Source organism: Thunnus maccoyii, chromosome 12 (assembly GCF_910596095.1).
Source record: "Thunnus maccoyii chromosome 12, fThuMac1.1, whole genome shotgun sequence".
NCBI classification, from domain to species: Eukaryota; Metazoa; Chordata; class Actinopteri; order Scombriformes; family Scombridae; genus Thunnus; species Thunnus maccoyii.
Genome location: NC_056544.1, coordinates 3,154,811 through 3,285,354, shown reverse-complemented (window position 1 = coordinate 3,285,354; position 130,544 = coordinate 3,154,811). Strand labels below are relative to the sequence as shown.

The 130,544-nt window shown below is 39.7% G+C and overlaps 8 protein-coding genes across 17 annotated transcripts in view; 2 read left to right on the top strand and 6 right to left on the bottom strand.

Annotated features, from left to right (window-relative positions):
• Positions 1 to 6,386: 6,386 nt before the first annotated feature.
• Positions 6,387 to 18,980, bottom strand: si:ch211-153l6.6. The gene is made up of 9 exons (XM_042428093.1): positions 18,849 to 18,980; positions 13,178 to 13,577; positions 12,635 to 12,856; positions 12,381 to 12,526; positions 11,035 to 11,249; positions 10,658 to 10,867; positions 9,296 to 9,858; positions 8,188 to 8,279; positions 6,387 to 6,694 (listed from the first exon to the last, which is right to left on the bottom strand). Exons 1-9 carry the CDS (start codon positions 18,978 to 18,980, stop codon positions 6,602 to 6,604), a joined length of 2,073 nt encoding a protein of 690 aa, XP_042284027.1. The 3' UTR covers positions 6,387 to 6,601.
• A 9,408-nt stretch (positions 18,981 to 28,388) lies between these two features.
• LOC121908232 (putative ferric-chelate reductase 1) lies at positions 28,389 to 44,944 on the bottom strand. The gene is made up of 17 exons (XM_042428092.1): positions 44,861 to 44,944; positions 39,354 to 39,558; positions 38,478 to 38,620; positions 38,227 to 38,321; positions 36,924 to 37,071; positions 36,688 to 36,807; positions 36,247 to 36,318; positions 35,422 to 35,520; positions 34,126 to 34,276; positions 33,328 to 33,441; positions 31,945 to 32,060; positions 31,745 to 31,831; positions 31,005 to 31,102; positions 29,849 to 29,898; positions 29,600 to 29,749; positions 29,376 to 29,437; positions 28,389 to 28,988 (listed from the first exon to the last, which is right to left on the bottom strand). The coding sequence occupies exons 2-17, from the start codon at positions 39,556 to 39,558 to the stop codon at positions 28,896 to 28,898; spliced, it is 1,803 nt and encodes a 600-aa protein (XP_042284026.1). The 5' UTR covers positions 44,861 to 44,944; the 3' UTR covers positions 28,389 to 28,895.
• Positions 43,959 to 74,005, top strand: LOC121908570 (glycogen debranching enzyme-like). Of its 2 annotated transcripts, none has more exons than XM_042428697.1 (35): positions 43,959 to 44,057; positions 47,436 to 47,550; positions 50,598 to 50,808; positions 51,754 to 51,923; positions 52,163 to 52,366; positions 54,306 to 54,487; positions 55,111 to 55,222; positions 55,603 to 55,729; positions 55,816 to 55,918; positions 56,490 to 56,587; positions 57,174 to 57,313; positions 57,887 to 58,074; positions 60,709 to 60,832; positions 62,068 to 62,231; positions 63,416 to 63,517; positions 64,053 to 64,208; positions 64,374 to 64,524; positions 64,631 to 64,755; positions 64,861 to 64,973; positions 65,124 to 65,258; positions 66,210 to 66,340; positions 67,020 to 67,156; positions 67,279 to 67,412; positions 67,610 to 67,785; positions 68,026 to 68,128; positions 68,385 to 68,508; positions 69,242 to 69,343; positions 69,504 to 69,615; positions 69,774 to 69,909; positions 70,022 to 70,134; positions 70,418 to 70,629; positions 70,842 to 70,939; positions 71,831 to 71,918; positions 72,046 to 72,179; positions 72,409 to 74,005. In XM_042428697.1, the coding sequence occupies exons 2-35, from the start codon at positions 47,463 to 47,465 to the stop codon at positions 72,524 to 72,526; spliced, it is 4,611 nt and encodes a 1,536-aa protein (XP_042284631.1). In that variant the 5' UTR covers positions 43,959 to 44,057; positions 47,436 to 47,462; the 3' UTR covers positions 72,527 to 74,005. The 2 variants fall into 2 exon arrangements, with proteins under 2 accessions (XP_042284631.1, XP_042284630.1); XM_042428696.1 differs by lacking the exon at positions 60,709 to 60,832 and adding an exon at positions 60,218 to 60,341.
• A 1,604-nt stretch (positions 74,006 to 75,609) lies between these two features.
• LOC121909364 (putative ferric-chelate reductase 1) lies at positions 75,610 to 79,535 on the bottom strand. Its single transcript, XM_042429876.1, has 6 exons — positions 79,257 to 79,535; positions 77,208 to 77,285; positions 76,788 to 76,864; positions 76,597 to 76,694; positions 76,040 to 76,130; positions 75,610 to 75,863 (listed from the first exon to the last, which is right to left on the bottom strand). The coding sequence occupies exons 1-6, from the start codon at positions 79,459 to 79,461 to the stop codon at positions 75,807 to 75,809; spliced, it is 606 nt and encodes a 201-aa protein (XP_042285810.1). The 5' UTR covers positions 79,462 to 79,535; the 3' UTR covers positions 75,610 to 75,806.
• A 2,401-nt stretch (positions 79,536 to 81,936) lies between these two features.
• Positions 81,937 to 101,766, bottom strand: si:ch211-267e7.3 (ADAMTS-like protein 2). 3 transcript variants are annotated; one of them, XM_042428292.1, is made up of 20 exons: positions 101,626 to 101,766; positions 96,674 to 96,766; positions 95,795 to 95,898; positions 92,841 to 92,916; positions 92,605 to 92,707; positions 92,061 to 92,206; positions 91,817 to 91,940; positions 90,638 to 90,718; positions 90,278 to 90,453; positions 89,761 to 90,187; positions 88,901 to 88,969; positions 88,352 to 88,688; positions 88,061 to 88,161; positions 87,705 to 87,831; positions 87,232 to 87,445; positions 85,939 to 86,094; positions 85,511 to 85,681; positions 85,212 to 85,388; positions 84,848 to 85,001; positions 81,937 to 84,680 (listed from the first exon to the last, which is right to left on the bottom strand). In XM_042428292.1, the coding sequence occupies exons 1-20, from the start codon at positions 101,716 to 101,718 to the stop codon at positions 84,532 to 84,534; spliced, it is 3,078 nt and encodes a 1,025-aa protein (XP_042284226.1). In that variant the 5' UTR covers positions 101,719 to 101,766; the 3' UTR covers positions 81,937 to 84,531. The 3 variants fall into 3 exon arrangements, with proteins under 3 accessions (XP_042284226.1, XP_042284227.1, XP_042284228.1); XM_042428293.1 differs by having other exon boundaries at positions 81,937 to 84,677; XM_042428294.1 differs by lacking the exon at positions 101,626 to 101,766 and adding an exon at positions 101,221 to 101,243 and having other exon boundaries at positions 96,674 to 96,761.
• A 2,406-nt stretch (positions 101,767 to 104,172) lies between these two features.
• On the top strand, positions 104,173 to 113,817 carry rnf2 (ring finger protein 2). 7 transcript variants are annotated; one of them, XR_006099218.1, is made up of 11 exons: positions 104,173 to 104,278; positions 107,137 to 107,233; positions 107,645 to 107,811; positions 108,396 to 108,478; positions 109,276 to 109,408; positions 109,498 to 109,597; positions 109,946 to 110,118; positions 110,282 to 110,471; positions 110,801 to 110,898; positions 111,175 to 111,282; positions 113,654 to 113,817. XR_006099218.1 is itself a non-coding variant. In XM_042428297.1 (10 exons), exons 2-10 carry the CDS (start codon positions 107,147 to 107,149, stop codon positions 113,664 to 113,666), a joined length of 1,038 nt encoding a protein of 345 aa, XP_042284231.1. In that variant the 5' UTR covers positions 104,173 to 104,278; positions 107,137 to 107,146; the 3' UTR covers positions 113,667 to 113,817. The 7 variants fall into 7 exon arrangements, 5 of the variants coding, with proteins under 5 accessions (XP_042284231.1, XP_042284229.1, XP_042284232.1 ...); XR_006099217.1 differs by lacking the exon at positions 113,654 to 113,817 and adding an exon at positions 111,365 to 112,581; XM_042428297.1 differs by lacking the exon at positions 111,175 to 111,282 and having other exon boundaries at positions 107,651 to 107,811.
• Positions 113,818 to 117,044: 3,227 nt separating this feature from the next.
• LOC121908627 (actin-related protein 2/3 complex subunit 5-like) lies at positions 117,045 to 122,416 on the bottom strand. The gene is made up of 4 exons (XM_042428800.1): positions 122,142 to 122,416; positions 119,735 to 119,807; positions 119,239 to 119,415; positions 117,045 to 117,828 (listed from the first exon to the last, which is right to left on the bottom strand). The coding sequence occupies exons 1-4, from the start codon at positions 122,279 to 122,281 to the stop codon at positions 117,766 to 117,768; spliced, it is 453 nt and encodes a 150-aa protein (XP_042284734.1). The 5' UTR covers positions 122,282 to 122,416; the 3' UTR covers positions 117,045 to 117,765.
• A 4,760-nt stretch (positions 122,417 to 127,176) lies between these two features.
• LOC121908731 overlaps positions 127,177 to 130,544 on the bottom strand; it is a 7,579-nt gene continuing 4,211 nt past the window's right edge. The window contains exons 5-7 of the mRNA XM_042428985.1: positions 130,483 to 130,544; positions 128,614 to 128,753; positions 127,177 to 127,950 (exon numbers count right to left, since the gene is read on the bottom strand). The exon at positions 130,483 to 130,544 is cut by the window's right edge and continues 84 nt beyond it. Coding sequence (XP_042284919.1) covers positions 127,802 to 127,950; positions 128,614 to 128,753; positions 130,483 to 130,544 — 351 coding nt within the window. The 3' untranslated portion in view covers positions 127,177 to 127,801. The remainder of the gene's footprint in view (positions 127,951 to 128,613; positions 128,754 to 130,482) is intronic.

Here is a 130,544-nt window from a genome sequence, read left to right as displayed (position 1 = left end):
GGCCCAGCAACTCAAGAGGAGAGAAAACAGTACTTGAATAGTTAACAAAACAATCTTAACTCAAGGCCCACTTACTAGCTTTTGACCATATCACCTAGTTGTCATGAGCAGATGTTTTGTTTTGTCGAAGGGTCTAGAGGTCCTCAGAATAATGGATGAACATATCCGTTTCCATGACACCTGAGCAAACTTTATCTGCCAATGAAGATGTGTGATATGGTTGAAAGCTACAGAACAAGTTAGTAAATGGACTTTGATTTGAGTTTTTTTTGTCTACTGCTTTTTGAGAGAGAATAAACCTTCAATCTCAGTCCTTGTAAAGTTTCCTCATTCTCTTATATCTCATAAGGTGCATCTGTAATATAATAATATTATAATATACAAAAGTTCACCATGATCCTGCTTTTCACACTCAGGATCAAGGTTTTTTTTTTTTTACGTCTGTACTTCAGTTGTTTTTCTGTCTCTTTATGGAAACTACAGTGTTTTATTTTTTATTCATTTGACCTTTATTTAACCAGGAATCCTCTTGAGATACATTATGTCTCTAGCCAAAGTGGCAACACACTCACATGCTGTATCTCAAAACTGAAGAATCCAACCTGAATCACCTGTGATGCCTCATCTCAATCAATTTAACATGTGAAGTTGGTCAAGTTTAACTCAACACAAGCAATTCTGCCTTCAACATTTTGCCTTTTAGCCAAGCACATGTTCAACCAGTGTGAAACTAAAACTGCATAATACACACTAATGGCAGTATGTATGTGTGTGTTGTGTTTGTGTGTCAGGTACAGATGAGGAGTGAAGGACGAGGGTCCAGCTGTCTGACTGACCACACTGACCACTTTATCAGCCTGCTGCTCAGCTTCCGCTGCTACCCTGCATCTATCAAAGCTTCTTTATTATTTTAGGTGGCAGGTGGGATTGTTTTCTCAGTCCCTGCTTGAAGTGTAGAAAAAATGTCAATATCATAATATGAGTCTGTAAATAAATCTACTGTATATACTTCTTACTACCCAACTCATCTTTCTCCTCTCTGTATTCCTTCCTTTACGCCCTTTTTTTCTATGCTTTGACTGTTGATGCTTTCTGCTGTGCAACCTTCACACTACGCTCTTTTCTTTATTTTCTTTGTTTGTAGACAGCTAGAGTGTTATAGTTAATATATTAAAATATGTTAGTTTGTGATTTTCTGATCTTGGCTGTGCACCTTTAACACTGATACACTGTAGGAAAACTGCACCCAGCAAGGGCTAGAAGATATGCACTGTACATAGAATCATCTATGTGAGTTGGTTGAAGTCTAAGAAGTGGTTTAAGGATTACAAGTTGCACTGAAGAGTTTTGTCAGATTACCTTGATATAGTCAGTCTACTGGCCAAAAGTAAAGCTGTAAAATCAAAGCTAAGATGAACATCCATAAATCACCACAGCATTAGGTTTAAGCTGCTCGATTGCTTTACAGCATAAATCAGAATTCATCTTTGTGTATTTATATTCAAAGTATTCATGTTTGTGGTACATTTTTCTGCAAAATAGTGCGTATCACAGCAGTAATTTGTTTTCAAAATGTGTAAATGTGCCAGAGTTTATTTTGTTTGACATTAAAAACCACATATGTAATCATCATAAACCTAAGGGTGTCATGTCCATTTTTTAAATTTCAGTTTGATTTACTCACTATAATACAGCACAGTGTCTTCTTACTGTTCAGTTGTCACCGTGTGCTCACAGCAAAAGAACTGCAATGAGAGATTTGTGCACTTTTTGCCCTGAGTTTCACCTCTTAGGCTACATACTGGCTGCCCTGCTCTCAGATTGTTGGAGCTTGTTGTGACCAGGAGGTGAAGACCTGCAGACATTACTCAGGGCTTAGTTTTCGATGTTTTTCAGGTTTTAAAAAAATCTATTTGTTATATTTACGATTAATATTCCTTTAACAGATGCTAGAACTGAACACAGAAGAAGAGGACAGTGCTCTTTTTAGTAACGTTTTAGTCCCCATCAAGGAAGCAAAATATGATGTTTAAGTACTTAGTTCATTAATAATGCAGCAATTTATTTATCATCTATAATTATTTTTTGATGAATTATCATTGATATGTTAAACATGATAACCAACTTCATCATAATATATGCGCTTGATTGATACAAGACTCCCTAACTTCTGATAGACACCATGTTTGCATCTGACAACCAAAACGATTACTGATGAATAAACACAAAGCAAACAAACACAGAGGAATTCAGGAGTCACACTTTTATTGAAGATGTCATCACCATACCTTTCACTTGGCAATAATGAATGACTGAAACTCAAGGCAAGTAAACTAAGAGAGAAACAGAACCAGAAAGAATGACTCAAGTGGGGAAAGCTGAGACAGTCATGGCAGCTGTCTAAATGAGTTCATACTGAATATCCTCGCCAGCGTGTGGTGTTACCCAGTATTCCCCATGTATTCACTGAGAATTGGCATGAATACTACCACACATGACAAGAGAATATTAGCTGAACTTTATGACTAAATACATTTTGTTCTAAAAACTAAAACTAATGTTTTAGAATAATAAAATATCATAGATAGATAAGATGATGCCAAAAACTGTACTAAAACTAAAACTGGAGTCACGTATGGATGTGGATACAACATCCCAACTGCCATGACACCACAGGGCAAACACTGAGCGTACAGTAGTGTGTAATATGTGCTATCATACCTTATATCTAACATGGTAACATAATGACATGCTGACCTTTAAACCTGCCCTGCTCTTGACGTAGTAGTCGTGCATCCAATACATCGCAGAATCCCTTATGAAATGACAGCTCTGTGCTTTTTGTGTTTACAGGTAGGCTCTGATTCTTCAATACATCACTTACATGCCATATCTACATTGAAAGAGTTTTTGAGTGCCGTAATTATTATTTCTGCCCATTCTGGCCTTGCAGCGATCTCTCCCTAATGTGAACAGAGAGATGGGGGACAATATCTAAAGTGCTTGTTCGGTGCAAAAATACATTCTAAAGTTCGATGGAAGCTAATATGAGGCTTCAGCAGATAGCTGAGTCAAGTTGGTGTCCTCTAAAGTTACAGTCTATATAGTGCAAAAATTCCCACTTTGTGTTTCCATGGATGGACAGTGTTTCCTGAGCAGCGAAGGGATCCTTTTCTGTAGTCACGCATACGTTTGATAAAACACCGGTCTTTAAACAACTCCAAAACCAAACTGACATGTCACATATTCCATATCTAACACAGGTAGAAATAGAAAATGAGACAATATGGTTTAACAAGCTAATCAACAGCTAGCTTAACGTTAGCTCTGGTGCAGCACTTCAGAGGTCCAGTCCTTTGCCTATGTTAGCAAGTCGGCTAACAAATTAGACAGATTTGCAGTTATCAGGTGTCACATTTCTCCTCTTTTGGTAGAGTCTGACCACCTCCAAACTTCCAGCCCTTATTAACATGTTTGCAAGCTAACATGTTCTGCAGCATTCTCTCCACTTAATGCTGTGTTACTAATGCCTTACTGCCAAACACTGGTCAGGGGAAACAATTAATGGGAAACAGACTTTTACACATCACCAGCAATAAACCTACAACTCACTGCCAAGACCAGGCAAGATACCCTGGCATTTTGGAAATAATTTTTGCCAAGAACGAGGATTGTCAATTTTGCTCTTCTGATCTTATACCACAGCCAGCATGGACAGGAGTTATTACAGCCACTCTATATATAGCATGTAGTATGGCTTTCATATAGACTTGAAACAAACCTAGACCTATTCATTAAACATTTAGGGCAGAATATAGGTACAGGCTACATCATAGACAGCTTCAGATTGCACAGTGACTCACAGCCCAAATGTAGTGTTGTTAGCTTGCTAGGTCTTTTGATCCTCTGTGATATATATGCTGTATTACAATAGTGCAAACACATAAAAACCTATAGAACAAAGTATAGAGATGCTAAACTAAATCTGTTGCTGTCAGAATTTCACTCATCTGTTATTAATCAACCCTGACAATTAAAAATATGTCTGAGTTGACTTGAATGTACCTTTATTTCCACAGTTGAGCCAATTGAATTTATTGAGGAAACCAGTGAGTGAGCTTGTTCAGTAGCTCTAGAAGCCAAAGTTAAGTAAGCCCCGACAAGCTGATGTATGGAGGATGGATTATCATAAACATTCCCCCCAACACACACATGCACACACCACGCACAAAAGTCTTCTCCTAAAAAACATGGCAGACCTCCAATTTCAAATAGTCATTCTGACACAATATATTATAAACCTTTTACAAATAAAAGCTTTAAGGATTTGTAAGCATTGCTGGATTCATAAATATATGCAGCAAAAATACAATACAATAAATCTCTGTTTTTAGGAATCAAGACTGGACATAAAAATATGTAAAAACCTTCACTAGAGCTTCAGGTGAGAATATCTAATTCTTTCAGTAGTGCTCAGGTCAAAGAGCAGAGCCACAGATAGACAGAGTTTGGCCAGGTTGTATCAACGAAAAACTAGCATTTGTCTGGACCATGCTAATGCTTCATGAGCTAAAACATTTTGGCTGCAAGTATGTGGCAACGACATTCATAAAACTACGGTGATGATGTGGCAGACTGATGTGAATTTTTCACCTTAGGTTAATCGCATAAATTTGACAGATGGAGTTTTTTACGGCCTGTTTTTTGCCTCAAACAGCCAACTGTCAACATATTTGTTGTAAGCCAGGTAGTAACATGGACACCAACCAACCGCTGTGTGTAACAGCTGATCTCTTCCTCCAGATTTTCTTTTTTTCCCTCTCATCCTCAGAAGTAGAGTCATTCAGTTGTGAGTGTTATATTTTTGATGCAACATCAAAGACTATATCCACATATTTTCTCAGAAGCCCTGCTGCCCTGCCAAAGACTACTTGTGCCTTCTGTTTCAGGCACCTTACAATAGTATGACGTGCAGCAGACAGAGCCAACCAAAACTAACATTACACTAAGTTGCTATATTAAGCTGACAAAAGTTACACTGTAGCTCAGGTTCAACTTGTGCCGTTGTTCCTTGCTATAACAATTCAAGGAAACTCAAGATTTTTTTCAGAAACATTTTGTTTTGAAGATCAACAGCTTTCATCACAAATATCCATGCCCTGTGCCGTACGCCTTGCATTCCTTGCCGATGAAAGAGTAAAGGAAACTTGCATGGCTTGCAGCTTTGAGATTAAAATATTCTCAGAAGAGTGTATGTTTGCTCAGAGGCAAGAAGAGGCAAAAGCTAGTCTGTGTGACTGTGACCAAAACAGTGCTCAGTTAGCAAAAATTAGCTCTATGTGGAGCCAACATGGCTGACAGTGAACCTGGGACATCCAAACTCTTGATCAATGGCTCATTATAACATTTTACTAAGGCAGTGATTTTCAAAGTCTGGGTTGGCACCTTTAAAATACATGATTTGTCAAACTATTTGAAAAGAACAAGACGTGCTCAATTATTTTTGCATGTACCTTCTCAGATATATGCAATGCATAGCTACAGTATACAGTATTAGTGTGCTGTTGAAGTAGTGACTTTAAAATATATATAGTCAATTAAAACCTGAAATTAAAATGTGACTGCCCAGAAAAGGTTTGAAAATCACTGCATTAGAGTCAGTCATAGTCATAAAAATCAATAAATATCAATAAATAGTTGTACTAATACCATAATTCATTAACATCTAGAGATCAAAGTGCTGTAAATAGTAAATATTAAAGGAGAATACTGCAGATTTTGACATGCGCTACCAGAGTTTACATAAAATATGGGTCACATGTCAAAAACAGTGGTATTATTATGATTGCAATTTTATACTTACTTATTGATCCAATACACCTCCCGTCAAGGAAAATGTTTATACTGTGACATGACAGGCAGTTCCATTATGTCATATGGTTATACTGTTTCAGACATCATGCAAAAGACCAGTTTAACTCTCAAAACAGGACTCCTCCAGTTATCCACTCATTAAAACGTTATGAAAACTCACTTGCACTTTGAAACCAGGCTCACTAACAAAAAGAGTCCTCTTCTCATCTCATATGGCAGCCCACAGAAAACTAGCTTGACCCAATCTGGGGTCTAACCCACAGTTTTGACAAACATTGCAATAAACATTGGCAGCTGACAGACAGGACTGTATGTTTTCTGGACAAAGAAAGGAAGAAGCAGAGGTGCAGGACATCGTTTTGGCTTTTAAAGGACCAGTGTGTAGATTTAGTGGCATCTAGCAGAATGAACTTGACAGAAATGGAATAAAATATTCCTTAATATGTTTTAATTAGTTTATAATCCAATGAAAATAAGAATCATTGTGTTTTTGTTACCTTAGATGAGCCCTTTATATCTACATAGGGAGCAGGTCCTCTTCCACGGAGCCTGCCATGTTGCACCGCCATGTTTCTTCAGTAGCCCGGCCACCGTAGGCTCCCTTAGATGCTTGAAAGGGGGATGAGGGGTATCCAGTCGGTTGCAATCTGCAACCTTAATGCTAGATGCCACTAAATCCTACACACTGGTCCTTTAAATGGCTGTCAGTCGAGCGCTGTCTCGTAGCTCACTCCTTCTTCTGATTGGCTAGTAGGGAGGCCTCCCATCGCTGTGCCATGGCATTCTGTCGTCGTGGCACCGAAGAGAGGGAAGGGGGGAACTGGAGGGAGGGGGAGATTCAGCTAAACCACTGGAACCAAGATGGATGGATGGATAGTTTCATGGTCGGATGGAAGGTCAGATGGATGGATGGATGATGGATGGATACACCAAAATGAAGAAAGAAGAGAGGATGGGACGGTTGGAGGAATTGAAGGATGGATGGTTGCAGGAGTAATGGATAGATGAAAAATGAGCCAAATGATGAATACATTTCCTAAATTGTGAACTAATAGATTAACAAATTAATCAGTCTAACTGATTAACAAATCAGAAAGTTCACAATTAATAAAGGTAACAAATGAATGAATGAATACAGGAAGAAATCAATTATCCAACATGGAAATCGCAAAAGAAAAAAACTGAATATGATTGTCATGCAATGTACTGATACATGATGCAATCCAATACAGTGAAATATAATCAGCTGTAGTGTAACAGTGTACAGTCCAAAAGTCATTATATTGCATGTTTGTATCAGGAAGGACATGAAATGTTTGAGTAAATATTACCTTAAATGAACAGAATATTATTATAAAGGTAAATGTTTGCTCGTTGGTATACTGTTTATGTGATTAAAGCTGCACTAATAAATATTTTTATATAAACAAAGGATCAAATGACTATGCATAAGTGAAGAGGGTTACTCATAGTGATCACTCTGCAGCTCTGCTCAGCTCTACAGAGTATTTGAGTCTCTCAGCTCATTGCTTTGGTTTTACGGGCCACAAACTCAGCTCCCATCGACCTCATAGCAGCAGCAGCTGTTTTCAGTGAAAAAGCTCTGATAAACCCACTGAACACTATCTGCCCAGCACAGACAAAGTTAGTGCCTAGTTGGTGAACATTGTGCAGCATTTAGCAGCTACAGAGCAAGTTTTTTTTCTCTCAGGGGTTGGTAGAGACCAAAGCAGAGCCAAAAATAGAGTGCATATTGGATCGTTTGTTGTTTTTTCAGCTTATTTTGCTGCCCCCATGTGGACAAAAAATATCAATTAGTGCAGCTATAAGGCACTCAGTCTTTGAGTGCCTGATGAAGAAGCTTCAACTGAAGCTGATTATACAGTACATAACTGCTGACAAACTCACCTGCAACACAGTTTACAACTCAAAATTTGTGTTTCAGCCAAGGAGTATTTCATTTACAAAGCCATAGTTTGGGCTCTTTTGCAGTCATTTTTACTGTATATCAAGTTATTAACTTGTTTTGGAATGTCAGAGTTGGGGAGTACTGCTGCTGCTGGGAAGATAAACAAGTACCTTCAGAATAACTACAGTTTGTCCAATCAGGTAAGTAAAGTCAAATTCAGGTAAATAAATATCAGCACACCTACTCATACCAATGCAATTAACTGGCATGAGGTGTCAGTGTAAATGTGTTATCATCTAGTCTGCCTCTTCTCACATCAAGTCTGCCACAGGCAAGTTTATCCTCAGATAGATAGAGAGAGTGTGCATGTATTTATGTGTGTGTGTGTGTGTGTGTCAGCCAACCTTGTGGTCGCAAGACAAACTGGATCGTTCCATCTTGCGGGTCCTGGAGGGGGAGGAAGGAGAGGAGACACATCTGTCTGCAACCTCTGGCACTGAAATAAAAATAAATGGAACAGAGAGACAGTTTAATCACACAGGGAGACAGAGTTATCATTTAATAGGATAATCCTGAGACAGATACCAGATTTGTTTTTATTTATTTATTACTGGGAATCTGCATCAAAAGCAAGACATCAGTGGCGCGTAAGCACTAATGATGGGTTGATCCTTTCACTAAACAGCGGCTCCAACCTCAGTTTAGATATCTGTGTCCTCAGAACCAGCTGTCCTCAGCTGCTCCCGAGGACCTGAGAGAACAGCACTGGCCAAACTGTCTTCACAGGGGTGACTAATTTCAGAAATTTACTAGACAAATGTTGTTACACAGGCTCCATTAAGAGTATAGATTTAGAAAACAGTATTGTTTTAACTCATTGAATCATTGATTTTATTTTGAAGTTCATGTTAACTGACAGAGAAATATGCCTACTGTATAGTGGAACTGGAAAGCTCAAAGGGAAACGGGGGCCTTGATCAATCATTATTCATGAAGATTGTGTTAATAAATTCACCACTGAGGAGAGTCAAAAAATGTGGGGGGTCCTGTAAAGATGCATCTCAAAGCCGGAGTCTTTGTGTGGATTCATATTTCATAAAACGGACCATGACTCAGTGACAAAAATACTTGGATTGCCCTTTACTCTCCACAGCTCTGTATCTGATATAGAATAGTGTTCTGTATAACAAATGCTTGAGAATGATGAAAACACACAATCATGCAAGCTTTTGAATTATTACTGACTATTTTGAATTCCCAATTGTAAATTCACTGAAATAAGACGAGGGATACAAAATGGCAACCATTAATATGGCCACGAAGGGGAATGGTTAAATCAAATGGAAAAATCGGTTCCGTTGGTCCACTTCAGTTGGTTACCTGTCACTTAAAAATTCCCCCTGCTTGAATCATTTGAGCTAAACTAAAACACAACAGAAATGTTTCTGGTGTGTTCATTCATTCCCCAGAGATATTACCGACACTTGGACGAGTGGGTGTGACTTTACGTACCGTTGTAACTGATGTTATCGTTCAGGCCCGGAGACACCAGAACAGTGTCGTACCTCTCTCTCCCCCGTCTCCATTCCTCCTCTCTCCTCCTCCTCCACATTTCCTCCCTCTGTCTCCTCCACTCCTCCTCCCTCTGCCTTACCATGCGGATCTCCTGCTCCACCAGTGACTGGCTGCTGAGGGAGCGCAGCTTAAAAAACGGATTGGATGAGAAAGTACTCTCCTGCGTTTCCATGGACACAGGGGCGGAGCTTAGGCAGAACTCGGAAGCGCTGCGAATAATCAGATTGGAGGTTTCCACAACAATGACATTGGCGGAGGGCATGGCATCCAGACTTGTCGGCCAATCGGAGAGGCCGCCAATGGCGGAGGACAGGAGACGGTTCCTGGAGGCAGAGCTGGAGGAGTCAGGTTCCAGGATGATGACATTATTGGCTGTCATTTCATGGTAGACAGATCGGGGAAGGGAAGAGGAGCAGGACGGGGATGGAGAGATGGACAAAGTAGGGGTGCGGCAGGCTGGAGGTCGGGGTGGAGATCGCCCTGTCTGCAGGGTGGATGGTCTGAAAACAGAAAAGTCACAATCAACAAGTCTGAAACAATTTTATGGCTCACAATAGAGCAAAACAATGTGGAGCTTTTTGAATGCTGATCCTATTTTGGATATTTGGATGTGTTATTCAATATTTTTAAAGCTGCACTAAAAGAAAAAAACTTATGTTAACAATGGATCAAATGAAAGGTGAATGAAAGGATGAACCCAACCCAATTATCACAGTTCCTCTCAGCTCTATGGAGTGTTTCAGCCTCTTTTAGCCAATTGTCTTGGTTTTATGGCCTTCAAACTTTGCTCTAAAATCTGCAAACTGTTTTCAGAGAAAAAGTTCTAGCCCCACTGTATGTTACCTGCCCAGCACCAGACAGACAACAGGCAAAGTTAGCATATAGCTTGTGAACATAGTGCTGATAAAGAGCCAGATATTTTTCTCAGGAGTTGGTGGAGACCAAAGCAGAGCTAAAACCAGTGAATATTGATTTTTTTCCTCAGGTGACCAGAAACACAACTCCAAATGAATGCTAATGTTGCTCTGTCCCTGCTGAATGTGTAAATAGGAATCTGTCTGCTAACACATTCGTCATAAGAAATTTTCTTAGGTGATAATATATCAAAGTTGTGTTTACAACTTGTTCTGCTGCCCCCAGGTGAAAAAAAATGGTCTTGACTACAGATCTACCACAAAGACTATACTGCTAAACAAGGATCTGAAGACAAGCCTGAAGAACTACTTATGGTTTTAAAAAGAAGTCCACTGACAATGACAGTAGCATAGTAAGAGCACTGTATGTTTATTCTGTTCTTACCTGGGTATAGTCAAGCCATGTGAAATTATACCCCTCTCCCTGCGGTGCCGTTCCTCTCTCTCCAGAGTCAGCCGGATCTCTCTCTCAACAGCGCTCTCTGGGTCCTCTAGGGGGCTGCGGTATGACAAGTCATCAAGGCCCGAGTCTTCTGAACTGGGGGACAGGGTGGAAGATAGAGGGGGCTCCCTGGGCACAGGGGCATGGATTTCTCTTTGACAGAACAGGAGTAAACACAGCTCAAATTAAGATGAGCTCAAACTAAAAGCCAACGAGACGCAAGAGTTATGTCATTAAAATGTTGCACAAGCTCTCTTGGCAGCTGGTGTTGACAAGATGTGACAAAGGGAAAGCAACAGTACCTGCAGTATGTGTCCTACCTGTGTTTGAGTCGCGGGCTGCGAGTAGGGGGGTACAGTGAAGTATGGGTGCCCTGGAAGCTCCCCTGAGTTCTGAGCCCCGGTTTGGGTATAGGCTGACCTTTGACCTCGTCCTCCATCTTCTTCCACTGCTGGCGGGCCAGCAGGAAGTCCAGATGCTCAGTGGAGACATTTTCACTGTGGGTGTCCTGTTGGATACAGAAATCTACAGGAACCTAACAGAACAGATTGAGCTCAGGATTAGTTTTAGCATCACAATAAATATGAAGAAGAGTTTTCACTCTCCCAGAGATAACATACATTTCAAGAAACCTACCATAGAAAAATCATTTTTGGGCATTTTGGCCATCAATAACTGATAATTAGACTATCTTTGATATGAGGCCAGACTTGTGAAACTTAGCAGCGTTAAACCAAAAACACATGATTTCAAGGCAAATTAAAGAATGGTTACTTGACATTTTCACTGGGGTCTCTAATTTTCTTAATCATCAAGTTTCAAGGGGCAGTCCTAATATTTACCTGTGATTTAAAAATGCTAGAACAAGACAACTGTATGCAGGTGTGGTGTCTATATCATCATCAGTCATCATGGATGTGACGGCCTCATATTCAAACAACTGTAGCATCTTCATTTGGTTGGAAACTTGCTAAGATTTGCTGCTAGTGTAAAGCTTTAAATAAAAAATACTGCTAAAATGATCCCATTGGTCTTTAATTCAACATGACAGCATTTCGACCTCAGGTAAAGGCTGGGGGTGTGTGTATATAAATGTGCAAGCTAGCACTACCGCTTGCAAGCTAATGTAAATGTTGTTGCAAGAACTTACTTGCTAGCTTTACTGCAGTTTTGTGTTTGTTTTACTAACTTTTCCTTTTCCTTTCTGGGACAGTTGTATTATGTACTTCTTCACTGTGTCCCTACTTCTACAGTACAAGTAGACAAGCTAACAAGACTATCCCAACTGACCCTCACCTTGCAGGTCATAGCAGTCTGTTGAGAGTCTCCCTCTACATAAAGAACACACTGTTTTCTAGTGTATTGACAGTTGACTTCAAAACTGTGACTACACTCAAAGACAGCAGATCTGACTAGGTGAGCTCCACCATCTGCCCGTAATGGTCACACATCAGTGACAACACCGAATGGATTATCCTGGTAAAATAAAATGAACTGCATTGAATTATTTGCGCATTGAACATAAACTGATGTAAAGAACATTATTCCTAGGCTTCTGGGCTGGGCATAAAAAGCAGGTGGTATAAAATCTGCCTTTAATTTACTGTTGGGAAATATAAAATGTAAAGTTACTTCTTGAAATGTTTAATGAGAACCTGAGTCTTACCCTCTTGTCGGGGTCCAAGGAGCTGGCTGTAGAGCTGGCAGAAGGAGATCGCAGGAAAAGATCTCTCCTCGACCTCATCTGCTCCTCATCATCATTCCTACCTCCACTCCTCTTCTCCTGCTCTTCCTCTCTCTGCTCTTCTGTCCCTATCTCTGTGAACTCTGTCTCATCCTCTTCCTCCCTTCTCTCCTCATCTTCTCCTCCTCTCTCCTCTTCCTTGCTCTCTCCATCACAGATGCCATCCTGAATTCTACCGCTGGCTTCCTCCTGGTTGGTGACTTCACATTGTGCGAAGGCTGCCCATTGATCCTCCCCGGCGTCGCTGTCCGAGTAGACGATGGCCAGCTCTGCTTGGAGGCAGTCGCTAAGGTGACCGTCGCTTAGGTCATCTCTGTTGCCGAGGTCGTGACCCCAGGCCTCCATCAACATGGTGGCTGCAGGCTGCTCTGAAGGATCTGAGTTGAAAACACGGGGCTCTGACGATGGAGGACACAGTGCACTGTTAGAGATGAAGAGGAGTTCTGACAGAGCATTGTCTCTCATCTCTCCCACCATCTCTTCTCTCCATCCATCCTCTCCTTTTGTGTCTCTGTTCCCCTTATCTTCTCCTAATTTTTCTCCACTCCCTCCATCTTCTCCCTCTATTTCTCTTGTCCCTCCATCTTTGCCCTCAGTTTCTCCTCTCCCCTTATCCTCTCCTTCTGTTTCACCTCTAGTTCCATCTTCTCCCTCTACTTTTTCTCTCCCCTCATCTCCTCCATCTGTTTCTCCTCTCTCTCCCTCTTCTCCCTCCTCACCTCCTCTCTCTGTGTCTTGTCCTCCTTCACTTTCACCTCCTTCCTCTCCTTTCTTCTGCCGTCCTATCTCAAAAACAAGATAGTCACACTCATCTTCATCTCTTTTTCCATTTTCTCCCTCGGCAGCCTCTATTTCCTCCAGCTTGTCACTGATTGACTGATGCACCCCATGGACTTCTGGGTAATGGAGTTCTTCTAATTCCTGGCTGAGGCAGCTAACTAAGTTATCTCTTTCTAGGTCTGTTGGCAGTGGTGATGAGCTGATCTCCATGGTAACTGGATCTGCTGGCTGCGTAGGAGTAGGAGAGTCGTCGACAGGGTTATTGTTGCTGGAGCTACCGTTGTCTTGGTTACCGTCCGTTAGCTCAGCTGTTGTCCTCCTCAGCCCAGCTGTGGCTCTCTGTGGAAACATACACTTAATTATAACCTGATTACTAATACATTTTAAACATTGTGTATGGAAGTATATTCCTGCCAGGAAAAAAAAAAGATGGATGACAAAAATAAAAAAAAAACTTGACTTTTTGAATCAAAATGATTACATACTAACTCAAAATGAACATCTCATATTGAGCTTGACAGTTAATTCTTGACCTAAGAACAGTAGCTGACAAAACAATCTTAACTCAAGGTCCACTTAAGCATTTCTTCCAGAGCTTTTGACCATATCACTTCTAATTATGACATCAGTTAATCATGAGCTTTGCCCAGTTGTCAAGGAACTGTAAATGTTAAAACTGTCATTATTGGAATATAAATATAGACAATAAGTCCTAAAAGAGCTCAAAATAAAGGAAAGTTTGAAGCTGATTCTGATCTGCTGATTAAGACTTTATGATAAGGTCAAAAGCTCTGGATCATGCAAAAAAGGGACCTTGAATTGAGGCTGTTTTCCCAAATATTATCACATAATATTGTAAATATTATGAGAATATGTACTTTAATATAAATTTTGCAAAGAACAAACAAAGTTAAGAGGTTGTGTTTATGTAGCACAACAAACTAACTATTTTAACTCTTTCTCTCTTCTCGTCTAAGCAAACTACAATAACCACTGTCCTCAGGGACCAAGCAACACATCGCCCAGTGCAGAAGTGGCTCATTTATGTGTTTTTAACAGTTTTTGGACAACAACGGAGTTCTACAGCACAGAGGAATATGATATATCGGACTTTGAATACTCACACAATACTTGTAAGCAGGATGAGTTCATAGTTGGTTTGGCTCTGCACATGAAATTTGACAATAAGAAAAATATTGAAAATTGCCAGCCAAATACCTAAAATAGCCAACATTTTGACTATCTTGTAATTTTGACTTGAAACATAGAAATTTTGATTTATCATCTGATGATTAGGAGTTAGTATACAAACTTTTCATACTTTTTAGTAAGCAAATCAAGATTTTGACTAAGAAAGTCAACACTTTGACTTGGTATCTGATAAATTTGGCTTCTAATCCCATACATTTGAGTTAGAAAATCAAAATTCTGACTTAGAATTTCACATAAAGGGGCACTTTTGTATATGTATACATTTGTAGATGTATAACTATGTGAAAGGGGCTGCTCATAGTGATATACTCACAGACGATTATTACCAACTCTGCAGTTACCTCACAGCTCTACGGAGAATCTTAGTGTCGTTCACCTTTTTTTATTTCCCAGCCTGCAAATTAAATGTTTAGTTCAGTCTCACCACTCTCATCAACATCGTTTATTCCCTATAAATGTTTGAAGGGCTAAACTCAAGCCTTCATATTGTTACCATGGTGATACTGCGTTGGCTGTGAGTGGGTTAGCAGATTATTATGGTCTGTCGTTCCAGGCATGTGCTGGTGACAGACGGGAGGTGTTGCTATGGGAACACTAAGTATAGATGCAGAGGGAGGCAAGCTGCTGAAGTCAGATCTCTTTCAGTGAAGTCGCAATGTTTGATGAGACACTCATTTCACATCGAAGAAACAGTTCTCAGACTTTGCTGAATACGTTGCACTTCTTGAGTCGCATGATATTCATATTGATGTGACAAGATGTATATGAAGTTTTGGTCCATATGGAAGTATGATGATTACTAACCTAAAAATCATACAAACACAAGCATAAAGTGATTGTATAATGCACTCCAGCCTCGGAGGACAAAATTAGAACATTTGTGAAAAGATTAGTAATGCTTCTGCATCACTGACACACACATTTGTGTCAACAGAAACACTGAATGACTGCCAAAGCACCTAGAACATGCCAACGTCTTCCTCCATGCACAGTTTTTACAGCTTCCATGTAGAAACTGAGTGATGCATTTTTTATGAAGAGCCCGACTGGCTTTTAAAACTACAAACTGATGGGAAACAAAATGTGTCACAGGATTGTTTCATCTTGAGCAGAAGCATAAAATAGTGTGATGTTTGAGCCTTCTGCTCTTGAGATGTTGTCTTTCTGTATGTTCTCACTACGCCTTCGTTACTGTAGCTGATACACAAAGTTATGTGCGTATATGTAAATGTGCATAGGTTGTTTCGAGAGCATGAACAAATGATTGACGCTGATGTATTTTGGTGGGGACAGTCTCATTATGCCTCATTTACACAGTTGTTGACAGTTGAGGAGTTTTGAGAGGCAGTGAGTCAACATAAACAGTCTGCCTCATCAAACTGCAATTAACAAGGCAAGTTTTCTTGCGCTCTATGGCAAAAAGCATGTGGTGCAGTAAAATATGTATGTATGCTATGGAGCTAGCGTGGCTAGCAGACTAGCAAAATGATGCACTTTGATAAAAGACTACAGCTGTATCCGAAATCACTCCCTTGTCCACTCAATCCCTTTTCCATAAATAACACAGCGGTAAATTGAGATTTTGAATCATCATTGCTAGCAAAAAGCTATACACATGCAATGCACACTACTTTTTTATTCAATTATAGAAATGTTTATGGGCACTTAATAGTGCATACACTTTTTTTCTGAGAATCAGGACACTCAAGTAAAAAGGTGTAAGTTAAATGTAGTGCACTACAAAGCTAATAGGGAGTGATTTCAGAGACAGCCTTTGTTGTGGCCATCCTGTCAGTGACCATTCACAATCATCCATGCAGCCTCCCTCACACTCTCCAGCTTATTTCATCACACAGTTATGTAAATATGGATAGAAACAGTCAATACCACCCTCCCATCAACTGGATCAACATCAGTGAGTCTCGGGATTTCATATGTTAAAGTTCAATCAGACTGAACTCAGTGTAAGGTGAACAAGGCGGGATCAATTAATGACTGGAATTGAACGTGTCTCGCTCCCTTCCTTAATAAAATGAATGGGAAATGAACTTTGATGTGACACTGCCTTAACTTGTTGACTGTTACAACACACATCTGCCGGGCTCAATCAATTTGCATTGGGTGTTTTCCAGATTTTAATCTCACAGCAAAAACTGATCTCAAAAGACAAGGGCATCATTCTTTTTTTGCTGAATTCAAAGCTATAACAGCAGCCACACTGATGCCCACAGAGCTTGTTTCTCATAGCAGGCATTTTGACTTGTCATAGCAGGAAAAACTCAGGTGTAAGTAACGGCATTAATGTTGGCTCTGTGCTATTTTGGTGTGCTAGTAAGCCATAACTGTGATCCAGCATGCACAATCAAGCATGAGCAAAAGCACTGGGACTGCCACACCTAAATGGAATGCAACTAGTTACGCCTGTGTTTGAGAAGAGAGAATGTTCTTTGTAGGAAAGGCTTATTGGACAGTTTTGCTGCTCTAACCTTAAATTACTCTAAAATCTCTATCCTGGCAGGGAGACAGGGGAGGGAGATTTTGGAAGTGTGGTGCAGTCAAAACAAATCTCATCCCAGCCCATGATTAGTTTATCTGGTCATCTGTCCATACCAGTTAGGAACAAATGAAGAAATACCCCAATGAGCATTGGCTCAGATTACATTTAGTTATGCTAGACTGCACAACAACTGTCGCCTAACAGCTGTCAACATCTGTCTCCCTCTCATATAACCTTGAATTACAAGATGTATACTTGTAGTTGCTGTTTTTTTTTTCATTCTCACTTATAACAAACTGCATAACAGTCAATGATTTTTCAGCTTTTTCGAGCATCTTGGTACCACCTGATTTTGAATGTTATTTTAAAGGTGCAATATGTAAGAATTATGTAAAATTTTTAGTTTAAACTACAACTAAAACTATCAACAGAATGTGAAGACATAATAAAAGGAGACCTTCCCCGACTTTTTCGCTTGCCTATAACAGCCTGTGGACTGATTTCTATGTAAAGAACTCAGGACAGTTTTACTGGGAAAATCCAAAAGATGTGACATTTATGCATGTTCCCAAGTAGCTTGCAGCACCAACCGGGTGCAACGCTAGCTAACGTTAGCTTAGAAATGGAGTCTGCAAACGTCTGACCACAAACCAGCTGTCTTCCTATTAGACAGGTAAGCTAATATTACTGCAAATGTAAAATATATTGTGCTATTGTGGTTTTAGCTGGCTAATGTTAGTGCTGCTGCTCGCTTGCGCTGACAGAGTGCAAGCACACACACGAGTTTGAGGAACAGGATGCTGACTGCAGCTCACTTAATGGCCACTAGTGTCATTAATGAGAAGGAACTTCTGATTCTTATATATTGCACCATTTACATGTACAGCCGCAGGAAATCTAAACATGAAACATACATATGCAGGTTCCACATATACAGCGGTCATTCACTTATAATGTATAGTTGCTTATTCAATCAATTTATTCTCAACACAGCAAGCATTCAGATATTCTCAGTATTCCCAACATATGGGGACGGATTGAAGAGTTATTAGTCGTGCAGCAGCTCTCAGCTCTAATCCACAGTCCCGATCACTGCCTGCCTGGATTTGAACCGGCGACCTTTTGGATTATTGGTGGACCTCTAACCTCTGTCATCTCGCAAAACTTTCCTTTGAAATCCAAAACAAGAAGAAACAGGCTGCTGTATATTTTGAATAATATGAAAGCTGCTCTCTTCAAAATTGTCTGCAAAGTGAATTCAATTTGAGTCTCAAGCCTGTGTTTGCCCCTCAACAGCTGGAGACAGCATCATTTCATCAAACACCTCAGCATGTGTGTGTGTGTGTGTGTGTGTGTGTGTGTGTGTGTGGTGAGAGGATTACAGAACAGCTTTAAGCATAATGTGTTCCATCAAAGATGAGAAGAAGTGAAGGCATGACGCTTCATCACTAAGCATTCAACAATTCACTGATGTATTCTATTGTATTCTAGTTAATGTTCTATACAGCCAACTATCTGTTCCATTCCAGTCTGGTCTATTCTATCCATCATCATCCAAGAAAGTTGCATTTTAATGATAATATTCTGTTCTGCAACAGTATTATACTCTATGAGATGAGAGCCAACTGTGTTATATAAGGCAGCATCCTAAAATCGGGCGAAGCACCAAAATCGTGACAGATAAGCGCAAACACAGAAGCCAAGAAACCCGGGCTTTCATGGTAGCTGAAGCTACGCCAAAACCTCGCGCATAGACCTCGCGCATAGGCTACGTGGTGGCCGCCAAAATCGTCCCCCAAATCTCCACCGCACGAGGAGGAGGCCGTACGCCCCGTGAACAGTGTTGTTGTTTGTTATAAAGACGTTGTTGACGTATGTCGTTGATTTGTTTCTTTACCTACCAACAGCTTCCAGCACAGCAGCCAAAACGAGATCATCTCCAGGCGGCCGCGGCGCGCGCATTCCTCTCCACCTCTCCCCAACGGCAGCGCGAGCAGCCAGGCGGCCACCCGCTGGCGCGAGGAGGGACGCATATATGAGCTGACGGCTGCTGCGCGTGTATGTGTGTGATGTGGAGAGAGGTAGAGAGTGAGAGGGGAGAGGCAGAGAGAGAGAGGATGGATATCGACCTGTGCTATAATGTTGCCGGTGAATTAGAGCAGAAGAGATAAATCTGTATTGGCAGACTATTGTACATCTCTCTCTCTCTCTCTCTCTCTCTCTCTCTCTCTCTCTCTCTCTCTCTCTCTCTCTCTCTCTCTCTCTCTCTCTGTGTCATCCCTCTCTCTCTACTGTATCCTTCTCTCTCTCTCTCTCTCTCTCTCTCATCCCTCTCCTCTCTCTCTGCCCTTCTCTCTCCTCTCTTTCTCTCTCTCTCTCTCTCTCTCTCTCTCTCTCTCTCTCTCTCTCTCTTTCTCTCTCTCTCATCCCTCTCCTCTCTCTCCCCCTCTCTCTCTCTCTCTCTCTCTCTCTCTCTCTCTCTCTCTCTCTCTCTCTCTCTCTCCCGCTGCATTGTAACCATCGTTACAAGTAGGCTAGGCCTGTAGGGATGTATGTTTCACTAAATTCACGGTTTGATTGGATGCGTTATGGTGACCTCACAATTTGATTCACTTTGAATGCAACAACGTGAATTAGTTCCTGAGAACAGCCATTTAAAACAACATAGTTTAAAGGAGTGTCAAATTTCAGGCTTAGAAATAAAACTAGTCTGTTTTGCTGCACATTAAAGCCAGAAAAAATGTGTTATTGCACTTCACAAATGCAATAAGACATCCCATAGAATGTGGAGGCATGTGGATACGTGGTTATCTATCCCATTAAATTTGGCATGCTTTCAGTTAGTATCGATGTGTCAGTTTTTGAGCTATTTTGCTCATAGCCCACAGTGTGCCATTGTCTGGACAGCAAGTCAATTTGGCTGCTTGGCAAATAGTCTCAGTATAAAAGCACAATCTCTGTGTTTTACAATGTAATAAAAAAACAAAATGAATCATGTAGTCAAGTGTTACATTTACTATATATTTTGTCTCTTGTTGAGTGCTGGAACATTAGTTTCCTTGAAACAATTCACAAATCTGTTCATTTTGAGAAAATAAAAGTAGGACTTGTGTCTAACAAGTCTGCATTTAAAGTATGTCAAAGGCTGTAAAACACTCACTTTTTAGTTTTTAGATGACACAATCATGTTTAAACTTAACAAAGTTCTTGCACACCATGACACCATAATGACACGTGTGCAGGACCAAAAACTCTTAATTTGTCGTTGCCCTGAGTCATTTCTGGTGTCCTCTGACTCTTCTTGGGCTTTTATATCTCTGGTTAGAAAACTCAAAATGAGTCAGTGTTACTGTAAATGGAGATTTATTTGCAGTTTAAATGCCTCCAGTCTTTTCTATATTTATCCAACTTCCATTTTATTTTCCATTTTGACCCCCCCTGCCCTCTTTTTCACATCACCTACAGTGCTGGTGGATCAATTCACATTTCAGTTGCAAATGTCTGATATATTTATGTGAATGAGTAATTGATTTAGTTGCTGGACTGGAGTGAACAAACTGCTACAAGGTTGCAGGCTAAACAAAACATTAATGATTTCTCGCTGTATCAGACCAAAGTTATAACTGAGCAAATTCTTCTTTTAGCATCTTCTTTCACCCCCTCTCTACCTCTCTCTCCACCCTCTCTACACCTACCTCCTTCCTTACAACAGTAATACCATTTATTAATAATACTGAAGGTTGATTTTCAAGGTCCTCCAACTGTTTCTCTTCTCAGCCTTTCTCTTGAGTTATTCATATCTTTTTCTCCTCTCCATCTCTTTATGTCATCAAGTCACATTATGTGTTGTCTTCCCACTCTTCATTTCCCTTCAATCATCCCTTCCAAAACCCTCGTCATCAGCCCTCCATTGGACCCTCTCAGAATGCGCCCCGCAAACTTTCTCCCTGCAATCTTCTTCCTAAAATACGAGTCTTCTCCCACCAGATGCACAACCATATCATTTGACATAAATCTTCTCCAGCTGATTTTGAGCATTCTACTGTAGCACCATATCTCAAATGCATTTATCCTTCTTTTTACTTCCTCCATCAATGTCCACGTCTCTGATCCATATATATGTATATAGACTGACTGACAGACTGTTATGTCATCTGTGTGTGTGTCTGTGTGTGTGTGTGTGAGAAGGACAGAGAGACAGAGGAAGTGATGGAGGTGGGCTGAGGTAAGATCCCAGCGGCTGCGCACCACATCACATCTGGCTGAACAGACCAAACACACACACATGACAAAGGACTCTGCTTGGGTACCAGCCACCCTGGATAAGGACTGCAGCTTAGAGAGAGTGATGCAGACAGACAGATGAACAGGAAGAGAGGCAGACAGAGAAAGAGAGAGATGAGTGGTAGCTTTGTCGTCACTATGGGGAGCAAAACCCAGATCTGACCTTCAGATACAAAATCATTATTGAACTGCCACCGAACTAGACTGTTGATGTAATGACTTGGGGTTTAATCTGGCGACAATCTGCTCTTAACTCTTTATAGTAAATAAAAAACATGGTGTAATCTACTGGGCAGTTCTGGGACAATTATTAAATATATTGAAACAGATTTAGTTTTCTATATGAAAGTACTGCTATAGATTACAGTACATGGTGTAATTATGTGGGCAAAGTCTAAAGTCTAAATCCTCTACAAGGCAAGGCTGAGTCAAGGTCAAGAACAAGTTTATCCTTCATGTCTGTCTCAGTGTTTTACTTTATATTAAATAATAAATACAAATGTGTTGGATGCATTTCCCTCCCCATAAAACATTTGCAAAGCTGTTTTTAAAAGTATTTTAAACCATGCAGTGTTTACATGCATGTTTACTAGCTTGCAGTCCTCTTCCAGTATGAAACCATTGGCAAAACAAGAACCCATTCATAAAACAGCTGCTCCACAGCACTACTGGAGACCAGAAATTCCCATAGGGGACTGAACTTTTAAATCTCTTTAATTAAAATCAATCTGCTGTTGCACTGCTCTTCATGGGTTAAAACATTCAAGTAAGCCACGTGTCACCTCAATCAGTGTTGTCACAGCAGGTGTGCTGTCAAAAGCTGTCAAAAGGCAAAAGACCTGTTGACTTTTGTTTAGAAGGTTTCTGATTAGAAGGTGGGCAGAAATGCAACATGCTTCACGATTCAAATCCATACAGCTCATGACCTGAAATCAACAACTCCTCAAAGCTACTAAATAACAAATCATTTGTCACCACCTTCAAAAATGACAGATATGACCATTTTCTGATTTATCAACAGAATGTGCCCTATAAAACCCTGACAAATTTCCATCAGAAAAATGAATCTTATGACTGTTTTCTCCTGCAGTGGTAACAGTTTAGGTTTAGGCTCAAAAACTACTTGGCGAAGGTTAGTCATGGTTAAAAGAAATATTGGTTGAGAACTAATTGATTAATGTCACCTTGGTTAAGAAACTAAAGTTGGCACAAAGTATAGAAACAAGAAGCAAGCAGCAGTCTCCAATGTCCAAGTTGCTTGCTTTGTCCACTCTGGCCTGTCTGAGGTTTTGCGGTATGCTACTTCTGCCTTTGTTCCTGACAGAGAGGAGTCATAATTCACACGGCCACTGGATGTACCTTTTCATGGTATATGTGAACATGGGTCATTTTAGGCATGGGTCAGTGGTTCAATCCCTGACTCCTCCTGTCCACATGTGGAAGTGTTCTTGGACAAGCAACCCAATCACCAGAACAAAACATTGGCACAATGGATACGTTAAATGTCTACGTTTCAATGTTGGCCATTATCAGTTGAATAATGATGTTTTATGATGTGACAACGATGTGGTTAAGGTCTGGTTAGGTTTAGGCACAAAACCACTTGGTTAGGGTTAGGGAGTGATCAAATATATATAAAAATAAAAATGGCTGCAAATGTCCCGACATCTCGCTAAAAACACCCATTTTGTTGGTTGAAATGGGAAGCGGGCATTGGTTTCGAGGTGGTTTCAAACCGTGCTCTCTGATGATTTCCAACTTTCTTCCAACAAACTTCCTAACCATCCACCGATCCCTCCTCCTCCTAATAAGAAAGCCAGCTCATATAGATCTCATGTGAACTATGTCACTTTAGAAATGTTGATATAATACATATTGTTGAAATGTTAATATGCTACATATTACATGTGTTGAAACATAGATATTCAACATATCTGTGGTTTGCAGAAACATACAATGATAATGTTTTATTCTGGCGACCAAGCTGGGACAAGATACTGAATCCCATATTGCTCCTGATGGTTGTGCCAACACCTTACATAGTAGCTTGAAACATTGTAAAGTACTTTGGATAAAAGCGCTATATAAATGCAGCCATTTGATTTTGATTTCAATAATGCATGCATATTCTAATAATGCATGACTTGTTTGTGTTTTATCTCAGAAGAACTACAGTATGTCAAAGATGGAGAAAAATAATGTAATACAAAGGAAGCCAATAGGTCTTTTATTCAGAAAAAGGCACAGCTGTAACTAGTAACATCTATGATGTCATCTTTCCTTTGAAGTGTCCCATTAGCTTGCAGTCACACTACCATGGCCCCTAAAATTTCACATCTAAATGAAATGCAGCCATTATTAATGTTATAATTAAAAATGTGCTTTTCCTGCTCTGACATGTCAAAATATCTGCTGGGGAAAGGGCCTATTTGACAAAAACTGTATACAGTAATCAGGTTAACTCCTTCTTTCTTGACTGAGAAGAGGGTGCACCACCTTCGCTTGTACTACTACAGTAATCTGAATTCAGTGGGGAAAAAACTTCTAAAACTATGCTCACCAGCCATTTACACATCAACTGGAAGACAGTGTCACTGTGCAGCAAAGGTTAGGGACGTATTTCACTCAAGGGTCTCAAAGTGACATTGAGTGTCTTTAAGTTATATTCTGCAAGTCTGAGACAAATGCCTGAATAAATAAGTGGAGAAACATAATGATGTGATGTGAATGATGAATCATATGCTATGGCCTTCACAGTCACCAGACCTCAACACAGCACACACCTGTGGAAGATTTTGGAGTGATGCGTTGGACAGCTCTCTATCCACCATCATCAAAATACCAAATGAGGGAATATCCTTTTGAAGAATGGTGTTCATCCCTACAGAAAACTTCCACACACATGGAGAATTCATGTTTTTTAATTGCATTTGCCACTGATCCGTTTGTCATATCAGGTGTGGACCATACTGACTGGATCAGATCCCATTTTTAATCATGCAGTCGTATATGGGTCTAATCCTACTTCCATGTGATATGTTGAAATGGACATATTGTGATTGTATTGCGTGCAGTGGATTTTTCCAACAGCATAAATCATTACATGCTTTTCTCTTTTGACTAATAGATGCTAGATAGACAAGGTCACAGCTAGATAACACTGTGCCGCCAGCTCTATCACACACACACACACACACACACACACACATGCTCACATACGCTTGCTTTCTCTTCCTCTCACTCTGTGTGAACATCAGCAGTGTTTCCTGTATTCCACACTCGCAGATCAATCAAGCCATGGGACAGTATAATGCATGAACTCACCCCATGGGTCATGAAAGAAGTTAATCAGTTAAATAGGCCCTTTTTTTTTTTTTTTTTTTACATGTTTTAGGTGTTATAATGATGAAGCATGGTACACAGATACATATATTGCACTGAGAAAAAAACTGTGACAGAGCTTCGTGCAATTCAATTTTTTGTCTTCAAGGCTTATGGAGCTTTGTATTATTTCTTGTGAAAACTGTAAAGACTAAATGGGATTTCATGAGAAAGATTTTATCATCATGGGCAAGATTCAATCTTGACTAAGACTTGCTAAACCATTTAAGTAAAAACACCATCCCTCTCCCACTGACCTTCAGTCTGTCAGTGCATTCTGTACTTTATGATCAGTTTCAATTTTTCTCCTATGAAGAGCCACAAAATAACTTTTGGCAAACACTAAAGAAAGTGTTACTTTCCATCAAATTTGGCTTATTTTTCTGAGTGATAATGTCAGAGAATGTTGTCAGAGACGCTCCAAAGAGACTTTGCACAAACTCACTCAAAAAACACACTTATCAGGTTTATTGACACTACTGTTAGTACGGACATTTCTGTATCTGCACCTTTAAAGATGGTTGCTAAACATTAGAACATTAGTGTCTCCAGAGGGGCTGAAAACAAAACCTGACTTTGACTATTGATGTTGAAAAAAGTAGGAAAGCGTCATAATATATTTCATGAGTCAGAAGTCTGAGAAATGGATCTCCTCTTTTTCTAGATTCAAAATCAATTTGTTGGATTTATAATGCAAAGACAAAACAAACCCGTATATATTGAATATGAGTTTTCACTGGCTAAAGACAAACTTGAGCTGCATATCAACATTCTACGGAAACTTTGTATGAATACTTTCCATAGTTTTATCCTTAATGTGACCTGGGCTTATAGATACAGGACATATTTTAAAAAATTCCAGCTGTCAGACTTCACACAGTGAATACATCACATACCTGGATGATAATGTTATCAGATTTTACATCAAATACACACCCAGTTGTGTTATTTTTTCCCTACATGTTTTCATCCATACAGATATCAACACTGAGCTAAGATCTTTACATTTTACCTCTTAAATCACACAGACAATCACAAGAATCTGACAACTTCCTATTATGTGCTCTATTTTTAGCGACTAGTTTTTAGCTGCTTCATAGTCATAGTCAGTGTGTTTCATAGGCCTCAGGAACACTTCAAGGCAAACAGAAGCATAGAGAACACAAGGAGAGTTGTATCTTACCTGCTGTTCCAGCTGTTGAAGTGGTGAAATGTCAGCTGGTTACACTGCTATGAAAGAAAGAAATTCTATGTTTCTGTGTGTCTTTCTCTTCTCCCTATTGATCTCTTTCCTCTTTATATCCCCCACTCTCTCTCTCTCTCTCTCTCTCTCTCTCTCTCTCTCTCTCTCTCTCCCTCTCTCTCTCTCTCTCTCTCTCTCTCTCTCATGCACACATCTCAGTGCCAGCGGGGTGCATATTGAGTGTGTGTGGGCAGCAGCCAATCAGCAAACAGCAGCTTTAGCGACATTTGCGACACACACATGTTCAGCCTCACACTGACACACTTATTATAGGAAGGATACCGCCATACACAATGCTCTCTCTTTCACACACACACACACACGCACACACACACACACACACACACACACACAAACGACTGAAGCACATCTGTCATCCGCGACCGTCTTATCCAACCTTTCAGAGGATTAGTGGGGTTTTTTTTATTTATATTTGACGTCAAAACTCAACTTAGTAATCTCCTACACACTCTTGTCATCTATCTGTGTGTGTGTGTGTGTATACACAATGTATCGTTATTGCATCATTGTGACAGTAACAGTTCCAATAAGGCATGGTGAAGCTGCGCCGCTATTTCTGATGCCATGATGATTTACATGCAATGTTGTGTGGGGGGTAAGAATGTTATGTAATACACTGATGTGCAAATGTGAGAGTCATACTAATGTACCAGGATTTTTTTTTTTATCAGAACAGTTGCAGTAAACATTACAAACAAATTGGACAACATCAGTGATGGGTTATGACATGAAATTATACTACGTGAAATTATCAGATGCATTATGGAGCCAAAAAAACAAACAATTACATATTACTGTGCAGGTTGAATACTAACTACCTCCTGGTCAGTAAGGTTAGTGGCCCCAAACAAAATTTTAATTAAGCTTCTACAAACCAGTTGACACATAGTAACCCTGGAGTTTTTTAATTCATGCAGTTGTAAACCATAGGACAGTTGCCCACTTTGCCTAGTTGTTAATCCAGCCTGCTCATGAAACAAATAACAGCATATTTTAAAGCAAACTGCAGCTTAGATTGTGAGACGTCTGTGCAAAGTTCACAATTTGGCCTGACAGTGGCACAACAGGAGACCTGATGGAGTTTTCAAAGTGGAAATTGAGTTTAATAGTGGAAGGAACAGGACGTCAGAGGGTTGTGATTCAGGAATAATGACAGTAATTTTCAGGGAAATCTGGTCAGTACTTCTCAACATAATCACAGTCCAAAGTGTTGGTCTCTGCGGGAAATTGTGACCTGACACTGGTACTACGTCAGCAGGTAAACAAAATATGAAGAATTATCCTCTGAGCACCATGAAGGTCTAAACCAAATTTCATTAAAATATTGTTATTAGTTGTTGAGATACCTTGCCTGTTGATATATCTTGGACCGTTGGAAGTGGAGATGCTAGATGGACGAAATGACACCGCTATCTTTAGGCCTTGTCTACTGTCCACCATGTTTGAGGTACATCTATACCACATAATGTGATGAAGAAAAGTCTCTCTATAACAACACTCTTACGGATTTGTTGTTTATTTCTAGAGCAGGAGGACAAAAACTAATCTTGCCTATTGTTCTAAGTGCTTTTCCTAAGTATGTTAATGAAATGAGATGATATGAGTTGCCTCTCTTTACTGCATTATTTCTTCCAAACCATTACTGACTGGCAAAAACTCACTTCAGATCAATTCAATTTATGAGTTATTTCAACTCAAATGAATTTATTTACAAAAAACATAATTACCAAAATATTAATTTTAGATGAAGGATGCTAATGTGAACATTTGTGATGTCATAAAATACACATATTGAATTGGATGTCACTTACATTTAGTTGTAATGTCATAATGTGAAGTAATGTAATATCATCCAATTGTAAAACCATGATGTAATATAATTTATGTATTTTTTTACAGATTGGATGCCATTTAGCTACAAGCGTATTGTCATACCTCACTTAAACTATGAAAAACTGAAACTGAAAAGTAGAACTGAGAGGGTTTAGGTCATTACTTAAGTTTCAGATTGTGATGTGTTATTTTGGACACATTTAGCTTCAATTCTATAATAATCCATTCTAACTCTCTGTTAGAAAGGTGTGGCTTTATATTGTATCTTCATAATAATGCTGTCTGGTAGTTTAGGTGCAGTTTGACAAATGTTTAACCAGGAGCAGGCGGCTCTGTTCTCCCTCTTACATTGTGTCACCCTCTGAATTATACATATACCTTTGGTATCTTTAATGGCTTTGTTCTCCTTTCATCTGAATTGAAAACCTCATAGTGGCATATAAACTGGGGCAGGAACATGTTCATGCTGTTTCAGCAGTTTACTGTTTACATATTGTTGTTCCTTTTGATTTTTGACGCATGATAAATTCAAAACTGTCAACATTGAACTACAAAAGAAAATACATGTATTTGTTCACAGCTCTGTAATTCCAGGATGACAAAGTAAATGAAGACAAAAATAATAATATCTATCTGGATTTTAATGAATACTTAATTACATTCTTTATTACTCTGAGACAAAACTGAGTACATTATGCAGGTTAATGAATATCAAAACAAAACAAAACAAAATTAAAAACATCAAAAAGCACATTTTGCTGATCCAGGGGTTAATGCTTTAATGAATTATTCAGTAGGGGCCAATGAAGTGCTACTATTAAACATTAATAATGTAACTGAAAATAGAGTTGGAATACCAACAATTAATCAGAAATGTACAAGAATAAAGTAAATGTACACTGTAACTACACATTTACAAGCAAAACAGAAAATATACTGTAAAGTGAAAGAGATTTGGTTTTAAGTAGATGATAGTGGGTTTGAATAATTAACTTAAAGTCCCTCATTCTTGCTGTTGGACTGGTAGTCATTGTTACCTACTGGCTTCCAAAGCTTTCAGTTAAAACCTGTAGTTTGTAGGGCTCAGTGGTGTCAGGGCAAAACCAAAGCTTGCACCAAAAGTCACCTTAATGTTGCTGGGGTGCCACAGTCTTGAAAATGTATTTACATTGTTTGCAATTAAATGTCAAATTGCAGCTATGAAAGACAACAGGGCCATTAGGAGACCACAGTTTCCCAAAGCAAAAGCAGCCAAGATGAAAGACTTGATGAAGGTCTCCTGAAACAGAAAGAAAGATAGAAGTTAGAAAGTAGACATGAGGACTGTCCCAAAAACATTCCCACTATTACACCTTTCTCACAGCAGACAGTCTGAGGAGCACAAGTGTATCTAGTAACACTAACAATAGCTCCGTTCCATTTAGGTGGGTCAGTCAGCCAGCAAGCAGGGACACCTGAATGGAGTGCAGCCGTGTCTAATGTTATTGGTTACACGTGCATATGACAAGGCAGGAAAGCTCTATGACATGTCAGTATATGATTTTATATCATCTAAAATAATATTATATGAATGTCGCTGTGATACCAGAGAAAATAAAAAACAAGTCTGACAAGATCTTTTTAAAATCACCACCAGGAAGCAGGACAGACATGACATTCTACCTACCCAGCGACCAGGCTGTGATTGGTCAGAAAGAATGCCTTGTTGGTCATCTGATCCCAGTGCTGCTGGTCAAACAAACAACATGAATAATAGTGCAAAAATACATTTGACATCACTTAACAGTGCACTCAATACTCTGCCAAGTTATGAAGGCTATTCCTTATCATCATAATTTAAATACCAGTAAAACTCAAAATGCACAATGAACTTCATTAGAGTTATCCTACATGTTTTGATGTAAAGATGCTTGTGCATCAGCATCAGGAGGAGGAACCTGAATGAGGCCTGCAAGGTCACGTAGCCAATCAGAACATGTGTTGCCCATGGTGAGGGGAGGAGCAGCGATGATTGATGCATGCCCAAGAACATGGCTGCCACTGTAATCACATGGAAACCGGAATTAATTAATTAATTAGTCATCTAGGAAGTCCTTGCAAAGTGTTGGCAAAGATCAAACTTTCTTTAAACAAACCCACCTGCCATGATCTCAGTCACAGAGCCAACTCCCCAGTGAGCCCACATGTATCTTTTGACACAAATCATACAAAGATATTAATAAACTGTAATAACAATATAATTAAATATAAATAAATCTCATATTTAATCTAGCAGCCAAAAAAATCCTTCGCTTAATCCTCCAATTTGTCTGTCAGTTATTCATGCAGTCAGCCAGACAATCCAGTATACAAGCACAGCTCAATAGTTACATTAACAGCAAGATTAAACCGAAATCCCCAACCCAATTATTGTTCATACTGGTCTCCCTGGTATCATGAAAAAACCAGGCCAGAGAATATCCTCCCTCCCTCTGTGACTCAGCAACGGTAGCTCCTTTCTGATTCAGAGGAACAAATCATCCCAGTGGTGATTAATGCTACCTTCTTGGCGCACTGTGTTACAGGCAATTTTAAATATAATGATGCACGGATGTCAAGAACAATACACTCTAGTTGTAGTTTATGTGTTATGGCAAGAGCCTAGCTGTCTCTCAAAGATAGATTACTATGTTTCCTGGATAATGTCCCTGAGCCCACCCACCAAGAACTATAGGAATGCAGCAATGTAAAATACTCCATTACAAGAAAAGTTCTACTGATACTACTACTTCTTCATACACAATCAACAAACTACCGGTTAGGCCCCTCCAAAGGGTCAGCAGATAAATCTGAGGGGTTGTGATGATAATCTTTGATTTTTGGTGAAATATTGGATCATTTGAACATTTATTGAAATGAAAGCATGTGAGAAGTTTAGAGGGAAAAATCACTATTTGGTGGAGCTGTTAACAACTCATAGACATGTGAAATGTGACCCCGACTACACACTGCTTTTTGTAAGACGTCCAAAGCCAAAAAGGTTGGAAACCACTAGTTTCATCTTTAACAATGTGTTGTATTTTAAAAGCTTGTTATATTATCCATTGTGTCAAATCTTCATCTGAAAAGTAACTAAAGCTGTCAAATAAATGTAGTGGAGGAGAAAGTACAATATTTCCCTCTGAAATGTAGTGGAGTGGAAGTATAAAGCAGCATCACATGGAAATACTCAAAATTGTAATTGAGTACAGTACTTAAGTAAATGTACTGAGTTACTTTCCACCACTCCTGCGACACTGAATACACATGCACATACCTGTGAGAGTCAAGTGATGATCTGAAAGCAGCCACGATTGGTTGAATCAGAGCTAATGCCAGGACACAACAACCTAGGTAGGGATGGACACCTGCATGCTGCACACACACACACACACACACACATACAAACACACACACACACACACACACTAGAGCTGTGTGGTAATTGATAACTGATCCAACACCCCTCTCTGCTGGTGATGTATGACTACAGCAGGACAATAACAAATTGTTTACAGTCTGTGAGCGTTTCTTAAATCTTAAATTGATTTTAAACTACATACAATGATACAATGATGGATATAATTGTAGATGTTACAATAGTTTTCATACAATAGAACTGTCAAGGTTTAGGTCAGCTTGGTTAAGTTTGCATTTGTGTCACTACTACTTGGCAGTAGTAGTGGCAGAAGCTGGACAATTCAACCATTTATCCTTTACTTTAAGTTAACTATTTCACCTGTTTTTTCAATCATTTATCCAATAGCTACTGTAACTAACAATTGATCCAAATACTGTACTTTTAGCTATTTTAAGCATTTATCCATTACTTTTACCTACCTGTTTCTCTTTGTGTCTTTGTTTCCCTGCTCATTATTTGTATTCTTTTCGAAAAATTGTGAGCAAAAAGTTAAATTACCTTGTTAAAAACATAAACATAATACATAATAATCTGACTAGCCTGCTTAGTGCCTCTAGGAATTTGGGTAAAGTGATTGATGTGAGTAGATACTGTACCTCGCTCCAGCCTCTCCTGTAGAAAAATGGAAGGCAAAAGGCCACAATGGTCAGACTCACAGTTACCATCATCAGGCCTCGATGAACCTAGACACACACACACACATACACACACACATACACCATATTTGCACACAGGATCATTGTATGTGTGTATGTGTATGTGTGCATGTGTGTGTGTGTGTGTGTGTGATATCCACCTGGAACCAAACTTTCTTGCCAAACAGAGTCTGATTTGGCCAATCAGTTCTATAGAAGCTGGCAATGAAGATACCGACACTTCCTGTTAGCATCCAGGCTACAAGCATCAGTGCACCTAGAGAAGTAGAGGCAGTTGAGCAGTTACTTCCCTCAGCTAAAAGCCACTCTCAGTGTTAATTAGCTTGATAATGTTCAGTGGTGGTAGAAGTAGTCAGATCTTTTACTTAAACATCCCCTGCAGACATTTTTTAAGACATACAAAAATACTATATGAATATGGTTTTTCCACATAAAAGTTCTATTACTTTTTTAAAAACTAAATTACAATTAAGCTAATTAAAATATATATATTCCTCCTTCTAACTCTTTGAAAAAAATCCAGAATCTTTGAATATCCAAATATTTTGAATTTAACTGCTAGACACCAGATGTCTCATACTTCACTGTAACGTCCATTCACAGTGTTTGTGCACTGGAGGCTTCAAGTTTCCACGTCACACTTGTGTAAGTTGCATGGTTGGACCGTGATTGGCTCTGAACTTGTGAAGTCATGCACACAATACATGCTTTAAAGTATTTTTAAGGTGAGCACAGAGAAACATTCCCTCTTCAAACAGATGAATATGAAAACAGCCTTCTAGTGTCAAACTCTGCACATACATCATTCTACACAGTGAAGCTCTAGGAAATGTAACAATAAGCAAAAGAGATTTTTTTGAGAGGAGGGAGACTTTAAGTAAAAGTAACAATACGATAGTGTAGAAATACTTTGTTAGATGTAAACGTTATGCTCGTAAACTTTTATTTGAATAAAAGAACAAGAGTATTTGCATCAAAACTTACTTAAAGTACCACAAGTAAAAGTACATTTTACACTCCGTACTGCTGGGTAGCTTATGAATTTCCTCCTGGAGATCAATAAAATCTTAGTCTTTTGATGACCTACAGTACAGACAAACCTTTCCATTCACTTGAATGATAACGTGTGCCAAAACTTTTGACTGGTACTGTATAATAATCGGTCATAATGTTATTAATATTAATCTGAATCTGCAAAGTAACTAGTAACTAAAGTGATCAGATAAATAGTGGAGTAAAAAGTGCAATACTTTTTGCAGAAGAAGTATAAAGTAGATGTAAATGAAAATACTAAAGTAAAGAACACGTGCCTCAAAATTGTACTCAAGCACAGAATAGTACTGAAAATAGCTGCAACCAGTGGTCCTGATTTTGTATAAAGAAATATAATTTTGATAACAGATATTTTACATATTGTAGAGAGAACAATAATGGAGTCCTCCTGGACCTTGTTAAGGCTAATAACATTTTCTTGGATGACTTTGACTGCACCAGCCACTCTCAGTGATATAAATGTAAAGTACCATGCACTTTCAGAATGATTGGTCCGCGGGAGCCTTCAAGAATCTCAGGTGGGCCGGTGATACGTTTTCTGAGGGTGGAGATTAGAGGTTGGCGACTATGCCTCCACATTTTACCTGGTGGAGAAAGACAAAGCTTATTAAATTCCTCAAAGTTTTAATTTTAGCCATCATACAGTATGTATGAAAAATGATTAATCATCCCCCTAACCCTGGTGCATTCAAGACCAGCGGGACATGATGGGAATCTTCACCAATTAAGAATTTAAAGGTCATTCTAGGAATCCCAGATCATTTGAAGTCAGATAAAGCTGACAGGAACGGCAGGCTTACACACCCTCTGGCACTAAACACAAATCCTTATCCATTACACACAAATGTGTGTCTTAAATATGGGACACAAAGTGGTTAAACTAACGGCTGCCCCACATATATCCTGCTCTCAAACTGCAGCATCTTCACAGCATGTTCTCTTTACAATAAAGCAACGGTGAAAGGAACTAAAAAGTGGGATTTAATTCATGTCAAGCACTCATTCATCATTTCAGTCTCATTTCAACCATTAACCATTAACCAAGAAAAAGCCCTTCATCGCCTGTTAACGACGTCCTCTTGCCCAAATAAAACTGATACCCATCCAAGATGGTGATGCTGATCAAACTATCATGTGGCATAATAAAGCTCTGACAGTTTGGTAAGAACTTCAATTGGGCTCTAAAGCTACCAGGGTCAATGAGTTCAACATTTCTAAAGTGGCACGTGTGTGTGTGTGTGTGTGTGTGTGTGTGTGTACTCTCATACCGTACTGAGCATGTCCACTGGCTAGAAACAGAAAGTACTCTTGGTCCAGATCATAGCGTGCTGGTTCCTGATTGGACAGTTTGACTGGTCGATTGAACCTGCACTGGAGCGCTCCATCTGCCAGTCGCCATGACACCGAGGAGAGACCAGCCTGCGAACACACACATAAATACATATTGACAGTGTATTATTGTGTCAGTATATTTTGAGGACTAGTTAGTCTGAGGATTATATAGAAGTACAACTTTGTAAAACTGAGTGCATTTTAAAAAAGTAACTTTTATGCAAGAATAGATTACATCAAATAGAAAAAATGAATACATTTTTAAAGATCTAGACCTTATAGCATATACACAGTGAGCTCAACCTGACAGTCAAATGCAAATATGCTAAGAGAAATTAAAATCTATTCTATAACATTTAATTATATATCACTGTAATTATATTTATATGTTTATGTGTAATGCAAAGCTATCTGTATCATGTTCAATATTTAATTGTTTTGCCATTTATATTCCACATAAACAGTAAGTATCAGTTTTGCTTCTGCCAAAAAATTCATGATATTTGACCCACGTATGTAAATGAATGAAAAAATGAAGCATGTTTTTGAAGCCCATCTCAAAAAAAAGAAGAAGAATAAAGGTCTAAACTTTGTCAGAAATACAAGCTGCATGAATAAAAGTCTGAGTAGCTAACTGCATGATGTTTCTTCAGAAAATAAAGCGTGTGCATATAATGGAAGGTGTCTCAGATGAAATAAAGTTGCTTCAAAGTGATAAAAAATTAAAACGCTACTGACAAAAATATGAAATGTTTCTTGGCCATTTTTATGCTCTTTTAAAACAGCCTAACTCAAGCTTCAGTCATATTTCCATCTACTGTCAAGTTATCCAAAATTTTCCAAAAGTTTTAGGCGTCAATATTGGATCATGAGGTAAAAATTATTATTAAATTATTACAACTGAACTGTATATGCAGGTGTTATCAAACGGGACTGTGGGCTACCAAAAGTCATTTAAAAGTTCTATAGAAAATGCAGAACTTATCTCTCCTCATCCTTATCAAGATCATACATGATAATGTGATATAATCTCCAAATTGCTGTAGCTCCTACACTAATATATTGTCATGTGGGTGTCAGTGTTAATGTGGGTATATGTTTTTGGCAATGTTAAAGGCTTTTTGAAAGGCTGTCTCCCAAAAATGTTTCACACTTGTGTACTTCCTGTTTATATTGCACTTGATTTAGTCAGAGAAAGTCGACTTGTATTTATTCTGTATGTGTTTTGTCACCTGTGACTCGTCCTCTGGGTGTGTTCGACCACTGACGAATGCAGCAGTCACTGACACTCTATTCCCATCTTTCACACACATATACACATCGTCATCGCCCTGGACACACAAACACACACATGTATGAATACAGAATGCATATAGACTTTCAGATTCAGGTGTAGGATGTTAAATGTATCACAAACCTCATACAGAACACTATGGCTTGTCTCGGATGCATTTTGTAAGGAAAGTACTGATACAACAAGGTAAAAATATGGTGCCACATTTTCCCTAGTGCCAGTTGGCTTTTTTTTCATATTTGTTAGTATGATTTTTATCTGACCCTATGTATTTTACTGATTTTGGGTGTTGGACATGTGACATAAACATTTCAGAGTCTGCATGTCACCTTAGGTAATATGGTATAGCCCTTCGGGGGGACCTTAGAAATACAAACAATGGATCCATGGTCAAGTTTGGGACTGTTCCAGATGTGGTTTGTTGTGACACATAATATGTTGTGAGGCAGCTGTCAATTACTTGATGGATGGCTCCTAACTGACCTAGTGCCCATGGAAAACCTATGTTATTCATGTGATAAGATACAGATGTGTAACCCCATATAAGCTATGCACCGACAGTGGTATGTTGCCCAGACCATCTTTGTACATGGAATGGACCCGATGGCCATCGTCTAATAAACGTCTACAAAATAAGAACTTCGTCAGCTCTTCCTTTGAATGATATCATCACACATCCTTCCTTTCAATATTACTTGCATTAAACATCATTCGGGTCATTATGTGATTCACTATGGTGTGTTTCACTAAAGAACTAGCTTACCATCCATGTGTCCCAGGACAAGGCAAAGGAAAGGTATCCCTCCGCTGGGCCGCTCAGCTCAAATATCACAGACTGCAGAGAAAAATCATGAAGACACAACAGTTATATTTTGCAAAATTCAACCGTTTTTCAATCTGCAATATAACCTTTATATTATTTTGTTATTCCAAAGATTCCAGATAGTCCAGTCAAGGCCTACACAAGAAAGTGTTGGGGATATTAATTGTTTTGGTTCATAACTATTTGACATTCGTATTCTGCATTTGACATATTGCATTCTTGGGAACTGAGAGAGGCTGTGTCTGATAGCTGCTACACAATGTCTCAATTTATGAACACAATGTCTCAGTTTATGTTGTATGATGTTGAATATTAATGTTAAAATGCTACATTTTGCACCCTTAATTGTATGAATTGTGTCAGGAAATGAAATAGTTAAACCGTTCTGTCTGGTCCCTCTGTTGTCATGGACAGGAAGAAGCAGTGAGGATCTTCTTTTGGATCACAGCCTGGAGGGTCAAAGAGGCAGGATTTCTCCCAGCCACATCCCTCCGCAGTGAACTAAAGGAGTAGGTTCAGGGAAGGAGTTATTTGTCTTAACAGTTTATTGATTACTACTGCATGTTCAGACAGGGAATCAATGTCAGCAGCAGTGGTTTAAATGTTGTAACACTCACAGGTCCGGACAAGATAGAGGATGTGGTCGTCGGTGCTTTAGTGGGTGTAGTGGTGGGCTGAGGTGGGGGAGGACTAACACCATGCTGGCAGATGATTGGTCCTGGCTGCTTCACCCAAAATAAACGGTAGTGTGCAAGTACAGTTACACTGGAAAATAAACCCATCGATAGAGATGCACACACGTACTGTTAGCAGACCAAGATTCAAAAAGAATATCCAAACTTACAATAACATGTAAAAATGTCTTTAAATGACCCTAAAGACCTTGTTTTACAAACAGGTAAAATAACTTAGTTAGGTTAGAGGTATCACAATTTGTCATGTCTGTCTTAAAACAACAGTCAGGAGCCCAAATGAACATTTAAATAGTTTTTTATTTGCCATAATCATTCCTCCTGTTCATACTGACCTTTGGACACATGTATCCTCATATAAGCTTCACATCTACTTTTAAATGCATTTTTGCACAAAATGACTGTATGTAGGTGTATTGGCAAAGCACAAATAGTGGGTTTTTACAAATATTTATTTCGTACAAATATTTTTTAAATCATTTGTCTTCAGGAAAAAAAACAAAACATGTCCAATAGCTGGTTTTCCTCATGAGCGTGTGGCATCAAATGGAAATACTCCAGTAAAGCACAAGTGCCTCAAAATTTTCCTTAAGCACAGTACCTAGTTATTTTCCACCACTGGTTTTTAGTTACACCTGCACTTTTTCTGCTTAATCGAACAATAATAAAGAATAGGGCTAAAGGCTGATTGCCATGACATTGCTTGAGCTCATTCTTCTGCCATAGAGTACATGTGAAGTGCTGACACTCCATTGACTTGACAGAAGGTCTTGGCTCATTCATTTGGAAAGTGTGCATCATACAGACAGACATATTTATAAGGCAAGAAGGCAAAACATGGTAGAGGACAAAGCTAACATTAAACTCTCGTGTTCACTTTGCATTAGGCAAGATATGCACCTTTTGACAAAGCAAAGAACACATTCTTCTTCTACAAGTAAAAAGTTGAGTTCATGAGCTATAAAACATACCCTTGCTCAGTTTAATACACTCAGGTTTTAGTCTGTAGATTATGTTGCTAATAAAATAATGCTGTGTGACATTACTGAGTCAGTATGCTGGTGTTATGACTCTTCTCTACTTGTGCTACTGTTAGACTAAATTTTAGCATTAACCACTATTCTATAATTGTTAGTTGTGGCCACAGTGACAGGTGTACAGCAAAAGTATACACACCAGCTTTAAATATCTTCAAATTTTGAAATGTATATGCTTTATATTAACTCACAAGAACTGAACTTCACTGGGAGCATCTTCAGGAGCATTCCAGATGACAATAACCTGTGTTTGTTTGGCATCACTCGTATGGCTCACCGCTGAACCCTGGACACACACACACACACACACACACACACTTCTTAAAGTTCATTTTATACACTCACTGGAGCCAGCATTAAATTTTTTAGTTATACCCATACGTCTCCTGTTAATGACAAGCCAAACATTCTGCTCTATATGTGTGTGTGTGCATTTGTATACCTGCTGCTTATTACAGGTGAGCAGCTGCGTCTTGGTCGGATCAGTCAGGGTGAAGGTGCCAACTGTGGATACTGAGCTCTTATTGGCTGCATCTCTGGCCTGAAGCAAGAAGCCCTTGAAATATGATGGTCCAGACAGGATGACTGGAAATGGTGTTTCAAAAAGTATTGAAAGAAAAGAATATTAATGCAAGCAGTCATTTCTATTCATTAACTTACTAAACTTGTTAGTCAGGAATAGGACTTTAATTTCTCAATTTTTTACTTACAATACCAGTCAAAAGTTTGGACACACCTTCTCATTCACTTGAATGAGAAAGTGTGTCCAAACGTTTGACTGGTATATTTCAATTTATTACAGATACACAGACTATGCTCACTGGCTTCTTTGTTTTTGAGTTGTGAATATTCAAAATCTAAGAATGTACTGTGAACTGCTAATGGGAGTAACTTTACCTCTAACTTTCACATTACAGGCTTTATCACAGAACATGGTTTATGATGCTGCAGGTAAATAGACTGTACTTGTATAGCGCCTTTCTAGTCTTCTGACCACTCAAAGGGCTTTTACACTACAAATCACACTCACCCATTCACACACATTCACACGCTGAATGGGTACAGGGGCTACCATGCAAGGTCCCAACCTGCCCATCAGAGGAAACTAACCATTCACACACATTCATACACTGATGGTAAAGCCATCAGGAGCAATTTTGGGGTTAAGTATCTTCCCAAGGACACATCGGTATGTTTACTGGAAGAGCTAGGAATCGAACTGCCGATCTTCTGATTAGTGGACGACCTGCTCTACCTCCTGAGCCACAGCCGTCTGCTGCAGGTATGGCAGGATTACTCAGTCACAGTCATTATTTACCTTGGATATGATCTCCGGGGCTGAACACAGTGGTGTTGGTTGTCAGGTGGTAGGGGTTGGGGCTCGTCTGACCAGGGACACCATGGTGAGCTTTCATGCTGCCACAGACTTTGGTGACCTTGCCGTTGGCATAGCAACCTGCTGGTACCCAGTTACACACCGTGACAGAGAGGAAGAGGAGGCAACATAGCCCCACAGGAGACATCTACAGGATAAAGTATCAGCTGCTACAGTATGTCCACAATGCATAAAATGAAAAAGAAATCACTCAGTCCCCCACAGAATATGTTCTACATGAGTTCCTACTCCAGCTGTGAGTTGTGCACTATAAGTTTAGTTTAGCATTGCACTCCTGTAAGATTATCAGACTAACAATGGACAGCTTTTAAAAATGTATAAACCAGGTTCCACCAGGTTTCCTTCTTGTCAAAACTTGAGGCCTACTATACAACTCAGCCAGATTCACTCAACTGTACAGATTCAGGTGTCTTATGCTAGTAGCAGCTACTGTAGCGTCAAGCCACTAGCCTCTAGCAGAGATGAGGAGCAGTCAGGTGTCCCAAGAGGCCATAATAAATAACTAGCCTTTTTCACAACAGACATATTGACTCATGATGAAGTGTAAAAGTAAGAAAAGCACAGCTAATATCAATAATATTAATGATGGCTCTGTTCTATTCAAGTGTCCCAGTAAGTCATGACAGACTGACAGTGAGCCAGCTGAACAACACCAGGACCCTGAAACTGAAGCGGCTAAATGGAATTCAGCCATCATTCATTTTATTATTCACTCTTGTGCTTTTCCTGCTGTCACATCAAAATGTCTTGAGTGAGTAAAAAGGCTAGGGGCCTGGTACTCACACACCTACTATACATGGAATGCAGCCATCATTAACGTTACTAATTACAGCTGTGTTTGACAAGTCACTTGTTTGGCATGACATATATATAACCACATTAAATAGCTAAACATTCACTTTGAATTCAGTCAGTTCAGTATGTAAACATAGAACAGGTTATCAGTTAAGCTTTTAACAGACCACGGATGGATGCAGTTGTTGGACTCACCATTCTGCTGCAGGAGAAGGAAACACTGCTTCAACTCCAAGGAATAATTTCCCAAACTTACTATATGTGTTTAAACACAGTGTCACTCTCAGTGTGTGTGTGTGTGTACCTGTATGTTTCAAAGTGGATCACAAGGTAATACTGCAGCAGATTTACAACTGGATGAATGGACTATTGGAACATTACATGCTGATATGACATCATTTTTATTACCCTACTAAAGCAGTCTCATACACCCCATTTACATGTATATACATATTCTGCGCATCCAGAGGAGTAGAATCCATGCAAAAGAGTTAAAATATATAGTATATAGGCTGTCACCATCATTCCAACATTGTAAAATTAGTGTTGGTGAAATTCCCATGGTGATATAAAACCATTACCAAGAAGATAAGGGAGCTTTTCTTTCTTCATTAGCATGGACTTAGCAGATTTCATTTTTTACCTTTGGACACAGACAAGCCAGTTGTCCCACTCCTCCCAGTCTATGCTAAGCTAAACTAACTAAGTCCTGGCTTTAGCTTTAAGTTAAATGACAGCACTGATCTTTCTCATCTCAGCAAGAACATGTATTTCCCAAAAATGTTGAGCTATTCCTTTAATTAAAGTTGTATAGTAGGTAAGTAGACTGGAAATGTGGGAGCTTTGCAGTTTACATGGTACACGTACAGTATTAGCATCTAGCCACCACGACGACCCCTAACCAACACACCATTTGTATTATGGAGAAGATTTTACCTTCAGTGAGCTGATTAACTGTATTAAGAAAAAATGACTATTGATCCAGTATGTAAAGGATGGATACAAAGTTGCATGCTAACATTTGCTAATTAGCACTAAATACAAGGTACAGGTAATGTTGATGGCACTGTCACTCTCTTTACATATATCTAGTCATAAACTTAAGTAGCCTAATGAGCAAATGGAAATTCTGATAAGATTATGGTTCTAGATGAAAAGTCCGGAGATCATGAAAGTCAGCATGGATTCATCCTCTCTGAACCATGAATATCTTGCAATATCACAGCAATAAATCCTGTAGATTTTTGAATATATTTAAGTCTGGACCTTGTTGTAAAATTGGAGAAGGATCCTTTGTCTTTCCTGCCCCCCTCAAAGCTGCAACACAACCACATAAAGGAGAATTAGTTTGATCTTATAAGTTTTCACCAGGGTTTGTTACTTATCAATATGAAGAAAGATTTAGACCTTCCATTATGTGCCTGCTGCTGATATTGCAGGACATCACATCCTGTGCTTTACAGCAGCTGGTTTTATATTGACGTCAGTGCACCTGAACCACATATCAGTCCAGTCACTCACACAGTTTAATGGAGACATACTGTACTGTTACTAGGTTTTTATAGTCCAAATGTTTATTGCTGTTAGTTTTCTGTTAAGTCAAGTCAATTTTATTTGTATAGCCCAACATCACGAATCACAAATTTGCCCCAGGGGGCTTTACAATCTGTACAGCAATACAACATCCTTTATCTTTAGACCCTGGATTCCAATAATGAAAAAAAACAAACCCTTAACTGGGAAAAAATGGAAGAAACCAAGAGCAACAGAGGAGAGATCCCTCTCCCAGGACACACAGACATGCAACAGATGTTGTGCGTACAGAATAGAACAAAAAACACAAATTACAGAAATACAGCATGGATTTATAATATATATGAAGAATATGATAAAGAGGACGCCAAGCAACAGAATAGGACCTGAGCCATGTGACCTCAATCACAATGGAGTCCTGGGAAGAGGACAGACTACACATGCACACAGGGGAACCTCACATCACACCATTCACATACACGGAGGAGGAGAGACAAGAAACCACATACACAGGAGAGAGAGAAAGATAATTACATCATTCACACAGGAGAGGGAGAAGTTCTCTGCTACCTGGCCATGGAGTTATATATATATATATATAGAGAGAGAGCTTTTACAGTGAGTGAAGTGCAAAAATCTACAGTGAACCAGATGTTTTAGATGTTTTATACAAGTTATTCATATATTTGTTTTGGACAGTAAAGAACACAGGATGTGCACCAACTCATGTCAGACAAACTACACATTTGAGCTGCTCCTGCCAATTTCATATTTACAGTAAAAATGAGATGTAGAAAGAAAATACTGATTTTTTTAAATTTTGTTTTGGTCAATGTTCCTGGAACAGTGTCAAATCATACCAAATTGATTCAGGTTTTTTTTTTTTTTTATCATCTATGAGTTGTTTCATTTCCACAGTGCTTTGCAATGTACAGTATGCATATAGCATTCTACACATTGTTTTACTGTAAATGCACTACATACTGAAAACACAGTTGGTGTTAGTAGTACAGATATACTGTAGGTAGGGATGCACGATATTGGATTTTTTGCTGATATCCAATATGCAGATATTTCCAACTCACTGTGGCCAATTGCCGATGCAGATACCGATATATACACATATTTTTTTCCAGGCTGAGGAGACTATTATGCATGCAAGCATAGATTGTATTAAGTATGATCAAGAAAGACAATATATAAAGGAAGAACTTAGGAAGCCTTAAAACTTTAATGAACCTGCCAAGTGGGTGGAGCAGTAGAGTTTTCATTGAGTTCATTAGACAGACAGGATTAATGTTTAGGATTTAATCTCTGGCTAATGTCTAAAATATTCTGTATTGTTTGTTCTCGGGAACATGAATATGTTGAATGCTAATGAATAAGCATTGGCTAAAAGATGGTGGCTGTGATGTTGAAAGATACTGTGAATTATGTGAGGGGGATTTATAACATGAAAAATGTAGATTCTCAAGCATTGCAATCCCCTATCTGATAATGTTTACAAAAAAATATTTGTGTCAGTAATCTGACTACAGAAACTCAAAAGTATCTGTTGTGATTTTGGATTACATTTTAATGTACTTTATCTGTGTCAGTAGATGACATAATCCTGGCATTATATTTCATGTGGCTCTTGCAGGACAGGCCTGGCATGTTGCTCCCTGTCTGCCCAACAGCCGCACTGCAGTGCCAGGTTATGTAACTCCTGTCTTGTCTGTCTGTGTTAGCGGCATGTGTGCATGTTTCTGGTAAAGCTCAGAAATTGCGCAACTCAAATTATGCAATTGGACGTTCTTTGTAAGCATTTTGGCAGCAATATCCAATCATTTTTAAAATAATTTATTGCTGTAAATTTGACAGATTACATCAAGGTTTCCCTTAGCCATTAAGCCTAGGTGAGTAGGAAGTTGAATGTTTAAATCTGAATGCAAGAGGGAAAAGTAAACAGACATTGTTCAGCAGCCACTAAGTTCCCCTGACCAAGGCACTAAATTCCCAACTTCTCCAGACAGCAGGCACACTCAAGTGCAAGACTGGCTACTACTGTACAGGCATGTATGAGTAGAAATCTCCGCCGCTGTTCACTGACCACAATTTTGTGAAAAAAGAACACATTTATTCATCTGATACAGCAGTAACAGTGTTCCGTTTTACTCGGGTCATTACGGTAACGGTCCCCAGTCTGCGGACCACGCCCCCTCTCTTCAGCCACAGCGCGTCCAGGAAAACAGAGCCGTCACACGTCACAGGACACTGTTCTCCTGCTGCTGCCCGGACCAGAGACACAACTGACAGGTGACTGGGAATGTTTTTGCATTGTAGTTTTACCAAGCTTCTACGAGGTCAGAAGATAAAGTATTAGCTGCCTTAGCTAGCTGACACAAATTGAGCTCTAACAGTTATAACTAACACTTCTAGGGTAACTACTGACGTGACGCTTTCACTAACTACCGCTACTAATTCTGGTTTACACCCCAATAAGGAAGAATACATCTGTTGTTTTGATACGAAGAAAGCTTAACACCATTCAAATTTCTGTCTATTCACTAATGTTTTTAGCTTTATCTTCCTTAATGACTGCGGTACTTAATGTTACTTCATGAAACATAAATGAACATATAGCACTCCCTCTCAAGTTGTGATTAAAGCTTCTTCACCAAAACGCTGCTCTGACGGCACCGCCCACTAACTCTGGTAGGAGCCGACTGTATGAATTAACAGCGAGACCACATACATAACATTTTATTAAAAATGATGTGCTTTCAGCAAATCGTGTGAATGCCGAATTGTTGATTGATGTCTAAAGATTAAAAAGTGGGGATGCATTCTGTGTTATGAAGCATGACTATTCGCCAGTAAGCAAGGCAATATTGAACGACCACTCCTTTGAATGGAGTCTGGTATTTTTCTACAGCCGCAAACGGGACGTTAGCTCTGCGGGCTCCTGCATCATCACGGCTAACAGTCATGCAGTGTCTTGATGAGACTGCACATGTATATATCTGTTTGTCACTTGGCTCGATGTGACAAACAAGCTGGACAGTGGTTGGAAGAGTTTTATAAATAGAAATTGTGACATTAACGGCTGGATTCCTGACCTTGTCCTGTTCAGACTGAAGCACTGCGCAGACTCAGTGGGAGGGTTCAGTGGAGTTCACTGACTGGATGCTTTTAACCTGCTGCCTGGATCCAGTTTCTTACAGAACTGAACCCAAAGCTCTGACTGCATGATTTGCATGATGATTACTGTATGAGTATACTAGTAACAGCCTCAAACTGCTGTGGTTCAAGCACTAGGGTCTCAAGGGGGCAATGAGGAGGCTCCAGGAAGTCCCTGCCAAAAATATGTTTCAAAAAGTATTGTACATGCAGTGTAATACTAAGTAATCAAAATGATTCCAGGGGATTTAGCTGGATCAAACACAACGTCCTGAAGACATTTAACAGCTGTATTTTTAGACTGTCAGTGTGCATGTGTATTATTCAGATGTTAGTTCAATGTAATTCCCCATCCTCTAGAAACATGTTGAGTTAATGTTAATCTGAAAATTCAAATAGTCCATGAAAATTGTGATTGATTAATATTCATAAGTATGTTTTAATTAATGTATAATCTATGAAAATAAGAATTGATGTGTTTTCGTTACCTTATCATGAGCCCTTTATATCTACATAGGGAGTGGGTCCTCTTCCATGGAGGCTGCAATGTTGTACCGCCATGTTTCTACAGTAGCCCAGGACAGACAAACCAAACACTGGCCCTAGAGACGGCCACTGTAGCTTCTCCTACACACTCGCAAGGGGAGGGTGAGGGTGTTGAGGGGTATTCAGTTGGTTGCAATGTGCAACCTCACTGCTAGATGCCACTAAATCTTACACACTGGTCCTTAAATATTTGTAATATGTGGACATAAATGAAAAGTGTCATGGTTACGTTCCACCATTCGTTGCTGAAATAGGCCAAAATGGTGAGAGGTGGAGGAAGTATTGAGAGCTTTTATTTTACTACTTCTCCATTAGTGTGGTACGCCATTACAACTAAAATTTTATTTAAGTAAAAGTATCAGCAAAATGTGCTTGTAGTATCAAAAGTAAATACTTGCTATGCTTTTCATAATTTATGTTTATATATATATATATATCACTGGACTGTTACTGAGCAACATGTGGAAGCAACATTAATTTTGTAGTTGTTTAATGTGGAACCAGATGTAGAGTATCTACTTTATAGTGGAGAGTTTAATCTATATCTAACAACCTGCAACCTAATTCAGTGCAATAAAAAGGACAATATGCCTTTTGAAAGGAGGTAGAAGTATACAGTAACAGAAAATGGCAATTCTCATGTACTCAAAACTGTGTTTGAGTAAATTACTTGACTAAATGTATGCAGTTTTTTTCACCCATTGAAAATGGTTGTTGGTTTATTTAGGTTTGTCACTCTTTAGTTGTCATTGGTTTTGGTTTAAAGGGTCAGTTATGTCAATGATAAAGAGTGGGCTTCTGTTATTTTGTATCCAGTAAAGATGTGCATTAAAAAAGTCAAGTTTCAATGCTTCAGCGTATATCTTAAGAAAGTTTGCTCTGGCTATATGCATGTCAAACTGGCTGACTGAGGAAGGTTTGTGTTGTACGTCAGTTTTTATCAGGAGCTACTTGTATCGTCTGTTCAAGCCATAGTACATGTTGTACCTCCTGGTCTGCAGATTGAGCCTCCTGGTGCGACTAGTGTTCCTAGTGTTACAAACCCATTTTGCACAACCCATGTCTCAATCATCTCACTGCCTAAAAAACTTTGTTTAACATTTAACCCTTCTTATCTTCTGCCTGTTAGCAGTATTTGCTAACCCTCTGTTACTTTTTGAGTAACCTCAGTGGTTTTCTGTCAATGCATTTTCTGTGGGGGTTATGCTGTGATGATTTCCTTCCTGTAAATGATCATTTTTTGACTGATGTACTTGATTAGGTATCATTGTAGCTCTGTTAGTTTTAAGTTGCATATATATCAAAATGCTGATTGCTGTCTGACAAAAGCAAATATTTGGCAGTATGACTCACATCTGTAGCAGATTTTGCAACTGTGTGTTCAGTGTGTTTAAATGTTTTTCATTGAGGTGTTTACATTCATTGTGTGGTCTACTGTATGTGTCTTACTGTAGTTTTTGGCTGGATCTGTATGTGTAGTGTTACTGTTTCTCCATATGAATAGCACACACACGGAAACTAAAGCTCAGCAAACTGCAGTACAGCCACAAACTACAGCCAGACATCAGCATATATGTATATGTTAGTCTACTGCCTTTATGTTAATAAATGCTAGTTTTTTAAATTTTTATTTAACATGACAATCCAAAAAAACAAAAGTTCGCCAGTAGAAATCCATCAGGGAAGGTGATTATTGATTAAAATTCTTACTATTTTTGACATTGGATTGGATTCCCTGCTTTCAGTCATAGGGTTGTGATCCTACGCACATGTCACTAAGACTTGGTGGTGTGAAAGAAATGTTTGGAACTTTTTAGCCTGGAAGCATGTCCTCATGGTTGAGGGATGTAGTATAGTTCGGGGACTATTTGATACAGTTTAGAAGCTCAAAAACAAATGATTTGATAAGCGTTTTCTTGCAGATAAAAGGTTATAACTCTTTAGTAAGCCGTCTTTTCCTCTTTACAGGAGACCAGGGGTCTGTTAACTTTCGAGATGTTGCCTCAACACCTGAAGCAGATCCGAGTCCTGGTGCTCAACGAGAAGGAGAATTTAGAGCGGACTCTGTTCAGACTTGATCAAGGTAAAGCTCCTTTCAAACAACTGTGCTTCATGTGTTCCACATAATTTATTAGAGAAACTGCTCTGACTTGATAATTGCAAATAATTTACTAGCCACTATATTGTCTTCTACTGTGTGTGTGTAGCAGTGTAGAGTAGGATTGAAATCTTATGGGTTGAAGTCATCAATATTGAAATTATATCATTCAATACCTTTTAAATCTGACCAATTTTGAGGCCAAATTAGTTAATAGATCCTCTGTGTTTTCTACCAGTATGTTAACTCTGGCAGGATGGAACATTATAAACAATAAGTTAAAGTCTTCCTGTTTGCAGCAAGTGTAATGTTCAAGTATAAAGTGAAAACAGGCTGCTTTTTATCCACCATACTGCTAGTGGACAACACTACAGACTGATTTTAAGGCAAATACAGGATATACAGTATTTATGTATTGGACAATGTTTCCAGGTAGTAAAACAGGTACAGTTTTGCTGTGGATTGAAAGTATTCCATTTTGGTGATTTAAATAAATACTTTCTCAATTATTTATTAATTAGATCAAAACCTAGTATATATGTCTGGAGCATGTATGAAATGCTAGAGGGCTTTTAATTTGTACGTTTCTTAGTTACCATCAGACATGAACATCGCAGCATTTTTAAGATGTTTGTTTTTATGTATGTTGTTTTATGTAGCACTTTTCCCACAGTAGTTGTAACTCAAGGTGCTGTACACATGAAAAAAACAATAATGCTGAAGATATATTGCACCAGATTCTGGGTGTAGATTATATAGTGCTGTTATAAGAAGGGTTGAGTTAAGATTTAGGCTATTTTTTATACGTTTTATATATTATTTCACTTACCCACATCCGAAATTAGTTTTAATGCAGTAACTATCAAGTGAATCATTAATGCTGAGTGTAAATGACCCCAAAACTGTGTGTTTCATGTGTGTAAAGTTTGTATTTGTAAATGTATTTGTTATAGCGCTTTTATTTCATTTACCATGAACACGGAAGTGCTTTATTTTAAAGGACGCTAGATGCAACATGCAGAAATTGACTGTATAGGTAATAGGCTAAATGTCAAGACAGTCTCCTTGAGACCTTGAGAACGTGGCATTATTCTCACCAGAAGAAATATTAAAACTTATTAAAGTCACATATTAACATCCCTACAGCAAAAATTACAACAGCACATCTCCGCCATTGCTGCTTGCTGTCGGTTGGTGCGAAATACATTCTGTCTGGAATACTTAACTTCAGCGGCCTTCTGCTGCCTCTGGCTGACCAACGGTGTGGCTTCATCACTCAGTCCATGACTCAGTGACAGACAGACAATCGTGGTTATAGGGCTGGCGGCGCTGTTGCGGTCTAGCCAAAAAAAGCACTCCTCCATGGATTCATGATAGACAATAAAAAGAAAAACATGATCGAAATTGATGAAGCACAATCAGAGATAATCATCTTTTTTATTCTACGCATTCTTCTTCCTTGTCAAAACCTGGTGCCTAAATTACCCACAATGCAACTTGGCCGCCAACAGTTCTGTTGAAGGTAGAGGTGTGTTATGCTGGTAGCGGTTAATGTAGCCTGGAGTTTCTAGCCTCTTCTTCTTCTTCTCACTTCTTTCTAACTCCACATCCCCAGATTGTTTTCATTTTCAAACTTGTAGTCTTCAGCCCCAATTGACGCTGACTCAAGTGACATCACTTGAGGCAATTTATCAGATTTTACACAGCTCTGGAGACGCAAAAGGCTTTACACTACTTTTTTCATATATGCAGTAGAACTCCCCAACACCTGGAAACACGCTGATGTGGAAAATCAGTCGAGTTTAAATTCTCAGGCAAATGGCACTTAATAGTGTCTTGAGCTTCTGTGATGTAATGTATTTCTCAATGACACAAGATATGGTATGTAGGCAGTTTATAATTCTGAGAAAGATTTAATCAAATCTGAAGGAATTGATTGGATCGGTCAAATGTAGGATTGACTCAGTAAGTGTGAGGCGTCTGGAGAACAACAGCAGTTTAGATGTGTAGAGGACTGTTGGCACCCATAACTCTTTCACCTGCGTTGTTAGAGCAAGAGGCGGAAGACGTGGGAGAAATGAAGAAGTAAGACCGTAACCACGCTGTGTCGTAAATGTAAACACAGTTTTAGCCAATAGTTTCTGAACACACACCTCTGACCCATGATATTGCTCCGCTAGCTGCTACGACCCACTCGCTAACAGTCAAGTGAGGTTTATATGATGTAAGGATGAAGCTGGTCTCAAGTCACATTTGATTGGATAAATGTATGTATATGACAGGTTTTTCTATCCATACATATGGTCCCTGAGGGGGAGTGGCAAGCTAGGAACAATCATCCTCCTGATTTATGTGTTTTCATGCATCTAAATTCTTGGTGTTAGCACTAGTGAAGCAAATGCTGTGAGTCATTTGGTCATTTTTTTTTTATAATAGGTAGTTTGTGACCTAATGTGGGTCTATGTGGGTGTCAGGACATAAGAGCACCTCTGAAGCCTTGCTTTAAAGCTGGAGTATGTTTCATAATAAGTAATATGAGTGGAAAATATAGAGAGTGTGTTGACTGAAGAAGCAGCAGCTCGTTGTGTCGGAGGGAGAAGTGTACCTCTTGACATTTAGAGCGATCTGAACCTGATAGGGATTTGTGGGCTGCCTCTTCAACTGCTCTATATATAGACTATCCATTCATGGTCCAGACTGCAGAGGACCAGGAAGACTGACGTTTTTTTGGCTAATCTCATCATAAGTGACTTTATGTGTAAAACATTCCTTTGTTTATTTCAGAGCTGCAGAGCCGTGTCTCTCTATTGTTTAGAAAGTTATGTTACGGTGCAAATGTTGAGACTATAAAAGGTCAAGTGTGGATGAGAGAGCAAGCAGACGCTAATGATCCTTTTTCAATGAAATCTGATACTTTCAGTTACACAAATGACATAGAAATGAACTAAATTAAAACATAGAATGGAAACAAAGTGTAACTTTGTGGGAAACATGGCACAGTCATACTAAGCATTTAAACAAACTCTCCTCAGGTTTTGAGCTCCACTTCCAACTGGGTCCCAGTCTTCAGGGGAGGACGGTTACGGTGCACACCAACTACCCACCTGCTGGACAGAAGTTTAACCGGAACAACTACCGCGTTTTGCAGTGGAACTACCCAACAGGAAGGGAGGATGACTCTGATAAGTTTTGCTCTCTGGACCTCACCACAGCCGGGTCCTATCAGTACTACTTTACTCGTGGGTAAGATCCTGTAAATGACATAGAAAGAATGAAGTAGAGAATTTAATTTGTAATATCTACCAAAGATTTCCTGATACTGCTTTTGGTCCTTCGATATTGTTTTTCTTCTTGTTCCTTCAGTTGGATGTTGCTCTCTTCTCTGTGCAGAATGATGTATGTGCAGAGTTTGTTTTTGCTGAAGGTGCTCACGTTAAATCTGAGTTTAAGGCGTGTACCTATGAGCATGATTTGTGACATCACAACTAGTTATGTAACTTACACAAGTGTGATGTGGTAACTTGAAGTAGGAGACGTCTTGTGTCCAACAGTTAGACTTGTAAGATAAAAATTATTTGCATATTCATAGATTCTGGATTTCTCAACGAGGAGTAAATATTAGTTAAAGGATTTTAACAAGGAGACATTTCAGACACAAAATATTATTCCATGCAATGTTGAGATCAAATACTGATGATTTTAGAGCCAGAGTGGACCTGCAAAATATCTCTGAAATGGATTCAAAATGTGACGACTGACGTATCATGAAATGCTCATACAATACTGTTCCAGTGTTTTTAATAAAGTATGACTAGACATTTTTGTCAGCTGGCATATTCTTTTCAACCAAAAATGAATTGGGCTTCATAATGCCAATATTGGTCTATTGCCAGTTCAGAATGTCTACTGTGATGTCAGGTCCATATAGTTAACAAAAATGATAAATGGTCCCCAAACCTTTTCAAATACATCCTGTTTTCCTTTTGATATATATAAGTAAATTCTTCTAATGGAAGACTTGAGAGCATCTGCCAGCTGTTTAATACTTAGTCTGCTAGTCTTCTTACAGAACAGTGCAATCAGTTCATTCCATTAATATAACTGTGGTTTCTTTCATCACCTCAACCTCATCTTTTAGCACTCTCTCTCTCTCTCGTATTGTTTCTGAATTTGATCTTTTCCCCACAGAGACAAAGAGCGGTCAGGAGGTGGATACTTTGTAGTCAACCCAGTCCTTCTTGTTGGAGCAGAAAACCATGTCCTCCCATTAGACTGCATCTCCATCCAGACCTACCTGTCCAAATGTTTGGGACACTTGGATGACTGGACGGATAGGTTAAGAGTGTCCAAGGAGACAGGTGTGTGTGTTTGTTTGTTGGTACTTTATTTATCATATTATATTATTTTATTTGAATTGAATTATTACCCTTGTTGTGTGTGTGTGTGCAGGTACAGTGTTTGACAGCAGTAGGACAGTGTATCCTGAGCCTTTCTCACTACACATAATGCACATTTTCATTATTATTATTAGTATTAAACACTATGGTGTGTTGCTTTATTAACAGTATGAGTGTTTCTGTGTCTTGTCCTCTCCCAGGATACAACATGGTCCACCTCACGCCCCTGCAGACTCTAGGAGAGTCTAGGTCCTGCTACTCGTTGGCGGACCAGCTGTCCTTTAACCCAGAGTTCAGTCCTGAAGGTCGTAACTACAGCTGGGAAGACGTGGGGGCGCTGGTGGAGAAGTTAAGGAAAGACTGGGGCTTGCTGTGTATTACCGATGTAGTGTATAATCATACTGGTGAGTGGCTGTGTGTGTGTTTGTGTATTAATGTGTGTGATAGGTTTTTTGTCAAATTCACACCAGTCAGAAAAATATTATGGGACTTTAAGGACAGGTAAGCTTTATTTATATAGAACATGTCATCCCTGGGAGACCTCATGAAAGAACGTTCTCGAATTCTTCTCCTAAATCTTTCTGGCTTTTTTCCATGAGGTTTGATTATATGAGTGTTCCACATCAGATTCAGCAAACTCATAAATATGTTGTAAATCGATTGTTTCAATCTGATGAATGTCATCTGTCCATGAGTAGGTTTGCATCCATGAGATTTGATCTTCAACATAATTAAGGCCCCATGTTCTGATCCAATTGCAGGCAAGTGTCATTCACAAAAATGTTACCAAATAGTGAAAAGAAAAGTCCTGCAGGCAGAATATATGAATTCAGCTGCCAACAATGTCTCATCAGATCAGTGCTTTTGTGTCACTAACATCATTCTACAGTATACACATAATGTGTTGACATTGGCAGGGGCGAGATCAAATCAGATTAAGTGAAACTTTATTGATCCCCAGATTAAACTGGGTCATTGCAACGATACATTGAGAAATACTAGGATATAACAAGACTAATTCAAGTAGTGGAATTAGTAAAAATAAATGGTAGTAACAGCAACACACTCAATTCAGCAGTGAGATGTATACAATCTCTAGCCACAGTAGCACTTAGGAATGCAAATCGTAACAAATGTTGTCAAATCTCCTCTGTAATTAGTAATGTCAGTACATTATTAAATGTTTGGTGGATTCTTTAAAAGAATTTCATTACTTCTTATGTATCACTTTCTTATAAAACACAACCGTCCAGGCAGCGGTGGCTTTCAGAGTATAGTCTCCCCCACTCCCTCACTTAATCCCTCTCTCCATACACACACACACACACACATTGTGAAATATATAGTGTGTGTGAGCAGCATGCTAAACCAGTAATGGACTTCACATTAATAGAGGCCACTGGCAACGAGCCATAGCTACTAGCCCATAGGGGGAACAGTGAGGAGAGGAAGGTGACCCCACTGAGTGAAGTATTACACAGAGTAGCACATAAATAAATAAAAAATAAGAATAAGGTTTGACATTATAGGGAAGGGATATCCACCTAGATTATAATAACTACAACAACTACACATTCATGTGTTTTGGGGTCAGAATGCTGATACATTCAAATGCATGTAATAGGATGTAGATTATGAATAAAAACTGAATACACTAACATGAAAGTAAGTCATGTGTGCAGCTCTGTACTGTACGTGCTCTCCTATGTTAGCACTGTGTACCCTTCTACCCTTATCACCTCATCCCCCCTCCCTCTAACAGAAAAGGTCAGGCAGTAAAATGAGCCTGTTTGAAAGGTTAACGACAGACTGAGTGGTTGCTTTACTGACTGTCAGACTATCTGTAGATCTCTGATAAGAGCTAGAAAAAAATGTAATTCTCACTGAGAGGGAATGTAGATGAGTTTTATTGAATATGGCAACTTTTTCTAAACTATTTAAATCAAGCTGGCTCATTGTCTGCAGCCAAAATGTAGTATTATATATGATATGACATCCTTTTTTATCCACTTGTACCCATTTATATATGTATATACTGTACATATTTTCTTGTCTAATAACTTAATGTTGTACGAAAATACCAGTAAGCAAACTTTATTTAAAGAGCATGCCACATAACGGTATCCATTTAGTTTCACCATCATCTTTTTCAGTGGAGTTAATGAAAGGCAGTTCAAACCAACATTTTCCCAGCTGTGAATATAAATAACTACATGATTCCTTTTGTAGCTCATCCTCACTATTGTTGCCATCAGTTTTAAGTGTGTGTTCCAGCATTCATCACTGTAATCATTTGTCATTTAAACAGCTAAATGGTGATTTTGATTCCGTTTTTCTTTACAGCGGCTAACAGTCTATGGATCCGAAAGCATCCAGAATGTGGTTACAACTTGGTGAACTCCCCTCACTTGCGTGCAGCCTGGGTGTTGGACAGAGCCATCTGGCATTTAACCACCAGAGTAGCAGATGGACGCTACGCATCTAAAGGACTTCCTCCTAATATTACAAATGAAGGCCATCTTAATGTGAGTACAAACAGTGTTTAGTTGTGATTAGTGCACACTTGCTCAACTGTGAGACTGCGAGAAGAGTGCATGTGACACACTTCATGACTGTGTTATAGAGTAGACAACCTTTGTTTGTGGATCATCTGACAGCCTTAACTACTCCATAACCTTTACATTTGGATGCAGCAAAATGCCAGAACAATAGATGTAGCAGAACAGCCGGCAGATGAGAAAGAACTGTTGTATTTTTGTCAGTATGTGACTTTGAAAATGTGTTTTCCTGCATTATTAACTGTTGGTAGTGAGTTTGATGTGAGTAAAGTCTGAATAAGTGATGTCCACACTCAGATAAAGAACACAAAGAAGCTTTTTGTTATTGTGTTACATAATAATGAATAACCACTGACAGGATTTCACAGGGATGTTGGACTACTTGCTAAATGAAAAGCCAGTGGATGAAATCACTATGAGGAAACAACACAGTTGGTATTGCTGACTAACATGAATTGGCACATCTAGTGAAATACTCTACTTGCCAAACACTTGCAGTAAAAGCTGTAGTCACAAATGTTTTCATTTGATGAATTATAATCTTCTGTGTTTGCCTGCCTGTTTTTTTTGTCTCTCTCTGTGTGTATCAGGCCATCCGTAGTGTGCTGTGGATGGATGTGTATCCTGAGATCAAACTGTGGGAGTTCAACCAGGTCAAAGTGGAGAACACTATCAAGCAGTTCAGAACCCTGCTGCAGGACGGTGTGTAGACACATCACCACTGAACATTGTAAAACCTCATAATGGTTGGAGCGCTTTTAAAACATGCTAAAAACAAGATTTGGCAGGTAGATTTTAGTAGTTTTTTTTAAATCAAAACAACACAGTCCAGATAAGTATTCCTGCTCTGAATTCTACACTATTTATCAATAAAAACATCACTTGAGGTGTGTTTATATATTGTACAGTGCTTATGATATGTCCTTCTGAGCCATAAGAAAAGTTTAAGAAGTTTTTCAAACTGACAGATACCTGAACCAAGACAGACAGCAACACCAACTCTGTCTGTTCAGTGACTAATAATGCTAGTATAGAAACATCTGCTTAAAATCTTATTTAACAGACCTTGTGTTTGTTTTAAGGCGCCAAGCCGGACCATAGTAAGACTGGAGGGAGGAAGGGCCTGAGGATCATCAAGGACCCACATTACCGTCGTTATGGCAACACAGTGGACATGGACTCTGCTCTGGAGACATTTGTACCTCACAGGTCTGACTCAAAACCATAAGCTGTTACTGTTATTTTTAGTTTAAACAATGTATGTAGCGCTTGTTTAATGTTGCCTTTCCTTACAGCGACTCTCCACAGCACATAGAGGACTGCTGTGGTTGGCTAAGACAGAAGCTGGACGAGCTGAATGAAGAACAATACCACATCATGCACCAGCACCAGGAACAGGTAGGGTTAAGTGTAATCTATCACCAGGCAGGGTACCTGCTAATGGCAGAATGCAGTACAACAGCATAATATGAGCAAGCACTGAAGGAAAGGTCAGACAGAGGGGATGTTTGTCACAGTGTAGCAGCCACACATGAGGGCACATGGGAGCCAGCTGGAGCCAAACCTGACACCTGTTGGCATGGCACTGTATATTCTGTGCAAAGCTTCCACTGAAGAGTTGAAAACATCAGATATGTGTGGAGTGATGATGAGACTGTAACCTCAAAGTGAATACATGAAACAGAAATGTCAAATTTCCATCACGTTTTCCACATGGTTTTCCTTTATTTGAGCTTTGACTGCCGCTCTTTTAATGATGTCATCTCATTGCGTCCTCTTCCTCTATAATGGTTCAATGGCACTGACTGAAGATTTATCACCACCAACTGTTCATCTCCTAAAATTCACACAACAGCAGTGGATAGAAATGTCGCCAATTTTCTGGAAATTCAATAAAAATGTGTGCTACAGTGTATTTGGATAGAAAGTTGGCAAATGTTCATTATGTTCTTTCTCATTTTTCCTCCAGGCTGCCAACTGTGTTGTGGGAAATGTAGTGTATGAGCGTCTGGCCGACCATGGCCCCAAACTGGGGCCTGTTACCAGGAAAAACCCTCTGGTTACCAGGTAACAGGTTTAAAGAGGAATGGGATAGATACAGTATGATATGCAAAGAATATCAACATCTGACTTTAATGAGTCAGCTTTTGCCATGTTTGATATGGATTGTTTTTTATATGTTTTATTACCAAACTATATGAACTACTATACACTAACAGAAACAAAATAAGCCTGTGTGTTGGGAGGAATTAATACATAAAGCAGCAGGGATGACACAGGATGAGTGAATATCAGTTGTACTTTCCATCATTGAGTCCTGAAGGAAAAAGGATTTTTTCAGATGTCGATGTTTCTGCTCAGAGCCCTCACTTTGACACTCAGTTTTTGAATTTTGTGTAAATTATATACCAAGTAGTTATTCAGAAATACTTCACCAGTTCAATCCTCATTCCTATTGAAAGTAGTTGCGCAACTCAGCCTTTTACTGTCAGTTACTCAAGATAGCTTCCTCCTGTTTGTGAACTGCAACAGTTAAGGTGGATGATAGAGACACATAGTGATGCCAAGTATAAATAGCAAAACTAAATCATATCCCAATAGCAGGATATGAGGTTCATGATAATATCTGAGTGTTTTCATCTGTCTGTCTCAGGTATTTCACCTTCCCATTTCCGGAAATGACTCTGGCGCAGGAGATGGTGCTGATGGACCAGCCAGACAAGAGTTGTCACTTCCTGGCTCACAACGGTTGGGTGATGGGTGATGATCCGCTGCGCAACTTTGCTGAACCAGGTAAACATCAGGTGCAAAAACAATAAAGTGAGAGGAAAACATACTGTAACTAAGACATGGAGTGGAGATTAGATTTATTGGATATATTTGTACATCCAGTGATTTTAATTCATTTATTTATCGGATACAACAATGTAGACGTTTTGATAACTGCAATCCTTTGATTAGGAAATAGAAGCATATTCTTTTTATTTGTCCAATTGCCACAAAAAAAGCATATTCTGTGCCATTTGCATCACTTAGATATGTTGTTATATTTATGTGTTCATTTAGCAGTGGTGCGCCACCACAGCAACAACATTACCACCACTGCAAGAGATAAAGATTGTAATTTAGCCTTAATGTTATCTAAAACCAAAATGTAGTCCAGATGCTTTAGAAGAAGTGATTATATAGCGATTAAAAACATTTCTGTTTGGTATGAAACACAGTTGGATTTGTATGTCTAAGATGAGAATCTCTATTAATGAGAATAAGCTAGTTTCAGGTTACTAAGGACAGACTTGAACTGTCTGTCCTTATGAAGGTGTGAATGACTGTGTGAGTGTTGGTGTGTTTCTCTGCTCCCTGCAGGTTCCAACGTGTACATACGTAGAGAGCTGATCTGCTGGGGTGACAGCGTCAAACTTCGCTATGGCAAGGGACCCGAGGACTGCCCATACTTGTGGGCCCACATGCAGAAATACACCGAAATCACAGCCAAATATTTCCATGGAGTCAGACTGGACAACTGCCACTCTACACCCTTACATGTAGCTGAGGTATCGTCATATAGTCAAGTAGATGTTTTTAAATACACAGAGAGAACGAAAAAATTTAAAAATCCACGTACACTGTAATGAAATCCACTGCAATGGAGCCCCATAGAAATGAATCAAGACACTAAAAACTAAAGTCTTAGTCTCAGCAAACATTGAACATTCTGAGTTAGGCAGCATGTATTGCAGGCTTATCGTTTTACATTACATTACATCAGACAGGTGTTACTATTTTTTTAGTCACACTGTATAATCTGGATAAATGGCAAACATATTGACCTGTCTGAACATGTAAACAACCAACCCTGTAGTAAATGTTCCCATTTCCCAGTGTAAATGTGTTACATCATGGTGTAACAAAACTAATCCAAAGAGAAAATTTGCTCAGTTAGTAGTACACTGTACTCCAAACAAGTATCAGAAGTATATTTTTATACTCAAAAACAGAAATAATGTGGAGATGTGTAAACGTATCACATTTACCTTGAATGTGAAGTGTTCATCTTTCATTTTCCCACATAATTGTCCATTGAAAGCTCACTTAAAGATCCATACTAGTGCAATAGTTATGGGAGCAACAGGGCGATGAGCACAATGAGCACACAATGAGCAGGTGATTCCTGCTGAAGTTGATGGTCTGTATTTTGAATAGATGCAACTCCACCAAGGATGGATACCAGCTACATCCAATCTTACAACTAATGTACCATCTGCTACACTTTGCTGCTATAAACCTACTGTGATCTCATGACACAGTTAAATAGAGCGGAATGTACCCTAAAATAGAGGAGAGGGTTATCAGCGTGACAAGATTATTATAGCAAGTTTAGCTGACTTATATGATAAACATTGTTCACATAGCTAATAATCAAACTTCAAAACTGATGTTGCTCCAAGATTATTTTTGTTATGTTTAAAATGAGCTCCTGCATCATTTTATTTAGTGTGTTTTCTGTGATTGTCATGGAAACACAGCAAGCTACACTGGCATGTTGAAAATGCTTTGCTGTTGCTGCCACCTGAGTAGCACAGCTGCAGCGGTGTTTACATGGGAAACAATGGAGGCGACTGCTCACTCTCTGAAAAGTGCTAAATTGAATATTCTTAGCTACATTAGGTTACTAAAGCTACAACATGCCATCCTTTTGTCTCTGAAATGAAGTCTATTGCATTTGCAAAGCCTCCACAGGTGTTCAAGTAACAGATAGTACAAAACAACACTGATGTTTACTGTGTTTGAACATAGTTTTACTGCTTTTTTCATGCTGTTAGCTTTCATTGTTACTGTTGCTCACCTTGACAGACACAACAGCTCACCACTAGCTTAAATAATATCATATACCTACAGAAGACATACTTTTCCCAACACCACTGACAGACATTTTCATGCCAAGGGCAGATTTAGACATGAACACATAGAAACACAGGCTGATATAATGTTTGTATTGTCTTTATTTACTGTATTTACATCAATCATCATATAATTTGTATATTTTAGCTTTAAAGTCACAGTGACATGGAAATAAGAGTGTTTAGCTTCTTGAATCAAATCCTAGAGATGTGATTGGTTTGCTCAAACGTGGGAATGGCTTAGTGAATACAGTGTGATCATATGTAGTCTGTATATAAAAGTAAAAACCATGTTAAAATGTATATATAGTCTATGAGCACAATATGGAGCTGCAGAAAGACATCAACCGTATTCTTGAAATGTAAATAAATGTATGTTTTGCTAGCTGAAATCCAATCCATCACTCTGCTAGCTACACACAAGCTAACAGCCAAGTACGGTGTTATATGATGAGTGGGGTTAGTCATTCCAAACCATATTTCTTTGGATAAATTGATGTAACTCCCCCCATGTTCAAGATGAGTCATCAATAATATTTTAATGTTTGACAGGAAGAAAAAAAGACGGATTTTGAAAATTCTCCAAAATGATAAATATGATAAATAATTGAATAATCAACACAGGGACACAGGATTAGGACTTTTTCACTTCACCTTGTATAGACTGGTTTTATAACACTAAAGCCCAGTCTTTTAACTGCTGATGCATATTTTAATGTAATTAACGTGTTTAATGTGTTAACCACTGACTCTTCCTCTCTCCCTGTCTGTAATGCTGGTGTATTGTCTCGTCCAGGCCATGTTAGATGCAGCCAGACTGGTCAGACCCAATCTGTATGTGATAGCTGAGCTGTTTACAGGCAGCGAGCTCATTGACAATGTGTTTGTTAACCGGCTGGGAATTAGCAGCCTTATCCGAGGTACAACTCTCATGCACGAACTAACTTCATGTTTTTGTCTCTTTTCTTCTCTTCTCACTGCATTGTGCTGCATTGTGCCTCTCCATACCCAAACATCCCCTCTGTCTCTCTATCTGTTTCTTTATTACTCTTCACTGTCTGTGTTCTTTGACTGCATGTTGTGGTTACTTTGAGGCCTGTTATCACTAACCCCTTCACATTAACTCTCCTCCTCCTCTTCCTCTTTTTCCCTTTTTCCAATCTTTTTTTTTTTTTTTGCTCACCTTCTGCCCCCTCCCTCCGTCCTTCCCTCCCTCCTTCCCTCCCTCCCTCTTTATACTGACCTCTTGCACTGGTTTCGGTGTGTTGCCTTGCTTTGGTTGACCAGTACATGCTGGACGTGGCCAGAACAGTGTGTCCTAACCTGTATGTGGTGGCTGAACTGTTCACCGGCAGTGAGGAACTGGATAATATCTTCGTTACCGAGCTAGGGATTACATCACTGATAAGAGGTACAGTCCTGCATACACCTACATATACTGTACTGTATATTCAATAACATTGACAAAGTAGACAGTTTGGGATACCAAGGTAGGTATTTATGTTGCTTGTACATGCACACTATGGTGGATACAGATTGGTGGCAGTAAAAACCAACATGCAGTGTGTTAGTGAGGTGTTGTTATCCCACGAGTCTCCAGAGCAGCTTCAGTGCTCCTTGTCAGAGATTCTCCAAGTGTGGTGGTGGGATGAACAGCATTCTTCCAAAAGACGAGTGGTTTCATTTTCATACTCATCAAACCGTTCAGTGAGTGATCATTCCCTGTATGGAAGCACCTGCATTTGTTATGTTTCTGCACTCATTTATCTGCATTTTGTCCTGTCTGTATTTAAACACAATTCCCAAAATTACCCTCTGACATTATAATAGCAGATTATATGCCATAAATCCAGTTTAATATAACATCTAAAAACTGTTTTAAAAATAAGAAATGATCTGGACCAATCATGCCATGAGCTTAGTTCAAAATCAAATCATATCAAAACAACTATTGTCCACCTTTGTTGCGTGAAAGCAGACATTCATCTTAAGCTTGCATATAAGCATACATACACTGGTGACTGAAAATTTCTTAAAGTGGTGAGCCAGTCATAAATTCCACATTCAGAAAGTGTGAGGAGAAAGTGAGAAAGTGTTGTTTGGTTTCTTTAATGCAGTATACAGTAAGTTTGAAATTTTTCAGTAACAGCACAGATACTATACTTGAGTCCCAGTACTGATACCAAAATGAGACTTTTTCAAGACTCTACTTTGAGAAATACAAACATCTTTTTCTGCAAAACACCGTATGTCATGTGTGACACGCCAGAGCTGTCAAACACAAGCAGACGTACAAGAACTTTGTCTAAATAAAATAATGATTTAAAGTAATATTTAAATCAGGAACTGTCTGATGAAAGGAAAAGTAATGAGATTACAAATCTGACCAGACTTTTGACAGTTTTCAATACTACCACAGACACAGGCCCAGCCTGCTTCCGTTTACTTACAGAAGCTTGTGTTGTCCATCAGCTCTCAAAGTCCAAACCTCTCAGCTCGACAGATGAGGTTTTGGCCACAATTGCACGAGATGCTTGAATTTGTGGACTTGCACGCGGTGCATTAGCAGTATGGATTGTGATAATGGTTATACCCACAATGCCTTCATTCTCTGTCTTTCTCTGTACCCCTGCCACCATTTTACAGAGGCCATGTCGGCTGGTGACAGCCATGAGGAGGGCCGGTTGGTATATCGTTATGGAGGCGAGCCAGTAGGAGCCCTTGTTCAGCCCAGTCTCCGCCCACTGATGCCCTGCATCGCCCACGCCATGTTCCTTGATGTAACCCATGACAACGAGTGTCCCATACAGGTGGGTGTCTATCCGTGTCAGATTGGGTTGGGGTTGGGTGATTAAAGATGCTGATAACCAATTGTTGGCTGGACCGACCATGGACCAGCCCTATAACCGCAGTTGTCCGTGACGGAGTGAGTGATGAAGTTTCACCATTGGTTGGCTGGCCGAGTGCTAGCGTTTCCCCATTGGCTGTTGCTCTTTCAAAATGAATTGCCGCAAGATGATGGAAGTGGAGCACAGCAGCACAACACAGAGCGATTGTGTTTCCTGCTCCAAGCTCTTACGATCCTAGCTCTGGTGTTAAATGCACCGAAGTTGGCTAAATTCCTGTTTAAACAGATGCGTACCAGCATCTGTACCATCCAGTGTAATCGACTCTCTGGCTGACAGTGCTGGATAGACACTCTGCGGTGTGTTTGGATTTTGTAACTGAACTAATACCAGGACGCACACTTCTTATTTCTCTGATGTTTTAACTGCGGTAACCAGGCGGAGATAAGCCTCCTGAATTTGCACCTAAAATGCTGTCAGACTTTCATTTACAATTTCCACTGCAGCCTCCATGATCATCAACTGGGAAAAGGCAGAAAAATGTGCATAGAGACATGCGGGAGAGCACACAGTTAAAACACCCCAAATAACCATCACTCTGACAAAACACTCAATGCAGAGTGAAAAACCAGAGACATCCACAGAGTGAAACAGGTGAAAGAGCAGCGGGAGTTAACAGACAATTAGACATAGATTAACCATGTCATGTGATATGCTACTTCAGTCCACTTAACCAGCAAATATTACTGAGACCACTACAGATAATTGCAGATGAACATTTAATATCCATGAATTCACATTATAGACACAACCACTGACTACCCTGTAACTGAATGGCCACAATTTCACACACTGATCATACACGGTCCAATTGTTTACAGGTTTTGACCTAGTCTTGTTTTAGTATGCATTATATTTTTATGTGACTATTTATTAGACAAAACAAATGAAAAATTGCAAGTTATGTTTCCCCTAGAATGTAATGTTTGTGGGTTTTTCATAGATAAATGAAATTTCCATAATTCCTGCAATGTTTAAAATTCCTATCTAATAGTGGACAAAATTCTATTGCTGCTATTTTTACTTGACTGCTCAAAGACTCATGAAGTAAAACATAACTTAATGGACTCTCTGTTTATGTCATACAGCTGCGTTCAGCGCTGGACTCTCTGCCCAGTTCTGCTATCGTCTCTATGGCCTGCTGTGCTACTGGCTCCACCAGAGGATACGATGAATTAGTACCACATCAGGTTAGTTGTGTTTTTCTGGTCACTAGGTACATACATGCACACTGATTGTACAGGAGGATCTACCAAATGTCTTTTCTATCGTCTATATAATTGTAAACTGGTTACAACATATACCTGTTCTACTACTTTCATTACAAGGGGAACTGATATTTGGGCTGGGTAATATGGTTGAAATCAATACTGCATATTTACTGATATCAATATACAGTATGTCATGATATAGTAAATGTATACAAAAATCACATAAGAGATAAAAACCTCCAAGTTGTTGGTTCCATGACTGTAATGGCCTCCATGTCATCCATTACAATCATGGAACATACAACTTAGAGGGTTTTATCCTGCTTTTACTGCACCATGGCCACTTGATACATGGTATAAATGGCATATGTCATGGAATTAAAAATACCACCAGTTGTTCATTTATATTACTAATTTTGATCCCTTAATTTGGACTACAGACTTTTGCAAAACAATAACACAATATGATCATATCATCATAATACAATTCCACTGAAAGTCTATGTGTGTGTAGATCTCTGTGGTGAAGGAGGAGCGTTTTTACCCCAAGTGGAACGCTTCTGCATCCCCCTCCTCCACCGGTGAGGTTGGACCCCACACTGGCATCGTAGCCGGGAAACGGGCGCTCAACAAGCTGCATCAGGAACTGGCTGCCCAGGGATTCATGCAGGTCTGTGTATCAATACAGTGACCCACACTCTTTCAATAACTGTGCTTTTAGGTCATTAGGCTCTCCGTTAAAAGTGCTAACATGCAACACTCTTGACTTGCTGACTTGCTGATAAGAGGCAGAACTTAAATCTCTTAAACCTAATGTGAATTATCTCCTCTACAGGTGTATGTAGACCAGGTTGATGCAGATGTAGTTGCAGTTACTCGTCACTGTCCCAGCACCCACCAGTCTGTGGTGTCAGTGTGTAGGACAGCCTTCTGGAACCCCAAAACCCACCAGTACGGCTCCAACGTCCCACCAATGTTCATCCCTGGTAGGTGATCACACTAAAAGTTTGTGGTGCAATCAAACATGTATTTCTGTTTTGATCATTGATTTACTATTATATTACATTACATTATATGATATTATTTCTCCAGGGAAGATAGAGGAAGTTGTGTTGGAGGCAAGGACAGTGGAGAGGCATGCTGGGAGCTACAGGAAGGATGACAAGCACATCAACGGCATGCCAGAATACACAGTGGAAATAAAAGAGCATATACCGGTAAATGATATAATGATTGCAGTTTTGTCTTCATATATATTGAATAGTTGAGTATATTCCTTAAACAAATGGACATATCAGTAATAATATTGATTAAATATATAGTTACAGGAGAGTACAGTGGTGAGGCACGCTGGGGTGACATCCAAAGGTCGATCAGAGTTTGTGCAAGAACTCACCTTTCAGAAATTGACACCTGGCAGCGTCATCGCCTTCAGGTAAAACACAAACACACTGCAACACATACAGTAAGATATCAGTAAAAATTGCTAAGCACATGTTTTTATTACAGGGACATTTACTAGCTTTACTAGCTTTATAAATGTGGACATTTTTACATGATGGTCATCTCTCTGTCCTCCTCACAGGGTCAGTTTGGACCCCAAGGCTCAGAAGTTGGTTGGGGTGCTGAGGTACTATCTGTCCCAGTTCAGCCCAAAATACAAAAGAGGCAGTGTAGTAGATGAAAACCCACCAGAGGCCCTGCAGAAACCACTGGCACAGTGAGTCAACATGGACCTGAACACACTCCTCATACCTTTTCTGTAACCATTTTCTATTTCTATATCTGTATTAAAGGTTAAACCAACCTTCACTCATTTGTTTAGTTTTCTAGATGAAATAAATGACGATACTGTAGATGAACAGAAGCACTTATTAAAGATCAGTTCTCTGATCTGTTAACTTAAGAGTTTTTCTGCTGATGATGAGCCAGTACAGTATTTTGTGAAATGGCATGGGTATTTTTTTTGTTATCAGTTTGAGAGTCACACAGCTACTTATCATGTAAACCTCATGTAATCTCACGCTACAGTACATGGGATGCAGGGTGCAGCTGCAAAATTCTCAACAATTCCAACTTACTTGTTGTTTCTGAAGCTTTCAACCACATCTTGAGGCCTTCCTCCCCTGATGGAGCTACTGGTTGAAAGCTTCGAAAACAACAAGTAAATTGGATGTTGTGTTGAGGATTTTTTTGTTTAGGGTTAGGGTTAGGGTTAGGGGGTTAGGGTTGGGGTTAGGGGGTTAGGGTTAGGGTTAGGGCTAGGGTTAGGGGGTTAGGGTTAGGGTTAGGGTTAGGGTTAGGGGGTTAGGGTTGGGGTTAGGGTTATGACACTTCAAGCTAAAACTTTATGCTTGTTGTGACCAGCAAACCCTTCAAGGAACTTGAATCAAATACAGTATGTTCCCTAACTTCAAGCACATGAGACAACAAAAGATCATGTACTTTGGTTGCAAGTTTTATTACTGGGTTTAAAAGCATACCCTCATGGATTATCTGTACAACACACAGATCTACTGTGCCAGGTTTAAGGAGCTGGCAGAGAGCTGCGTTTCTGGCTGTTTTTGTTGGGGTTTTTTTTACAGATAAAAAGTTTGGTGTGGTTTGAGTATTTTATTCTGTAAAGCACCATATATAGACTCTTAGCTTTGTGTGTGTGTGATTTCCATAGGCTGATGTCGACGCTGACACTGGCAGACCTGAATACCCTGCTGTTTCGCTGCGACTCAGAAGAACAAGAGGATGGTGGAGGCTGTTACAGTATCCCAGGATGGGAGACCTTCAAATATGCTGGACTACAAGGTACAGTAGATACATTAATTAATATATGAACTGATAACCAAAACCAGTTACACATAGCTTTTATGGTAGTATAGAAGAAGTATAAACAGTGTACTGCAAAAACTATAATATTCTCCAAAAAAATAGCAAGAATTAAATATCCTATAAATAGAATTAAATATCCCATGTAGCTTTGTAGTGGTCAGATTACAAAGTTTCATTACAGTGAATATGCAAGATGCTTCTGACATACCATGCAATGATTTTACCCTGCTGTCTGGAAAAACAGACACATACGCACACACACTTAACATGTAGTTAGACTGTGTGTGCCCATTTTCACACAGTGGTTGGATGGTAAAACGGTAAATGGAGTGCATTTATATAGCGCCTTTCTAGTCTTCTGACCACTCAAAGCTCTTTTACACTACAAGCCTCATTCACCCATTCACACACTGATGGCAAAGGCTGCTCATCATGAGGAGTTTTTCTAATCATTCACACACTGGTACAGCCTTCAAGAGCAATTTTGTGTTCAGTATTTTGCCCAAGGATACTTTGACATGTGGACTGGAGGAGCTGGGAAATTGAACCGCTGATCTTGTGATTATTGGACAACCTGCTCTAGCTCCTGAGCCACAGCCACCCTGGTATTTGTCACCGCAGGTGTGTAAATATATCTGTTGTTTTGTGTCTGCAGGTCTTATATCTGTGCTGGCTGATATTCGTCCCAATAATGACCTGGGCCATCCTGTGTGTGATAACCTCAGACAAGGAGATTGGCTGATAGACTTTGTCTCCAACAGACTGGTTCACAGAGGGGGATCGCTGGCACAGGTGAGGCTTTGACAGGGAGTTAAAAAAATGGTTCTGAAAACTGTGGTGTCTGAGGATTAACACTTTGTCATGATATGCTGATCCTGGAACAGATCATTTATTGCAACATTGTGTATCTGCAGGTTGGTCAGTGGTTGGCAGCCATGTTTGACTACCTGAAACACATCCCGCGCTACCTCATCCCCTGTTACTTTGATGCTATCCTGGTATCAACCTACACCACGGCTCTGGATGCAACTTTTAAACTCATGTCAAGGTACGTGATGTTGTGCACTCATGATAACTATGAACATGTTCAGTCATTTGTGGGGCAGTTTTTTTTTTAGGTTTTCATGAGATTTAGATGGTGGAAACTGTCTTTTTTTAAATCTAAAACAATGAATTTGAAGGACTGAGTCATTGAATGAGCACATTTCCTGCCTCACTGGAGCTTCTGTCTCTTTCTTCACTCAGTTTCATCCAGAAAGGCTCCACCTTTGTGCGACACCTGGCGTTGGGTTCGGTCCAGATGTGCGGTGTCGGACGCTTCTCCGCCCTGCCTCCCCTTTCCGCCAAAATACAGGACGTCCCCTATCGCATCAGTCCAATCACAAACCACAAGGAGCAGTGCTGTGTCTCACTGGCTGCAGGTAGCCTAACAACAGAGACTTTATTATGTTATTTCTGTGGCAATAATTACGAGTAAATACAATAAAATATCAGTTTTATCAAGCTTGCATTGAAGAATTAATTGATGACTTCATTGTTTTTGATCTCCAGAAGTGTGAGATGAAGATGAAATTAGATATTTATAATAATATGTATATATGTACAGTAGGTGGGCAGTCATTTTGCTGATTTAACGGACATACTAATTGATATTTTCTCAGGTCTCCCTCATTTCTCTGCTGGAATTTTCCGTTGCTGGGGCAGAGACACTTTCATTGCTCTCAGAGGACTGATGCTGCTTACTGGGAGACACGCTGAAGCCCGGTACGTGTGTGTGTGTGTGTGTGTGTGTGTGTGTGTGTGTGTGTACTGAATAATTCCTGATGAGACATTTTGAATGTATAAGAAGTTGTGGGATTCTCTTTTTCATGAATAAGATTTTGTGTCTTACATAATAGCTGCTTCAGATGTCTTTTAATTTTGAATGTCAGTGCTAAATATAATTTGTCTGAGTATCAGCCTTCAAAGCCCACAGTGACTAAACTCTAAAATTAACCTTCCTGTCATATGGTCTTCATAGTAACATCATCCTGGCCTTTGCGGGGACGTTGCGTCACGGTTTGATCCCCAACCTGCTGGGTGAGGGTCTCTGTGCCAGATACAACTGTCGTGATGCTGTGTGGTGGTGGCTGCAGTGCATCCAGGTAGGAGCAAAATGTAATATAGAAAGAAAAGTAATAGATGGAGAGAAAGATACATAAAAACTTAAAGCTGCATGTGGGGGCAGCTCAACAAGCTGTAAACACAAAACTGACACATTATCACCTTATAGACGGATTTCAACTTTACAAACAATGAAGGATGCAAGCTCAGCAGGAAGATAGAAAACACGTTGCCAAAATATCCTGATAGCTTTAAAATGGACTTTTCAGTAGTTAGAAATAAAGCAGCTTGCTGGAGACCAGTTAATTACTGTTTAGAGATGCTGCTTTCAAGCATCTCACTGATGAAGTTGCTCAGAAACCCGTCTACACAGTAAAGTTTATACTGTTAATGTGTCCACAAACAGTTATTTACCTGTACATCCAGCAGATATAGAGCATTATTAGTATCCATGTTTTTGTTTAATTTTTGACTTGTATTCAAATAAAATATCTTTAAAAGATTGGATCTCTGAGAAATTTATAGTGAAAGCAACCACTTGCATGATCTCATCAGAACTTACAGGGTTGGATGATAACTGTCACACACTTCAAATATCAAAAATAATTGAATATTTGTTTTGGTTTTGCTTCTCCAGTATAAGATATAATACAAATATTCATGTAATAAAAACTTATTTGTGCGTCTTTACAGTAATCGGTTTCACATTCATCATGCTTTTGTTGCTAACGCTGCTCTTAACTGATACTGCATATGTGATGTGCTTCTGTGCAGGACTACGCTACCCACGTTCCCCAAGGACATGAAATCCTCCGCTGCCCTGTCACACGCATGTACCCGACAGACGATTGTGAGCCCTGCAAACCTGGAGAGGTGGTATGTATCAGACACACACACATATATTTTTTATTTCTACTACTAAGTGTCGCCAAAGTTAGAAATGCTCAAATTCTAACACTAATTTCAGCCATACAAATATTCAAACATGATCATATTGACGTGTGTATTAACATGTATGTTGTGTGTGTGTGTGTAGGAGCAGCCTCTGCATGACGTAATTCAGGAGGCTCTGCAGCGCCACCTAGAGGGAATTTCCTACAGAGAGAGAAACGCTGGACCCAAGATAGACATGCACATGAGAGATGAAGGTACAGACTGTACATGTAGATGGATGAGGTGGAGGTTTAGTGTGAACTGGTAAGGTAGAGGTTGACTTGTAGACTTTTAAATCATTTCACACTCTCACTTTACAAACTATCCTTCAATGCCAACTCTACTATTTCTGAGCTCTTCTGCTTCTTTCCAGGGTTCAACGTGGCTGTTAAGGTGGATCCAGCGACGGGCTTCGTCAGCGGAGGAAACCGCTTCAACTGCGGCACCTGGATGGACAAAATGGGAGAAAGTGATAGAGCAAGGAACAAAGGCATGCCTGCTACTCCGAGGTAACACACACACACACACATACAGTTATTCCAGCTGCTTTTCTTATCTGATTACTTTAATGCATCTGATTTTGATTCTACATTTGATTTCTGTGGGACTTTCTCTGTCCAGAGATGGAGCACCGGTGGAGATAGTTGGTCTCAGTAAGTCGACTGTCCGCTGGGTTGTGGAGCTTCATGCCAAAGGACTGTTCCCTTACGATGGAGCTAAAGTACACAGAGATGGTACTACACACACACTTCACACACACACACCATAAGAAATAAGTTTGTTCAATGTTTAAATACAGGGAGAACCATCAAGCTGGGTTTACAGAACAACAACATTTATAAAGCTTTCAGTAACTGAGGAACAAATCTACATTATAGTAATAGAAAGTGTTGAGAAAAGCCTTGGTAGAGTAGCTCTGACTGGAGAATAGTAACCAGTATATTCAGATAAAGAAATGTCTCCTGCACTCTGGATAACAGCAGCTATCTGTAATAAACTCTTTGCTTTGTGTTCCAGGTAAGGAAGTGTTTATCCCATACTCCCAGTGGAACAATCAGCTCCAGAAGTCCTTTGAAGCAGGTTTCTGGGTGTCTGGGGAGCCAAACGACCCCCATGAGAAGCACCCCGACCTTGTTCATAAAAAAGGTATCTATAAGGACAGCTATGGAGCCTCCAGCCCCTGGTGCGACTACCAGCTGAGACCCAATTTCACTATTGCCATGGTAGTGGTAAGTGGACAGACTAAGACTTGCATACAGTTGATAATAAAAATACAAATAAATGTGTAACTTTAGTGGCTAATAAGTCTTTATTGCAGAGTTGTGCCTGACTGGCTGACACCCTCTCTCTCTCTGTGTGTGTGTGTGTGTGTGTGTGTGTGTGTGTGTGTGTGTGTGTGTGTGTGTGTGTGTGTGTGTGTGTGTGTGTGTGTGTGTGACAGGCTCCAGAGCTGTTCACAGTAGAGAGAGCCTGGAAGGCTCTGGAGGTGGCTGAGAAGAAATTACTGGGACCACTGGGAATGAAAACACTTGACCCTGAGTAATACATCTTTATATACTCTCAACACACACACACACACACACACACGCGCGCAGAGGAAACAATTGTAAAGCCCCAGATGAAGCTGAGTGAACTGTATACTGTCAGGATAAAAGATAAAGCCTTAAACACCCTGACAAACAGTTCTCAACCTTTTTTTTCCTGTTTGATACTGTGAACTCAAAACCTGAGCCACACATCCTGCTCCATGGTATTTTAATTGAATCTATTTCTGTTTTTGAGTCTTAGCACTTCAAGCTGGAGTGCGGGACTCTTGTCTCCCCCCTTGGGCAGTGAGAGTAAAGGGGGGCTCTCAGCTGTGACTCAGCAGCAGCTCTCATGTTCATCCTGAATGACAGGCACACAGAGAGGGCCAGTAAAAACCAATTATGTTTTGATGGCCCACCATGATTTGTCCCAGTATGCCAAATGACCAGTACTGGCTGTAAGCTACTGTTGCTGCTGTAAAACAGTGGATAAATTGTTTTGAATTCTGACTCATTTCACCATCAGAATTTGATCCATTTGGTCCGATAATGTTTGGAAAGTCTAGAGCAGCCACATGATAAACAGCCAAACAGCCAGTGTGGGAACACCCAACATAGAGTTTAAAACTGGTGAAAGGCTTTATCAGCATTGTGTGAACTTATTTGGCAAACGTAACGAATGTAACGGACGTTCATTTATATGTAAAAGTTCCACACTGCAGGTTAAAAGAAATCCTCATGGAAAGTTCAGTTTCAGCAGCAGTTGAGTAGTTTCAGTACTTGTAGTAGTACAGAAGTAGAAACATCAGTGGAGGTAGTTTTGTCCCTGTAACTCTCTCACACACACACAGCTGCTGTTTCCATGTTTGTATCTTGATCATATTGTATAACCTGTCTGTTTTAGTGACATGGTGTACTGTGGTGTGTATGACAACGCGCTGGACAACGACAACTACAACGTGGCAAGAGGCTTCAACTACCACCAAGGACCGGTGAGTCAGACTAACCTGTTGCTGGTGATGTGTGGTACTGCAGTTCAGTAAGACTGCACTGTTATGGCTTTCAGCTATGCAATAACTATGTCTCTCTCTCTCTCTCTCTCTCTGTGTGTGTGTGTAGGAGTGGCTGTGGCCTGTAGGTTACTTTTTGCGTGCTAAACTGTACTTTGCCAAGAAGCTGGGTGAAGAAACCTACAAGAAGACAGTCACCCTGGTCAAAAATGTTCTGTCACAACATTATACTCACCTGGAGAGGTAGGACTGTTACCTTGTTATATGTCCTACATAATAAATGGACACCGTGCTCCAGCAGTTTTCTCATCTTGACTTTAAAATCATAAACAAATATGAGCTGAGACTTCATTTTGAATATTGAGCTCCAGAGTTCAGTCTTGACTTTGGAAACAGCAATCGACAAAACAATCTCATTCATTCTAAAGTGAATTATAAACAGATATGAGATACATTTTCTCCATCTCCTCAGGTCTCCATGGAAGGGTCTGCCAGAGCTGACCAATGAGAATGGCCAGTACTGCCCATTCAGCTGTGAGACCCAGGCCTGGTCTGTGGCTACTGTGCTGGAGGTCCTCTACGACCTCTAGATGACTTCAACGCGTCTGCCGCCCTGTCCCGCTAATGTCGTACTTCCTGTTGTAGCTGAGAGAGAAAGAAGCTGAATTCCAGAGCTGAAGAGGCAGGTAGCTCAGTCTAGACTCCCAATACACACACTGAACTCTGACATCATATCCTGTCATCACAAAGGTTCCTGTGCTGCATTCATGTCCTGTGGGGAAAAAAACTAAAGTGTTGAAGTGTTTGCATGATAAAACATATTTAAAGCTGACCCTCAGACTGAAAGTCCAGAGAGTAGTTTGTCTTGTCAGGCCATTTTAATACTTGTGACCATTAAGTAACTGATTAGTAATAACTCAGTACTGTTGTTGGTCTCTATCATTAAACCCAGAGTTACCTAGTACTACTACTTAGAACTGTATTTATCTAGGAACCTCAAGTTTTCCCATGTGACATAAATGCAGCATTTTTCCAGGTTGAGCCATTACTTCAAACTTGTAACAACTCCTGAACTGATGCAGTGTCAGTGTTCTTTTTTAAAAAGTAGAAACCATCACAGTATTTGGTTCAGAATGACAGTTCTTTCCTGTATTCTGTCCCAAATCAGATCAATTAAAACCACATTCACTTCAAAATCTGCATTCACCAGTCTGACTTTACACTGTACGTTACTTTGATCACATTTTATGCAATTCACAGAAAGATACCAGCAATTGCTGCATTTTCTCTTGCTCCTAAAACCGGTGCATTAACAAACCACAAGCTAAACTGTTACATCATCGCCACTGAGGCTTAGAACAGTGATTGTTTTCTTTAGTTTGAAGATTTACCAGCATTATTTCTAAACCAGAGCTCAGCTCAAATAACTTTTACTTCATTCAGTTAAGGAAGTGGAATTGACTAGATTTTTAAAAACATTTTGGCACGAGATAGTTGTATTCAACATCTGAAATAATAAGAACATGTATTATCTACTTTGAATGAATAGAACTGGTTTCAGCCAAGTTGTGATATATATTAAATATCATATCACTCACTGTACATTGAAGCATGTTGACCTTACAGCCAGTAGTTGAACTAAAATATGTCTTTCTTATCAAACTAAAACAACCTGCCACCGTGTGCATTAACTGCTTGAATCCTACCTCCTAACTGTCACAGCTCTGCCCTCACGTCACTCGTGTCTCAACATAAGATCAACACACACTTATGTCAACACACACTCACTTCATTTATATCTGCTGTTAAAGAAACATCGTTTTTTGCCTTTGTGACTATATAGAGATACAGCTCAACAAACTAACCAACATTTTGTACAGTGGACACACGTGTAACAACATACAGGTGACATCATCAAGCCTAACTGTTGTCATAGGAAGTCTACAGTTTTGGTTCAGTTTGGAGCAGCTGTTTACTGGACACTCATGACACAACTACATGATTTTAGAATATTTTTAGTTTTGATGTGTAAAATTAAAATCCTGCAAAAAAAAAAAAAAAAAAAAAAAGTCTTCCACGTGTTTCCCTGTTTTTCCCCCACAAGCCTCATGATGTAGTTCAATGTTTCTATGGTGTGCTCTGTCATCATCGGTCAGCTGTGTAGTAACGTTCAAAAAGTTGTTTAGTGCATGAAGGTTGTTTTCCAAGTGCCATGAAGCAGAAGACTTCTAGTGCTTTGTCTTTCTAAAGCTGTTTCTTCAAACTGTGATGTAGATCTCAACCTGCTGTTGACACCACTGTCTTATAGTGAAAGTAACCGATGTGAAATACTGTGTAACTGGCTGTGAGACCAGCTAACACCAGTCACCGTGTGTATCTTAACACTGTGATGTATTGAACTTGTATCACTGCTCTGTTTGAACCTGTATTAAGTTCTCTGTCAGACATAAACTACCGACTCCATCGTTACACATCCAGTAGTTACTTTGAATTCTTGTTTCTGAAACTCAAAGACTTTAAAAAGCCTGATGTGATTTATATAATTGTGAAGCTGAGGTACTGTTCCTTTGTTGAAAAGTGAAATAACTGGTCTAAGACCAACAGATAATTTATGATTGACATAATGAAACATTAAAGAGCAGTTTCCTGGTATTATTCAGTGTAGCACTTTGATATTCTACTTTTGCACAATGCAGTTTACTGATGGCCAGCAGAGCCAGTTTCTCTGTGCAAAGGATGATTTAATAAAAATAATCAAGTCAAGGTTAGACGAGTATTTTAACAAATATAATGTTCATAAAGTGACATCACGTCTCTACAGTCACATAGAAGAGTGCAAAGTCTGTGAAACTGTAATGTTAGTTTTATTAAACAGTATTAAAGGGTTTAAGGGATAAATACTGGACACTTAAATAATGTAGCATCAAGCCCACCTTTCAATCAGTCTGCCTGTCATCTGTAATGTTGTTGTTCACTCTGTTTGCTTGGTGTAACTGTTGCCATAGACAGAGCAATGCTAAATAAACTGTTACATGACTAAACTGTTGGCTCCTTTCCTTCCTCTGTGTGTGTGTGTGTTATTTAATTTTAGGGTGAAGACTTAAGGGTGTAATTCGAGGGTGGGTTACAGTAGGGTACAGTGTCTTTAGTTTTAGTCATTCATGCTAATAGACCCACATGTGTAATAGTTCAGGTGAAGGAGGACACATGCATGTTTTAGGAGATTATTTGGACTCAAAGAAGCTCTAAGTTAAACTTACAGTTTTTGAAGCTGCAAATAGCTTTCAAATAATATGACAGATACTGAGGAATCATCCAGGACAAATAAAGATCCAGACTACAATCCTTAAATGTGAGATTACAAGCTGCTTCACCATAAGATACTACAAACGTGAAAAAAACACAAAACAGGACTAAAACACTGAAAATAACTGCTGTCTCTAGGTGGTCCATGATTAAGATAATGATATCCATCTATATGTAAACATCACATCTGATCATCTCTGAAAAACAACCCTCTTTGTATTGGAATAACATATTTCTATTTTTTTTTTTTGTAGTATTTTGTCAAATTAAATTGAAAATAAAAAAAATAAATCATTTCTGTTCAGTAAAAACCTCATAACTCCATTACATTTTTCATGTCGTTAAAATAAAAACAAGATTGTTTTTTTTCATTTTTAAATCCATTTTCACCAACAACAACCTCTGTATGTACAATTACAAAAGACTTCATTCACCAGGACGGGCAATCATAACTTGTTTTAAGAAGAAACATGTAAGTTAAAAAGAGGCTCTATGTGTGTGTGTGTGTGTGTGTGTGTGTGTGTGTGTATGTGTGTGTGTGTGTGTGTGTGTGTGTGTGTTCCATCAATAGGCAGAAAGACTCAGCAGGTTGATGAAGAGCATCACGGATGAGGAAAAGACCTGAAAAGAGAGCGAGAAGCCTGTCAGTACTGCTCGCTCCATCTCAGATGACATGGAGCTGTGTGTGTGTGTGTGTGTGTGTGTGTGTGTGTGTGTGTGTGTGTGTGTGTGTGTGTGTGTGTGTGTGTGTGTGTGTGTGTGTGTGTGTGTAGTTAGTAAGGTCAGTCAGTACTCACTCCAGCTGTAGAGCTTCCACTGTTGTCCAGTCTCAGAGAGCTGCTGTTCAGCTGAACCCAGAATGCTGTATAGTCCTGCACCAGCGTGGCGCTGCCATGACAACAGCAAAACAGAAGCGTATTAGGATGACCTAGTTTGATGGCTGGTTGTCAGTTGCAGTACCACTAATGGTCCCAACTGCTGACCTCATCCTCTCAGTAACCTAACAGTGACATCACAGATGTTTTTTCCGCAGGTGGTGGATCTCACATATTGTTTGTATTCAGGATTATGTCCCATCATGAGGTTGGAAATGTTTGGTTAGATTATACAGTATCATGGAGTGACTGTAAATATGAGTCTCTCCACACTGTCTATCAACCCTAAAATTGTGAGAAATATGATAAAACCTGCACATTTTTTCAGGAACTCTTTTTACTTCAAAACATGCGACTTAAAAAAGTAAGTTAATATATGTCACCATTAGGGTTTAGGGTAAGTTATGATGAGGTTATGATATAGTGTAACCTACAGTGTATGTGAGTGTGACAGAGTGAAGAGAGAGAGAGAGAGTTACCTGAAGTAGATATCACCATAGTTACTGTTGTTAGGCGCCCTCCAGGTCAGCTGGATCTTCTTCCTCTTGACTCCTGATGCTTGACTGACAGTGGAGTTCTGCACACACACACACACACACACACACACAAGCACATTAACAGGATAATATCTGTGTTAGAGATTAAGCATGCAGGATAAATTCACACATACCTCCATGTTTTTGCAGTGTAGCACAGTAAACATGCTGCTATCAATGTTGGTGAACATTCCTACCGGCCACAGCAGTGCTAGAAACAGAAAAGAAAAGAAAAAGTCATTGAATCATGACAGTAGTTTCACACCTATTGACTCTCACATGAACTATCAGGCTTTTCTCCTCGTCACATACAGAATAAAAGGCCCATTGAGTGTTTTATTGCTCAGTGCAACAGTCCAGACCAAAACATGAGCACAGTGAGAGGTTTTTATAATGAAATGTGTGGGAACACACTTTTCAGGTGACACAAAAACAAAAAAAGGACCTGTACAGAAAACTGGTTACCCCTATGTAGTGTTTAATCATTCACAGGACATATTCTCCTCTGAATGGCAGTGCAAAGCAAAATTGAAACACTCCAACATTTTTTTTACCGTGTCCCTCCCTGCTCCTGGCCTGTAACAGGAAACCCTGGAACTCAGTGGAGCTGTTCTTCACCACCTCCACCGTCACTGTGAAGAGAGGATTAAGGAGGAGGGAGGGATTCAGATTAATACAACACAGACCGACGGCAGGAGCTGCAGGAAGGGACTGGAGGTAACATGAGTAACATGGGTAACATAAGTAAAGTATGTGTCGGTGGGAAGCAAAGGCAAGAGAGAGGAGGAAGAGGAGGAAGATAGAAGTGTAATGAATTACTCCAAAAAGCCAAAAAGTCATTTGTTGGTTGACCTTTGATGGTGGAGGAGAAAGAAGCGATATATGGGGTCTGGGAGTGAGTTTGAGGTCAAAGTAAGTTCCTCTAAACATGACCTTTAACCTCCAAACTGTTACCCAACACTCTACCCCTGGGATGGAGGGCGGGATCAGGGATAAATAGTATGGCGGGAAGTGAAGATTGGGGAAGTAAGAGGATGAGGAGGAGTGAAGAGAAGTGGCAGATGACATAAAAATAAAAAAAACATGAAGAGTAAGTGACCACTATGACACTGCAGTAAGCTGCTAGACTCAGTTATTAACAGGGTTCTACCAACATGGGCTTTTCATCGCCAATATCATCTGTTAATAATGAACATTTTGATAAAATCCTCCCAGCTGATGAGATTTTTATTCCCTTTTGCTTCACAGAAAATTGCATCATAAAGACTGACTACACTGCAGACACCACTGCTGACTGGACAGATGGATTTGTTTGTGAATTTTCTGAGATATAATTCTAATGGTTAAATTCTCATGGTAATTTAGATTACTGATATATTCTTTACCAGTTATTCTAGAATATATTTTATGTCATATATGATTGAATGAATGAATGAATTTTTATTTTCATGTATGTAGTATGGGAAAAAGTTGTTTTACACAAAAAAACCTCATATAAATGCTACCAGATGATGACTAGACATCATCCAAATACTAACACAGATGAAATTTCACATAAGTCTCAGTACTAAACTCAGTTTTGATTGAACCTTACCTTCTACATACAGTCCATCATTTAAAAATATATATAGTTGTGACGAGAGATCCAAAGAAAACAACATTTAGAAGCATGTGTCACTAAAACGCTCAGAAACTGGTAAAATAATGTTTCAACAAACACTGACTTTGATAGAAGACATAAACATGAGTTGAATCTGATTCAAATCTTTCATTAGAATCAGTTGAAGTCTTGACAACTTGACAGTAAATCTGATATTGATCAATATTACAATAAAAGCTTAATATGATGCTGTGTTGGAATGTAAATCAAGTAAATTTACTCAAGAATTGTACTTACAATTTGAGGTACTTGTACTTTATTTCTGTAGTTCCATTTTATGCTATTTTGTACTTCTTCTCCACTACAAATCAAGGTTGCAAAGAAAGAAAAGATAGATAGAAGAAAGATTTAAAAAAAAAGAAAAGAAAGAATAGAAAGATAATACTTTTTACTCCACTACTTTTATTTCATACCTAGAATTATGAATTACTTTTCAGATAAAGACTTGATATGTAAAACATGATCAATTAATAAAACATGACGCATTGTCCATAAATTACACTACCAAACATTTACGACGTTGTTAAAATTAGCATCTTGACAACATTAAAATGCTGCTTATATGTTAATGCTTCACTAACAATATTCTAGTATGATAAATAATCTAAAGTGAAAACTTTAAAGTACATCTGTTGCCTTTCATTTGAGTAAAATTGACATTTATTTTAAAGTATTTTTATAGTGTGTCAGTGTTAGTCTTATGTAAAAGCTCTCAATACTTCTTCCACCACTGATATGATGCCAGAAGACTCAGAATATTTTCAGACAAACCAAAAGTCCCAAAAATGTTTTTATGTGCCATGTATATACACAAATACTGTGCACTGCATACAGTTAGTATAGACAGTAAACTACCAGATATAAAATACATACTGTAGCTATAATCTTAAACAACAAATGTATTAAAGGAGCCATAGTCTAACTACACAAACGTCGGATGTACCTGTAATGAGTCCACCAGGCTTGTAGGTGGCACCAGAGGTAGACAGTATGAATGGCGGGCTGCTGATGGAAGGAGTGAACGGAGGATGTACGGGCATCATGTCGCCACAAGAGGACGCCACCGAGCCGTTGGGGAAACACACACCCTCCTCCACACGCCACACACACACCACTGCCAACAGCAACATCATGGCTTTAAGAGGCATCTGGGAAAGACCAGAGACAGCAGAGGAAAAAGGTTTCGCATTGTGGAGGAAGCTGCTGTGCTTATATGTGTGCTAATCACTCTGAGAACAGACAGTGAAATCAGATCTTCAACACACATAGAGAAACAATAACTTATCAATAGTACCATGAAGAACAAAGGACGGGATATGATATCATATCCCTTCCTTTTTTTTCTTTGTAGAGCAAAATAATGCAAGAATTTCCCAGGAATGTAATAACTCCCAGAAATGCACACACAGAGGCTCAGGGACATACAGCCCCATCTGGATTTAATTGTGCAGGTGATGGTTGTCTTCCCAGTGAGTCAATAATGTGAAAAAATGCTCCACAGTTCCCAGTTTAGGTAGCTCTGGAGAGCAACAGAACGGCTCCCTCAGTCTTACTCTGGATTTTGGGTTTTAAGATGTAGTAAATTTCATTTCATGGTAATTAATTAGAATAAAAATGATGAAGGGTATTATGACAATAGTTGCAAAAATTGCTTTTTACTGTTTGTTGTGCTGTTGTATGTTTTTTGTCTACAGATGCAAATTAGCATCAAGCTAACTCTGGTGCAGTGCATCTTTAATGTTTCAAACTGCACACTGTCCCATTCAATAAATAAATAAATAAATAAATCAAGTTCAATAACATTTAAACAAATGCAAGACTGGCAACAAATTAAAGGGAAGTGATTCTGAAAGTAAACTAAGCTTTACTCTAAACTGGATATAATTAAAGGGTAAGTCTGGTGGTATTCTATATTTTTCTTGTTGTCAACAAACCCATGAAAAGACCAAATCTAACAATACTGTCTGTGGCATTCAGCTACAAACCCACTGGTTACTACTGAGGATAGAAATCTTTCAAAATAAGTCTCAAATATGAAGTTTCTTTTTCTTTATTTAAAAAAGACTCAGTATTTCTCTACGCTAAACCTACAGAAATTAAGTTCCTGATGACATTAAAACTACTTCATGAAAAAACTAAGTTAAACAATTCAGCCTCACTGTGTCAAAAAGGAATTTAGGAATATATGAGTACATAAAATGTGAATATGATACCACAGCATCATTAGTACGCCCATATTTTTATAAATACAAATATTACTAATAACATTACTGCCTTTGAAAACATATAATATATTTTTAGATTTCTGATTCAAAGTCTCATTTAGTAAATCCAGCGATGAAGACTTCCGACTATAAATTATGAACGTAGGAGATTCACATTACACTGAATCCAAACTGTCGTCTGTTTTATCTTTTCAAAATAATGGACAAACGTCAGCATTGTTCATCTTCTTTTCTTCTTGTTTTTATTAAGTCTGGTACTCTGCTTAATCCTATTTACTGTCTTACACTACACCTCCTCTTCTTTCCTGTTAAAGCTGACACTTTGTGTTTTGTTGCCGTGTCTACCTGTCCTCTCCTCCACCCAGAGGATGAAGTCTAGCATGCAAACTCTTCAGAGCACATTAGGTCTGTTCACAGCTCGTCTGCCTTTCATTCCTCTAGATAAATGTTAGCAAAGGATCACTTTCATATTTCTTTTTAACCTTTACTGAATTCACTCACATAAATTGTCAGTTGTCATCATCATCACGATGTTAACACACTTAGAGTAGAAACAGGCGGAAAATTGTCATCTATCAGAAACATCTGGGAATGAATGTAATATTAGTAGAAACATTCAAGAATGGGTTCTAGATTTGTTGTTGTATTTAGATTGACTAACCTAAACTAACTCAAGCTGGATTTAATTGTTTTGTGTAATCTCATAACATAAGAGAGGTGTTACAATCCATCTAGTCTGTTACATAGAGCATGGATCACCTGGCTGATCGGTCCAGGTGGAAGTACTCACCTTCTCTTCTGTAGACACACACACACACACAGGTTCGTCAGGGATCTTTCTCGCTACAATAAAACGGCCACTTAATTTCTTCTGAATCTTGTCAAAAATCTTAAAAAAAGAAGCGACACCACCTGGAGGTCGTCAGGCTGTCTGTCTGTCTTGAGCTGTTCCTTCAGACCCAAACTATGTCATCCAGACTGGTGCAGGTGAGTAATTAGTGTGCTTTACTTTCACCAAGGAGTCTTCCACTGGGATCCCATCTCATGTAACCATGACAATTTGTACAAGGTGAGGGGGGGTGAGCTTTCAACAACACAATGGTCAATTATAACACTCTTCACAAACACAGCAGGTCATGTTTCTGATGATAGCTTTAATTAGTACCTACTGTCAAATGTTTTTCATTCAGGAGCAGGCGTGGTTTGCATACAATCCCGGCTTGGATTACCATGCTTAAGCTGCCTTTCACTTCTACGTTGGTCAGTGTTTACCTTGTTATTCAATAGTCACCGTCCATATTCTTTTCAATACCTCCTGACGCTTTTTTTTCAGGAAGTACAGGGTTGGTCCAGTGTTTTTATCCACTAATCTGCCAGTCAGAGGTCAGACACAGATGCTTGTCAAAAACAGTTGATTCTTTATTCCTTACATGTGATACAGTAAAAAACAACATCAACAACAGCTCTGTAGGTAATGTAACAACAGGTAAACAACAATATGACAGTCAGGTGTACACAGTTAACGAGAATGTGACGCGTACAGATTTCGTTGGCAGCTGTGTTGGTGACACAGTCCTGCTCCTCAGCTGTGTCTGGGTGAAGTCATGTTTGCATTACTCCTTCTTGCTTGCCAGCAGCTACAGTGCTGATGTATTTTCATTCATGTCCTTGGTGAGCTGCCACATCTAAAATGTCTACAGTAGTATAACCAGCTGAAGGCTCAGAAGTCACCGCGTGCTACTTTTAAACAACACTTTTATCTACAATTCAGATCGGTTCAGGAAAAAAAAAAAAAAAAAAAAAAAAAAAAAAAGATTCCTTAGAAGTTGCCTGGATTCCTCATACAGTACTGTTTAAGTTTGTATCATGTTAAAGAAACACTCACATTTTAGGAAAATATGTTCAAATGAGATGATTTATGAAGTAGGCCATAAAACACCCTCCTGGACATATTTAGTTTAATATCACAAAGACTAAAGCAATGTCAATGTCAAACAGTCTACCTTACTGTAACAAGGGATAAAAATGTGCCTTCCGTTCATATGAGATAGTTTTTTTGTTCATGGGTAAGTTATGACCGAGTGCAAACTTGGACAGAACTTTTGGAGATGCTGCACTCAGCAGTTGGATATCAAGGATTGCTCCAATTGGCCTTTTTTTTCACAGCGGACATTCTAATATGTCACAGTAGGAAAACCGGGGAGTAAAAAATGAATGATGGCTGAATTCCATTTAGCTGCTTCACTTGCTCACACTGTCATGACTTACTGGAACCCTTGCATAGACCAGAGGCTTGCTGTGAAGCAGGCCTATGCATAGTGGCTGCCATTTTTTTGTAAATAAGACATGCTACAGTAGGGTCCAAAAGTCTGAGACCACTTTATAGGAAAGTGGTCTCAGACTTTTGGACCCTACTGTATGTTTGATATTCCTACGCTGCCAGTTTTCCTCCTGCTTCCAATCTTTGCACTAAGCTAGGCTAAAACACATCCTGGACTATTCCACTATACTGCACATACAGTGATGACAATGATAATGTGCCTCTCATTTAACTCTAGGTGAGAAAACAAACTAGCATATTTTCCAAAAACCTTGCCCTGTTCAAACACTATGCTGACTGATTTTGACTGGTTTGTTAAAGAGTTGGTGCTAGCATATAAGGCTAGTATATGTAATGTAAGGAAGAGTGACTGTTACAGTATTGGTAATACTTATTTAACATTTTCTTGTTATATTTGTATTGTCAATGTTTTTGACTGATTTGATTTTTACTTTTATCTGCTACTGATAAGTGTTCATTTTCATGACCATCAAATTGTTGCCTGTCTTGACTTTACAGTAGTCAGTAGATGAAATAGCGCTAAGCTAGTTTTCACTCGACATTCCCGAGAGGCGGCTGCAGGAGAATCCATGACGTGGTTTTTCAGTACTATGTTGTGAGGAAGGAGACAGTGACAGCAATAAAGCTGGTAGTGATTCTTACTCTGTATACTAGGCAATTCAAATGACTATTAGAATATTAAACATTTTACATGACATAATGTAGAACATACTGTAGTAACATATCTGTAGCTGTGAATAAGGGCAGCAGCATGGTACCAGTAATATAACCTGACCAAATGGGGGTGTGTGTGTGTGTGTATGTATTGCAGGCTGAGGGGCTCAGTCGCATCATTTCCCTGGTCCTGTCTGTTCTTGTGTGTTGCCACAGTAACAACAAAGCTGCCCTAGCGTGTGAGTAAAGGGCACTGATAGCACCTTATGAAATAGTGAGACATTTATGGGGAACATCACTTTTAAAATCAGGATGGAAGGTCAGTGGTTAATTGAAGTGATGGACGCAGGGATGGATGAATAAAAGGGGTCGTTCGAGGTTAGCTTCTTCTGTTTGGAAAATTAAGGAAACAGATGAACAAATAGCCCAGTGTGTCCAAAAGCTAGTCTATCTTCACATTGTCTGGGGAGAAGTAAATAGATTTAGTAGCACGCTGGGTAAAAGTTTAGGACCTCTGTGAGGTTCATAGAGCTGATCATAGATGGGGTAGACAAAAGCCTTCTACGTTGTGTTACAAATCAGTCTGGAACTGTTTATACCTTCAGTACTCTAAGTAAACTTGTAAAATATTGCTACAAAGCAGGGGTTGTACTTTATTTGCTGGACTAATTTATCAATTACTCAAATATGAGGAAGCACCAGGAGTAATTTTCATTGGTTTTTGATTGATCTTTTGTAGAAAACAGATTTGCTTTTAGTAATTCGAGGTGTGAGGGAATACGAGTAAAGGGATAACTTTGACAGGTTGGAGGTAAAGACAGTGACCACAGGTTGACCTTTGACATCAGTGATAGGAGTAACAGTAATAAGGTTAACGTTGATGTCCTAAGGTCTTACATTGCTAGCAGCTGGCTTTTGTGTAGCACCGATATGAATGTAGTGTGACCTTTGGTACCAGTGGTTGGTGTTACGAGGCTGAGGTTAAGACAGTTAAGACTTCAGGGTCTTGGTGCCTTACAGGACTGGCAGCAGGCCTTTCTGTAGTACCAATGGGAGCACAGCTTCACCTTTAGAACCAAGGCACAGTTGGCTGTCGGCTTGTCTTGACACGAGTCGTCTACTGCTACTGATGCTGCCGGGGCTGCTGCTGGACAAACACACAAAAGCCACAAAAAGGAAACAGTCTAAATGGTTGGCTTGATTCATCAGGGCACCACAGGAAAACACTTTCTCACAATGACACTGATGTTACTGAAAGTGAGCTGAAATGTTGCATCACCTACAGTAAGTGTGCACACTGAGTTGTTTTTGTACCTGGAGCTTCTGTAGGACACCTCTGGATTTCACAGCTCTGTCTGGCTTCTGGCTTGAGGGCAGAGTCACAGCTGTGGCCCCTGGTTACCAGCTCCTCCCCCTGGTAACACTTTACTTCGCGAACCTGGACGCCACTCCCACAGGTCTTACTGCACTGAGGGAGCATGAGGGGAAACAACGGTTTGATTCCACTGATGTTCAGATCAACAAACACTCAATTTACAATATAAAACTTACTAGACAATAAAAAAAAGTCTAAAAACATCAAGGGAAAATTGCACAATAAGTCATCCCTGGTTTGAGTGTAGGTAGGTAGATAAACAGACAAACAGGCACAGAGGGATGAGAGCAGACAGACAGATACCTGAGACCAGGACGTGGTGAACCATTTGGAGCAAGGTCTCTGGAAGCAGGAGGAGCTGGTTTCTGGTTTGTTGGTTTGGTAACAGCTGCTGTCTGGAAACTCTTTAAACACACCGCCTTCCAGGCCGGCACACACCACCTGACGCTGCCGTACGCCACGTCCGCATGTAGCGTTACACTGACACACACACAAGACAAATAAAAGAGATAAAATGAACATCTTTGTGGGTTGACTTTTATTTTGAAAACACCCTCCTACCAAGCCAAAATGTCTTGTAAGAAGCTTCTTTGCTTGTTTACCTGTTGCCACTCCTGTTCAACCCAGTGGGGGGCGCAGTCTCTGTCACCGCAGGGATAGATGGCCAACGGGCGCAGTGACTGATCGCATTGCTCTTCTGACATCACTACCCCACCTGATGATCGACAGGTCACCGCACGCACCATCCTTCCCTCCCCACAAACACCTGAGCACTGGCACACGTGCACGCACACACACACTAGAAAGGTTAAACTTGCATAAAAATAATTAACATGTCTTTGTCTTCATAAACTAAATAGAAAGATAGAAAGTCATGCATGGAAACATACAGCGATATTTTTAATTGTCATGATTATTTTTCAGTATTCACATGTGAAGTAGTGCTGTTTGCTGGGTGTTCAGTATGCATGTGCACTATGCTCTGTTGTGTGTGTGTGTGTGTGTGTGTGTGTGTGTTATAAAAACTCACAGGTCCCCAATCAGAAACCGTCCATCGTCTGTCGCAGGGCGGGCCTTCACATTCCTGACTTTCTATTGGCTGAGAGGACTTGTTACACAGTCTCATTTCCATGGAACAACGAACCTCCCGAGTCCGAACGCCCCGAGAGCCACAACGAGCTGAGCACTGACACACAGTGACACACGCACACATTATCATTACTGCAAAAATGAGATTTCATTTCTATGGTCTTTATACTGACAGCTGTCTGTGTTAATATTATAGCACTACTTTGTGGCATTACAGCCACATGTTTATGTTTATTGTTGCAGGGACCAATTCCCACCATGATTCTTTGTTTGACAAAAGAACAAAGATTTGAAAAAAGAAAAGGAAAAACACACACATGAATAAAACAGATATACCAAGCAGAGTACACTTTTTTTACTCAGTTGCCTTCATGTCTATATTTTCCTTCATTTCATCCTGGTGTTTACAGGCATCTGTGCATCATGCTAACAGAGGACCATGAAGTTGATACAAAGAATTCAAGACCAATCAAGTCAGAGAGGACTGACTGACATGTCAGTCTACTGACCGTGAATACATTCATCTAAAAGACCAATACATGAGGTCATTTTTCTGTTTCTTAACTATGGAGTGCCACCTTTTTTCCTGACTTTGTTCTAGAGAATATGGATTCTCTAGAACAAAAGCACCCGACTCACACCCAGACCTCCCAGTGTGATCCAGTCACACTGGGCGACAGCATCTTCCTTTTGGACGCAACTGAGTGGAAGGAGATCCAAGGGCAGATCCTGGAGAGACTGAAGGAATTTAACATCCCAGCTGTCCTGAGAGTGCTTTGTGGAGCAAGTTGGACTGTACTGCTTTCTGTGTTGCATCAAACACTACGACCAGGATTACTGACACAAAAATGTGTAATCCTTCTAAAGTTTTAGGTTTCAATTCAAGTTCAGTTTTAGCTTCAAATTGGATTTTTATATCAGTCCATGACAACAAAATTTTAAAGTTTTCCATTTGTGTGTGTTAACAATAACAATAGTACTCACTGCATGTACAGTATGGTGAATGTTTTGACACAGATGTTGAAGCTTGATGCTTTTCATGGAATTTTACTACTTAACAGAAAGAACACTAGCTATTCTTAACACTTTATCTTTTTACTGCTTTGTCTTCAAACCAGAACAACACAGCGTTTAATAACAATCAAACGTAAAGATGTTACCAACATCAAAATTTTCATACCAAGAAACACCATCCACTAACACTGGCATCATTTCACCATCATTCTTATATTACCTCTGACCACTCTGAGACCTCCCATTGGGGTCCGCAGCTCTGGCCGAGGCAGACTTTCCTATTGGCCGGTTTGTGAAGGTCGTGAGACAGACACAGCGTGTCGTAGACAGAAGAGTCGAGACCGGGTGACAGCATCTTCCAGCAGCGCACAGTCCGGTACTGAAATCCCTCACCGCAGGTTCGAGAGCACTCACTCCAACCGCTGGTCTCCCATCTGAAGAACAAAAACCATCAGTGATATCTGGCCATGTGAGATTCTTGCTTGTTTTTGTAATAATTAACCCTAATTAATAACCCTGATTGAAACCTCTTTAGTTCAGCTCTCAGTAGATCCAGAGATGCAGATATATCTGGATATTAATAAAACTATTTATTGAACAATTGACTTAATATATTCAGAGAGTCTCAAACTTTTTCCATCAGAATTTTGGCTTAACAAACCCGGCAGTCAGGTAAATCAGTAAGGGCAGTACCTTGGAGGACATTCCTTTCCAGTGCAGAACTCATGTGTGGGCTCAGGTCTGGTTAGAGAGTCACAGTAACTGTCATCCACTTCAGTACCGTCATAGCGGACACACAGGGCGTAGCTAGTGGTGATACCTGCCGATACACACGGACACGCTATGTTCACTGAGTGCAGACATACAGTAGAAGACTTTTAATGCAGCATGAGGTGTTGCAATAGTTCAGATCAGTGTTTAAACTACGTAACAAACAAAATCACTAATATTTTTCTGTGGCCATCTTTCACAGGCAGTAAATTCAAAGAGGATAAATGTGGGTATTATGTTATTGTTGCACTTTGCTTACTGTACGTGTGTGTGTTTACCTGTTGTACAGGTTGTGCTGCATGGAGCGTAAGCAGAAACCTTCCAGCGATACATGTCTGCCAGACTAATGTCTGAGTCCAGACCCACATCAAAGTCATTGCTGGAGGGAAACAGAAACACAGAGGCAGGTATTTCTGAAACCTGAGATTTACTACTTCACTTTATAAAAACACAATAACGCTGACAAGATTATTAACAACTAAACCCGCAGGCAGCCTCTACACAGTCATGAATATGTGGTGAATTATATATTACAGCATCACAGTGCTCTACAGCTGTTCCCCTCATACCTCACTGTGTTGGCTGCCTGGACTGCAGAGACCTGTTGCAGCTGTACCAAGACGACAGTGTGTGAGTCCGAGTGTGTGCCGCTTTCTGTTTCTTTGTGTGTGACGGCGTGCGTGTCGGTGACCGTGAGCGGATCTGGATGTATTTCCAGCTGTGTGTTTGTGTCTGTGGGGGGGAGAGTTTCCACGTGTATCTCTGCTTGTGGATGAGGATCGTTGAGTTTGTGTTTGACAGAGTGTGTGTTGGACTGTGTGAGGGAGTGTGTCTGGTTGTGCTGTAGGTCCTCCAGTAGCAGATAGGGGGCGTCTGGCAGTGCTGCTGGATGAACACTCTGGCTACCTGTGAATGCACATAAACACATCAATGTGGTTTTTCTCTCTTTTTAATAGTAATTAAACCAACATTTTATTTATCTTTAAGGTTTATTTGTATGATTTTCTCTCTTTAGATGGAGGTCAGAGAAAAACACTAAAGTTTTAGGGTCATGAACTATTTTCATAAAGACATTCTAACACTCAACTATAGACAAAAGCATCATTTGTCTTTCCTACCTGGGAAAGAGAGCACTAGTGTGTTGTCATCAGCAGTGGATGGCTCGTCAATTGAGTTGGAGGAACTCACTTAATGAACAGAAGAACAAAAAGACAGACAATGAGACAAATAGATAGAGTCCACAACACTAAGAGGTTGGACGAAACAAAACAACATACTGACAATTTTGCTAATTTAAAGCTCAGTAGATACTTCAAAAGAAGTGCTGTTTGGAAAAGTCTACAAGTAATTAATGTCTGAAAGCATTTGTGGAATCAGACAATTTATAACTTTCCAAATGTGTCAAAGGGACAGTTCCACCAGCTTCCTGCTGTGATTGGCCAAATGTACATTAGAGCTAGACAGATAAATCAGCCTTACAGATTTGTTCAAACACCGACACTGCGGCTGTGTTATAATATTAGGACGAGGGGTGGACATTTCTTGTTGTTATCATCAAAACAAAATGAGGCTTTGCTGTTGGCTTGTGGTACAGAAACACCAAAGATATGTTTGAAGTCATTTAGAAACAGCTCCCTCATCACATAGACTGTCCACCAGGGAGCACTGACAAGTTCATTCTCAACTGTAAAAGTACATATCTTGGTCACAGGTCTTTAAAAAGAACATAGGCAAGGGATCCTTATCATTATTACAATATTGTATATTACAACATTGATATCCAGTATCAGCTAAAGTGTCCATAGTGTGAGATTAGACAGAAGAGTGTGCCACAAAAATTCTCATTTAAAAGCATTAGAAGTGGCCAACAGTCTAGATATCTTGCTCTGGAATTGTTGGGCAGATGGACAGACTGACAATACCATTCTACTGCCAGCAAACAAAAAAAGAAACAAGCTAATTGTTGAGTGAGACTCACTGTAGCCGGATGGTGCAGGAGGTCCCCGCTCCTCCACATCATTGTGGCTGAACACGTGACCGGTGACGTCAGCTGGTCTGTAGACCAACATGGCCGCTGGTGGAGGAGGGCTCGGCGTCTGGATCTCCCACACTACTTCCTCCTCCTCCTCCTCCTCCTCCCCCGCCTCCTCTTCCGGCAGCTCCACATCCGATCGGTCTTCGGCTCCGAGCTGCATGTCGTACTGATGGACGGACGCCACGCCTCTGCTGTGGTTGGACCTACCTTGATCCCCTCTGACGTTCTCGTTTACGTTGTTATAGGTGTGGTTGAGATGGGAGTGGGAGGGGCCTGTGGTGATGCCTTCTGTAGCGGTGATGTCATGAGACTTGAGCGGGATGGTGTACTCGTAGGTGATGTGAGGGAGCTTCCCGTTTAGGTTGTAGTACTGCATACACAAGGATAAAATTACTGAGCAACCACTTTGTACTGGATATACGTGACAAATAATTAATGCATGTGTGTGTGTGTGTACTACCATAACATTCAGGCCCTGCTGCGTGGGTCCCTGGGCGATGATGTACTCCAGCCCATCAGAGAAGATGTTGCTTGGACGGCGGTATTTAAACACTGTTCCCGCCACTCGGAAGTTTTGAGGATGATCAAACACAGTGTTTCCATTGAAGAAGAAATGTCCTGCTTCATCTGACAGGGCTGGATAGGAGGGGAAACATCAGGGGCAGTGACCAAGACAGTGACAGTCATATTCAAAATCTACAATGTTCACTTCTACCTCATTGCTCTACTGTTTTGTTTGTAATAGACATTTACAGGTGAAAGCATTCAATAACTGACATGTACTCAGTATATTGACCTTAAAGAAGGTGTAGGTTCTCACCCAGGATGTTCTCAGTCTTGTGTCTCTCTATGATCTGAATGTCTGTGGCTCCAGCTGGGATGTTGGTGATGAACACATAGCCTGAGAGCAAGAACACACACTTTAATCACAGCCATGTATCTGTGGTGAGCTTACAGTCATGAAATAACAAAAGTGACAAAAGTGACTTCATCTCAGCTTCTTCAGAAGCTTTCACAGTTATCACCCATATCACAATAACCATCACTGGTAATGGTTTCCAGCCATGACAGTTTTACTTCTATACTGTATGTTCAGGTTTCTCTATTCAAGGCTCATAGTTGTCACCCAATACTATTGCATTTACACCTGACTTTACTTAATTAGTAGACCACCAACAAAAGCACTATGGCAATATTAAATATCTCTTCACATGATCTTTACTATCTGAAAATCTTCAGGTAAGTGATTTGTTTATTTGAGTGTCCTTCACTAAATGATGCCCAGCCCATATGGTCTTCAAGACACTGGACTGCCACAATAACCAGGATGAACACATGACAAACCTTAATATACAGTTCTGCAAATTCAAGAAAAGTACATTTCAAAGCATTGTGAGAGAGGAGTGCTGGGAGGAGTTTGTTGTGTTGGAGTACAGGAAGCATAGCTTAGTGTCATCTAAAGAGTTTCAAAGTCATGGCTGAATGTTTATCTGATCTCCACAACAACTCAACTCTTGTGAGATTTCAGAAGGAGATTTCTCCTTGAGCGAGGCTTGGTTAGACACGATAACAAACAGAGCGGATCAAGTGAAAGGTAGAGAAAAAGGTTTTATTTCTCTGTGTGGTCCTTTCCATCATGTTGTCAGACACTTAGAATAACAATCTGAGCCTGTCAGAGACAAACACTTTTACTGGACGTACAGTGATGGGGTGCTACTACCCCGTCCAATTACATTACACTCGCTCAATACTGGACCAATTTCAAAAATTGTTGTCCCCATTAGACACAAAAAGATGGGGAAATAGGGTTGGGGTTTCGCTTCAAGGTGAAATCTTGAAAGAAGGTTGCTGATGGCCGTCATAACTTAATCATTTTCTACACAGTGAAAACAATGATGGACTCAGTGGAAGAGCTCAGAAATGACATATTTAGTGTTGAACTAAATGATTGAACACCAGATGACTTGTCTGTCTACATGTGTGTTTGTGTGTGTGTTACCTAACTGTGCGAGTGCCTTCCTGTATGATCCAGAGATACGCTGGCATGATGTCCCGTTCCCTCCACATACACCACATCTGTCTACTGTCTTACTGCTGTACAGCTCCCCGTCACATCCTACAGGCTGCAGGAGAACAGAGATCCATCATCATCATCCGTCTAGCCAGTCCGTTTTCTTTTATCAACAAGAATCATTTTCTTTAAGTGAGTATATTTATTTGATGTGATATCGAGGAAATGTTACCTGACATATTCCTTCTATACAGACACCGGTGTATTTGGTATCACGGCAGAAGGTGCCGTCGTGGGCGGGGACGAGTAGCTGTCGCTCTCCGCTGATGGTTGTACACTGCAGGTCACATGGCTTATTGGAGATGCTGATGTAATCGGCTACACAGGAAATGAGGTGAGAATAAGAGAAAGAGTATTCAAAGACCCTGGACTGAAATAGTTGAATTCAACTGATGTGGGAGAAACTGTCAGACCTCATCAGAACAACATGTCTGGAAGCTTTCTGTGAAATTTGTTTTCTCTTTGAAATAATTAGAATTATTCAGCACACCTTCAGTTAGTGATGTGCATGAATTAACATCAGCATGTTACACTCATCCTCATATTACTACAAGAGCTTCTAGTACGCACTAGGATGGACTTCAAGGTTCTTCTGCTTATAAAGCTCTGAATGGCCTCACCACATCACAAACACTAGAATTTCTTTTTTTCTTTCTTCTTGGACTGATAAATAGACAAAGATAGATGGAGAATAGGCTGTGTGACTGACATTATACCTGGGTACAGAGGTATCCACTGATAGTATCTTCTTCCGATGGCTTTAGAGTTGAACTGGGAACACTGATGCTGTTTGAAGCTCAGACTGGGGCTGGGACAAGGCTGAAAAACAACAACAACAACAACAACACAGTCCACACAGAAGGACACAGAGAAGGATATTTTCAGTTTGACTCCACTTGTTTCTTCAATTGAACCTCAGTGTTCCAAGGTTCTGGTCAATATAGTATCATACCTGGTTTGGACAGAGCTGGTACTGTTTAGGAGAGCCAACACAGTATGAGCTGTTGACGTTGTGGGTAGTGGAGAGCCTGAGGGAAACAGAATACAATATGGTTGACAGACAGCACACAAGATACACACTGAGACCCTAAACCATGTGCATCACCTCCCTTCATCCATGTACAAGAGAGAGGTGATGTGCAACTAACGGTTTTTAGTTTATATCCTAAACCACTTTAAATCACATGACTTGAGGTAACAAGAAGTAACGTGAGATCCACAGAGAACATTATTAAGTTGTAGAAATTGAATGAAACATCATATTAGTGAATCAAAGGGTCTGTAAAATATAAATTCGTCCTGCAGGCTGTCACTTGAAGAGTCAAGTCTCTGTGTCTGTTTGGAAATGTGTTAAATCAAAAAAAAAAAAAAAAGAAACGTTACCAGCCACACAACCACCTTTTTCCAGGAGACAAGCCCACACACAGTTCAAGTGACAACTCACCCATTCCTATTTCTTTGTAGAATAAACAGACATTTAGTGCTGACAATGAAAAGTCTGTGTCTGTAATGAGTAGCTAGAGCTGCCACTATCAGCAAACACTACTTAAATACAACTCTCAGACACGTGGCAGAAATTCATACAACACATTCAAAGTTATTCATACTGGCTGATACCAATTTTTATTACCATTACTGTCTCCCACATTTAGTAGTGACTACTAACTACCACTGACTTTATCACCATTACTTCCTCTTTTTTATTGTGAACTTCAGAAGGCACTCATTTTTTCCCCCAAAGTAAGGCAGAATAAAAGCTGCTTTTTCACCCGTTTTTCAGCAGTTCTCTCTTTAACTTTTGACTACATGTAAAAAGATGCTGCCGCTTTAAGAGGAGAAAAAGTACTGTGAACATGGGCTGACTCAATCAACAGCACCAGTATTAATTTCTGTTTAACAACTTGTAGACAAAGTTAGCTAATAGCTGGTGAACATAGTGGAACATTTAGTGGCTATAGAGACAGATATTATTCTTAGGAGTTGATGGAGGCCAAAACAAACATGATTCCAGATGAATACTGATGTTCCATGTCTGCTAGACGTCTAAATAGGCAATCGAGTTGAATTTATTATTAATAGGATAGCCTCTTGAGATGTAAGTGGCTATCCTATTAATAATAAATTCAATTCTTAACTGTTATAATATGCCAATAATTGTGAAAACAGGAAAAAAAACAGGAAGTCTTGCTAAATATTTGTCCTAAAGTGGTGCAGACAACCACGGAGGAAAACTAAGACACTCCGTCTTCAGGTGAGATAATATAATACATTTATTCTTTGTGAGCATGTGCATGACTTCAGACAAGGAAAACATGGCCGTGATAGCAGAGCTGCTTTCTTCTGTGCATGTAAACATAGCGAATGTTGTGCTTTCATCTTGTTTTGCTGCCCCCCGGTGGCCAAAAAATATCAATCAATCAATGAATTCAGTTTTAAGATGATATCTATTATCCATAGCGTATCTTACCATGTCCCTTTACTGTATGTTATTCTCCTTGTATCATTCATGCATAACAGGAGTTGTCACTACTTACTTTACTTTTGGTGTTTCATGTCTTTTTTCATGTAATGAACTAGACATTAGCAGCTTGATAAAAAGGCTGTGAATTTGATGGCAAAATATGAAAACGTGTTAAAATATCTTTATAAAATGTTAAACTGGAGAATGTTCAAACAAATAATTAATAGCAATGAATATATGGAATAATGATGTAGGTGTGGTAGCGTGGGCCTGTTAGCTACTGTTAGTCATTCACAAACATGCTGAGATCTTCTCACATTGTAAAATAAATGTCATGCGATATAAACGTTATACCTGCTGTTTGCTCGTGTGTTTCATTTTCCAGTGTGGTTACACACATGCTACCGAGCACACATCTTTTTGTATTCAGAGAAAATGAAATGTGGTTATTGTTGGCTGACTCTGAACAACAGCAACATCTTGGGTTGTTGCTTTAAACCACCTCAAGAGTCTCAGAGCTACAACAGTTTGCAAAAAAAAAATTTCGCAACAAGTAACATGTGTCTGCCACAGTTGTAGCAAGAAAAATCTCTCTTAAGAGTGCTGTAGTGTATGGTTAACATGATTCTAATTCTGTGTGTGTGTTGGGGAGGACCCGCACAACTCCAACATGGAGTTAATGCATCTGTCTTTCATTACTATGTTAACTGCACCCCCCCCCCCCCCCCCCCACCTCCCCCCCCCCCACACACACACACACCTCCTCTGTCTATCTATCTGTGTCTCTCTTTCTTCAGCCCATCCTCCTACAATGTTTAGATGGTAAAGTAGGAGAGACAGCAGGAAGAGGTGAGCGGGAGGTCACTATGTGAGAGTGTCACATCTAATTGGTAGATGGTGATGAGGGGAGGACAGGAGAGAGAGAGAGAGAGAGAGAGAGAGAGAGAAGAAAAGCAGAGGAAGTGAAGGGGGTAGGGGAGGAAGAGGAGGAAAAGAGTGTGGAAAGAAAGATCGAGAGGATAGAGGTAAAAAAAAAAAAAAAAAAGGAAAAGTAAGAGTAAAAGGGGGCAGACAGGAGAGGAACAAAGACAGTAGAAAGAAAGAAGGGAAGGAGGGGTGAGAAGGAGGGGGGGGGGGGGGGGGCCAGCAGTGAGGGCAGAGTGGCGTTAATCTTGGTTGACAGAAACTTCCGCAAGTCTGACAGGGGGAGGTCAAAGGTAACAAGATGGCTGGCTACACACACACACACACACACACACACATACACACACAGCCATGTCTCTACTGACTCCTCCACATTGAGCTATTCCGGTGTACATACCTTTATGTTTCTGAATGGCTATTCTTTCTATTTCTAACACCAAACCCCCCCCCCCATCATATTCATACAGTCTAATAACATGTGTGTACATCTGTATTTTGAGAATCTCTTTTATCCACATCACCTCTGTATGAGACAGTGTCTCTCCTGACTCCTCACGCCTCCTCCGCAGCTTCTGGAACAGGATGACCAACTGGACCACTCCCCCCACCATTGAAACACCTCCTCCTGGGAGAAAACACACACAGGAAAAACAGTCGGTAAAAAAAAAAAAATCTAAAAAGGTGTCGCTACCCTAGAGCTAATGACTGTAGATGGCCTTCAGGTTCACCTCTTCACCACAACAATCATTGATCCACCTGTCAGTATCACGCTCCATCTTACCCTTATTTGTTTAACTCTAACTGTAACTGTGTGAACCAAATGTAAACAGAAGCTATAGGATTTTTGGAGCTCTGGACACTGGTCGGGTCAAAGTAGTACCTTCATGTAGCTTTGCTGCAGCTTATATTGAATTTAAAACAGGACGATAAGATGTCAGTTAAAGAGCTGCAGCACCACCGAGGACATTTTGGACCTGCGGTACCAGTCGAACCTGAGCCACCTAGGCAAGGAAAGTGACAGCAGACTATGTATAGAAAAGGTTTCGTATACATCTGCCACAGCTTAGTGAGGAAACACTGTCCTGGGAAACAGAAAAAGGGGAATTTGTACTAAAAAAAAGCCCATAAATCTGAAAGATACTGTTTTGATTTGTGTATGTGAGACTGCTGGAGACTCACAGTGGCTTTAGCTGAACTTTACAATGCGTTCTCACTCCCAGTATGGACGTGAGGAATGATTACAGCAACCAGTAACTCTTTGTGAGTTTTGTGTTAATCAAGAGCACACATACTGACTACAATTAGACACATTACATTCATATTACACATTCTAAAAAGTGACATAATAAGACACATTAAGAGCATGTGTGTGTGTGTGTGTGTGTGTGTGATTATAGTACCTTGTTGTTGTGTGTCTGTTTGACGTTGGGACTTCCATGGCTGTGTGATTGTAGATGGATGTTATGCTGCTCCACCCTCCCTTCACTTCTGTCCTGGCAGACACACACACACACACACACAAACACACACACACATGAACATGGAACACATGTATGACAGCTCCGCACTTCACAGCACCCCAATCCTCCAGCTGATGATGCCAACTACCTGTCTGAAATGACGTGATGTCACCGGCTAGATCGTTGCTTTTTCAAATTTCAAAATAATACAGGGCGGTGTTTCTTTCTTGAGGAAACTATTTTGGCAAAGTGTAAATAGTACAGCGTTTTGGAGCGCATATCAAAAAAAGGGACAACGGCATGATCTTCATTTCATAGTTTGGTCAAGTCGTGGAATTGATGCTAATTAGCTACAGCTGTGCCGCTGACAGTCGTCATAGCTTGAAAAGTCAACTGAACTTTCATGAGACTTTTTGTTTCATGAGGTAAAACATAAAACCTTTGTAGCAAAGTGAAGTGTTTTATAAAATGTATGTTGTTGGTCACAAAAATATGCTTCTAAAGGTTCATATTTTAAGATTTTTTCTGTAAATTATGTAAATTTCATCTCAGTTTCCTTTGAGCTGACCTTCATTTATTCTACACACTGGCTGACAGACGGCGTATTTAGCTTCAGCTAATAACTTGTGAGCTAGTCTTCCAGTTCACATACTACATAAATAATCACCTTATATATTTCTCTGACAGAATATTTGAATATCCATGTAATTACGACGACCGGATGATTCTGTTGTTGACTTGTGGAAACAGCCTTGCTCTTATTTTGAAATATTCCGCGTTTTTCACACTAGAATAATTGTAAACTCCTCCAAACTAGACAGCATTTCACTTTCTTGAAGTGTTCCAGTGTTACTGGCTTTTGTCTGGCTTTGAAGCATAAAGCTGATCATCTTCTATATTTGTCTTAATCAACTAATCCCATGTGCAGACCCAAACCAACTAATAACTCTTAATTTGCTAACAAGCACTGTCTGTATTCACAGTCTGATATATCTTATTCCTCCACTGCTGTCCAAAAAAAAAAGATGAAAACACATCAATGAGCCACATTGTTGCACTGAATGACATGTTCCTTCATCACCATGAACACACACACACACACTGCAGTTTATTTTGACTTGATCACCACACACACCATCCTGCTGCCAGAAATACTCACTAGAGCACCAGATGTGGACCAAACCCACTAATGAAAATAGTCCCCAATAAATGCACTGTTTCCTCCTGTTTGACTAATCTTTGCTGGAAACTGTAGTGGCAGAAAATACTTTTTAAAAAACTAAACTATATATTTGTGGCTCGTTTTTTTTAAAAATGTAGATCTTCTGTAGGATCTGGTGGGTTTGGGGCTGAGTGCAACAGGAAGTGTTGAGAGAAAGACCCTTGTTGGTTTTGAGCTTTTCATGAGATTTCCTGACAATAAGTAAAATATAGAATGACATCAGACTTTTATTTTAAGAAGAATGTGAATGATGATCAATGTAAACATATAGAAAAGGTTCATCAGCACTGAGAGTTCATATGAGCATCTCATGTTTACGTACAAGGATGAAGATCAAGCGTAGGTTGCTGACACACACTCATACTCTGAGGTGTGATTTAAAGGTGAAAGACGTGATCTTCTTTAAGTGAGTCCAGTCTGAGGTTGGTGCTATTTTTTTAATCCTTCAACTGACAAACACACACACACACACATCAAGGCTCAAAGTCCCACTACTGTGTTGTCTTAACACTGTCCTAACAAGCCTACACAGGCTGCTTACAGATTAGCCTCTGGCTAATTCACACTACCATAGTGTGTGTGTGTGTGTGTGTTTGGATATCTGTGAGTACTGCCAGTTGAAAATAGACGGTAATGGTCGCTTTCTATCAAGCTATGACAATCAGTGTTTGGATGACAACGGGTCGGACATCATTTCAAAAGAAGACACACGTTAATGTTTGGTGGGATGACATGTAGCATCGGTGCCAGCGCGTTCTCACGCTTCAGTGACTAAATGAAAGGCTGGAAATTACCTGTGAAATAGTTTGTTAGATTGGAAACATCCTGTGAAAAACAAGGTTTATGTTCCCGAGTAAAAATCTGGGGGTTTGAGGTCAAATCAGGACGTGGTACTCTCTTTCTTGATAACCTGTAATGTGTACCATATTCCTTCCACTACAGCCTTCTCACGCTGGAATAACTTACAGTGGTGTGTTTACATTTATGATAGAAATCAACGTGACCATTCATAATGTTGTCTATGAATCACCCATGTTCCAAAGTTCTTTCACATAAAGAAAAACAGCTCAAATAGATCAAAGCAGGATTCTAAACAGATTGGAGGTATGGAGTAGAGCCCAGCTGATATCAACGTGAACATGCTTTATTATACAGTATATAAACTGTACACAGCGCACACAGCCGTTTAATGCAGTCCAATTAAGCGATTCGTCTCTCCGCGCCTTGATAGGAAAAATAACAAGCGCTATGCGATGTTACCGCAATGAATTTAAACCTTTAAATAGAAAGCATGACCTCACTGTTGCTATGGTGCATTATGTTTGTGTGGTATAATGTGCAAAGACTGCTTTAGCACTGTTGGAAGACAATGTCTTTCAATAGTCTTTGCCAAAAAAAAAAAGCTTATTAGATGTCATGCCAGTTGTTGTGTGTGCTACACAACTTTCTTTTTTTTTTTTTTTTTTATTGCTGCCATCAATTTCATGTGTTGTCAACTTCATCTACAAAAATCAGCTTCACATCCAGAAAGCCAGGGCTCTTTTAAGTTCACTACACAGTGTGAGTTTTTTCTTTTCATTTGGCAGGAATGAATGGATTGAATGATAAACTCAGTGCTAACCAGACAAATATGGGGCATTTTGTCAGTTATCTCTAGGGCATGAATGTTCAGCCCATTCATGTGTGTAGAAATCAAGCAGTGTTTGTGGTTTAAAAAAAGAAGGACTGTGAGCACTGGTGGTTACCACAGCTGAGAAAAAAGTGTCTGCAAACAATTGTTTGCGCAGCCTTTGGTAATGCATCTGTTAAGAGTTTCAACCATGAGACCCCAAGACACCCCGATAGGCTGGCTGGCTGCTGTCTGTCACCATGTTTGTCTTCTTTACATGGTCAGAACTGTGGAAGCCAGCAGATCAATCTATTAGTTGGTCATTTAGCTAGCTGGGCGTTTAGCCCACAGTGAACAGTAGCCAAATGGTCAGTCAGTGATGTAAGTCCCCGATGTTAAGACAGAGGTGTTTTTCTATCCTGCAATCTATCAGACTGGAGGGAAAATGTTTGCTTCCCTGATAGTTCATGTCCATTTGACAGACTGAATTACTCAATCACATAAACTGTACCAGGCCGCATGAAGAAAGACCATTTTTAACAGCTGCAACTAACACATTTTTTCATTATTGAGAAATCTGTCGATTATTTTTGCGATTAATTGATTAGTTGTTTGGTTGCTAAAATGTCAGAAAAATGTTGATCACTGTTTCCTAAAGGCCCACGCTGACGTCCTCAAATGTCTTTTGTCCCGACGAACAGACCAAAACTCAAAGATCATCACTTTACTGTCACACAAGACTGAAGAAAGCAGAAAATATTCAGAGAAGCTGGAATCAGAGGGTTGTTTTTTTTACTATTTTTCTTTATAAATGACAAACTATCAAAATAGTTGGTGATTAATTTAATAGTTGGTAATTAATCGATTAATTGACTAATGGTTGAAGCTCTACAATTTTTTTCTTACAACAAGGAGCTGTGTAGTTAAATACTGCCTTCAGGGGTGATTAAAGGGGATAAAAATCAACAAAACTATAACTGAAAATATCACTGGTTATAATTGCTGACAAAACCGCTCATTGAATTTTATCATTGTGTGGCTGCTCATTCAATCTTACTGGATCTCAGTGTAACTTAGTTCCCAGTTTAAGAGAGGACCTGAACAAGTAATCAACAACATGAAAGGCAGAGAGGTGTTTGCTGACAAGACAATGTGAAACTGAGTTAAGAGACAACACACAATTACACTTAATAACACAGGATCTTAAATGAACCTGTTACCAGCTGCCTGAACCTCAAAACATTAATATAGCAGCAAGAATTGCTTCTGTTACATCCAACAGGAGAAGTGGTGAAGTTCAACAAAGCTGCTGTTTAAGCTACACCCTCATAAACAAATTGGCAAGTTGAATGGGGGGAAGCTGTATGACAGTCCAAACATCCAACCCCCCTCAGAAAATGTTTTAGTCTGCTGACTAAGATAAACCACACATTAAAAGAGGTAACGTTCATTTGATCTGGTTTGTTTTGAGCTGAATTAAAGTAGTAACTTTGGGGGAACTTCGTTTTACAGCATTATAATTGCTTTGGAGAATGGGTGCACTAAACACCGTGTCTCATTTACATCATTAAGTCATTTCACTGCTGCCTTGTTTATGGTCTAGATTAACAGATCTTAGAAACTCGTTTTTACAAGCCGTTACCGTTCATTCCTTACCGCAACATGCATCAAAGCATCCCAAAGGCGTTAATTCAACAAGTATGAACTTTTCGAGGAGGTTCGCCGAAAGGAGCAATGTCACTGGTAACAGTTAGCTTACCTTCACATACACTGTGACACTGTGGTTAAATGGCTGTTCGAAGCCCAAACTACTCCAGAGACTGAAACGACTTCAGACATCAGCGCTGTGTTGGTCATATCTTAACCGAAGTGACGAATGACTTCAATTATTAATTTAAGGTGAAAACTAGACAGTGCATTTGACGATAAGCAAGGCAGAATGAAAGTGACAGACTTGTGAAGTTACTACTCTCCATTGGAGCAAACTACCCAGTCCCACGTTCAGCTTTCAACCAATGGACACAGCGTTGTGAACAAACCGCTACTCCGCGAGCTACTTACCTTAACGGGCCAGTTGTTCGTTAGCGGGAGAACCGGGAGGTGTAGCAGGAGAAAGGAGCAAACCGGGAGAGCTAAGCCTCCGTTACCGAACATGGTTCATTCATGTCATGGACCGACAGCACTTCCCCTCCCCTTACCTCCGCTCCCCTCCTCACTCCTCTCCCTCTGCCCTCCTTCCTCCTCCCATTTTCGACCCCCTTTTGATGTGGCGACGCCTCTCGCTCACACGCTACACAGACCTTCCCACTTTGTTTCATTCTTTACAAAATGTGGATGATTTGTTTTAGTTTTTTTTTTTTAGAAAAAAATATGTTCAGTCATAATAGCCGTTTAATAACCCTAGAGAGTAAAGAAAAAGTTATTTCATTTAGCTTATATTTAAAAAAATATTTCGTTTTGTTCCGTTTTAGTTAATTAATTTGAGTCAGTCTACCTTGTTGTGTTTAAAAAAATAAATAAATAAATAAATGAAACGAGTTATTGTTGAATTTCTACACTTCACTACAAATAAATGTGTGCAGTTATCATTTTTTAAAATGAGGATCTTTCTGATCAATTTCTAAAATGTTTTCCAAGGCCTACTTTTATTTATACTTTGTTTATTACTGTTCATTTTCGCCCATCCAGTCTTATCGCTCTCGTTTTTTTTTTTTTTTTTTTACATTGTCCGTCTATTCATTACTATTTTTAGGCTGCCTTTTGCAGAATTCTGCAGAACACTGTATGTCCCTTCCAGCCTCAGAAATGTCAACCTGTTTCTGCGAGGCTCTATTTAATCCTACATTTGATCTTATATCTGCTAACGGCCCTCCTTGCTCCTCTTGTTGTGTGTTCAATCATTATAACACATGACAGCTGCGAGGAAGCCATACTATACTGTGTAAATGCACAATCAACAATGACTGCAGAATATATAAGCAACTGTCAATTTGTACAGTAGTGAACATGCTTCTCATTGAAATATACTTATTTAAACATTGAAACAAAGGTTTTATTCACCTAGACATCCAAAAAACTTTCACACAAACAATTTCAGACATCTTTTGACCTGCAAATCACCAAATTAATACTCATGGGTACTTAACATCTGTAATACATTTCTAATAGGCTACACCAGAGCTCTGACGTCTTCTAGTGGTAATAATGTAAAACTACATCACAGTAGAGTGGACCCTGAATGAATGAATGAATGAATGAATGCATGAATGAATGAATGCATGAATGAATGCATGAATAAAGGCCCCAATCTGTGATACTGAAGGGGAGCTATTAACGAAAGACTGATTAATCGATTACATTCTCAAAAAAATTGCTCTTACATGAATCCCTTTGCCCTTCACAGTTCAGGCTGCTCATCAGGATCTGTGTGATGTGTTTGACGCCGTCTTCTTCCTCGCCAATACCAAACACTGAGACCAGAAGGAGAGAACACATTACACCCATCCTTACATTGGTTGCTTGTCAGTAGGCTATAGATTTTTATTTTTTACTTGTTTTTAAAGCTTTTGCATCAATCTACTTGTCTGACATGCGTGCAAAGTATGAACCATAGGTCTATGACCCTTCAAGTCCTGTGGCATGAGTCTTTTAGTTGTTTATTACATTCTTATCATTTTCATTTATTGTGTGCATTAGCCTCAAATTGTTTTACTGTTTACATTTGTTCTGTCTTATTGTCAGCTTGTCTGTCATCTATGAAGCACTTTGAATTGCACTGACCTGTATGAAAGGTACTGTGCAAGTAATGTTTAATTGATTGATTGATTTGCATGGTTTACCTCTTACCTTTTTCAGATCTTGTTGTATCATTGGATCACATATAGTGCGACCATGGACCTTGTGTTTTTCTATTTTCTCAAATATCTAATTTGAGATGGAAGGTTGTTAGAGAGTGAATGTGAATGTGCACACATGGCCAGGTGCCAGAGTACATGAGTGAACTCTTAACTCCTTACTGTCCAAACAAGCCTCCTCTGCTGGGTTAGGTCTGCTAGCTGTTCCAGAGTCCAGGTTAAGGTCAGTGGGTGATCGAGCTTTTACTGTACTGGCACCTTAGCTTTGGAACAGTCGTTAGTATTTGGTCTGCTGACACTGTTACTGCTTTTAAATCCTGTCTTAAGACACGTTTTGACAGACTTGCTGTTTTGCCTGACAACTAGTCTTATTATTGTTATTATTATTATTATTATTATTATTATCTTTACATAATACAGCTCTGTTGTGCAACCACCTGATTTTAAGTTTATTTTAATAGTTTTATTTGTTTTACCTGTTGGATGATTTATTTGTACATTTCTTTTATACGGTCTTTTAATTTGTGTGCTTGTATTTTGCTGTTTTTTTATGTTTTTCTTTTTATATTTGATTGATTTTTATCCTGTCTATGAAAAGCACTTTGTGCCCCTAGCTTGAAAAGTGCTGTACAAATAAAATTATTATTATTAAGATATGCTCGTTCTACGTTATCATGCACCTCCATTAATTTTTTTCCCCATTTTGATTCGGGGCCCCCGGGATCCCGACACATGGACCCATGCCCGGACTCTTCTGGTATGGTGCCTACATTTCCCAGACTACATCGCTGCTGGTGCATTCGCCATATTGCCTTCGCCTAAACGCGCTGGCTGGATAGGCAGTATCCACAACTGAAAATGTAAGTACAGAAAACAATCATATTTTAAGCAAGCTAGGAATATTTCGCTTCTATGTCTGTATGTGTGTAGCATCGGCGGTTCACGTACGAGTTTGCAGCTGTTAAAACGTTGAAAATAAGGTAAAAAAGCACACAGCTGACCTCAGGAGATTGGTGCGTCGGCTCGGGCTCTGTTGTTGTTTTTCCCTCTTGTCACAGCGACAAATTACAGTCACTACTCCCTCGCTATATTTTAGATATTAGCGTTTTGTGCGGGTAGCTTTAATATTTAAATTGTCATGAAGGAACTGTTTCACACGCCTGTGAATTCGTCGTCTTCTATCGGCTACATACATGCTATATCTTGAGCTTATTTCGCCTCTAATGTGAACGTTACGAAGAATAGCTAAGTTAGCCGATTGGGGTAGCTAGTTAGCATCAGCCACCACAGAGATTTTACGTGAAATATGTCTATTAACTGTAATTGATTTGCTAGCACCAGTAAGATTTACTTAAACAAATGTCAATGTATACTCCTTGTCTTGTGCTAGCTTGCAAAACTATATGAAAACCATCGACTATATAGTGTACCTAATTTGAGTCAGTTGTTACAATATTTTGGGTTTTGTTTATTGGCATGAATTGATAATTGCGGTACAGAGAATGTACACGTTGTGGTCAAGATGCTCCAAGGTTCACATCTCTGTTGTTTTTGTTTCTCCTGACATTTTTCAGCTTATCCGCAAAGATATACCAGCTTGCCATCGACAAGTCAGTGTGTTATATATGGACCACCCCCCCTTTCACCTCTTGTCTGTCACATGTATGGCAGCATGGTCACACAGCTGCAGATGTGAAAATCTGATATTCGGCTTTTTATCTTATCTATTAGTCTTTTTTTCCAGCGGGCTGTGAGGTGGCAATGCAGCACAAATAGCTCATTATTCCCGATGTCCAGTATGGGTTACCCCTGGTTGACTGGAAGATACTGTATTTTGCTCATATTTTCAAATCACTTACAGAGAGGCAAGAGAGGAATTTTCTCCTTGGTAGTAAAAAAATATAATCGCCAGATAGACAATGCTGTACAATTGTTAAGAACCTTTTCAAACTGAAGCGTCTAAAATCAAAATTCATGACCTTAAATGTCTCAAACATAGAATTATGATATGAAAATTCAATTTTTTGATGTCTTTCCAATTTTGTCGTTTCTTGTTATTTCTTTACTTTTAGAAATCAGGTCATATACTCTAAACCTACAGGGTGCAGGCAAAATATCAAAAATAGATATATAATGTAACGCAGTGCAATTGTCATGTATTTAACAAGAATTCTTGAATAACTAGCCACATAAGAAATAGCCTAATAATAAATGTTTTTGGCAGCAAGAACATTTCCTCTGGTGGTGATTTATTTTTCCAAATTAACAAATTTGTGTTTATGAAAGCATGACAATAATAAATTAATAAAATGATGAAAGGCTATGTAAGGCTCAAATGTAGGTTATTAAAATGTGTTAGAAAAGTAGCTCTACTCTTAAAAACATGAAAACATGGAAGAGAAGTAGTGAACGTGTCACAAATGCTAATGAACAGCCATGATGAAGAACAGCAGTTGAGTCTTCGCTGTCTGCATGTGGTGTAGCAGCTGGGTGTGAACATAAAACTGCTTCTATTTTATGAAATAGAAATGACTATTATTTCACATAGATTCACTGATCCTTCAATGTTCAAATCAGAACAGATGTCTGTCTGTCAAGTTGTATTTTTTTACATTCTCTCACGTTTCATTTCTAAACATTTCTATTTATTGCATTCTTTTATTAAATCGGTCTCACGAAGCAGGAACGAAAACTATCAGAAACCATGTTGTGGTAAATAAACGTGTGTATATGTGTGTGTGAACACCATAGTGTGGCTGTGTAATTTCTGAGTATCTGTCGTATGATAAAAGTGTAGATCTGTGGATAACAAAAACAAACATACACAGACATTTGGCAGGAAAATTGTTTTGTTGTAACTAAAACCTTCTGACCTATCAGCAGCTGTCTTTATTATGTTTTTATTGAAGACATGTTTGCTACATCGTTATGCAAACTGCTGTATAGTTGACATTTAATTTCCTAAGCTTTTTGACTTTAAAATGCACACGACAAAGCAAATAAGATCAATATGATCACAAGTGACTGATGACTGAGGTAAAAAATGATTTATTAGCACAAGACAATTATCCACAAAGGAGTTAGCATTAAACCACTGGCCTTAAAGGATACATTCATGTGACTATTGTCTTAAAACAATAGACAGGTGTCCACATGATGACTGAAACAAGTTCTGTTTGCTGTAATTGTTCCTCCTGTCTATACTGCACATATCTTTTGTTACTATCCATCCTCTGCAGCTCAACAGAGACATGATGTCCAGAGAGAAACAAAGAGGGAACTTTGAACTAATAAGAGTGAAACTTTAGATATCTACTTTATTTGACTCGTTTGGACGACTGAATCCTTGTGTACGCTTCTGATAAACACATAATACATCTTGGCTCTTACACTGAAAGCACATTAGGGAGGAATGATTCCAGCAACTGACACTTGGCATCATATGGGCATTTAGCTGTTTAAAAGATAGCTTCACAATTTCTTTGAACCTATCTTTTAAACTGAATGTCCAAGTTTAATAGTTAGAATAACAATTGAATGAAATAACTAATTTATGAAAGGTCAGGAGGTAGAGCAGGTTGTTCCATCCTTCCTGTCCACATGTCACAGTGTACTTCAACAAGACACTGAAACCCCCCCCCCCCCCCCCCCCCCCCCAACAATTCACCATTACACCTTTAGATTTTTAAGAAAATCTCATTTTGTTTTTGTATTTCAGTTTTGCAGCGATGACCCAGACAGTTCAGACCAACGGGGTTCAGCCCCTCAGTAAGACCTGGGAGCTGAGCCTGTACGAGCTACAGAGAACTCCACAGGTAACGATTCATACCGGATCACTTCATTCACATCAGTGTCTCATCTCATCATTTCACTTTTTATTAATGCTGTCATCAAGTTTGTTAGGTTGCAAAAAAGTGAGATGTAGCAGTCACTTTCACCAGGGATAATGTAACAGCTACTGTACGGTATATGGGACATATTTGATATATATATATATACACATTTGGAGGATCTGGAGCTGCCCCATGCTCCTGAAAATAGAACATGTAGATGTGCAAGATCCAAAAATGATGACTCAGTTATTACAGTTATGAGATTTTGGGGGAGCTGAAAACATGAATCAGACCTGCGAGCTGTTTCCACATCAGCTATGCAACCGCTCCTCAGAAACCGTAATCGTATCTCCGCGTTTGTACTAATCTACATCGCACTCTGTTTTCGTACTGGCACAGGAGGCTATAACAGACGGACTGGAGATTGCGGTGTCGCCCAGGTCCTTGCACAGTGAACTCATGTGTCCTATCTGTCTGGACATGTTGAAGAACACAATGACAACCAAAGAATGTCTGCATCGCTTCTGCGCTGATTGTATCATCACAGCTTTGAGATCTGGGTGAGTATTTAAAAACATGTAGGAACCAGGAGAGTTTCTCATGGGGGGTGAGAACACAAATGTCAGAGCTGCAAGCTAATGACCAGTGGTGACCTATGAGGGAAGGGAGTACTGCGGAGCTTCAGGTCCTGCTGTCAGAAATCAGCAGACACATTTATCCATGTTAGAGGAGCTGAAACAATTAGAAAATATTCTGTCCCTCACAATACTCAGTCCTGCCTCCGCTGCTGTCATCAACCATTAAATCATAGAATGTTATTACACCGTTATTACACATGTTATTACACCGTATGTCATCAGCAACGATGTTAGCTTAGAGAAGCACTTGTGGATTAGTCAGTCATTATCTTATTCCTGTAAACAGTGATGTTTGTTCTAGTATGGTTTTCACCATAACTCCCTGAAACGGTGCTGAAGAAAGCCCAAGAGAAGGTTTGTGTAGATCAAGTGTGCAACGTCGGTCAAAAAGAGGCTCCACTTAACTGTACTGTTGAAATGAAAATATATGTGTTGCTTCAGTAATAGTAGTCTGTATTGTCAGTTGAGTTTGTGATACTGATGAACATGTTGATCTGTCTTTTCAGTAACAAAGAGTGTCCTACCTGTCGTAAGAAGCTGGTGTCCAAGAGGTCGCTGCGTCCAGACCCTAATTTCGATGCTCTGATTAGTAAGTGTTTGTCTTACGGTTTGTTTCCACCGGGCACCAGTCTGCGTCACGTTCTGGCTGCGACACAGCCGCTCTAGTCGATGCTTGTGATCCCACCAGACGCACCGCAACGCCATTCAGAAGCGTACCACAAGGGGCTCTCCACTCCAGCTCCGCTAAAATTACGTGCCGAGTGTATTTTTGACGGAAGCCGCGTGAAGCTGCGCAGAGCGGATTGAACCACGCAGGAAGGCAGACGCAGGAACAGTATAGAGCATCCAGTCGACACTCAGTGCAGACTCCCAATCGTATATCACATCACTACATCAACATTACGTCAAAACCACTGGCAGCAGGCCAGAAGTCAAGAGGACTTCGGTCAGAGGATGTTTGCCACCGTGGACGACGAGAGGGTTCATCTTGGAAGTGGAAAATCACAAGATTTTATGACATAGTAGAAGCACAAAAATCAAGGAAACATGACCAAATCAACAGCAAGTCAACACCAGACAGACAAAGTAATCGTTTGTTTGTTTGTTGTTCTCTCTCTCCACATATATATATATGTATATATCCATGGTTGTTACACAGATTATCGCGTGATCTCGCAAATCCAGCAGCCTCACAAAGTACTGAAACACTCCCGGTGTGGTATGACGCTGTGCGGAGGACGCAACAAAACTGTGTCGTAGCCAGAATGCGACGCAGCCGTGCCTGGTGTCAGTAAGGTTCAAGGAGTCCGCTTAAAAAGATGGAGGAGGAATCAGATATTGTTAAAATTCTATAATTTAGTATTGGTTTCATTTATTTCCCGTCAGGTAAGATTTATCCCAGCCGTGACGAGTATGAAGCCCACCAGGAGAGAGTGTTGGCCCGCATTAGCAAACACAACAACCAGCAAGCCCTGTCCCACAGCATAGAGGAGGGGCTGAAGATACAGGCTATGACCAGGTAAACACACACACACACATATATAACATAATGCAGACACACATATATAGAACTCCGTCTGTTCTAATAACTGCGTTTGTTTGTGTCAGACTGCAGCGTGGTAAAAGACACACAGTGGAGAACGGCAGCGGAGCTGAAGACAACGGAGACTCCTCCCACTGTAGCAACGCTTCTGTCCACAGCAATCAGGTCAGTGATGATGTCACACAACACATGATGATGTCATCTGATGGCATGTGTGCAGCTTCTTTGACATCAAATCACTCTTGTACATATTTTTATCCTCAAAATACATAAAAACAAGTAAAGCGAGTGTCAATCTTTATAAATCCGGTCCTTCTGTCATTCTGCTCTGACCATTGAAATATTTAGTGCGACAGTTGCAATCTGGATTCTAGTTAAGTGGTGTAATGATTACATTCAAAAGCAACACACACTTAACAACTGTAAGCTGAGACTCTGAGAACCTGCCTTGCCTCCAAGTGTGGGTTGTCTGTTTATAACTACTAACCACGTAGTTGACCATATTCCTACCAGGAGGCAGGTCCCAGCATCAAACGCACCAAGACGAGTGATGACAGCGGTCTGGATATGGACAACGCTGCTGAGAACGGGGGCGGGGACTCTGTGATCGATGGCGGCGCCAGCGAAATAGAACTGGTGTTTCGGCCACATCCCACCCTGATGGAGAAGGATGACGGTCACAACAGGTGTGTGTGGGGGTGACCGGTCTTAAAATGAAAGCACATCTTCACTGTCTTGTAGAGGAGGGAGATGAAATTAGCCACGAGCATCTAGCCACATCTATTTATGTATTTATCAAGAGTGGTTATTTACACACTTGTATCTGTTTGTGTGTGTGTGTCACTGCAGTGTGGAGTTCGTCCCTCGCTACATTAAGACGTCCGGTAACGCTACAGTGGATCACCTGTCTAAATACCTGGCTGTCCGACTGGCTCTGGAGGAGCTAAGAAGAAACGCCGAGGCTAGTCCTGTTAACGTGGAGGCAGCTTCAGAGAAACAGTACACCATCTACATACCTACTGCTGGAAACCAGTTCACTGTGAGTACACACACTTACATACAAACACACTACCTTTTAGACACATTTACACCATCTATGAAAAACCTGATTTAGGGATTGTTGATAAAGATCTCCCACATCCTTTAGCAGAGACAGAAACCTTTCACTCAGTTAATTATACCTTCAGTCATTTGAACAGAATTCATCAGCAGCTGTTTGCCTGTTTCCAGAGAGAATGGAGCAACTGTTAAGAGGGTTTTTTTTTTGTTCAGCTGAGAAGCAGTAGATGTTTTCTAACTTGTACACATGCTACTACGTTGGATTGATGTAGTGAAGTCCAGTTTCAACCGTTTCATCTCTGTTCACAGGTTCTGAACGGTTCTTTCTCCCTGGAGCTGGTCAGCGAAAAGTACTGGAAGGTCAACAAACCCATGGAGCTCTACTTTGCCCCTACTAAAGAACACAAGTAGACACACATAAACACACACACACACACACACACAAACATACACACACGCACACACTAGTAGGAAGTACACAGTTGGACTTGGCTACACTTGTTACACACAGACGAGGAGGAGGAGGAGGAGGAGGAGGAGGAGGAGGAGGAGGGGTGAAGTGTGTCTGAAGGAGATGAGGAGGGTTGGTAAAACCCCCCCAAAAGGACTCTTGTAAAAAGAAAACTTTGTTTTATATTCTCTGTTATCTTTCTCTGTGTCTCTTTCTATCTTTCTCTCTGTAGAAGGTAGCAGATCAGTACAGCAGCCAGCAGGTACAACTAAAGAGTTAACGGACTGCCAGCAGTGGTTGTAGATTCTCTCTCCAGCTCTGAAAACCAGGGTTCATTCATGTCAGTCTGAATTGCACGATGCTGTTCTCCAAGTTTAAAAAAAAAACAAAAAAAAAAAGTATTATATTGTATTTTCCTTCAGCAAAGGCCCCTTTACACTGTGAGATCTCCTCTGTCCCAAACCAAAGCTGACAACTGTGAGAGAAACATGATGGAAGTATTCAATCCTCGTCTCAACTATCTCAATTCACGAGGTTCCCCCCCCCCCCACCAACATCGCAACAAGCTGCTCTGATTAATTGCTGTGAAGTGAATGTACAATGTGATCGATCAATCAGTCTCTACCCCCCCCCCCCCCCCCCCCCCCGGCTGAGCTGAACCTAACAGACACACCTCATATCATCAGTGTAGTTACTACATGACTGTCTAAACAGTCGCCCTCCCTCGTTAAATGTTGTTTTTTGCTGTGTGATGTAGTGCTACTGTTAGTTTTCCCCTTAATAATATTATATTTCATAAAATGTAATTATTTCTTCTGATGATCCATGTGAAGTGCCATTTTGTAACATTAAAAAAAAAACAACAACAAACAAAACAGTCCCGGCCTTATGATGATGTCATTTACTGTATTTTTTTTGGAAAAGGAGCAGCATAGTTGGCTCGCCTGTGCTCGCATACACACTTTTTTTTTTTTTTTTTAAACTTCATGCATCCATTCATCAGATATTAATCACACATTCTGACAGGCCTCAAAAGTGACATCACACAGTCAGAAGACAGACTGGGACCAGTAATTAGTGACTTGCTGGTATCACACAGTGTATAAGGGCTTTGAATACTGCTTGATAAAAACGACAGCGTTCACACTGAGAAACTTTGACCAGCAGTGGGCAGTTCTTTCTTTATCAAGCTACACAGATTGGAACTTATTTTTTTTTTTGTAACGTGTCAAGTGTTTTTTGAGCTTTTCTTTTTTTTTTTTTTCAATGTCTCTGTAGTCTTTCAAATAAAACTTGTAGAGAACTGTGAAGGTTTGAATGGCTGCAGTGTGTGTGTGTGTGTGTGTGTGTGTGTGAACAAGAAGGGAGAGAGAGAGAGAGCATCGAATGAATGGTGACTCTTGAGCGTGACGCTACCAGTGTGAACGCATAACAATCCAGCTGCATCATCAGCAGGGTTTGTTGCTGTGGCCTCAGACTCGCTGTGGAAACCCTGAGTAGTGACAGAGAATCTAACAGCTGTTGTCTTGATCTGTTACCTCGTAGGAACAAACTGTCCTCTTAATATCTGTGGCTGCTCTCTATGGCTTGTCCTTTTATAAATGTCTTTTTTAACATGGGGAGGAAGGAGTGTGTGTGATTGGAGGGGTGGGTGGGTAGAGGGGGGGTGGGAGGGTATTTCTGCAGCAGCACAGACAGTCAGACCATTACAGTATTCACCATCTCCTTTATTATTTCTACAAACCTACTGTTCACTAGAAGGCGATTGTCAGTCTCTGGAGTGTTTTATTCTCCACCTGATTGGATACATCGTCGCGCCCACATGTGACGATGTAGCTCTTTTTTTTTTTTTTTTCACCATGTCAGAGAAATGTAAAGTTAACTGTAGGGAGCTTCAAACTTGTTCTAACAAACAGGACACACGTTAATATAGTCAGAATGTACCGCTGTGGCTGCTGCTAACAGCCACCAGGGGGCAGATACACTAATTATATGACTGGATTAATTGATGAATGTGTTGGTGCATCACCATCTAAGCTCACGTCAGGTGTAAAGACATTCAGTAAAGCCTGTCTGGACTTTTGTTTTCACTGCTGTTACATAACTGGATAAGTCAGAAGCAGCATTTTTTTTTTTTTTTTCCTTTCTTTGCCAGACACACATCACATGTTTGATATTTTTGCAGTGCGTTTCTGATGTGACGCTTTAAAAAAAAAAAAAAGTTATAAAACCTACAGCGGTGATGAAAAGAGCAGAGTTTCACATTGTCAGAGCACAATATTGTCACATTCCTGGATAAATACTTCACTACATTAAAAAGACAGAATGCAGCCCATTTTTTACCACTTGACTGTGTTCAGTTTAAGACCACTCAGCTGGTATTTGTGAAAATGTATCACTGTTTCCTAAACCTTAGAAACTGACTAAATCATTTGACCTCAATGTCCATGCTTTTTTTTTTCTGAGCATGCAAAGTTCCCTCAACTGTTGCTAGTAAAAAAAAACCTAGTAAGTGGACCTTGAGTTGAGTTCTGGTTCATACCTGCCTGTTAACGTGCCAAACATTTAGCCTCTTGATCAATGAATTGCCAGTGAAGTCAGTTTTAGGTCACATTATGGGTCCAAATGTAGAAAACCATTTCAAAATAAAGGACTTGTTTAAGATCTGCAATAAAACGTCAGTCCGGTTGACTCCGTTTGTTTTCCCCCAGATCCCTCACCTGAAAAATCAATGAAAACAAGCTTCACTCCCGTCTCATCTGGTACCTGTCTGCCTGATTAGCTGTCTGTCTGTGTGTGTGTGTGGAAACTGTATACTGCATCTTTCTGTTTGGACAATAAACCTGAATCTGTGTGTTCAACACAGAACAAAGAGCACTGCTGCTGTTGCTTGTCTTCTTATTCATTTATTAAATCACTGAAACGAGTTAACAGCTTACAGGATCTTGAGGGTTTTTTTTGTTGTTGACTCCATCACCACCTAACATCCGATTGCTAAGATCTGTACTTCAGCTGTGTTTAATCAGTGTGTGTCTCACTTCTTCCTCTCCATATAAAAAGTGAAATTGTATAACAGTTGGTAAAGAGATTTTTCCAAGTGGATAAAAACTGTTTTTTTTCCACAGCTCCCACTAGTTTAGGAGGTTGTTAAATACTGACTTTAGAAAGGTGTGTTCCTGATAATTCTTCCAGGAAATGTTATAAATGTGTATCTTTAGAAAAAAATGGTTTCCTATTATCAGTTTAACATCAACACTGGATCACGAAAAAAACAGCCTTAGTTCACAGAGAATCTGGAGTATTAATAATGTATAAAAATCTTTGGCGGTAATGTTAGTTATGAATGTTTTTGTACGTGCTTGCAGGCTGTCAGGACGTGGATTGTGCTGCAGGAAGGAGTTTCAGTCAACACCATCACACCTGTAACAAACACTGTCACTACTGCAGCTACAGTAACCAGGAAGCTGGTTCACTACCTTTGAGTGAATCATTTTTTCATTGGTTAGTCTATCTATCCATGTTCTGCTGCTTATCCAAATCCAGGTCACATTCATTCAATTAATTACATCATAAGCAATTTTGTAACATACTGCTTGGAAATACTGCAAAATGTATTATAACACTTAATACTTTTAAGCCATATTGTCTCTATTGGTTAACCATCATACTTCCATACTTCAGTCATTATTAAATTGCATTTATGGGGTATTAAAAGGGTCTTAAAAAGTCTTTAAAGAGTTCAGATTCTTCTTTCTTTCCAGCATTGCACAGTCAAAAACCACAGCCATGAACACCATAGCGACAGAGAGTGCGTGTGTGTGTATTAACACTTCATGTGTGATAGTGAAAAACACCCGAAACAGAAATCATTTAAGTATGTGTGAGAAAAAAAAACTTCTGTGAAAATCTTTTTACGGTGATGTCTGTTGTTCTTGGTTTAAATTCAGTTCTAACACTGAATCTGAATAGAATAATTAGAATTGGCTCAGATTATGAGTTTTATATGGATGAAAACTTTCCTCTCCTGATCCAATACCAGCGCTCTCATGTCCTGAATATGAAACATGTTTACTGGATTTCTTTTTATGTCAGGTCATTATTATTAGGAAGCTTTATTTATTCAGGAAATCTCATTAAGATCTCAAGATCTCTTTTGCAACTCAGACTTTAGAACATGTACACAGAATCACATTCACATCACAATCATCATACACACTCAGACACACTACTGAAAACAATCAAACATAATGAGGAACAGCAGCAAGTAAAACTTTAAAGTCGCTCATTGGAACAAGTGCTGTGTTACAGTTCAGAGTTTGTAATGAGGAGCTTTTAAAGCCGAGCTGCTCCGTGATCTGGTGTCATGGTTATCAGCTCTGAGCTCAACTAAAGATGTGAAATAATAGGTCTTATAAAGGAAGACACAGGTGACCTTCAGATAACTCACAGTGGTGAGAGTGACAGCTGTCTGCTGTAATGAATCAGATAGCGTCCAGAGGTTTAAAGGTGTTGGCGGCAGCATGAGTGTACAGGATGTTAGACTGTAGATTGCTTCCTGCTTTGAAAAGAGAAACCAGCTCTGTTCCGCTACAAGAATCCAATGTGAACTTTTAGTTTTTGAGCGAGATGTTCAACATGAGTTCTGTAGGACAATCAGCTGTCTAACCAAAGTATTTATAATGCTGCACTGTGTCAGTTAGTTCTCCATTTGGAGCATGGATAGGTGGTTTGGGCTCTTGTGAGTTTGAGTTAATAGTCCTGGAGAAGAAACCAGGAGATCACTGCTGCACTCAACACTGAGCTGCTATATGACTGTACCTGATAGCAGAAACAATGATTGATTGAAACTGTATTTAGTGTGGATCGTTCACATCCATCTGATACCTGATCTAGACACCATGTTATACTCTAAACGCCAAACTAGCCAGAATCCAGCCACTTCCTGTATCATACTACTGTTTAACCCTCTCAGTCCCAGCGGAACACCAGCGTCTCCTCCACCATTTGTGAGGCTTTCAAACAAAGTGTGAAGGGTTCACATTGGTTATGGTAATTTAGCAAACTATTCACATTCTGGCTGTTCACTCTCGACCTCCATCGGGGGAGAAAGGTCAGCGGTGTGGTTTGATTTGAGTAAAACAGCAGAATTTAAATGTCATTTTCCAGCTGTTATTGATTATGAGGCTGCTGTAAGTCCATTGCTGCTGTCAGTTTCACAGGTTTCATTCAGTGGTGTTACTCTTCTAATATTAGCTATCATAGCTGACACTCTCAGAATTCAGAAAATGTATTTTGTAATAATCTTCATGATGAATCTTGAATGGAAATATTCACAAAATATATCCAATATTTCTTTCACTGTCAAATAGCTCTGAAGAAGGCAGTGCAGCAGACCTGTATAAGACCTGTGTAAGATGCACATTAATAGAGGTATGTTTTTTCAGATTCAGATTCAGTAGCATTTAATTGAAAATTATGCAATGACTGCTAATATAGAAATAATCTGAAGTGTTTCTGGTACAGTACTGTGCAAAAGTTTTAGGCACTTTAAATGTTTCAGTTCTTATCCATAATGCAACACTATCAGGGAGGTGTCTGATTGGACCCAAGTCTACTCTGTAGAGTGACAATGAGCTCAAACATCCAGCCAGAGTCATAAACAACTATCTTCATCAACAAGAAGAACAAGGAGTCCTGCAACAGATGGTTTGACCTCCACAGAGCCCTGATCTCAACATCAATGAGTCAGTCTGGGATTAACATGAAGAGACAGAAGCAGCTGAGACGCCGAAATCCACAGAAGAACTGAGGCAACTTCTCCAAGATGCAGGAACAACCAACCTGCCAAGAACCTGAAACACTGTGTGCAGGTGTACCGAGGAGAACTGCTGCTGTTTTAAAGACAAAGTATCCTCACTTTACTTTTAGGGCCTAAAACTTTTGCACAGTACTGCAGCTCTGACATAACATGGACAACACTTTCTGACAGTCTTCAGTGAATTCTTGACAAAAGCTAAACTGAAAAAGTAAATATGGAAACTTATTTGCTTAGCTAATTTGATCCCTGCAATTTTAAAAGAAACAAAACAGTCACTTTCCGCCTTAGCTTTTAGTCTTTTATTGCAGATATAAAAAGAAAAAACATGAGTGGTACTGGTGAAAGTAGAAAAAAACACTCAATGAACAAAGATGTTCAGAAAATTATAATTATTTGGGCAAAAATATATCCTATCCCAGCAAGCACTGGGCAAAAGGCAGGGAAACACCCTGGACAGGTCACCAGTCTATGACAGTCCATCCAAGAGCAATCTTTTCCATTTCATCGACTTGGATGAGTCAGAAGCTTCAGAGAAGAGGAAGAACAGGAAGGAAAGAACCAGAGTGGAGGAGGAGGAGGAGGAGGAGGGGGGAGATGTTGGAGTGAGCCGGCTGAGGAATCAGAGCAGCCGTGAAGCTGTTTGAAAGAAGCGTGGAGCTTTTCTGGAGAGAATGTGTCTGTCTGAGCGAAGCATCTGAAATGTGTCGGTTCTCTCTGCGTGGTTGGCAAACACAGACAGGGTTTGAGGTGCCAGCACCTCCCTGCCTGCCTGACAGCCAGCACTCCTAAATCCCACAGATGTGAAAAGTGAACTCAAAGAAGAAAAAAAAAAAAAAAAAAGAGGAAATAACAGCAGGAAGACACTCAGCTCCAGTAGAAAAATAAACAGGAATCATGTCCAGAACCAGAGAAGGAGAAACACGTCCCTGTGATCGGCTCTGGTGTATATGGGCAGATTGTTGACTGACGTCTGTTTCCAGTTGGTTACTGTGAGGTCTCAGAGGATCAGACGGTCTTCCTGGCAGTCAGGACTCTGACTATAGAGCCCACTCCTCCTACTGCCAGAGCCTGAGGACACACACACACACACACACACACACACACACACACACACACACACACACACACATCATTCCCAACGTGTACCTGAGCAGACGTCTAATCAGCCAGAAAAAGTGTGTATGTACTTGTGTTAAGTTCAACAGCTGAAATCTGGAGCTGCAGGGACATGAGACAGGTTTTTAAACCAGTCCAGTTATTATGTAACCGGGTAGTTTGTGAAGTGTGGGGTGGGGGACTGTGTAGAGCCAAGAAGGACAGATTTGTGACAAGAAAGAGAAGAAAAAAAAAAACCCCAACATTTGATCTTCATCAAGCTAACACATCGAGTCAAAAACATGAATGGTCAGTGTAGCAGGAGAACCTCAAGTCCTTTATGTCTGAAACCTCCAGCAGTTCAACCAAACGTTAACTTACACCATGATAATATCTATTTCACTGACTGCTTTTATTGCAAATGTCAGCCAACATGTTTTTACTGTAGTTGTGTGCACAGTTTTAGAAAGCAATCAATGATTCCACTGAACGTTTGTAGTTCTAATCTCAAAGTTCAAATCCCGTTTTTGATGCTATTTATTGTGTGCATTTTTTTTTGCAATAGCCATCCAATGTATTTACATTCAGCAATTATTTGTCTATATTGCAGTTTTTCCTGGGAGTGAGTCCACCATCCCTGCACTGGATTCAGATTGCCTCCCTAAACATGATGGATTAACAAGAAATGGATGCATGCATGTAATCCAGCACAGTTAGATCTCGTCGGTGTCAGCTTCAGGAAATACAATGTGTTTGTCACAGAGGTTAGTGGTCAGTTATCAGAGATGTGTCATCTTCTGCTATTTTTGGATCAGTGAGCTGTTAGCAGTGCTCCTCAGCGAGCTAACCAGCTGACTGTGTCCCGCTGTTGTGTAGAAAACTCCTCTCAGACTGTGGTTGCAATTATTATTATTAACTTCTACATTACAACAATGCGAGTTTGTTTGGTTGCTCTGTAAACACAAACTCCAGCTGCTCTTCTCTTGTATTTTTTGACAAAGTAGCTGTTGAGGGAGTGTTGGCTGTCGTAGTAAACCGCACCTCATTTCACCACCAGTAACCAACCACGGCTGTCTCCAAATCAACTCCAGTCTGTGAATTTAGGCAATTAATCTGCTGAATAAAATGATGATCATGACTACAACTATGACCAGAACACCAGGTTAATACATCTGAGAATAAAACTGCTCCAGACAGTCATGTATGTCTGTACAACTAAACAGATCTGTTACTGTGTGGTCATTTAACCAAATCAAACAATCTGTCTTAAACTCTTACAACACTGCTTCAGTTTGAGCAAAAATCTGTGTTTTCTTTCAACCGTGAGGACAAAATCAGTTGGAGTTTGCATCGTCTTTATTTCGATTGATAGCAGCTACGTACCTTTTCATGCCACAGCAGCAGCACAGCGCTGCTGTTGTCAGAGGGTTTCTCAAAGCCTCTGTAAATGTATTTCATCAGCAGGTCCACTCCGGCTTTGTCCAATGAGCCCACAGCTTTCTCAATGTCGCTGCTCTTAAAACTGCTCAGCACTTTGACCACCAGCGTCTCTGCTCGGTCCTACACACACACACACACACACACACACACACACACACACACACACACACATACATACACAAGGGGGATAAGCAATATTACACAACACTTAGGTGAATGTCTTAGCTTTTCCTACACCAAGGAAACCCTGACTTTATGGTGAATGGTGTAAACCGTTTGCATATAGCTTGAATTAGTGTATTAATGTAAGAAATACACATGATGTACAAGTTTGGACCCACATTTAAGGTTAAGACATGATTTGACATCTTTCTGACATTATAACGGCCCGTATTTGCACACATTCTATGAAAATGTCAGTGATGATGTACTTAAATACCTTGACGTTCTGGTTCTTGGAGTTGATTGGAGGATTCTTCAGCACGGCTTGGAGAGCTGCATTCATGTTCCCCTTGCAAAGCGACAGTCAAGGACGACACAATTCCACAGGATAGGAATACACATGCATTTCTTTTGTCAAATTAACACACACACCGAAAAAACACAGTACACTGCTGCCACAGAAAGAAGCACCTGTCGCTTTGCCTCAGAGTCAGGAGAACGGTCGCTGCTTCTTGCCCTTCAAATACACACAAATAAGCATTAATGTGCTCTTAATTATTGATTTTAATGAGGTCGAGGCAGAAACATTTTTTCATTACTTTGATGCAGAACGACCCCTTTCACAGGCACATATTGGATTATTATTATTGCTGCATTTAAGTGTAGCTGGTTGAGGTGAAGCTAATTTTAATTACTTTATATATACTGGTACTTTTGACTATTTTAAAGAGGAGGTTCACAATTTTTCAAGTGTGTCTTAAATCAACAGTCAGGTGTCCATATGAACACTGTAATCATTCCTTTTAAATGACAAGTGTAATAATACAAAGAATACAAATAATTGCATTGATGTAACGCACCGAGTTCACAGCTGTGCAATATAAGATTATAGATTTCACATTAATATGATATGCAGTGACTATGAGTGGGATAGAGTCCGTGTCAGTGGGGGTCAGGGTCTTATTGATGAGACCATCTGCAGTTTGGAAGAAACTGTGAGGTTTTGGTTAAGATAGATTGCCTCTTCTTGCTGGAGGAAAGTGTTCAAAAAAGTTGATTTTGGGGTGTCTGGGGGGTTGGACATGATCTTGCAGCCAATCACCTTCTCAGCACAGCGGATGATACGCTGCAGTCTGCTCTTGTCCTTGGCAGCTGCAGCAGCGTACCATGTGATGGAGGAGGTGAGGATGGACTCAATGATGGCGGTGTAGAGGTGCATCATCATTGGCTTTGGCAGGTTGAACTTCTTCAGCTGCCACAGGAAGTACATCATCTGCTGAGCCTTCTTGGTGACGCTGCTGATGTTTTGCTCCCACTTGAGGTCCTGATGAGGGTTCCCAGGAAGCAGAGGGACTCTGCAATGTCCACTGGGGAGTCACTGGGTGATGGGAGTGGGTGGGGCTGGGTCTTTCTGAAGTCCACAACCATCTCCATTATCTTTAAAGCGTTGAGCTCCAAGTTGTTTTGGCCGCACCAGGACACCAGATGGTCAACCTCCCACCTGTAGGCCGACTCATCCCCACCACAGATGAGCACAATGAGGGTGGTGTCATCTGTGAACTTCAGGAGCTCGACGGATTGGTGACTGCCTGTGCAACTGTTGGTGTACAGGGAGAAGAGAAGTGAAGAAAGGATGCAGTCTTGAGGGGAACTGGTCCTGATGGTCCAGGAGTCAGAGACGTGCTTCCCCAATGTCGTGCTGCTTCCTGTCAACAGAGAAGTTGGTGATCCACCTGCAGGTGGAGTCAAGCACGTGCAGCTGGGAGAGCTTGTCCTGCAGCAGGGAAATCCACAAACAGGATCCTGGCCTGGGCTCCTGCAGAGTCCAGTTGCTGGGGGATGAAATAGCGGGCCATACACTTACATTGTAAGTGCATCATGAAGGGATCTTCTTATGGTCGGTATGAACAGAAGGAATGATTACAGCAAGAAAAACATGTTTCAACTTACATTTGGGCTCCTGACTGTTTTAAGACAGACTTAATAAATTGTGAACCCGTCCTTTAGTGTATGACAGAGCATTATATTTTATAAGCTTGCCATTAGTTTTGTAATACAAAGTCAAATTGTAATCGACAAAGTACTACAGCTGTGAAGTAGTAGTGGTGGAGTAAGAGTACACTATTTCACTCTGAATTGTTGTGGTACAAATAGCTCTCTTGAATAAATGTATTTAATTAGCTATTTCCACCACTGGAGCTAATTATCCATCAACCCTTGTAAAGTTAACAGCACTGGATAGCAAACAAAGCAAACTAATAAACACTATAACAAACACTAAGGAGTAAAAACGCGTTTTTAAACACTTCCTATCAACTTATTTCACTGCAAATAGCTGAGGCGACCACACCCTCCCGCTGACTGATACCCGGAAACGCAACTCTGACAGCAAACTGAACACATTTTTCCCAATAAATGTCACCCATTTCTAACTTTAAATGAATGCCGTTCAATATAGATATATTTTGAATATTTCAAATGCTAATGCAAGGCTGAGAGTCAGTATGTCGGCCTTCTTTTAGCTTCCAGCCACATAATAACAGTACAGACAGTGCCCACCAGCCCTGACTGACACAACGGTGTTACGGGTAGGTTGCCTGCAGAAGACCATTAATGTCAGTAGAGGAGCATTAATGTCTGTAGAGGAGCATTAATGTAGAATATAAAGATAAACGGAAGGATATTGTCTGAGCAGACCGTCCACTTCTGATTCGTCGGGTCCACACTGGTTCTCTCCTCCGTCTTCCTCGTCCACAAACTTGTTCTCGTCGTATTCATCTACGTCTACTTTCCTAAACCGGTCGGAAACTGTATTTTTAGCCATATTGGACACAATAGTAACGGCTGCTTAACGTTAAAACAGGCGTTATGAGCAACGGATATTCTCAGTTGCACTGTACCCGGTAACAAACCTACTTCCTGACTTCGTCGCGTCCGCTTCTTCTTCCTCATCTTTGGATTTGTTGGCGGTTGGTAAACCAGTTTGTAGGTGCTCTACCGCCACCTACTGGACTGGTGTGTGTAGTAATAGATGGCAGAAAACTACAGTGGAAACCCCACTAAATGATCTTTTAATATCCAGTATGAATAGGAGGAATTATTACAGCAAGAAAAAAGTTTCAATGTACACATTGGCATGTCAGTTTGCTTTTGAGAAAGGCTTGAAAAAATGTGAACCTGTCCTTTAATGGGCGCGGATGGCAGCCATGCAGTTTTGCTCCAGTTTTTTTGTCCTGTTTTTGCTTATTTCTAGTGTTTAGTATTATTTAAATCTTTTGATTTAATTTTACTATTATTTTGTTTATTTGTTGTTATTACCTTACTTTTGTTTTATCTTTATTCTTCTATGTTGAGTTTGTGGAAACAAACGCCAAGACACATCCTCTGTATGCTTGCACACTTTGCCAATAAAACAGAGCAAAACAAAACATCTTAAGAGTTTTGACCTCAGGTTTCCTTAATGAAACCTGTACATCAATTCCCAAAACTGTGATTTAATTGACTATTTAGTCAGTAGTCATCTTCAGTGACCTCCACACATACATGCACTGGAATCCAAACACAGAAGCCCTTAAGGCAGTGTGTACAATATGAAACAAACTTGATACAAACAACTGGAGGCAATAATCACATTGTCTTTGTTGTTCTCCTTCACCCACTGCATATCACATTCACATCCCATTCTATTCATTCATTTCTACATTCTGACAAAATACCCTTAACTCAAGGTCCACTTAACCACATCTCACAGTCTTTAGATGTGCTTTAAAGCTCTGTAAAGTCAGTGGACTTTGGTAATACAAATAAAAGTGAATAAATCTACATTAAGCATTTTTGACCACTAGAGGGCAGGAGAGCAAAGCAAACAAAAACTCCCAGCAACAGATCCGATGACATCGGCTTTTTAAGAAACCCTTGTTCGTTACAGTTATCGGATTCAGTGTTGATAACTAAACATTGGTTGATGCAGCTTTAAATGCTTGTGAAATGATAACACAAGTGATCATTCAAATTTCAGTTGGGTACTAAAACTGAATGGAAATTAAGAAAGTCTGGATCTGTATTACAATCATTTGTGGCATCCCATGTGGTGCTGGGCCTGGTTGGATGCATTACACAACAATAAAAATGTCATCATCACTAAAAGTCATCCACAAACTACATTTATGATTGCTCAGTTTCTGTAATGTACGATGTCAAAACACATAACTCACGTTTAAGACACATAAATGAAATTAATCTGGCTACTGACAAGTCTTACATGACACAGTTATGACTGGAGATATCAACAACCAAGTGCTCCACTAGAACATGCTTTATACAGGAAATGAGGATATTTATAGTCTCCAAAACAAATTCTCCATCCTCTCCCTCTCCTGCCCAAGCTTTCATTTCAGCTTTACAGTCCTAACCGCTTTTGCATGATATTCTCTTGTGTATGCATATTTTTGTTCTTCTTTCTCATGTTTCATTCATTCACATCCTCTTTCAAAGCGTCATCAGTGCTTTGTCTGTTTATGTCAATTATAACATCCCACTAGTTTGGGAATGGAAAGTTGAACAAAACAGTTTATGAACTCCAGGAACACTCTACTTGGGAATAACTTTTCAAACTTAGAATTATGCCTGACTGATACTGGATTTTTGAGGCCAATATTGATGTTGATTTTGTGTGTTTAAAAAAAATACAATGACGATACATTGGCCAATAGTAATTTTTACATAACATAAAACAGTCTTGATAAGGATCCCTTATATTAGTCTTTTTTTTTTTTAAAGAATTGTGACTAAGATACCGAGTGGGACATTTTTTTTATTTGGTGGAAAAACTATGTGATACAGACCCCTGCCTGTAAATAACCTCAAACCCAGTCTGGCATCTCCACACTGCAATTTCTTGTTACTTATCGGCCAACATCAATGTTGAGCAGTAACACATTACTTTGAGATGCGCACAGTAACGTGTTTTTTCAGTAACAGTAGTGTGAGGCATCAAAATTTGAAATTCAGTATTTACATCACAGTTACTGATCCCAGCAACACTCTGTTACTTTGGCTGTCTGGGGGTCAAAGAGTTGATATCTGTTGGTCAGGTACCTGCTAGGCTTGGTGTATTCCCTGGAGGTGGATGTAGTTAGCCTCCACCATAAGACTCCAGGTAACTCCAAAGTTGTCTTACTTACATGTTGTGTTTTCTTAGCTGGCTTGCTAATGCTAACCACTACATTCAGGGATCTGCTGGTTTAGTTCAGAGTTGGAGACTGTGAGAACAAAGCAGCTTCATTGAAAGGATTACATATAGTCACTGATGCTAACGTTAATCTAGCTGTTGATGGTCAGTAAATACCTCCAAACTGCAGACTGGCTGCTTGTTAAACCAACCTGTGTTTTTCTACAGAGGATATAATCGGCCTGGCTGATTTATCGGTCTACCTGCTGTGACGGTTCTAGGCAGGGGCCAATTCCCCCTGTAGCAACAAGCCTGGACCCCCTTGTGGCCCCCTTACACACAGTGTCTATTAAAGAAACCTAAGCTGTTGTTGCTGCCATATCATCCTCATTTTTTCATTGAGTTTCCTCAAATGTGTGAAACAGCCCCCCTCTGGTTTATAGACTGCTTATTGTCCTGTGTGTGTGTGTGTGTGGTTAAACATGATATAGCAGCCTAACCAACATCTACAGAAAGGAAGAAAGAGGTAAGATGACATCAAATAATGTGAGTTAGATACTGTTGTGTATATTTATCTTCCTCCCAAGAATGCAGCAAAGAGATCATATAATGTGTTTTGGTTGTTTCCCTGGATACTGATGCTGTTGTGTTACAGTGTGCTGTCTACATGGACTCAGTCACATGGACACATGCCGTAATTTCTTCAACCCAACCTGTTTGTACTCGTGTTAACATCAGTGGACTTAATCCATCCCACACAACCTTCTTCAGTTAGTCTGTCCCACTGTGTGTCTGGCTGATTCACTGTTGCTGTTTCATCTTTCATTAGTGTGAAACAGTAAAACATTAACTCAACATACAAAACAGAGAGAGAAGACATTTTAAATTCAATCTACTGTACATTCAGTGTCTATGCCAGAAGCAAATAAGATACAGGGAGGAAAAACAAAATCATAAAATCAAAGCAGAGATAAAAATGTTGCACCACTTCAGTTACTGTCTCCAGTCCAGCCTGCATCTAAGAATAGAGTCAATCTACCTTCAGATATAAATCTGGCCTTTTAGTCTTTCTTCTTACCAACCTTTAGTCTATTCCCTCAACTCCACTTTCATGTCCTGACGCCCCAAAAAAAGTTTAGAAAATAAAAACTGAAAACTTAACCAGCACAAGGGATTAGTCCTTCCTTGTCATTTCTTTTTTATTCAAAGCAAAACTATGAAAGTTTTGGAAAACAAAATAACACAATGAGACCTTTATAAATGAAAAGTTCAACTCATTAGCAATGAACACATACTAAGTTCCATTCATTAGAGGGTTTGGCAGCTACAGCCTTACTTGTGGTGGCTAATGTTAGCACATTTAAATAGATATTACTGATATTTTTGAGTCAGTTCACCATCTTTATGACTCTTCTCCACTTAAACTATGTTTTAACACTTTTAACGCTATTATCACATAATTGTCACTTATGACTAATGAAGGCTGATGTTCAGCCAAGGTTCCATAGGCTAGCTTTAAGTCATTTAAAGTAAATTGCACTGAATGTTTTTATACTGTTTGTATTTGTTGCACCTGTCAATATCCATTTAATATAGTAAATCTAATGTGCGACTGGTTGGCAACTTCTCCATAAAAAAAGACAGCTGAGGATCATTGCAGTGTTTCATGATCATAGGTTCACTGTTTATGTCATGATCCTAAAATATTTTAAAATAATAAATACTTTGATTAAAGCTTCACAAGAAGAAAGAATGCATATAACGGTGATATCCAACTTGCCATTGATAGTGTTATGTTTACCATGTGTTTTACAGTACAAGTATTTAACTCTTCCCTTTGAATCTTATTCCTCCTTTCAAACACACTGGCAGTTAAAGTTCAAGTTTCTCTTCTTTCTGGAATGAAGCTGAAAACAACCTCTGTGTCCTCCTGCTCTCAAACATGCATTGAGAGCAGTTTCCTGGTTTTACATGTGGTGAAATGCAAGCGTTGATATGACATGCAGGAGTTGAAACTCTCAGACACTCAATTCACCGGAAAAGGGACCATGACAGTGAGGAATTTAGACAGAACGTCATAGCAATCAAGCTAATAGTTGAAACATTTCAGTCTGAACTAAAGTGGCCGACCCACTGACAGACCGGTGTTGCCATTCACAGGCCACGCTGACAGCAAAAAAAGAGGAGAAATTTTATTTTTCTGAGAGTGGCAAGGAGGACAACTGTTTTAAACGACTTTGTGAGGTAGTAGGACATCATGCAGTGTGACCCTCCGAATGAGACCAGTACAGTACCTCTGCATTAACTCAGCTGTTTATATGTGCCTCTGACTGTCAGGACCCCAGTGTGCATGTCGGAAGATATAACTTGTTATATAGTCTTCTAGATTATAACCTTAATAATCTTCAAGTCTGTTCCCAGGTCCCAGTTTTAGAAAGTAACACAAGGTCTCAACCTAACTAATCCTTTCATGGTGGGGAAACATCTCATTTATGCACATACTGTTTTTTGCATTTGATATCACAGATTTTCAGACTGGCAGACGGATATTAGATCTGAGAAATTTTATTGGCAAATGAAATGAATCAAACAAAGCTCAAGGTACTTTTAAAAAGATTACTGTTTGCTTAGTAAAATGATATCGTCAGAGTGCCGACAGATATTGATAGTCTATAGTCTGCTGCCACTGTATGAATACAAAATAAAAAAAAGCCAAGAATGCAACAATATAACTGCTTTAAAAATAGTAATACAGAACAGTGGTTGTCAAATCACTTGTATGTGTTTGTATATAAAGTACTTTACATATAGACAATAATACTGGTAATTAGAAGTAGTTTTACATTGATGATTTTCATTTTAAAAACAGTGTTTCAGAATGTCAGCATTGCAGCTCATGAAGAGGTTTTCATGCCTTCCCATTGATCTGTAAACACCTCTCTGTTCTGTCCTTTGTTTTCTTTTTCAACCAATTTCAAACCGTCCATTGAAAGAAATGCACTTCTCATCCATGTTGTTTAGGCAAATCAATTACCAGTTGAACACCTTAACGAGTGTAAAACTCCATATCAAAAGTGGCAAATTCCCCCCCTGAACCTAACAGTGGCTTGTGTGAACCATGTCAATCAAAGTGTATACAGCAGGGACGGGAGGTAACGTACACATTCCTACTGTTTAAGATAGGATCTTGAATTTTCTGCCGTCGAGGGGTGATACCAGCAGCCGTGCTGAGCCTGGCGAGTGGAGGGGCCGCCACATGTTTCTCCAGATGACGTTACAGACTCGGAACACCAGCAGGACACATGCTAACACCAGCATTACAACTGATAGGACAAAAAGAAGAGGGAAAAGTAGAAAAAAATCATTTTGGGGAATACAGAAAGGCAACATACTATGATGTTTTGATGTCAGGTGGAAAGAAGTCACTTAATTAGCTTGTTAGACTAGAAAGATGGGTATAGGGCGTGGATGTATTGTAAGAGCTGGATTGGGCGCTGCTGTTCAGCCTTGCTTCCAATTTTTCCTGGTGGCCACTTGTGGTATTGCAGTGAAAAATCCCCTGTGGCTCAAAAAGCATTTTCCACATAGACCACCAGTATAAAAGAAACGCCTGTAAAACTGTTGACAGGACATCTCAAACTGCAAATAAGGTCAATCATGACTCTTTCTATTATGAATATTTGATCCATGGAGGTTTTATATTTATAAAACTTTCCTCGAGCTGAGAAAAGCTTTTTTAAAATGTATGATGTTATCACAGTGTAAAGTCTATGGGCCAAGTGGGAACTCACGGACAAGACCAGCAAGAGAAACACTACTAGTGGGCCGCATACCCCCAGAAGTAAACCCGGAAGCTAGAAACTTTTTTTTTGGCGGCATCCTTGAATTCAGTATCCAGATCTTATAATACATCCATGGTATATGGCAGGTGTTGGTGAAGTCACAGTCTGGTATTGATCCAGTTGCAGTAGTTATGTTAAACTCACCAGTGAAGACAGAATTCGGAGTGGGGTCAGCTGGGTCAAAATGTCTGAAGATGTTTCCGACCAGAGCCACAATCACCACAGGGTAGACTGTCAGGATGTTACGCACCCAGCGGTCCAGCACCCAGTTCTCGAGGATAAACCTGCAAACATCGACAAAGCAATCAAAGCTCTGGTCACCACTTCAAAAGACAAACACTACTGAATCACTGCAACTGTTCCTCATGTTGTGCACAGACAAACACTACTGAATCACTGCAACTGTTCCTCATGTTGTGCACAGACAAACACTACTGAATCACTGCAACTGTTCCTCATGTTGTGCACAGACAAACACTACTGAATCACTGCAACTGTTCCTCATGTTGTGCAATATTAAATGTTAAGCAGCGGTCGAGGCAGAAAGGCAAAACAAATGCATTATTTTCAGGCCACAGCAGATATATGATCAAGCTGAACTATGGACTCATAAATAAGCCTGACTGATCTTACTGTTTTTTAATCAGTAATGACTTTATCATGAACAGTTTGAGCCTACAGACTGTGTTAGTCTTGAGCCCTAGGTCCAAGTCAGCATAACTGATATAAGATATTCTTCAGGGATTGCCACAATGAGCAATATGAGGGTGGCGTGTCACACAGATAGTCTACGGCATCTGTAGGCTTGTTTTCTGTAGTCAATGTTGACTTGCTAGCACTAGTACTACCTTGGCTATACCCTTCTGCCATGTGACCCTCCTCTTACACATTGTAGCAGTTCTCTGAAGTGCTGCTACTGTATGGGCTCCACTTATCTTTCCTCTGCTGAGAAAGTCATGATATTAAAAAGTGTTCTGGACTGCCCCCAGATGTGGTCGTACCCATTCAATTGCATTGTGATTGCAGTAAATCCCCAGATACAGATCACATGTGCAATAAGTAACAAAAGGAAGACTGACCAAAGTTTCCAACTTCCATTAGCAGCTGTTGTATTAATTTTTCCAGTCTCATACCAAAAATTCTAAAAATATATATATATATATATTTTTTTTACCACAGTTTTAATCACATCTATATATCAGAAAACATATTACTTTTCTACTTATTATTACTTTCTTCCTTAAGGCCTTTATATTACAATAATGGCAAAAGACAGAATGAGATTCCCTATACCTTCAGCAGCTACAATCTACTTTGAGCTCCATCAATTCAATGTTTTAAGTTAAACTCTTAATGGGTGAAAGTATTGGAGAGTGATTACATAAACCATTGCCTGAATCTCCCCAGCTGTGCTTATTAGGAGACAGGTCTCTCCTGTCACCACCTAAATCCAAACAGCAATTTGGACTTATACTAGGCTTTATTGGTTCTTAAAGGATTGTTCTCTGTCATTGGAAGGAAGGTCATTGGAGTCAGACAAGACCTGATTTGGCTAAATGGTTAAAATTAATGAAAGACATTGACTCTTGAGTCTTTAATGGCAAGGACTAATAATTACCAAGGGACATTCTATGAAGTTGGTCTCATTTTTGGATGTATAAAGACAGAAAAACAACAGGAAGCAAAAATACTCATACTATTTTATTTTTATAATAAAAATGTGCTACCCTGAGTTTGGTGTATTTATGTCATACTTTGTTTCCCCCCTTTTGTTTCTATTTTCGCTACTTTATCATTCTGTTAATCTGCTACCTGTTTTTCATTGATTTAATCTAATAGTGTTGCACTATGTTTTTGTATCTACTGTAAAAGCTAATAAAAAAATGTGAATTTTAAAAAAAATTCTCAATGAGTTCATGATGAACAAAATAATCTTCTAGTATTCCTGAATGTGTTGCCCCTCTGCCATACATGGAGATGCCCCTCATTCAACCTCTTCCCATCAAAGCTTACCATCCCACCAGCTCAGCAAACAGGATGCAAAGAGAGGCTGTTGCTGCTGTGCTCCTGACCAC

What these genes read in the sequence shown, in the direction of transcription:
- si:ch211-153l6.6 (XM_042428093.1), bottom strand. Translation starts at nt 18,980, where the DNA reads ATGCGTCCCTCCTCGCGCCAGCGGGTGGCCGCCTGGCTGCTCGCGCTG. An exon ending in CCTTGGACCCCGACAAGAGG is followed by an intron (nt 11,250 to 12,380) that starts GTAAGACTCAGG and finishes CTGTTCTGTTAG; the next exon opens with GTTCCTGTAGATTTCTGTAT. An exon ending in CGATAACATCAGTTACAACG is followed by an intron (nt 8,280 to 9,295) that starts GTACGTAAAGTC and finishes TTTTTATTTCAG; the next exon opens with TGCCAGAGGTTGCAGACAGA.
- LOC121908232 (XM_042428092.1), bottom strand. Translation starts at nt 39,558, where the DNA reads ATGTCTCCTGTGGGGCTATGTTGCCTCCTCTTCCTCTCTGTCACGGTG. An exon ending in CAGTGGACATGCTCAGTACG is followed by an intron (nt 33,442 to 34,125) that starts GTATGAGAGTAC and finishes TTTCTCCACCAG; the next exon opens with GTAAAATGTGGAGGCATAGT. An exon ending in GCAAGAAAGTTTGGTTCCAG is followed by an intron (nt 31,832 to 31,944) that starts GTGGATATCACA and finishes GTGTGTGTCTAG; the next exon opens with GTTCATCGAGGCCTGATGAT.
- LOC121908570 (XM_042428697.1), top strand. Translation starts at nt 47,463, where the DNA reads ATGTTGCCTCAACACCTGAAGCAGATCCGAGTCCTGGTGCTCAACGAG. An exon ending in TGCACCAGCACCAGGAACAG is followed by an intron (nt 55,919 to 56,489) that starts GTAGGGTTAAGT and finishes TTTTTCCTCCAG; the next exon opens with GCTGCCAACTGTGTTGTGGG. An exon ending in CCTGCAAACCTGGAGAGGTG is followed by an intron (nt 69,344 to 69,503) that starts GTATGTATCAGA and finishes GTGTGTGTGTAG; the next exon opens with GAGCAGCCTCTGCATGACGT.
- LOC121909364 (XM_042429876.1), bottom strand. Translation starts at nt 79,461, where the DNA reads ATGCCTCTTAAAGCCATGATGTTGCTGTTGGCAGTGGTGTGTGTGTGG. An exon ending in CAGGAGCAGGGAGGGACACG is followed by an intron (nt 76,865 to 77,207) that starts GTAAAAAAAATG and finishes TTCTGTTTCTAG; the next exon opens with CACTGCTGTGGCCGGTAGGA. An exon ending in TATGGTGATATCTACTTCAG is followed by an intron (nt 76,131 to 76,596) that starts GTAACTCTCTCT and finishes TTGTCATGGCAG; the next exon opens with CGCCACGCTGGTGCAGGACT.
- si:ch211-267e7.3 (XM_042428292.1), bottom strand. Translation starts at nt 101,718, where the DNA reads ATGTTCGGTAACGGAGGCTTAGCTCTCCCGGTTTGCTCCTTTCTCCTG. An exon ending in GTGGATACCTCTGTACCCAG is followed by an intron (nt 92,207 to 92,604) that starts GTATAATGTCAG and finishes TTTCCTGTGTAG; the next exon opens with CCGATTACATCAGCATCTCC. An exon ending in GTGTCCTACAGAAGCTCCAG is followed by an intron (nt 84,681 to 84,847) that starts GTACAAAAACAA and finishes GTGTTTGTCCAG; the next exon opens with CAGCAGCCCCGGCAGCATCA.
- rnf2 (XM_042428295.1), top strand. Translation starts at nt 107,147, where the DNA reads ATGACCCAGACAGTTCAGACCAACGGGGTTCAGCCCCTCAGTAAGACC. An exon ending in ATCACAGCTTTGAGATCTGG is followed by an intron (nt 107,812 to 108,395) that starts GTGAGTATTTAA and finishes CTGTCTTTTCAG; the next exon opens with TAACAAAGAGTGTCCTACCT. An exon ending in TAATTTCGATGCTCTGATTA is followed by an intron (nt 108,479 to 109,275) that starts GTAAGTGTTTGT and finishes ATTTCCCGTCAG; the next exon opens with GTAAGATTTATCCCAGCCGT.
- LOC121908627 (XM_042428800.1), bottom strand. Translation starts at nt 122,281, where the DNA reads ATGGCTAAAAATACAGTTTCCGACCGGTTTAGGAAAGTAGACGTAGAT. An exon ending in CCAAGAACCAGAACGTCAAG is followed by an intron (nt 119,416 to 119,734) that starts GTATTTAAGTAC and finishes GTGTGTGTGTAG; the next exon opens with GACCGAGCAGAGACGCTGGT. An exon ending in TGCTGCTGTGGCATGAAAAG is followed by an intron (nt 117,829 to 119,238) that starts GTACGTAGCTGC and finishes GTGTGTCCTCAG; the next exon opens with GCTCTGGCAGTAGGAGGAGT.